Source organism: Nycticebus coucang, chromosome 18 (genome assembly GCF_027406575.1).
Source record: "Nycticebus coucang isolate mNycCou1 chromosome 18, mNycCou1.pri, whole genome shotgun sequence".
NCBI classification, from domain to species: domain Eukaryota; kingdom Metazoa; phylum Chordata; class Mammalia; order Primates; family Lorisidae; genus Nycticebus; species Nycticebus coucang.
In genome coordinates, this window is record NC_069797.1 from 55,834,340 (window position 1) to 55,972,622 (window position 138,283).

The window sequence follows — 138,283 nt, forward strand, 5'->3', positions numbered from 1 at the left end:
GAGCTAGGGTATGTGTCCTCCCTGGCCTTGCCTAGTGCCTGGCACACTATGGGTTCAGTAAAGTCCGGTTTGTTAGGAGAGGTACCCCACACACTGTTTACCAGCTGCAGATTTTCATCTCCCCATCCAGGCGTAACTTGTGCTTCGCAAGTACTGCCGTGTTTTACAAACTGAAGGTTTCTGGCAACCCTATGTCAAGCAAGTCTGTTGGCACTCTTTCTCCAACATCTTGTGCTCACTGTTACATTTTGGTAATTCTTGCAGTATTTCTTTGTTTTGGTTTTGGTTTTTCATTGTTGAGACAGGGTCCTCACTTTGTTGCCTAGGCACAATGCAATTGTGTCATCATAGCTCACTGCAGCCTCAAACTCCTGGGCCAGTATGATCCTCCTGCCTCAGACTCAGCCTCCTGAGTAGCTGGGAATATAGAGATGCACCACCACCTCTGACTAATTTCTTTTTTTTTTTTTTTTTTGTAGAGATGAGGTCTTGCTCTTGCTCAGGCTGGTCTAACATTCCTGGCCTTAAGCAATCTTGCCTCAGCCTCCCAGAATGCTAGAATTACATGTGTGAGCTACACGCCAGCCTGCCTCTCGGTATTTCATACTTTTTCATTATTATATATTCTGATGTTCTATAATCTGATCTTTGATGTTGCTGTTTTTTTGAGGGCCACAAACTGTGCCCATGGGAGTTAGCAACCTCAGTAAATTTGTGTATGTTCTGCTCCACAAACCTGTTCCCTGCCTCAAGTATCCCTATTGCCCTGAGACACAATATTGAAGTAGGGCAATTAATATCCCTACAGTGGCCTCTTAAGTGTTCTGGTAAAAGGAAGAGTCACGGGTGTTTTACTCTAAATCAAAAGCTAGAAATGATAAAGCTTAATGAGGAAGGCAGGTCAAAAGCCAAGACATTAATTTTTAAAACAGGAAAAGCAAAAAATAGATAAAGGCCAAAAGATAGGCTTCTTGCACCAAACATTTAGTCAGATTATGAATGCAAAAGAAAAGTTCTTGAAAGAAATTAAAAGTGCCGCTCCAGTGAACACATGAATGATAATAAAGTGAAACGACCTTATTGCTAATACAGAGAAACATCCAGAGGTCTGGATAGAAGGTCAAACCATCTACAACATCCCCTTAAGCCAAGCCTCCAGAGCAAAGCCCTCTCTTCAATTCAAGGCTGAGATAGGCGAGGAAGCTGCAGAAGAAAAGTTGGAAGCTAGCAGAAGTTGGTCCTTGAGGCTTAAGGAAAGAAACCATCTTATAACAAAAGTGCAAGGTGAAGCAGCAGGTGCTGATGACAAAACTGCAGCAAGTTATCCAGATCTAGCAAGGTGGCTACACTAAACTAGAGAGTCTCGATGTAGACAAAGCAGCCTTAGATTGGAAGAAGATGCCATCTGGGATTTTTATAGCCAGAGAAGTCAGCACCTGGCTTCAAAGCTTCAAATGACTCTCTTGTTAGAGGCTAATGCAGCTGGTCATCTTAAATTGAAACCAGTGCTCATTTACCATTCCAAAAATCCTAGGGCCCTTAAAAGTTACGCTAAATATACTCTGACTGCTCTATAAATGGAATAAAGCCTGGATGACAGCACATCTGTTTATAGCATGGTTTACTAAATATTTTAAGCCCACCATTGAGACCTACTGCACAGAAAAAAAAAAGATTTCTTTTCAAAATGTTATTACTCAGAAGGCCAGGGATGGGCGCTCACACCTGTGATCTTAGCACTCTGGAAGGCCAAGGCAGGAAAATCCCTTGAGCTCAGGAGTTCGGACCAGCCTGAGCAAGAGCCAGAACCCTTCTCTACTAAAAATAGAAAAATTAGCCCAGCCTTGTGGTTAGTACCTCAGCTACTTGAGAGACTGAGGCAAGAGGATGGCTTGAGCCCAGGAGATTGCCGTTGCTGTGAGCTAAATTGACACCACGGCACTCTAGCCTGGGCAACAGAGTAAGACTCTGTCTCAAAAAAAAAAAGGCTCAGCACCTGTGGCTCAAGCAGCTAAGGTGCCAGCCACATACACCTGAGCTGGTGGGTTCAAATTCAGCCTGGGTCCACCAAACAACGACGGCTGCAACCAAAAAAATAGCCAGGCGTTGTGGTGGACACCTGTAGTCCCAGCTACTTGGGAGGCGGAGGCAAGAGAATTGCTTGAGCCCAAGAGTTGGAGGTTTCTGTGAGCTGTGATGCCATGGTACTCTACCCAGGGTGACAGCTTGAGGCTCTGTCTCAAAAAAAAAATACTGCTCATCAACAGTGGACCTGGTCATCCAAGAGCTCTGATGGAGATATACAAGGAGATTAATGCTGTTTTCATACCTGCTAACACCATCCATTCTGCAGCCCATAGATTAAGAAGAAATTTTGGTTTGTTTTTTTTTTTGGAGACAGTCTCAGTTTGTCACCCTCAGTAGAGTTCTGTGATGTCATAACTTACAGCAACCTCCAACTCTTGAGCTCTAGCGATTCTTTTCCCACAGCCTCCCGAGTAGCTAGGACTATAAGCACTTGGCTATTTTTTTTTTTTAAGCAATGAGGTCTCGCTCTGGCTCAGGCTGGTCTCGAACCTGTGAAGCAATGGACCTGCCTCAGCCTCCTGGAGTGCTAGGATTACAGGCATGAGCCACTGCGCCCAGCCAAGAAGGAATTTTGACTTTCAAGTCCTTTTATTTAAGAAATACATTTTCGAATATTAAATAAATTTAGCTGATAAAGCAACAGCAGGGTTTGAGAGGATTGACTCCAATTTTGAAAGAAGTTCTACTGTGGGTAAAGTGCAGCCAAACAGGATCACATGCTGCAGAGAAATCCTTTAAAAAGAAAGAATCAATGTGTCAAACTCCATTGTTGTAGGAAATTGCTATAGCTACCCCAGCCTTCAACAACTACCACCCTGACCAGTTAAGCAGCCATCCAGGGCCATGCCCTCCAGCAAAAGTATTACCACTCACTGGAAGGCTCCATACCATTAGCAATAAAGTTTGTTTGTTTTTTTTTCAGTGTAACAAAGAGAAGTTTTATTTAAGAACAAAGAAGTTTAGAGCACTTCCAAAGACAGTTGGAAGTGGGTCCCTCATGAAGGAGAAGAGGTGAGAGAGACCAATAAAGTATTTTTTAATTAAGATAGGTACATTGTTTTTTAGACAGTTATTTTACACATTTAGTAGACTACAGTACAGTGTAAACATGCCTTTTATATGCACTGGGAAACCAAAGCTTCATGTGACTCGCTGCAGTGTTCCCTTCATTGTGGTGGTCTGGAAGCAAACCCGCAGGATCTCTGAGGTGTGCCTGTGTTCCTCATTTCTATTAAACACATGTTTTGGCCTGGCCTTACTTTGGCTCCAGGTCCCCACCCAGCCCTGGTCACAATATTTGGCATCACTCACTCCTCTTAAGCTTAGGCCTCCTCTTGTTAATAATGAAACTCCTAAAGTGGACTTTGCAAAACAGCACTTCCTCCTCTTTTCCCAAACTCATCCCTCAGTATTTGTGGAAGACTTTTCCTTTATTTTAAAGTTATTAATCCTTCTCCCATTTTATCCTTTAATTTCTCAGGCCAATTTAAAAAACATATCATGCCAAGTATAGCGACTCACGCCTATAATCCCAGAACTCTGGATTGCTTGAGTTCACAAGTTCAAGACCAGCCTGAGCAAAAGCAAGACCTCGTCTCTACTAAAAGAAAAAAAAAAAAAAAAAATAGAAAAACTAGGCAAGATGATCACTTGAGCCCAAGAGTTGGAGGTTGCTGTGAGCTATGATGATGCCACAGAATTCTACCCAGGGTGACAGCTTGAGACTCTGTCTCAAAAAAAAAAAAAGTATGTTGGCAGGGCATGGTGGCTCATATGTGTAATCGAGCATTCTGAGAGGTGGGAGAGTCATTTGAGCTCAGGGGTTCAAGACCAGCCTGAGCAAGAGCGAGACCCCCATCTCTATTAAAAATAAAAATATTAGCCAGGCTTATATTAGCCAGGTGACGAGCACCTATAGTCCCAGCTACTCAGCAGGCTGAGGCAGGAGGATCCATTGAGTCCAGTAGTTTGAGGCTATAGTGCCTGGGGCAACGGAGTGAGACTGTCACACACACCACACACTCTCTATATACATTTACATATACTTTTTTTTTTTTTTGAGACAGACTCTCACTTTGTAGCCCCCAGTAGAGTACTGTGGCATCATAGCTCACAGCAACCTCAAACTCTTGGGCTCAAGTGATCATCTTGCCTCAGTTTTTCTATTTCTCTTGCCTCAGCCTCCCGAGTAGCTGGGACTACAGGCAGCTGCCACAACACCTGGCTATTTTTTAGAGACAGGGATCTCACACTTGCTCAGGCTGGTCTTGAACCTGTGAGCTCTGGCAATCCACCCACCTTTACCTCCCAGAGTGCTGGGATCACAGGCTTGAGCATGCCCGGCTCTATATATATGTTCTTCAATTCCTTTTCAGGAAGGGTGAGGCGGAGGGACTAGTATTCTAGTGCTGAGCACCTCCTGCTTGTCCTTTTAGGATGTGAGCAGAGGCTCAGGTGGTTATCAAGTCACCATGGCGGAGCTGGGACATGAACAAAGGCCCACCTGCTACCAAGCTCCGCTCACATCCCCAGGCAGTGCTTTCTTCCAGCCCAGTCCAGGGTTCTGTTATCTGGTTGGTTTTGTTTGTTTTTGGAGTGTATGATCAGGAGACTTGTACACACTTGTTTTAACATTTCTGGTTAGAATTCCTCCTGGTGATGCCAGCCTCACGTGGGCTTATGACTCTTAAAGGCAAAGTGCCTCAGACCCTTTCTTGGTGGATAAGTGGTTGGAGAGAGTTTATCACTCTGTTACAGAGAATCGGGTCATTTACCATGATTTCCTGATTCTTGCCCACCTAGAGTTTATGGACCAGGTCTACTCAGTGGAAGCTTTCTTTTAATTTATCCCCATTGACTTGGCCTTTTATCTCCTGGTATCTCCTGGTAAAACTTAATATCTCTTTCATGCTTGAAGAGGTCACTCTATTTTTCTTTTTCAGAGACAGGGTCTCACTTTGAAGCCCAGGCTGGAGTGTAGTGGCATCATCATAGCTCACAGCAACTTCAAACACCTGGGCTCAAGTGATCCTCTTGCTTCGGCCTCTGAGTAGCTAGGACTGCAGGCATATGCCACCCTGCCAGGCTACTAATTGTTCTTTTTTCTTTTTTTGCAGTTTTTGGCTGGGGCCTGGTTTGAACCTGCCACCTCCGGTATATGGGGCTCACGCCCTACTCCTTTGAGCCACAGGCACCGCCCGCTACTAATTTTTCTTTCTTTCTTTCTGTTTTTTTTTTTTTTAGAAATGAGATCTCGCTATGTTTTTTCTTTTATATAAAAAAAAATTTTTTTTAAGAGATCTTTCTTTTTTTTTTTCCTGAGACAGAGCCTCAAGCTGTCACCCTGGGTAGAGTGCTGTGACGTCACAGCTCACAGCAACCTCAAACTCTGGGGCTTAAGCGATTCTCTTGCCTCAGCCTCCCAAGTAGCTGTGACGATAGGCACCCGCCACAATGCCCAGCTATTTTTGTTGTTGTTGTCGCAGTTGTCATTATGTTTTAGCTGGCCCGGGCAAGGTTCGAATCAAACCCAGCAGCCACAGTGTATGTGGCCGGCACCCTACCTACTGAGATAAGGGTGCTGCCCTTTTTTGACACAGAGTCTCACTTTGTCGCCCTCAGTAGAGTACTGTAGCCTCACAGCTCACAGCAACCTCAAACTCTTAGGCTTATGTGATTCTCTTGCCTCAGCCTCCCAAGTAGCTGGGACTACAGGCACCCACCACAATGCCCTGCTATCTTTTTGTTGTAGTTATCATTGTTGTTTGGCAGGCCTGAGTCAGGTTTGAACCTGCTAGCCTGGGTGTATGTGGCCGGTGCCCTGGCCGCTGAGCTACAAGGCACCAAGCCAAGGGGTCTCACTATGTTGCTCAGGTTGGTTTTGAGCTCCTGGCTCAAGTGATCCTCCGGCCGCAGCCTCCCAAAGGGCTGGGATTATAGGCGTGAGCCACTGTGCTGATCTATAAAAGCTTTCTGTGTGACCTTCCCTCCTCTGTAACAGACCAGTTGGTTGATAGGAAGAAACAGCAAAAGTGTAACAAAAGAACCAGGTGTAGTGGCTCACACATGAAATCTCAGCACTTGGGAGGCCAAGGAGGGTGGATTGCCTGAGTTCACAGGTTCAAGAACAGCTGGAGCCAGAGTGAGACCCTGTCTCTAAAAAATAGCCAGGCATTGTGACAGGTGCCTGTAGTCCCAGCAACTTGGGAGGCTGAGGCAAGAGGATCACTTGAGCCCAAGGGTTGGTGAGCTATGACGCCATGGCACTCTACTAAGGGTGACAAAGTGAGATTCTGTCTCAAAAAAAAAAAAAAAAAAAGTCTAACAAAAGGTACCTAACATTCTGTAAGAGGTGCCCAATAACTGTCAGTCAGTAGAAGAATGTGGAAGAATCTCCTGCCCTCCATGGGTCTGTGAGACTCTCCCTCAACTTCCATCAGTGCAAGGTGGTGACTTTGTCTAGCTGAGGTAGAGTAGGGACTGTCTGTTTGAACTACAGGACAGGGATAACCAGACGGCAGGATATGTACAGGGGAGCAGATGATTTCTTTGCCAGCTGTGGCCGCCAGGGGGAACTCCAGCCCTAGAGATGGCCCCGCCAAGTTATCTAGCACATCCTCTTCACATCCAGGTCTGTTTCTTGGCACTGAGTAGCAAATTAGGACAAAAGGTGACAGCTTTGGGTGTGGTCAGTCAGACTGCCCTGGGGCTGGCACCTTGGCCTGAGGACAACTCTTAGGACTAAGGCTTCGGTTGTACTCTGACTTTACCAACCATGACCTTGGGCAAGGCATTTCCTACTCTGGCCCAGTTCACAGGGTTGGAAGCTACTCCAAGGTCCTTTCTGGCACCAACACCATGTAGTTCTAGGATGTGAAGATGAGGGCAGCTCCCGGCTCTGCTTCAGGGCTACATACACTCTGGCTGGCAGCCTTTTCCCTGGGGCAGTGAATGGTCAGAGGAGCGACATACTCCAGCCCCCTAATTCCAAAGCCCTGGGGACCATGCTGTTGGGGTACTCCTCAAAGGGTAGTGCTCAAGGAGGTGAAAGGGCAAGGTCAGGTAAGCCGAGAGCCTCCAAGGTCTTGCTTCATTCAGGACAGACATCCGGCTTCCTCTGGCCTCTCCCTGACTCTGGGGGCTTAAAGGAATGAGTCATAGGGGGGATAGAGGGGAGTTTCCAGCTAATCAGCTTGGGAAAGACAGCCTGGAACTTGGAATGGTGTCTATCCAAGTGTGTGTGCGTGGTGGGGGGACAGGAGGCAAGACCCCTGTGTCCCTGTCTCAGGCTTGAGTACCCCAGGAGGTGACCCAAGAAGGCAGCCTACCCAGGATTTTAGGGTTAGGAATGGGGGTAACTAACTTTTTCCCTTCTCTGTTAGAATTTGGGGGCCTGGGGTGCAGGTAGTTTGAGACTCCCAATGGCGGGGGCAAAGGAAGCTGCCCCAGCATCTGCCTAAAAAGGGAGGGTCGTTTGGAGGCCACCTCTCCCATCAGCCTGACAGTCTTCCAGCCAGTCTTCTCTGAGAGACTCAGCCTTTAGAGGGGTACTAGTCAGACACCCTGGGGCAACTCAGGCCTGGGCGGGGCAGGAGGGGAGGAAGAGAGATTGAGGGGGACAAGACGTCAAAGAAGGATCAGAGATTCCACAATTTCACAAAACTTTCGCAAACAGCCTTTTGTTCCAACCCCATGGCATTGTCCTGGACACTAAATTTGCATAAATCCTGGGAAGTTATTACTAAGCAGCTTCAGGTAATTTCCTCCCAGACCTCTTAGGGGTTATGTATAAAGGCCCTCTGGATCTAGGCCCCAACAGAGCCCAGAGGCTGTGGCCCAGACCCATCCAGACCCATGGCTAAACCTGCTGTCCAAAGCCCCGTTAAGCTGATGGGTGAGTGTGTTGGCCCAAGACCAGAGCACTGCCTGCCCCAGGTGTGGGAGGGAGGCCAGAGTGGCAGAGGGGCTGGGGATATCCCTTCTGGGAATGGGGGCTAGGACACACAGTGTCCCCAGAGAGGGCCCCAGGTAGGAGTGGACAGCATGTCTCCTGAGCCCGGTCTGTCCCCAGCCCTACAGCTGCTGCTCTGGCACAGTGCATTCTGGATGGTACAGGAAGCCAGTCCCCTGGGCCCTGCCAGTTCCCTGCCCCAGGACTTTCTGCTCAAGTGCTTAGAGCAAGTGAGAAAGATCCAGAATGAAGGTGCGGCCCTGCAGGAGAAGCTGGTGAGTGAGGGAGGGTGGGCCATGGTGTAGGGGGAGGGAGACCCAGGAGATAGCTGAAGTGGGGAGGAAGGGGAAAAGGATAAGGGGGAGGGAACTCTGTAGATGTCCTTGGGAAGGGACACAGGAGAGGGAGACACACAGGAGACATGGAGAAAATTAGGAGAGGTGGTGGCCTAGCAGGCTAGGAAGGAACTTAGTGTTGCGGGTTGGGGTGGGGCTGCTCCCCATGGCAAGACCAGCATGGAGAGCCTGGGGAGGAGGAGCAGCAGTCTGGCAGGGCAGTTCTCACTCAGTACCCTTCTGTCCCCAGTGTGCCACCTACAAGCTGTGCCACCCTGAGGAGCTGGTGCTGCTGGGGCACTCTCTGGGCATCCCCCAGACTCGCCTGAATGGCTGCCCAAGCCAGGCCCTGCAGCTGGTGAGTGTCAGGAGGGGAGGAGGGTGACAGGACAGGGAGAAGTGTCCCAGGCAGCACCCCTCACTTTCCTGCTCTGTGCCGCCAGACCAGCTGCTTGAGCCAACTCCACAGGGGCCTCTTCCTCTACCAGGGCCTCCTGCAGGCCCTGGCAGGGATATCCCCTGACTTGGCCCCCACCTTGGACATGCTGCAACTGGATGTCGCTGACCTTGCCACCACCATCTGGCAGCAGGTGAGCCTTGTTGGGGGAGGCAAACAGTAGGGCCAGATGGAGCTGGTCCCAGAGATCACACTGGCATGCCCAGAAGTCTTTAGAGTTGGGGCAGAAGATTCTTGGGGGCCTGTACAGCGGGAGCCACCACCCCCTCCCTGAGCCCTCCCTCTGCTGGCCTTCCCCCATTCCCCTAGCTAGAGCATGGGACCTTGACAGACCTGGGTTCCAGTCCTGGCTTGCCGTTACCCAGTGACCCTCTACTGACAGGCAGCATGTCAACATTTCCTCCTTTGAAGCAACGCCACTCACTCAGCCAGCCTGATCACTGATCTCATCTTTGCCCTACAGATGGAAGACCTGGGGGTGGCCCCTGCCCTGCAGCCCACCCAGGGTGCCATACCCACTTTCACCTCTGCTTTCCAGCGCCGAGCGGGAGGTGTCCTGGTCACTTCCCATCTGCAGCGCTTCCTGGAACTGGCGTACCGTGTGCTCCGCTACCTCGCTCAGCCCTGAGCAAGCCCTTCACATCCTGTATATTTATCTCTATTTAATATTTATGCCTATTTAATCCTGTATTTAAAGGCAGGGAAGAGAACGGAGCCCCAGATTTCTGGGCCCTTCCCTCCATCTCCTGCTGTAGCAGTGAGAACAGCTCCTGTCCTCCTGTCCCCTGGACTAGGAGGTGAATAGGTAAATACCAAGTATTTAACTCCTGTCACTGCTCCCTGGCCCTGGTTGTGTGGAGCACTGGGGAGAGCTGCAGTGAGTCTTCCCCCTAGGGTACCCACCATGGGGCCCTTGGGAGGATCAGAAGGTCTCCCACATCGGAGACCAGACATCCCTGTTTAATATTTAAACAGCAGTGTTCCCCAACTGGGTCCTCCCACCCTCACTTTGGTCTCTGCTGTCTGTGCCAGACCCTGTGTCTCTTGGGTGTCAAGTCCCTGGACTAGTAAGGGCAGCAAGTGGGGGTGTTGGCCCTGGGGTCCCACGAATTTGCTGGGGAATTTAGTTTGTCTTAAGATTTGGGGGGCATATTTTGACTCCCAGCATAAGGAGTGCAAGCATCATGGACATTTCTCCCGTTTTTCCGGGTGGTCTTTCCAGGTGCCCTCAGGACGCCCACCCTGCCCCACCAGGATCAGACTCCTGACTCCCTTTAGGGCTGGGCTTCTGCCTCACTGAGCTGGGACTGGGGATGTGGGAGGGAATGTGTCAGGTGTGTGTAAGAGGAAACTCGACTATTCGCACTCCACCACTGATCCCACTTTCTCTTTGTAACCAAGCTTCAGAATAATAAAGTGTTTGTCCAGCAAATGTCCTTCCTCCTTCTTGAGTCCAGCTGGTGCTGGGGCTGGGGAGGTGGCTGAATGGTGGAAGAAGCCAGAGGGGAGAGGAGGAGGTGCGGGGAAGAGGAAGGGGGGTTCCTGACCTGGTGCAAACGTCATTCCTCTACCACGTGTTTTGTCTGCGCACCTACTCTGTGCAGATGCTGAGCAAAGTGCTAGGGACGCAGCAGTGAAGAAGGCAGACACAGAAGGCACATGTACCATGGGTGCTGGAGAGGAGTTGGCATGGGGCTGGGGGGTGCACATTGCAGGCCAGACACGGCCAGACAGGGCAGAAGCGAGGGAGGGAGTATAGAACATCTGCACAGGGCTTATCAGTTTGCCATCTTCCATGAACTTGTGGCCATCCATAAAGTCTCCCACAATCACAGAGGAAGCCAAGTTCAGGGTAACCACTAGGGTCAGAAGATCTCATCAGGCTTAGTCTCTGTTCTCACCCCAGCTGGTCACTTCCCGATTGTTGCAGCCTTGTGGTGGAAGAGGTCTGAAGGGGCCAGGAGGATGGGGAGCTGCAGTGAGCAGGGGGCTCCGAGGTGCCCCTGCAGCCTTGCAGCTGAGACTGCTATGTGGCACTGGGGTGCCCCCTGCCAAGCCCACCGGTCCACGTCCAAGCCTTCCCCATCCTGAGTTCCTCAGCTACCTCCCCTCCCCACATGGCTCCTTAGAAAGCAGGTCAGAGGTACTCACTGCAGGGCTCAAGAGTTCTGGGGCCCAGGTCCTCCAGCTTAGGGCTTGGAGGTTAGTGTAGCAGGCCAGGAAGGGTTATGTCCTGTTCCCGCCACACATCCCTCAGTTCCTTTTCTGGGGGACAGATCAAACTCTTGGCTAGTCAGACTGGGTAGGCTTAGGCCAGGTTGAGGAACAGGAGAGCAGGATACCTGTCCCAACACCCGCTGGCCAGCAGCCAAACCCCCTCCCTATTCAGGGTACCACTTTGGGGAAGGGGGCCCCAGTGCTGACTAAGGAAAGGAAGTGGCTCTCATCCCAAGTCCAGGCTGAGAGAACATGGGAGCCTGCACCCTGCCCCCTGCTGCTGCTCCTCTTCCCCCAACCCCACAGGACTGAGCCGCTCCCTGGCCACAGTATGAGGAAGTCCACGGAGAAGATGATGTTCCCCGCCCCAGTTGGCACAGACACCGACAGCTCGCACAGTCACAAAGGATCCACGGGATCTTTATTTACAAGTGAACAGGGGTAGATGTCCCCCTGGGTATTACAAAAATATATACATACACGTACCGTGCATCTATAAAGTTCCTCAGAGGTAAATCTATGCCTGGAACAGAGGAGGTGCCCTTAGGGAACCAGGCTGCTCCCACTCGGGTACCAGGGAAAGGGAGAGGGAATTTATGAAAGAAGAGACTGCAAACCGTCCTGGAGGTCAGAAGTCAGGAGCAGGGGAAGTCTGTAAACTGACGAAGGGCTCTTACATCATGTGGATGTGAGCAATGATGTCTCATCTTTCCTCACTGCTCCCTTCAGAGGTGCCTGCGGCCAGGCCCCGGCCCTCTCTGGCCACCCCTCAGAGTGCGGCAATGGCCTTAGCAGCCACCTGGCGGCCCAGGGGCAGGCTGAGGTCCGTGATGGCCAGGACTACCTTGGGGCTGGACATGGCAGACACCTTCACTAGTTCCGACACCTGCCACAGACAGACAGACAGCTGCTCACAGGGCACCTCCCAGGGGGTGTGCTAGCCAGGGAGGAGGGAGGCACCACTGCGGGCACTCACGGTGGTGAAGGGCATGAACTGCAGGATGCTGCCTCGGCTGCCCTGCTCCAGGCAGTCCACGCACTCCTCCATGAACCACTGCACAAACTGCGTGTGCGGGCCGGCCGTGCGGGAACCCAGGATGGAGGAGATGAGCAGGAACAGGTTGGCTGTGCAGAACAGGGGGAGAGCAAGAGGAGGGTCCCATGAAAAGGTGTGAGAAGAGGTCAGGCTCTGGGGGAAGATGGGACTGAAAAGGGTAAAGAGAAGAATGCTGGCGTGCCCGGGAAATGGGGTGTGGAAGGGAAGAGGTACAAGAGGAGAGCAGGGAAGGAGGGGGAAGGATACACAGGACCCCAGAGAGCTTGAGATGAGGGGGCCAGGGGTGGGGAGATGCAGCACAGGAGCTGAGGGGCACCAGGGGGAGCCTCTTTAGCCAATGAGGTCTCCAGGGCTCCCCTGTGGGAAGGGGACTCTCTCTAGTGCATCCCTAGTGAAGGAGCAGGGGTAGGGGACTCACCCAAGACTCGGTTCAGAGGGTCCCTCATGTTGACCGTGTGGAGCTGAGAGGCTGAGAAGGAGCTGCTCATGGAGCGGTCAGCTACAGGGTGGAGCACAGGGAGTGCTGAGGGACCTGCGTGCCACACCCTGTCCTTCACCCATCAGGGCTAACTAGTTCAGGGAGGCCCACGGAAGATCCTTAGGTCTAGAACACTAAGGGGGAGCTAGGCACCATGGCTCATGCCTGTAGTCCCAGCACTCTTGGAGGCCAAGGCCGGTGGATTGCTTGAGCTCAGGAATTCAAGACATTCCTGAGCAAGAGCAAGACCCCATCTCTACTAAAAATAGAAAAACTGGTCGGGCGTTGTGGCAGACACCTGTAGTCCCAGCTACTTGGGAGGCTGAGGCAAGAGAATCTCTTGAGCCCAAGAGTTTAAAGTTGCTATGAGCTATAATGAAACCATGGCACTCTACTGAGGGACCTGGAGTACAAAGTGATCCCACTGGCAATGAGAGGGAGGAGCTGACACTTGGCAAGCACGACATGGGCCAATCTTGCTGCTCCACATGGACTAAGATCTGTAACCCTCACGACAGTCCATTTTACAGATGAAGAAACTGACACTCAACTTGCTAAGTAACTAGCTAACAGTTACAGTGCTTATAGGTGGTAGATTCAGTATTTTTCCTTTGCTCAAGCATGTAGTTTTTTCTTTGGTCCCTACAAGGCTTTAGATAAATTTCTAGGCTCAGGAGAAATCTGTGGAAACAGAAAAAATTAAATGCCACAGAAGGAGCCCTCGGCAGGAAGTCTGGCAGGGAGGAGAGGAGTACACTTCAGGCAGGAAGAGCAGGGGTAACCCCAAGTCCCAGCTCAGGCTTCTCAGGACATGTCTACAGCAAGGAAGGAAGGTCACAGCTGGTGAGTCAATGGCACAGGCTGTGCCCAAGGCAGTAAACTTGTTGGGGTGGCTTGTCAACCTTTGACCCTGTGGGAAGGAAGGGGAGGGGGAGAGGCAACCAGGGCTGGGCTGGGACCTGGGCAGAGGAGAGGAGATAACAGGCACAGAACAGCACAAGCCCTGCCACATACCCTCTCTGACCAGCACAGATGCCCACTGTGCCCAGGCAGAGCAGACCTAGGGAGGGTGAGTTGCCAGGAGAGGAAGCAGCCCCCCAGCCCTGTCCACACTCACTGGGACTTGAAAGGACGTTGGTGTCATCCTCGTTGGAGCTTAGCAGTCGCATCAGCTTTGATGGCTGCATGTCATCCAAGGGGAAGAGGCTGATATAATCCTGGAGGGCAAGAGAGTCACTATTACACATCTCTGATTCCCAAAATTTCTTTTTTTTTATTTTTTATTTATTTATTTTTTTTGTAGAGACATAGAGTCTCACTTACCGCCCTCAGGTAGAGTGCCGTGGCGTCACACGGCTCACAGCACCTCCAACTCTGGGCTTACGCGATTCTCTTGCCTCAGCCTCCAGAGCAGCTGGGACTACAGGCGCCCGCCACAACGCCCGGCTATTTTTTTGTTGCAGTTTGGCCGGGGCTGGGTTTGAATCCGCCACCCTCGGCATATGGGGCCGGCGCCCTACTCACTGAGCCACAGGCGCTGCCCTATTTTTTTATTTTTTATTCTTTTGTAGAGACAGAGTCTCACTTTGCCGCCCGTAGAGTGCCATGATGTCACACGGCTCACAGCAACCTCCAGCTTTTGGGCTTACACGATTCTCTTGCCTCAGCCTCCCGAGCAGCTGGGACTACAGGCGCCCACCACAACGCCTGGCTATTTTTTTGTTGTAGTTTGGCCGAGGCCGGGTTTGAACCCTCTACCCTCAGTATATGAGGCCGGCGCCCTACTCACTGAGCCACAGGTGCCACCCATGATTCCCAAAATTTCTAATCACCAGGAGGGCAAAGAGGACTAGAGCTCAGATTTGAGGGAGGAAGAGTCACTCCCTCCACAGTCTTTTGCTGGGCAAGAGCACTGTACAGGACCCTCTCACCAAGTACAGTCTGGGGGCCACAGTCACCTCTCTAGACCCCTGGCACAAATGCCCCTAGGGCAGGGGCCACATCTGATCCCCTTTGCCTGGAGAGGTGCCTCTTACCAGTAAATGCTGAATAAACATGTGAAGGAGTGACCAGAGGGGCCCCTACCTCGATGTCTTCACGGTGTCTCTTCTTTTGGCGAGTAGATGCCTGTCCCTTGTGGGAAGAGTAGGAACTCAGGGCACACCACACGGCCAGCCTGGCAGGGGGTTCCAGGGAAAGGGGGTACAATTAGAAGGGCCCCAGAGGGGATTTCAGTGTCCATATTGAGCAGGCCCCCAAGCAGGTCCCCCTACAGGCTCTGAGGAAAACCCTACTTGGCAAGAGCGGTGCCAGGTGGGTCCATGAGACTGTGCCACTTGGAGGAATCGGTGAGCAGACCAGGCAGGATGTGGCCCAGCAGGACCAGCGTCACTTGCTGCATGTCCAGGCAGAAGATGGAATAGAGCAGCTCCACCGCCCGCAAGGTGTGCTCCTTCCGTGTCTCCTTCAACAACTCCTGGGGCAGGTGAGGGGGCAGTTTAGGAGCTGGGGGCCCTGACATGCCTGCCCCTCCAACCTGGCCCTCTGAGAAGAGCAGAGGGGTCTGGGTGCTACTCCACCCCTTAGGCCGAATCCCAGCCTCTGGCCAGAGCTGCCAAAGGAGGCAACTCTAGGTGAGGACCCTGCCTTGGTATTCTTTTTTTTTTTTTTTTGGTTTCACTTTGTTACCATTGGTGAGAGCCGTGTCATCACAGCTCACAGCAACCTCAAAATCTTGGGCTCGACAGATTCTCTTTTATCAGCCTCCCAAGTAGCTGAGACTACAAGCACCCGCTATAACACCAGGCTATTTTTAGAGATGAGGTCTCACTCTGGCTCAGGCTGGTATTGAACCTGTAAATCCACCCACCTTGGCTCTCAAGTGCTGGGATTACAGGCGCGAGCCATCGCACCCGGCCCTCCTGCCTTGGTATTATTCCCAGGAGGCTACCCAGCTCACTGCAGACTCTCTCAGCCTGGCTTGCCTGGCCAGTGATGGGAAGTCAGGGGACAGGACCAAGTTTGACTGATCAAGTATTTCCTCATGTCTCTGAGTCTGAGAATATCTGCTCTCCCTGCCCCTGAGCCTGAACTTGGCCCACACTGCCTCCCCATCTCCCAGTACCTTTTTTTGAGTCTCATTTTGTCACTCTTGTTAAAGTGCCGTGGCTTTGTAGCTCACAGCAACCTCAAACTCTTGGGCTCAAGCAATCCTCTTCCCTCAGCCTCCCCAGTAGTCGGGGCTATAGGTGCCCGCCACAACGCCCAGCTAGTTTTTCTACTTTTAGTAGAGATGGGATTTTGGCTCTTGCCCAGGCTGGTCTCAAACTCCTGAGCTCAAGCAATCCACCTGCCTCGGCCTCCCAGAGTGCTAAGATTATAGGTATAAGCCGCCGCATCCAGCCTCAGCCCCAGTACCTTAATCAGGTTGTTGCAGAACCAGTAGACACCTCCCATGTGCAGCAGGGTGTCAAAGATGTGGATGGAGCGGCTGTCCACCCAGCCCTTCTCTAGCACCTTAGCAAAGATGTCCGTCAGCACTTCCTTGATGGGTCGCTTGGGGGGCAGCAGGTTCCAATAGGGCATCGTGTCTACCCCAGTGGAAGGGAACTTGATCTGTGTGGCTGTCTGCTGCAGCACGTCAGCACACATGTGTTCCAGGATTGAGCTCATAATCACCACTCTGGGGGGAGAGAGGATCTGATGTTCAGGTGCCACAGTGGGGCAGGGAGGGGAGGAGAGAGAACACCAGGCCAGACTCTCCCCTGGATTTGGGTTACAGAAGGACTCCCCAGGCATTAACCCTGCTCTATGCTGGGGGAGGAGACAACCCCCAGCAGACCTGGCCCTATGTCCCTGCTCCTGGTAGAGCTTTCACTTGCTGGGTACAAAGCACATTAAAAGGGGGTCTTAAAAAAAAAAAAAAGAAAGAGGGGCGGCGCCTGTGGCTCAGTCAGTAAGGCGCCGGCCCCATATACCGAGGGTGGTGGGTTCAAACACGGCCCCGGCCAAACTGCAACAAAAAATAGCCGGGCGTTGTGGCGGGCGCCTGTAGTCCCAGCTACTCGGGAGGCTGAGGCAAGAGAATCGCTTAAGTCCAGGAGTTGGAGGTTGCTGTGAGCTGTGTGATGCCATGGCACTCTACCGAGGGCCATAAAGTGAGACTCTGTTTCTACAAAAAAAAAAAAAAAAAAAAAAAGAAGAAAGAAAGGGCGGTGGGTCTTTCAGGGCAGCGCCTATGGCTCAGTGAGTAGGGCGCGGCCCCATATGCTGAGGGTGGAGGGTTCAAACCCAGCCCCAGCCAAACTGCAACAAAAAAATAGCCGGGCATTGTGGCCGGGGCCTGTACTCCCAGCTACTCACAAGGCTGAGGCAAGAGAATCGCCTGAGCCCAGGAGTTGGAGGTTGCTGGCAGCTGTGATGCCACTGCACTCTACCAAGGGTGATAAAGTGAGACTCTGTCTCAAAAAAAAAAAAAGGGAGGGGGGAGTCTTTCTTCCCCCAGGCCACTCCAGATGATACTTGTATTTTCTTTCTGTCTCTCTCTCCTACTTTCCCCATCCCCCAGGCATCATTCCTGCCAACGCTGTAGCATAAATAAATACAATCACTTCCCCCTGGGTGGAGTGCTTGGGGGGGTCCCCCGCCTAGCCTGGCCTCTTCCCAAAGTAAACTGTTACTTCCAGGAGAGGGCCCCAGGGCTGCCCCACAATACTTTTCCCGGCCTTGGTAGCTAGGCAAATAAAAGGGTATATCCAGGAATTTTCTCAAGGAAAGATTCTTCAGCTAAGAACACACACAGGGGTCTGAGTGCTCATTATTCCTGGAATGCTGGGTGGCTGTGGGGAAGTCACTTTTTCCACCTGCACAGTGGACCTGAACTTTCCAATATCCCTCACCCAGGGATTCAGGGTCCTTAGATTGAATTATGTCAGAGCAAATGCTCCATCATTTGGCAGGGGGAGGGAAGGGATAAGGGAAGAAAGAATAAAAGGGTGACACCTGCGGCTCAGTGGGGAGGGCACCAGCCCCAAATACCGAGGGTGGCGGGTTCAAACTCAGCCCTGTTCAAACTGCAAGAAAAAAAAAATAGCCAGGCGTTGTGGTGGGCGCCTGTAGTCCCAGCTACTCGCGAGGCTGAGGCAAGAGAATTGCCTAAGCCCAGGAGTTGCTGTGAGCTGTGACACCATAGCACTCTACCGAGGATGATAAAGTGAGACTCTGTCTCTTAAAAAAGAAAAAAAAGAATAAAAGGAAGAAGTGAGGGGAAAATAGGAGATGTGATTTAAAACCTCACTTCAGCTAAATGTTTCTGCTGCTCCCTTATAAGACATCTTCCACAGCTACTTTGTGAGGCAGCACTCAGAACGTACTAGTTGGTGAACACCCACGTTCGCTGCAGCAATATTCACAATGGCCAGGAGGTGAAGCAACCCAAGTGTCCACTGACAGATGAAGGATAAACAAAACGGTCTATCTATACAACACATTATTGCTCGGCCTTCAAAAGGAAGGAAATCCTGTCACATGCCACAACGTGGATGAACTTTGAAGACGTAACACTGAGTGAAATCAGTTGCAAAAGGCAAATACTGTATGATTCTGGTTAAATGAGATATCTAAAGTTGCCAAATTCACAGAAACAGAAGGTAAAATGGCAGATGCTAGGGGGTTAGGGGAGAAAGAAAGGGGAAGTTGCTTAATGGGTACAAGAAGAAAAAGTTTTGGAGATGATTGCACAACAATGTGAGCATACTTAACACTAGTCACCAGTACATTTAAACAAGGTTAAGATGGTAAACTTTTGTTCTTTTTTTTTTTTAGTGATAGGATCTTCATATGTTGCTTAGGCTGGTCTCGAACTCCTGGCCTCAAGAGATCCTTCTGCCTCAGCCACCCAAATAGCTGAGACTATAGGCATAGCCACTGCGCCTGGCTCAAGACAGTCAATTTTATTTGTTCTTTTAACAATTAAAAACAACAACTTTGGCTAGGTGTTGTTGTGGGCACCTGTGGTCCCAGTTACTTGGGAGGCTGAGGAAAGAGGATAACTTGTGTCTAAGAGTTTGAGGTTGCTGTGAGCTATGACATTCTGGCACTCTACCGAGGTGAAAAAGTGAGACTCTGTCTCAAAATAAATAAATAAAAATAAAAACAATAACTTGTTGGTTAGATGAATGAACCAACACCACTGAACTCAAGATAGCTGAAGTTACCAGGGAGGTCCCCCAAGCCTCAGAGGAGCCAGAGCAGGAAATCATCACAAGAGATAGCTGGGGATAAATGTGACAGCCTCTACAATCTACAGATGGACTTAGGGTTCCTAGACAGTGACATGGCTTTGTTCTTTTGGTGAGCTGGTTCTCTAAGACTTGAGCTCTTTTTTCTTTTTTTTTTTTTTTTTGACACAGAGTCTCACTATGTTATCCTCGGTAGAGTGCCGTGGCCTTACACAGCTCACAGCAACCTCAAACTCTTGGGCTTAAGCGATTCTCTTGCCTCAGCCTCCCAAGTAGCTGGGACTACAGGCGCCTGCAGAACGCCCGGCTATTTTTTTTGTTGTACTTGTCATTGTTGTTTGGCAGGCCCAGGCTGGGTTCGAACGCACAGCTCTGGTGTATGTGGCTGGTGCCCTAGCCGCTGAGCTACACAGGCTCCAAGCCGAGGACTTGGGCTCTTTGAGGGTAGGAATCATAGTTATCTAGGGTCTGTATTTCTGGCACACAGTAGGTGCTGGATCATGAACACTCCTGGCACAGAGACACACGCTATATGTTTGCTGACTCAGCTGAGTGAATACATGAATAAGAATGTGAGTGAGAGTGGAAGTGAATGAGCAAGCAGCAGGTCTGGGAAGGTAAGAAAAGGGAGGGGGGCACTGGTTACTAGAGGTGCTGACTTCTTACAACACACCTGCAGATTTGAGAAGGGAAGGGATGGGTCACTGACCTCTCGTTGTAGAACTGTAGGGTGTTCTCACTGTACAGTGGCCCTGCCAACTGGCGGATCATCTGCAGTGACTTCTCACGCTCATCGAGCCCCAGCATCCGGACATGGGCCACAAGCCAAGCCACAGCACACACCGCCAGACTGCATACCTTTCCCTTGATATTATCGGTGATTTTCTGCGGAAGGGGAAAACGCTGAGGGGCTACTATCACCCCTTCCCTGGACATCACTTTCCCAGTCTCTGGGGCAGCTTGTTGCAGCAGGTGGAGTCCTTGGCCACACTCCACACCTCTCTCTGACACAATTTTGATTTTCCTAGAGCTATCTCAGTAGGAGGGAGTGGCTAAGACTATGATTATAGGGAAGATCGATACCAAAGCATGAGCTCCTGGATTAGTAGGTCTTCTTACTCTTACAAAAATAACAAGCTAGCAATGCCTGGCTCTGTGTCTCAGGGAAGAGAGAAGGTTGCTGGAAAAGTGAGACTACCTGGATGGACTCGAAGGCCAGGACCCCATTCTCCCAAGCATTGAGGATTTCCAAGATAGCAGCTGAAATGCTGAGGCAGGCTTCGTGCCACTTCATCTGTCTACAGGGGTATAGGTGGGAGCATGGAATGGGCTTAGTGAGAGCGTCTCAGGGTCTGGGCCACATGTGGCCTTCTGAATCCTCAAGTGAGGCCTTTGAATGTAATCCAAATTTTACACAACTAATCTCTTTTGTGGGTTTTTTTTTTTTTTTTTTTGAGACAAGAGCTTCAAGCTATCATCCTGGGTAGAGTGCCATGGCATCACAGCTCACAGCAACCTCCAACTCCAGGGCTCAAGCGATTCTCCTGCCTCCGCCTCCCAAGTAGCTGGGATTATAGGCACCTGCCACAATGCCCAGCTATTTTTTGGTTGCAGCCGTCATTGTTGTTTGGCGGGCCTGGGTTGCCAGCTCAGGTGTATGTGGCTGGCGCCTTAGCTGCTTGAGCTATAGGCGCCAAGCCCACAACAAATCTTTTTAATAAAGAAAGTTTGGATTTGGTCAAGAGGCCACACTTGGGGTTCTAGAGGGCCACATGTGGCCTTGAGGCCACAGGTTCCCCACCACTGGCTTGACCCTGCCCCCATCACCACCCTGGGTGGGGGGTGCCCAGGCCACTAACACCAGCTTCATCTCTGAGGAGTTGTTGAGCAGAGCCACCAGGGATTCCACTTTGGTGGAGTCTGGCCGGAAGCAGGGGTGGTCAGGGTTCAGGATCTTGCCCTCCTCAGGCATGCAAGTCTGCATCCAGGTCTCAAAGAAGGGCACCTCCGCTCCTGTGCGTGACTCGGACAAAATCACCTGGGAAAGGGGCAGAGAGGCATCAGCCAAGTGGGGCAGGTGCAGTGAGCTGCTAGAGGCACACCTGGGCCAGTTGACAGCTCAGTTTCCGGCGCTGCTGCTGCCCCCTCCAGGGTCAAACCAGTCTAAGGGAGGCAGATGGGGTGCTATGCTGCCACCTACTGGTCGGTGTGAGCATGGCACTGGAGGATTCTAGACGTGACTACTGACTTGGCCCAGGGTGGCCACATGATTTACTGGGCCCCCAGAACTAACTGAAGCATGAGACTGATGGGAGACCCGGGGGTAGAGGGTTGTGGTGATGGTGAATTACCAGTTGTTTCCTCCCCCTCCAACCTACCCACTTGGTACTCTAATCCTGCCTTCTCTCCCCTTACCTCTGAGCCATAGGTCTGGGCCACGTGGCACAGCATGAGGAAAGAGATGTCAAAGAGCAAGGCACGGACTGAAGCTGCTTTGGCTGTGGGAAGGATAGGAAGGCATCGGCCAGAGCAGAGGCCCAAAGCCATCATCTGGGTTGGGGGATCAGGACTTGCCTCCAGGAAGGTCAGGGACCAAGTGGCTCCTTCAAAGCTCTGAGGCTCAGAATCCTTTTCTCGAGTCTCAATTGAAACATCATCCCTTCCTTGGAATCAAAGACCTAGTGCCCTCCCCACCCCCAACACCCAACCAAATCACAGAGGGGGCTGGAGTGGGAGAGACATGGGTATAGTTTTGGAAGAATCCTTTTCCAGTATTAGCCTCTGGCAAGGCTTCAGTTAGTCACGGCCCAGGAGAGCAAAGGTGCCCTCCTCTCTCCCCTGCTCTCTCCCTCCACACCCCTCCTCAGGGCCTATTGGGTCCAGGGATGCACAGAGTTGACTTACGGTTATCTTCACTGCCATGGGTCGTGAATTCATTCAAACTGTGAAAGGAATAGAGATGCAGGCTGCCTATCAACCAGGGCAAGAGCTGAGGAGCAGCTGGGGGCACACAAGCTGAGAGGACCAGTCCCCAGGGTCTGAATTACCGGCTAAACTTGAAATGAATACCATTGCAACACACACAAAAAAACTAATTCTGTCTATTGTTAAAAGATTTCCAAGACCTACAGAATGGCTTGCTAAATGGAACAATGTTCTGTATGTCAAATTCTACGTCAACCAACAAAGGTACAGAACCTGAGAGCTCCCATTAATAAGTGGGCATATTGGAAATTCCCCCATACCCACCGTCCAATGTCATCACTTTGCTAAACATCTCTTCACCCTCAGCTAAAGAGAAAAGGGCACTTCAGGCAAAGACTGCTGGCCCTGCCTTTGAGATCTCCAGCTGGGATGCTTTGCCTGGGCTCCTGCATCTCTCGGCAAGACCCAGACCCACATGCCTCACTCCTCCCTTCAGATGGGGCCTCCCACTGTGGTCACGGGCTGGGACTTCCTTACTTGATAAATTTCCGGGCAAAGGATTTAAGCTTTCCTGTGGCAGCAGCAGCAGCCAGCAGCAAGTCTAGACTCTTCCCAGACAGCATGTGGCCCAGGACTCCCAGCAGTCCCTCAGGGGACTTAGAGTGGTCTGCATCCATCGTCTGGGGACAGGATAAAAAATCAAGTCCTGAGGACACTGAAGACCGCCCCAGATCTACCCTAGCCATTATTTTCCCTCTCTCATAGCCTGCAATTTAATCTTTAAGTCTACATCTTTCTGACTTCGATCTGGAGAATCATGCCTGAAATTTATCCTTGCCCTCTAATCCATCCCTTTCTTTTTTTTTTTTTTTTTTTTTTAATTTTTTTTTTTTTTTGTAGAGACAGAATCTCACTTTATGGCCCTCGGTAGAGTGCCGTGGCCTCACACAGCTCACAGCAACCTCCAACTCCTGGGCTTAAGCGATTCTCTTGCCTCAGCCTCCCGAGTAGCTGGGACTACAGGTGCCCGCCACAACGCCCGGCTATAATCCATCCCTTTCAACACTGGCACAATGGTGGGGCAGGCAAGGTCACGTCTGAAAGATTATTTTTTTACATGAGATGGCCTCGGTGAAAGGACCTTCCCAGTGCCTGGTGTGCCAGTGAAGCTCCCAAGTGTTAGGGTTCTGTGGTAGCCGCCTTTGCCTATCTCTTTCCACTTCCAAAGCAACTATGTATAAAAGCCAATGAGAGGGAGGTCTGTGGCCTGTTTATTTATCAGGATTAGAAAGGAAACTGTAAAGACGAAAGAGGGAAGGGCACACTCACCTTGAGGATATTTGTGACAGTGGGCTCTGCCCGGAGGATGAGCCCAGGATTGGGCTGGATGTTGGCATTTTCTCCCGATTTCAACTGGGGTGCCTGCTCCCGGTCTAATGTGCTGAAGCCATAACCAGGTAGCCCAAAAAAAGGAAGAGGAACAGATACAAGTTCTTTTTTTTTTTTTTTTTTTGCAGTTTTTTTGGCCAGGGCTGGGTTTGAACCCACCACCTCCACCACCTCCAGTATAAGGGGCCTATGCCCTACTCCTTTGAGCCACAGGTGTTGCCCTTTTTTTTTATTATTATTATTTCATGTAAATTTGAGGGTACAAAGAATTGGATTACAATGTTTGCATTTGTTAGGTATAGTAAACAAAAACAAACAAACGTGAAACATATTCAAAATGAAAAATCAATCACTCAGAAATTCCCTTGGTTGACTAAGGAGTTTCTTCAATTAAGAACCACTTGGGGGCGGCGCCTGTGGCTCAAGGAGTAGGGCGCCGGTCCCATATGCCAGAGGTGGCGGGTTCAAACCTAGCCCCGGCCAAAAACCACAAAAACAAAACAAAACAAAGAACCACTGGCTGGGGCAGCACCTGTGGCTCAGAGGAGTAGGGCGCCGGCCCCATATGCCAGAGGTGGTGGGTTCAAACCCAGCCACGGCCAAAAACTCCAAAAAAAAAAAACAAAGAACCACTTGCTGAAATCCTAACAGCTCACCCATGTGAAGGGTCTCAGTGCAAGGACTAAAAGGGATGACAGTTAAGAGAAGGGAGGTCTTATTGGCACAGAACCTTCATTAGGAAGAGGAATTGAGTGACTGCCATGCCATTCTAAAAACATGCCAATCCCCGAGGAAATAGCGTATTACATCTTACTCTCAAACTGCAGTTCACTTGAGTATTTCACTTCAACAGAGCAATTTCAGAGCTCTTAATATATTGAATTTTTTTTTATTAAATCATAGCTGTGTACATTAATGCAATCATGGGGTACAATGTACTGGTTTTATATACAATTTGAAATGTTTTCATCACCCTTTTTTTTTTAGAGACAGATCTCACTATGTCGCCCTCGGTAGAGTGCTATAGTGTCACAGCTCACAGCAACCTCCAACTCTTGGGCTTAAGCGATTCTCTTGCCTCAGCCTCCTAAGTAGCTGGGACTACAGGTGCCTGCCACAATGCCCATCTATTTTTTTGTTGCAGTTGTCATTGATGCTTAGCAGGCCTGGACCAGATTCGAACCTGCCAGCCTCAGTGCATGTGGCCAGTGCCCCAATCACTGAGCCAAGGGCACTGAGTCTTTTTTTTTTTTTTTTGAGACAGAGTCATGTCACCCTCGGTAGAGTGCTGTGGTGTCACAGCTCACAGCAACCTCCAACTCTTGGGTTTAAGTAATTCACTTGCCTCAGCCTCCTAAGTAGCTAGGACTACAGGCACCTGCCACAATGCCCAGCTATTTTTTTGTTGCAGTTGTCATTGTTGTTTTAGCAGGCCGGGTTTGAACTTGCCAGCCCCAGTGTATGTGGCTGGTGCTGTAACCACTGTGCTACAGTTGCTGAGCCTTTTTTTTTTTTTTTTTTGAGACAAAGTCTATCTTTGTTGCCCCCAGTAGAGTGCTGTGCTGTCATAGCTCACAGCACTCTCAGACTCCTGAGCTCAAGCAATTCTCTTGCTCCAGCATCCTAAGTAGCTGGGAGTACAGGCATCCACCTATTTTTAGAGGCAGGGTCTCACTCTAGCTCAGGCTAGTCTCGAACTGATGAGCTCAGGCGATCCACCCCCCCTCCCCACCCCCAGCCTCCCAAAGTGCTAGGATTACAGGCGTGAGCCACTGCACTCAGCCAGACAGAAGTTCTTGACACACTGCCAAGTCCAAGCCCAAAAGCAGGGGCACGGAGAAGGTGGGAAGCATATAATAACCTCTAGAAAGCAGGTACAATACTGCAATCCCTCCAGTTTGTCACCTGTCACTGTGTCTATTTTGAAAGTTCATTTAAGAAAGTTCATTTTATCCCAAAGTTGGGCATGGGTTAAAAAGGAGCAAGCAAGAGCATAACATTCTGCTTTGAAGATACTGGTGTCATCTTTCCCTCCTGTTCCCGGTACCCACAGGCATGGCCCCAGTCTCTTGCAACTCAAACTTCTGACAGGAGAGGAAAGGCAGCAGCAGCCCCATCTAGACATGGGAAAGGGAGTTTGTGGGATTCTTGGGACAGCCCAAATGCGCTCACACTTACCGCTTAGCCATGAGGTTGTTGACACTGGCTTCAGACAGAAGGCCCTGCTTACTGCATTCTTGAAGTAGGAAGTTTGCACAGTCACAGCTGTAAGGGGAAAAGATGCTGAGAGAACTGGGTACTTAGTTGGAATTCTGAGGGGTCCAAATAGTGGGTCCCTGCCCAGGGTCCTCTCTCCTTCAGGATGAAGAAAATCTGGAGCGCCTGAGAGAAGGCAAAGAGAGGATCTGGGTACTCAGCAACTATGGGCTGTTGCTTCCTGCCCTGGCCAAGAGGTGTGAACAAGGAGAGAGGGTCTTCTGGGGCTTCTACAGCACAGAAGAGTAGGGAAAGAGCCCACAACACCACCTTCCAGTAGAGCAGGGAGTGAGCAAGGAAGTTCATACTTGCAGCGCTGGTCAGCTTTGTCCAACAAGGGTGTGAGCTTCAGCAGGAACTCAAAAGCACAATTGACATCCTCAGTGAAGTCCTACAAAGAGTCAGAACTTCCTTAAGGTTTTTAGGCCCCCCACTTCTCCCACAGTCTATAGAGCAGGCTCACAAGGACACGCTGCTAGATACAAGAGCTTACAAGCAGGCTGTGCCCACCAGCAACTAGAAGGGGAGAAGCAGGAGGCACACCCACTCCCTTCATGGCCATCCTGGCCTCAATAATCTTTTTTTTGTTGTTGTTGAGACAGAGCCTCAAGCTGTTGCCCTGGGTAGAGTGCCGTGGCATCATAGCTCACAGCAACCTCAAACTCCTGGGCTCAAGCGAGTCTCCTGTCTCCGCCTCCCCAGTAGCTGGGACTACAGGTGCCCGCCACAATGCCCGGCTATTTTTTGGTTGCAGCTGTCATTGTTGTTTGGCGGGCCCGGGCTGGATTCGAACCTGCCAGCTCAGGTGTATGTGGCTGGCGCCTTAGCCACTTGAGCCACAGGTACCAAGCCATGGCCTCAATAAACTTGAGGACCTTGCCTGCTGGAGCAGTTAGCCTGAGCTGCCTGATGGTCTTCTGTCTGAAGCCTGGGTGTGTGTGTGTGTATGGATGCACACGGGCACTCAAGCACGTTCACACACTTCCAGCCCTCTCCCAAGCACAAGAATACTTTATTGCCCAGCTAGGGTCTCAGAGACCGTCCCTCCTTTCCCTTGCTTCTCTAGGACAGAAATATCCTCACCTGTTCCTACAGCCCCATCTCAATTCTTCAACTCACCTTGTCCCCATGAGAGTACTTCTTCAACTTCACCAAAACCTGTGGAATCTAGCAGGTGAGGTAGGGGAGAAACAGGAGGATCAATTTTTCTCTTTCACCTACCACTGAACGCATCCACCCTGTCCCCCTGCTCTGGGCAGAGAGACAGGAACACTCCTGGAAGTGAAAGCACTCCTAGAGCTAAACTAGAAAACCAGTAGGTGCCCAACCACATGATGCCCCTTGGCTTACAGGACATAGGGACCCTTTGTCTCTGCTGGCTCAACAAAGAAATGCCTTAAGCAGAAGCGGAACCTCAGTTTCTAGGAGGACTGAGGCGCCTTTTCCTGGCTCTCTTCATTGTCCTGCAGGCTGATGACTGAGCTAAAGTGCACCTCTGTGGTAAGAAAAAAGAGTCCTGCCACACAGGCTAAATAAATATAGCCCTGAGAGTTCAGAGAAAATAAATGATGGGAACTGTGCTGGGATACCTGGCAGGCTGGGCACAATGCCAAGGAGGGACACAGGGCAAAGGTCCCAGATGATGCCGCTTTTTCTGAGAGCCATCCCCAGCTAGGCTCTCTCTGGCTCCCACAACCCTAGGTACCTTGAGGAAGGTGAAAGCTGTCCACTTGAGCTCCTCTGTCCCCTCTGGAGACTCAATGATCCCCACGAAACAAGCTTTCCAGATCTCCAGGACAAAGAGTGGGGTGGGGATGTGCTGTGGGAAGACCCAAGAGTAAAGCATAAGAGGCAGCCCACAACCCTTCACCCCTTGCTGCAGAGCACAGTCGCTGCCCAGATCCAGGCCTGAGAACCAGAGATGTGTGGCCACATGACAGAAGTGTGCTCAACTGGACTCTGCTTTCCACCAAAAAGTAGAAGAAACCCAGAAGGATCTTCCCTCCTGCCCCCAAAGTCCAGCCTGTCTTGGGGAAAGGGGACCACCCCAGCCCCTCCCACCTGCATGCGCTTCACCATCATCAGCTGTTCCACCAGAGGCTGCATCTCGCCTGTCAGGTTCATGGTGCCCTCAAGCAGGACCACAGCGTGGACTGTGGGGAAGCCAGTTTTGTGCAGCTGCTCAGAGTGCACAGACAACATCGTGGGGATGCTGAAGGGAACATACATGGGGAACAGTGTTAGGGGGAAAATGGGAGGGGAGTCAGGGGTCCTAGTTACAAGAGGAGAGGTGCTACGCTTTCCCTTCCCACACCCCAGGGTATTCTCTCTCTCCTTCATCATCACCATAGCCCAGGAAGCCATACCTCCTAATGAGGGTGCCACACTGCTCAGCCTGGCTCCGAAGCTGGGGGTCGCTGAGATTGGCCAGGATCTCCCCAAGCTTCAAGAGAGAGTGCTCCATGGCAGTCCAGGAGGCTGGTGGAGAAAAAGAAACACAGAAACGTGATGGGAAACAGAGGAGGCAGAGCCTAGCCCCAAACTCCTCAACTCTGGCACCCCCTTCGGGCCACAAAACCACACATGGAGGCTTCCCCTGAGGATGACACAGAGGCAGGGGCCTGAGGGCAACATGCACTGCTTCCAGAAGGGGAATGAGCACCAAGGGCTGGAGCCCCTAGAAACCAGGCCCAAAGGCCTGACATCCGGCAGATGCACCCAGCTGACTTTACAAAACACAGGCAGTGGAAGAGAAAGGCAGAGGAAGTGAGAGTCCAGTGGCCAAAATAAGGAGGGTGACCACAAATCCCTTTGGGAGTGGGCCAATCTGAAAGGCCACCCTTGCAGAAGCTGTCACTCTCCTCTAGTCAACTGAGTCCCTACACGGCCTTTCCGTTCTTGCCTGCTCCATCAACTGGGCACTGTGTCCACAGCATCCTCTTCTGAATGCCTCTCCTACACCATCCCAAGCCCCCACCATGCTTCAAATCTCTGTCCAACCCCCAGTTCCTTTAACAACCTACCCAGTTACTCTGAACCACTCATCTTTCTCTCCTCAATGCCCACACTCATGGTCTAGACTGCATCAGTTAGCACTTAATTATAAGTCAGGTATCCTGGTTACAATGATAAATAATGGCACCAACTAGCCCATTAACCTCCATGGAGCACAGGGGGAAAAAAAAGACCTGAGATCCATTAAAAGTAAGTATTCATCCACCTTCCAGCCTATAAACATTTATCAAGTGCTCAAATAAGTAAGAAACTGTCAACATAGTCCATTTTTACATAATGATTATCTTCCTAGACTTTTCACAGGCAAGAAAACATATTTAGAGAAGTAATAAATATACTAATCCTGCAACAAGCTCTCCCACCAGGTCCTGAAGACTTGGATGTAGCCCATTCTAGTTCTTGTCATGGGAGAACAAGAGAGCCTTAGCTGGTCCCAAACCACCTTGGCTCCAAGCAAAATTGTGGCCTCAGGACCCCAATGCCTGAAATATCAGAGTCTTCTCTCCCACCAGGTGATCTGTCTGTTCTGAGGCTCTGGAAAGTTCCAATACTTTAATGTCTGACCTTGAGTGAAGAGGTAAATGGCACAACAGGCCTGGGAGCAGACAGGCACTGTGTTTAAAGGAACATTTTAGGCAACACTCAGACATGAGACTTGTTTGCTTCCAGACAATGAGTACCGTGAAGACAAACACAATAGATGGTGTGCTTGTCTTGTCCTCTAATATTTTCTGCGTATACAACATACTAGCCTTGCTCCCCACTAGAATGTATGCTTGTGGAAGGCAGGGACCCTGCCACATGCTCCTTTGGTAACCCCCCTCCCCCCACCCCCAGCACCTGGCACAGTGCTGGGCACACAATAATGCTCAGTAAATACCTGTTGGTTGATTGGCTCGGGTGCCACCCTGCCCAAGTCCCTGGGATGTGTGCAATGCTTATGGGGAGAAAAAAAAGGAAGTGGGATGGTTTCAGATCCTCCTGGAAAGAAGTGGAATGGCATCCTGCCTCTCCCCTCAATTAAAGGACCGGCCATGGGAGCAGCGGCAGGTGGGGCTCAGGGGAATTGGGGGACATACAGGCCTCCTCTAGTTTGGCGATGTGCAGCAGAGCCCTGTTCTTGGTGCTGCTGAGAGTCTTCTCCAGGCGCTGCAGGCACATGGCAAGCTGCTTCTCCCCAGCCGCTGGGGCGCCCACCTCCAGTCCCTCCCGAAGCCGCTCTGCAGAGGCTGCCGTGCATCGCAGCAGCCAGTGGAGGGCGCTGAGAAGGGCTCGGCACAGCCCGATGCACTCCTCTGCTTTGCCATGGCAGCTATAGGGAAAGAATGTAAACTCTGTCTCTGCTCCAAAGGCTGAAATCTGACCCACACCGATGTTCCCCAGAGTGCCTGGCACTCCCCTCCCAGAGAACAGAGCGGGGAAGCCAGCAGAGTCCTGGGAAGATACCTAGCCCCTTCAGCTTCCACTGGACAAGATTTCAAATGAGCTACTCCAAACAGAGAAGAGGCTTTCTGTCCTAAGGGAGTAAGTACAAAAGGGTGGGTATGGGCAGATGCGGGATGGGGGTGTGGACATGGAGAAAATAAGTGTAGGAACCCACAGGTGTCTTAGTCCGTGTGCCAGAAGCTTCTTCGCACTAAGCTAATTTGGAACACTATGAGCCCTTCGCCCTGGCCCTTACCTGAGACGGTCACAAAACATGTCCATGATATCCAGCAAAGCCTGAATACACAGGTCCCGGGAAAAGTCATCAAACTGTGGAAAGAACAGCGGAGATGCTATGTTCCAGTCAACCCCTGGGCACACACACAAGGCAGACTCCTGCCTTCTTTCCTCCAACCTCAGGTTTGAGACTCAAAATCCTTTCAACAGTGAAAACTGGTGCCTAAGTGCCAGCCCCTACTTCCCAGGACCTCCCCCTCCCACAAAGGCCAGCACTGCCAGCCTGAGGCATCACATGCTGCCTGTCCAGACACAGAGGTCGCACAATGAAGGGAGCCATGGAACTGGGGCCTTGTCTGGCACTCCCCATCTAGCTCTTGAGTGGCTCTGTCATACCTTACTGATAGCTGTGAGGACAGAAGAGTAGGACACCATCTGGAGGGAAGGAAGAAAGGTGATATTCAGCCAACTGGTCTCCCACAGTTGAGAACAAATGCTGAGGTTTAAAGTTGCTGCAGCTCTCCTGAAACTCCAACCTTTTCAAAAGGCCTTCCTCAACCTATTATAAGGATAGTGACCCTGTACATGCTAAAAAAATTTTATCTTAAATTTCTGTTAGTAGGCTCAGCACCTGTAACTCAAGCAGCTAAGGCACCAGCCACATACCCTGGAGCTGGCGGGTTCGAATCTGGCCTGGGCTTGCCAACAATGACAACTACAACCAAAAAATAGCTGGCATTGTGGCGAGTGCCTGTAGTCCCAGCTACTTGGGAGGCTGAGGCAAGAGAATCACTTAAGCCCAGGAGTTGGAGGTTGCTGTGAGCTGTGATGCCACAGCACTCTACCCAGGGCAATAGCTTGAGGCTCTGTTCAAAAAAAAAAAAAAAAAAAAGAAAGAAAGGAAAAAATAGTTATAAATGGCATTCTCAAAATCAGTGGCACAGTACATCAAAATAAGAAAGCAGAATACAGGCTCAGCACTTGTGGCTCAAGCAGCTAAGGTGCCAGCCACATACATCTGAGCAGGCGGGTTCAAATCCAGCCAGGGCCTGCCAAACAACAATGACGGCTGCAACCAAAAAATATCCGGGCGTTGTGGCAGGCGTCTGTAGTCCCAGCTACTTGGGAGGAGGAGGCAGGAGGATCGCTTGAACCCAGGAGTTGGAGGTTGCTGTGAGCTGTGATGCAATGGCACTTTACCCAGGGCGACAGCTTGAGGCTCTGTCTCAAAAAAAAAAAAAAAAAGAAAGAAAGCAGAATACAGGTCGGGCACAGTGGCTCATACCTATAATCCTAGCACTCTGGGAGGCCAAGGCAGGTGGATTCCTTGAGCTCAGGAGTTCAAACCAGCCTGAGCAAGAGTGAGACCCCATCTCTAAAAATACCCAGGTGTTGTGGTAGGCGACTATAGTCTCAGCTACTTGGGAGGCTGAGATGAGAGGATTGCTTAAGCCCAAGAGTTTGAGGTTGCTGTGAGCTGTGACACCACAGCACTCTACCCAGCGTGACAAAGTGAGACTCTGTCTCGACACAAAAAAAAAAAAAAGAAAGAAAGCAGAATACAATGACAGAAATGATCAGGCCAATCACACCCCTCATAGGCTGTCTCTGCTTGAATAGAAACCTTCCAAGGATTTTTTCTTTCCTTTTCCTCCCAAGGATTTAAGAAGAAAGTTAAGTCAGCCAATTAGGGTGGCTCATGCCTAGCACTTGAGAGGCTAAGGTGGGAGGATCAGTTGAGACCGGGAGTTTGAAATCAGCATGGGCAACACAGCCAGACTCGACTGCATCTCTATTAAAAAAATAAAAATTAGCTGGGTATGGTATCACATACCTATAGTCCCATCTACTCAGGAGGCCGAGGCAGGAGGATCAATTGAGCCTGGGAGTTCCAGGCTGCAATGAGATATGATCATGCCACGCACCACTATCCTCCGCCTGGGTAACAGAGCAAGACTCTCTCTCTAAAGCAGCGGTTGTCAACCTGTGGATTGCGACCCCTTTGTAACAATGAAAATACATCCTGCATATCAGATATTTATATTATGATTCATAACAGTAGCAAAATTACAGTTATGAAGTAGCATCGAAAATAATTTTTATGGTTGTGGGTCACCACAACATGAGGAACTGTATTAAAGGGTCACGCCATTAGGAGGCATTAGGAAGGTTGAGAACCACTGCTCTAAAGAAATAAGAAAGAAGAAGCTAAGTCAGCCTCAATCACCTGAGAATGGCAGTATTTCCTTCCATGTATAATTTCCTATCACCTGCACATACGGCTCTCTGTTCAGACATCTTTAACTAACAATCTTGGATGAACAATCAGTGGAATATAATCAGTGCTCAGAATCACCATACTGTGAAGCCAGAGCTAACGTCTGACAGCGATCAGAAGGTTGGAAGCCTGCCTGGGAAGGATGACCATAAAGTTCCAGGCGAGTGTTTCTTTATTCATATGATGTCCCCATAGCAAGCACTTGGCAAAGAACTGAACTGTGCTGGATACCGACCTGAAGGGGGAGCTGGATGTTCCGCTGACCCCAAACTACCAGGAGGGAAACCCCCCCAATTCTGTATATTCAGAAGGATGTAATCAGTCAAAATCAACTGATGGTCTTCAAATTCTGAATGCTATTCAGTAAATTTTTGCTAACTGTATGAATTAAGCACTGCCACTCCCAGACCTAAAAATATTTTCCAGGTGGTGAACTATTTTACATGGCAGAATCTGACCTATTCCAGTCTTAATAATTCTGTCACTGGAGAAGCTCTGAACCACCACAAGCTCAGAAGCTGGAGACCCTCTGAGTGACCTGCCACACTTGTGGCCAGCTCTGCATGAGCCTGCAATCACTCTCTAATCCTCTCTGCTCTTCTTCATATTCAACACCTCCAACCACACCTAAGTACCTTCTGGATGCACAGCAGGGGACCGAAAGAGCCTCTTGACTCAGAAGGAAGAATAAATTACTGATTTTGCATAGCACTTGACAAGTAGCAAAGGTCTTTTCTATCTATTTATTTCTCTCAATGTTACTTCAGCCTCTATCTCCTTCTTGCCTTTCCCATCAGTGTTTACACATCTCCAGATTCTTCTATTTTTAGGAGAGCTTCCTGCAGACCCCACACTTCCATTTAACCACCACCCTCTCTTCACACACATAAGCATTCTCTACGTGAATTGTCTCTACCGCTCCACCTTTCGTCCACTCTTCAACCCACTCCAATCACTTCTGTCCTGACCACCCCATGAATCTGCTCATTAAAGTCATCAAGAAACTCTTTTATTTATTTATTCGTTGTTAATATTTATTTATTTTTGAGACAGAGTCTCACTCCATTGCCCTGGGTAGAGTGCTGTGCAGTCATAGCTCACAGCAACCTCAAACTCTCGGGCTCAAGAGCTCCCGTCTCAGCCTCCCAAGTAGCTGGACTACAGTACCAGTCACAATGCCCAGCTAGTTTTTCTATTTTTGGTAGAGACAGGGTCTCACTCTTACTCAGGCAATCCACCTGCCTCGACCTCCCAAAGTGCTAGGATTACAGACATGAGCCACCTCACTTGGTTCTTTTTTTCTTTTTTTTTTTAGACAGAGTCTCATTCTGTCACCCTGCATAGAGTGCACTGGCATCATTGTAGCTCACAGCAACCTCAAACTCTTGGGCTCAAGTGATCCTCTTGCCGCAGCCTCCCCAGTAGCTGGGACTACGGCACTTGCCACAATGCCCACCTATTTTTAGAAACAGAGTCTCACTCTGGCTCAGTCTGGTCTAGAACTCCTGAGCTCAGGCAATCCATCCACCTCAGCCTCCCAGAGTGCTAGGATTACAGGCATGAGCCACCGTGCCTGGCCATATATAGTCTTTTATTTATTTATTTATTTATTTTTTGGCTGGGGCTGGGTTTGAACCCACCACCTCCAGCATATGGGGCTGGCGCCCTACTCCTTTAAAGCCACAGGTCCTACCCTATAGTCTTTTAAAGAAAAACATATGTCAGGGTGCCCACAGCTCTGGTTAGAGCACCAGCCCTGAGCACTGAGGGAGGCAGGTTTGAACCCAGCCAGGGCCTGCTAAAAACAAAAACAAACAGGGCGGCACCTGTGGCTCAGTCGGTAAGGCGCCGGCCCCATATACCGAGGGTGGCGGGTTCAAACCCAGCCCCGGCTGAACTGCAACCAAAAAATAGCCAGGCGTTGTGGCGGGCGTCTGTAGTCCCAGCTACTTGGGAGGCTGAGGCAAGAATTGCTTAAGCCCAGGAGTTGGAGGTTGCTGTGAGCTGTGTGAGGCCACGGCACTCTACCGAGGGCCATAAAGTGAGACTGTCTCTACAAAAAAAAAAAACAAAAACAAAAACAAAAAAGTATGTCAGACTAAATGGGCTCCCTGCTTTCTCCATGTCTTACTTTCCTCAACTGAGTCTTCAAACTACAATCGTTTGTAGTTTGTACAAAAACTATAACCACCCCAAATTAATCTACAAAGCTAAAGAAATCTCAGTTAAAACACGATAGGATTTTTACAGGAACTTAATAAGTTAATGCTAAAATGTGCCTGAAAAACAAAATGCCCGGCAGCGCCTGTGGCTCAGTGGGTAGGGTGCCACCCCCATATACCGAGGATGGTGGGTTTGAACCTGGCCCCAGCCAAACTGCAACAACAACAAAAAAAATAGCCGGGAGTTGTGGCAGGCACCTGTAGTCCCAGCTACTTGGGAGGCTGAGGCAAGATAATTGCCTAAGCCCAAGAGCTGGGGGTTGCTGTGAGCTGTGATGCCACAGTACTGTACAAAGGGCAACAAAGTGAGACTCTGTCTCTAAAAAAAAAAGCCCAAAAAAGCTAAGAAAAAAATTTTTTGAGACAGAGTCTCATTTTGTAGCCCTCAGTAGAGTGCCATGGTGCCCTAGTTCACAGCAACCTCAAACTCTTGGGCTCAAACAATTCTCTTGCCTCAGCCTCTTGAGTAATTGTGGCAGGTACCTACTTTTTTGGAGACAGGGTCTCACTCTTGCTCAGGCTGGTCGAAAACTCCTGAGCTCAGGCAATCCACCCACATCAGACCCCAGGTGCTAGGATTACAGGCATGAGCCACCGTGCCTGGCCCAAAACTAATAAATTTTTCAGAAATAAAACAACTAGCCAGGAGTGGTGGCTCACACCTGTAATCTAAGCACTCTGTGAGGCCAAGGCAGGTGGATTGCTTGAGCTCAGGAGTTCAGCTATGTGGGAGGCTGAGGCAAGAGAATTGCTTGAACACAAGAGTTTGAGGTTGCTGTGAGCTGTGATGCCACAGCACTCTACCCAGGGTGACAGCTTGAGGCTCTGTCTCAAAAAGAAAGAAAGAAAAACTGAGGCAAGAGAATCACTTGAGCCGAATTTGAGGTTGCTGTGAGCTATGACACCACAGAACTTTACCAGGGCAAAAGCTTGAGACTCTGTCTCGAAAGAAAAGAAATAAAACAACTAAGAGAAAATTGCCCAGCACAGTGGGCAAAACACACTATATAGCAAAGTATCTCAAGAATGGAAGAAAAAGTCTCCAATGTACTCAGCCCTACTATGAAACCAAGTTATAGCTTTCATATGAAATTATAGCCCAAGAATATGGGGAAAGGGGATAGGGAGGGGAGAAGGGAGGATGGGTGGAGGGAGGGTAATTGGTGGGACCATACCTATGGTGCATCTTACAAGAGTACATGTGAGGGCGGCGCCTGTGGCTCAGTCGGTAAGGCGCCAGCCCCATATACCGAGGGTGGCGGGTTCAAACCCGGCCCTGGCTGAACTGCAACCAAAAAATAGCTGGGCGTTGTGGCGGGCACCTGTAGTCCCAGCTACTTGGGAGGCTGAGGCAAGAGAATCGCTTAAGCCCAGGAGTTGGAGGTTGCTGTGAGCTGTGTGATGCCACGGCACTCTACCGAGGGCCATAAAGTGAGACTCTGTCTCTACAAAAAAAAAAAAAAGAGTACATGTGAGATTTACTAAATGTAGAATATAAATGTCTTAACACAATAACTAAAAACAATGCCATGAAGGCTATGTTAACCAGTTTGATGAAAATATTTCAAATTGTATATAAAACCAGCACATTATACCCGATGATTACAATAATGTACACAGCTATAATTTAATAAAAAACAAACAAACAAACAAAAAACACACACTATAAAGCTATAGTAATCAAAATAGTAAAAGTAATAGTGCAAAAAAAGGACAAATATGGGCGGCGCCTGTGGCTCAGTGAGTAGGGCACCGGCCCCATATGCTGAGGGTGGCGGGTTCAAACCCGGCCCCGGCCAAACTGCAACAAAAAAATAGCCGGGCGTTGTGGCGGGCGCCTGTAGTCCCAGCTGCTCGGGAGGCTGAGGCAAGAGAATCGCGTAAGCCCAAGAGCTGGAGGTTGCTGTGAGCCGTGCGAACCGAGGGCGGTAAAGTGAGACTCTGTCTCTACAAAAAAAAAAAAAAAGGGACAAATATATCAACCAAATACACTAGAATATCAAAAAATAGACCCTTGTCTATAAGAAAATTTAAGATATTCCAAAGAATTGGCTTAGCGCCTGTAGCTCAAGAGGCTAAGATGCCAGCCACATACACCAGAGCTGGCAGGTTCGAATCCAGCCTGGGCCTGCCAAACAACAATGACAACTACAACCAAAAAATAGCTGAGTGTTGTGGCAGGCACCTGTTGTCCTAGCTATTTGGGAGGCTGAGACAAGAGAATCACTTCACTCCAGGAGTTGAAGGTTGCTGTGAGCGGTGATGCCACAGCACTCTACCCAGGGCAACTGACTGAGGCTCTGTCTCAAAAAAAAAAAAAGAAAAAGAAAAGAAAAGAAAAAAGATATGACAAAGAATAGCTTATTTGATAAAGATAATTGGTCAACTATCAATCTATTTGGAAAAAAAAAATCTGGATCTGGGGCGGCGCCTGTGGCTCAGTCGGTAAGGCGCCGGCCCCATATACCGAGGGTGGCGGGTTCAAACCCTGCCCCGGCCAAACCGCAACCAAAAAATAGCCGGGCATTGTGGCGGGCACCTGTAGTCCCAGCTACTCGGGAGGCTGAGGCAAGAGAATCACTTAAGCCCAGGAGTTGGAGGTTGCTGTAAGCTGTGTGAGGCCACGGCACTCTACCGAGGGACCGAGGGCCATAAAGTGAGACTCTGTCTCTACAAAAAAAAAAAAAAAAAAAATCTGGATCTTTCCTCGCACTACAATAAATTCTAAATTGATTAAACAAAATAAAAGTCAAATACTAGCCCAAATTGGAGAATATATTTATGATCCTTAGAGCAAGGAAGTCCTTAAGTAAGACAAGGACCGGGCACAGTGACTCATGCCTCTAATTCTAGTGCTCTGGAAGGCTGAGGTGGGAGGATCACTTGAGGCCAACAGTTCCAGACCAGTGTGATGGCACACAACTATAGTCCCAGCTACTTGAGAGACTGAAGCAGGAGGAATTTTTTTTTTTTTTGTAGAGACAGAGTCTCACTTTATGGCCCTCGGTAGAGTGCCGTGGCCTCACACAGCTCACAGCAACCTCCAACTCCTGGGCTCAAGCGATTCTCTTGCCTCAGCCTCCCGAGTAGCCGGGACTACAGGCGCCCGCCACAACGCCCGGCTAACAGGAGGAATTCTTGAACCCAGGCGGTTGAGGTTGCAGCAAGCCATAATGAGCCCACAGCGCTCTAGCCTAGGCAACAGAGAAAGACTCTGTCTCAAAAAAACCTCCAAAAGACTATATTTAAAAAAAAAAAAGGACAAACATGACAACAAAAAAACATTAAAAATTACTGCATGCTAAGAAAAAAAATTACAAAGTTAAAAAAGTGAGAGAAAGGCTCAGTGACCATAATTCAGTGGTTAGGGCTCCAGCCACATACACTGGGGCTGGCAAGTTCAAACCTGGCCGGGGCCTGCTAAACAACAATGACAACTATAACAAAAAAATAGCCAGGCGTTGTGGCGGGCAGCACCTGTAGTCACAGGGAGGCTGAAGCAAGAGAATCGCTTAAACCCAAGAGTTTGAGGTTGCTGTGAACTGGATGCCACAGCACTCTACCCAAGCCAACATAGTGAGACTCTGTCTCAAAAAAAAAAAAAAAAAAAAAGTGACAGAAAATCTTAAATATACATAACAAATGAGGATTAAAAATAGAATATAGAGGGCGGCACCTGTGGCTCAGTCGGTAAGGCGCCGGCCCCATATACCGAGGGTGGCGGGTTCAAACCCGGCCCCGGCTAAACTGCAACCAAAAAATAGCCAGGTGTTGTGGCGGGCACCTGTAGTCCCAGCTACTTGGGAGGCTGAGGCAAGAGAATCGCTTAAGCCCAGGAGTTGGAGGTTGCTGTGAGCTGTGTGATGCCATGGCACTCTACCGAGGGCCATAAAGTGAGACTCTGTCTCTACAAAAAAAAAAAAAAATAGAATATATTAAAAAAATACTTTAAAATCAATAAAACAGGCCAGGCCAAGTGGCTCATGTCTGTAATCCCAGCACTCTATGAGGCTGAGGTGAGAGAATACTAGAGTTAGAACTCCTAGAGAATACTGGGAGCTCAAGACCAGCCTGGACAACACATTGAGAACAACCTCTAGGCTTTTACTTGGTCATGAAAAGGGGGGTCCATTTGCGGTCTATGGTGAATGTATATGGCTCTGTAAGCCTATCTTTCTCTTTCTCAATAACCTTTGTTTTATGCTTGCTCTACTTTGGGATGTCTGGTCATTTTTTAACCAAGAGCACTCCAAGAGCTGAGGACCCAGTTCTGAAACCTCAACATTTTAGGAGACAGGTAGCTGCCTTGAAACCCAACATTAAAAATAAAAAAGTGGGGCGGCGCCTGTGGCTCAGTCGGTAGGGCGCCGGCCCCATATACCGAGGGTGACGGGTTCAAACCCGGCCCCGGCCAAACTGCAACCAAAAAATAGCCGGGCGTTGTGGCGGGCACCTGTAGTCCCAGCTACTTGGGAGGCTGAGGCAAGAGAATCACTGAAGCCCAGGAGTTGGAGGTTGCTGTGAGCTGTGTGAGGCCACGGCACTCTACCGAGGGCCATAAAGTGAGACGCTGTCTCTACGGAAAAAAAAATAAAAAAGTAAAGAAGATGAAGAAAAAACGGAGAGAGTGAGTGGGGGAAACAAACAAACAAAAAACCTCTAGAAAAAATTTACATATTAGCCAGCTATGGTGGCACAAACCTATAGTCCTAGCTACTTGGGAGGCTGAGCCATGAGGGTAGCTTAAGCCCAGGCATTCCAGGCTGCAGTGAACTACCATCAGATCATTGCACTCTAGCCTAGAAGACAGGACAAGACCCCATCAAAAAAAAAAAAAAAAGGGTGGCACCTGTGGCTCAAGAAGTAGGGCGCCAGCCCCATATACCAGGGGTGGTGGGTTCAAGCCTGGCCCCAGCCAAAACTGCAAAAAAAAAAAAAAAAGAAAAGTAAGAATTTGACTATTTTTTTTTTTCACTCCCCTCTTGAGAGGGGTCTCACGGGCAGCTCCTGTGGCTCAGTAGGTAGGGTGCCGGCACCATATACCAAAGGTGGCGGGTTCAAACCCAGCCCCAGCCAAACTGCAACAAAAAAATAGCTGGGTGTCGTTGTGGCGGGCACCTGTAGTCCCAGCTACTTGGGAGGCTGAGGCAAGAGTAAGCCCAGGAGTTGAAGGTTGCTGTGAGCGTATGACACCACAGCACTCTATCGAGGGCGACAAAGTAAGACTCTGTCTCTAAAAAAAAAACAAAAAACAAAAGAGGGGTCTCCCTATACTGCCCAGCTGATATGTTGCCCAGGGTGGTCTTCAACTACTAGTCTCGAGTAATCCTCCTGAGTAGCTGGGATTATAGGCACAAGTGGTAGTAAGAATTCTTTTTAGCTTGATCAAAATGATCTAAACTGACCATGGTGATATTTGCATACAACTCTGTGAATATACTGAAAACCGGTGAAAGGTATATCTTTTTAGTTTTTTTTTTTTTGAGACAAAGTCTCACTTTGTGACCCTTGGTAGAGTGCAGTGGTGTCATACATAGCTCACAGCAACCTCAAACTCTTGGGCTCAAGCGATCTTCTTGCCTCAGTTTTTTGTTTTTAGTAGAGACAGGGTCTCACTCTTGCTCAGGCTGGTCTTGAACTCAATCCACAATCCACCCACCTCAGCTCTCCAGAGTGCTAGGATTACAAGCATGAACCACTACGCCTGGCCTTTAATTCTTTTTAATTTTTCTTTTTTTTTTTTTTTTTGTAGAGACAGAGTCTCACTTTATGGCCCTCGGTCCCTCGGTAGAGTGCCGTGGCCTCACACAGCTCACAGCAACCTCCAACTCCCGGGCTTAAGTGATTCTCCTGCCTCAGCCTCCCGAGTAGCTGGGACTACAGGCGCCCGCCACAACGCCCAGCTATTTTTTGGTTGCAGTTTAGCCGGGGCCGGGTTTGAACCCGCCACCCTCGGTATATGGGGCCGGCGCCTTACCGACTGAGCCACAGGTGCTGCCCTTTTAATTTTTCCTTTTTTTTTTTTTTTTTTTTGGTTTTTGGCCGGGGCTAGGTTTGAACCTGCCACCTCTGGCATATGGGACCAGCACTCTACCCCTTGAGCCACAGGCGCCACCCTTAATTTTTCTTTTTAAAGACAGGGTCTTGCTCTGTTGTCCAGGTTAGAGTACGATAACATGATCATAGCTCTATGGAGCCTGGAGCTCCTAGGCTCAAGCAATCCTCCCACCTCAGTTTCCTAAGTAGCTGGGACTATAGGCATATGCCACCATGCCTACCTAATTTTATTAATACATATTTTGTAGAGATGGAGGTCTAATTATGTTGATCAGGCTGATCTTGAGCTGTCAGCCTCAAGTGATCCTCCTCTGCCTTGGCCTCCCAAAGTGCTGGAATTATAGGTATGAGCCACCATGCCTACCCTGAAGTGTATAAATGGGTAAGTTGTATAGTATGTGAATTATTTCTCTATAAAGCTGTATAACAAACAACAAAAAAAGAAAATAAACAGAATAATAGGCAAATGATAAACCTAAACAGTTCGCAGAAACATGTCATAAACATGAAAAAAATGTTCAATATCACAATCATTAAAAGATAATATATTATAATGTGATATAATTTTTTCCCTCTGGAAACAATTTTGGAAGAGTCTGTCCAATGCTGACAAAGATGTGGAGAAATGCTTTTAAACACTATAGATCTGGGTGGCACCTGTGGCTCAGTAGGTAGGGCACTGGCCCCATATTCCAAGACTGGGAGGTTCGAACCTGGCCCCGGCCAGCTAAAACAGCAGTGACAACTGCAACCAAAAAAAAAAAGCCGGGCATTGTGGTGGGCACCTGTAGTCCCAGCTAGTTGGGAGGCTGAGGTAAGGGAACTGCTTGAGCCCAAGAGTTTGAGGATGCTGCGAGCTATGAAGCAACAGCACTCTACCAAGGGTGACAAAGTGAAAAACTCTGTCTCAAAAAAAAGAAATAACCTAAATTATAGTACATATGGAACATTAAGCAGTAGTTAAGAAGATTAAGGTAAATCAATATGTACTAACATAGAAAACAGACATAATGCTGAGAGAAAAAAGGAAGTATTATGTATCAACTGAGAAATACTAGTCAGCAATTTAAATAAAGAATGAACTGCTGACATACGTAACATAAATCCCATAAACACTTCTGTTAAACAAAAGAAATTGTATACAGAATACATACTATATGACTGCATGTCTATAAAATCTAAATACAGGCAATAATTGGTGATAGAAATCATTCAGTGGTTACAGAAGAGGCAGGTGGAACAGAAAGAGGAAAAAGGTAAGTTTGTGGGAGAATGGAGATGCTATCTTATCATAGACATTGGTGACATGAGAAGACACAATTGAACTGAATTGATCTTAAGATTTGTGTATTTTATTGGGCAGCGCCTGTGGCTCAAGGAGTAGGGCGCCGGTCCCATATGCCGGAGGTGGCGGGTTCAAACCCAGCCCCGGCCAAAAAAAAAAAAGATTTGTGTATTTTATTCATATATGTGTATGTGCATTTAAGCAAATCCTATTCCTCTTCTTAAAACCCTTCAGGGATGTCCAACCCTTTTGACTTCTCTGTGCTACAATGGAAGAAGATCTGTCTTAGGCCACACATTAAATACACAAACACTAATGAAAGCTGATGAGCAAAAAAAAAAAAAGTCCATGCATAATTTTTGTGATATCCACCACCACAGATAAGCAAGAAAGTCCTAAACAACCCCCATATGGGCCTCAGGCCATAGGCTGGACAACCCTGGGAGCTGAGTGATTACCTTTTATCCTAAGATAAAGTCCAAACGCGTTAGCATCATCCACAGGCCCCTTACAACCTTACCTCTATCCCTCTCACTAAACCAGTCTACTCCTTGAACTGCTACCTTAGCAGTTCTAAAGGTAAAGTCCAAGGACTCCTGTGGATCCCCAAGACCTTTTCAGGGAATCTAGGAGGTAAAAAAAAAAATTTTTTTTTTTTTCATTTTTTGTTTGCTGTTTTTGGCCCAGGAGGGGTTTGAACCCCCTCCGGCATATGGGGCCGGCACCCTACTCCTTTGAGCCACAGGAGCCACCCTCAAAAATATTTTTAAAATAATACTAAGATCTTATTTACCTTTTCATTCTAGAAAAATACCCACGGTTTTCTGAAAAGCTTTTTTTTTTTTTGAAACAGAGTCTCAAGCTGTTGTCCTGGGTAGAGTGCCATGTGGCCTCATAGGTCACAGCAACCTCAAACTCCTGGGCTTAAGCGATTCTCTTGCTTCAGCCTCCCAAGAAGCTGCGACTACAGGTGCCTCCCACAACGCCCAGCTATTTTTTGGTTGTAGTTTTCATTGTTGTATGGTGGCTCCAGGCTGGATTCGAACCCGCCAGCTCTGGTATATGTGGCTGGCGCCCTAGCCTCTGAGCTGTGAAAAGCTTATTAAAATACTCCTCCCTGGCCAGGCGTGGTGGCTCACACCTGTAATCTTAGCACTCTGGGAAGCTGAGGCAGGTGAATCGCTCTGAGCTCAGAGGTTAGAGACCAGCCTGAGGCAGAGTGAGACCTGTCTCTACCAAAAAAATAAATAAATAAATCCGGGTGTTGTGGTGGGTGCCTATAGTCCCAGCTACTTGAGAGGCTGAGGCAAGAGAATCGCTTAAGCCCAAGGGTTGGAGAGGTTGCTGTAAGCTGTGATACCACAGCACTCTACTGAGTGTAACATAATGAGACTCTTGTCTCAAAAAAATAAATAAATAAAATACTCCTCCCTTTTCAAACTAAACATCTGATGCATGAGCCCAGACTTTCCTCATATACTTTAAGCGAAACAGCCTATTGCAACAACTGAATGAGGAAGCAGATATAAGAATTCAGTTGTCTTCTGTTAAGACAGACATTAAAAGAGATTTGTAAAAATGTAAAACAATACCATTTTTCCTAATTTTTTTTTGTTCTGGAAAATGTGATTATATTTCATTGAAATAACCCATTAACATGTAATCGGTGATTTTTGTTACTTTTAAGTTTACTAATGAATATTTTTTTAAATTTCTCAGTTTTAATTGTTTATTTGTTTGTTTTGAGATAGAGTTGCAAGCTATCGCCCTGGGTAGAGTGCCGTGGCACCATAGCTCATAGAAAGAGGTAATCCTCTTGCCTAAGTTTTTTGTTGTTTGTTTTTTGTTTTTTTTTTTAGTAGAGACGGTGTCTCAATTTTGCTTAGGCTGGTCTTGAACTCGTAAGCTCAAACTAACCACCTGTCTCGGCCTCCCAGAGTGCTAGGATTAAAAGCATGAGCCATTGCGCCTGGCCCTCAGTTTTAATTTTTAAGATATAAATATGGATATAATGCACATAAACAGAAAATAATTCTGAAGAGTGTAAAGAGGTCCTGAGAGCAAAACTGCTGCTCTAGCCATACCAAATTATTTTCACTTCCTAAACATATCATGTGATTTTGCCTCATAGAGTTGCATATGCTTTTTCTCTGCTTTGCGTGTTCTCTTCAATCTGCCTGGCTCACTCCTTAACATTCAGGTCTAAATTTATTTTTCTTTTTTGCAGTTTTTGGCTGGGGCTGGGTTTGAACCCACCACCTCCAGCATATGGGGCTGGTGCCCTACTCCTTTGAGCCAGAGGAGCCACCCTCAGGTCTAGATTTAAACATCACTTCCTCCAGAAAACCTTCCCTGATTGTTCAGACTTGATTGGTGCCCTTTCCTGAACTCCCATGAGTCAACTTACAAATTTTTGAATTTATGATGGTGCAAAAGCAATGAACTTTTAGTCTTCTTTTTTTTTTTTTTAAGACAGAGCCTCAAGCTGTCACCCTGGATAGAGTGCCGTGGCATCACAGCTCACAGCAACCTCCAACTCCTGGGCTCAAGCAATTCTCCTACCTCCGCCTCCCAAAGAGCTGGGATTATAGGCACCTGGCACAATGCCCAGTTATTTTTTGGTTGCAGCCATCATTGTTGTTTGGTGGGCCGGGCTGGATTCGAACCCGCCAGCTCAGGTGTATGTGGCTGGCGCCTTAGCCACTTGAGCCATAGGCGCAGAGCCTGCTTTTAGTCTTCTATACAATTATTCTGTTTTTCGCATTCAGTAAAGCAGTCAATAAATTACATTAGATGTTCAACACTTATTTATAAAATAGACTTTATATTAGATGATTTTTCCTAGCTGTAGGCTACTGTGAGTGTTTTGAGCACGTTTAAGGCAGGCTAGGCTAAGCCATGATGTTTGGTAAGTGAGGTATATTAAAATACATCTTCAACTTATGATACTCTCAACTCATAATGGGTTTATCCGGATGTAACCCCATCACAAGTCAGGAAGCTTCTGTCCTCTGTCCTAGCCTTTATCATAAACCCTATTCTGTGACTGATCGCTAATTTTTTTTTTTTTTGTAGAGACAGAGTCTCACCTTATCGCCCTTGGTAGAGTGCCATGGCGTCACACAGCTCACAGCAACCTCTAAATCCTTGGGCTTAGGCAATTCTCTTGACTCAGCCTCCCAAGTAGCTGGAACTACAGGCGCCCCCCACAACGCCCGGCTATTTTTTTGTTGCAGTTTGGCTGGGGCTGGGTTTGAACCCGCCACCCTCGGCATATGGGGCCGGCGCCCTACCCGCTGAGCCACAGGCGCAGCCCAGACTGATCGCTAATTTTATAAGTCTATATTACCCACTAAGTTTTTTGTGTACTGCGATCAGGTCTTGTTCACAATTGTGTCCTCAGGGCCTAGCAATGTCTGGCACATACAAGCATATTTATTGATAAAATAAGTTGAATGTAATATTCATCTCAACAAACAAAGTATTATTTTTAAAGGAAGACTGGAACTCAGAGAAACAATCTGTTCAAACAAATTAATCTACGAAGCATAAGCTGACAATTGCACTCCAAGTCTTTTACCTCCAAAACCCTCACTCCTTGAGGGTGGGAGGAAGGGGCACTTTACCTGAGAACTAATGGCATACTTCAGGTAAGATAGGATGAGAGGATTGGGAGAAGGTCCAATCATGGCCTGCTCCAGTAGTGCATCTGCAAGGGGAACGACAAGTAAGAATGTGATTATGACCTTTCTGGGTTTATTCTTTATCCCTCCCATCTTTCCTTCCCACTTCACTTGAGACCTGCCAGATTGAGAATATCCCAGGTGGCTCCTTTGGGAAAAAATTTCTTCATGTTGATTGCCCATTGGTAGTCACTCCATCGCTCCTTCCAGGCTTGTAAAATGGCTTGCTTTAGGTTCACCACCTTCATGACTTCACTCTGAGGAGGCGGGGCAGGTGGCAAACAGCCTCCAGGTGGGGGAAATGAAGCTAGAGCAGAGATAGGGTTCTGAGGAAAATAGGGGACGGCAGAGTTAACAGAATGGAAAAGATGTCGGAAGGTTTAAGCAAGGCACAAGGCACAAGAACTATAAAGAAAAAGATGGACTGGGGTAAGATAGACAGCCCATCAGGCTCATCCGTCCTTGAACTGGGACACCAAAAAAGAAGGTATCTAATTCAAAGACCAAAGAGGGTCACAACGGGTTAATCCAGTATCGGTTGCCTAATTATGCCCTTAATTCTAGCCGAGTCCCTCAGCCACCACCACCACAGATACAGATTTTTTCCCTTTATTTTCTCCACCTTTCCCAGGCCTGTAACTATAATTCCCGATTTCCTTTTCATTCACCGCCTTCCCAAATTTAAGCCTACCGGACAACCTAGTTCTAGAGCCTAGGCATCGCCATTTTGACACTTATCAAGAAGTTCGTTTTCTATTGGCTGGGCGGAACATAGACGAACCAATAGGAATTCAGCAAAGAACCCGGTGTCTTCTGGCAATTGTAGTTCTTCGGCCTGGGACCGTATTTGCGCTGGAAAGGAAGCTAAAGAACTAATCTAGATATCCCCGCATAATTTCTCTCCTTTAAGGGAAGAATTCCAGGAGCTGAGGCAACACAGAGACTCTGAGGCTTGGGGAGCCCGACAGGTTGCTTGCAACCAGGCGTCGCCCAATGACGTCACCGTCGACCGGGATTCTCTGTCGTATGCTAACACCCTTTCGTTACCTTCTAGTTAGTAGGCGCGGCAAGGGTGTGGCGTTCAGCAATAGATTCTTCCTCTTTCCAGGCCATTTTTTGTTCTTCTAAGCCCCTGGGGTTACCAGAGTTCTCATTTCCACACCTGTAAAGCGACACTGAGGTGTGGTTAGCTGTACACACATCCATACTTCCAAATCTGACCGGCCTCCCAGAATCTCCTGGCCTTGCATACTGCTTGTATACAGGGGGAAGGAAGGAGGAAACTGAAGTTAAGGTTATCAAAAACAAGAGAACTCTGAGACACTGTCATAGCCAAAACGGCTAAGGAGACCTGATGACAAAAGGTAATGTGGGATTATGAATAGGATCCTGGAACGGAAAATAACATTAGGTAAAAACTAAGGAAATCTGAATAAAACATGGAGTTTAGTTAATAATGATGTATCAGGCAAGGCGCTATGGCTCATGCCTGTGATCCCAGCATTTTGGGAGGTCAAGGCTGGAGGATCGCTTGGGACCAGGAGTTGGAGACCAGCTTGGGCAACAAAACAAGACCCTGTCTTCAAAAATAATAATAATAGGGCGGGACAAGGTGGCTCGCGCCTGTAATCCTAGCCCTCTGGGAGGCCAAGGCAGGTGGATTGCTTGAGCTCAGGAGTTTGACAGCAGTCTTAGCAAGAGCAAGACCCTGTCTCTAAAAAAACTAGCTGGGCATTGAGTCGGGAGCCTGTAGTCCCATCTGGAGGCTGAGGCAAGAGGATCTCTTCAGCCCAGAAGTTTGAGGTTGCTGTGGGTTGTGTAGCCAAAGAACTCTACTGAAGGCAACAGAGTGAGACTCTACCCCCAAAGAAAATAATAACAATAATAGTGTATCAGGTTTCGCACCTGTAGCTCAGCGGCTAGGGTGCCAGCCAGTCACATACACTGGAGCTGGTGAGTTCAAATCCAGCCCTGGCCTGCCAAACAACAATGACAACTACAACCAAAAAATAGTCAGGCATTGTGGCGGGCGCCTATAGTCCCTGCTGCTTGGGAGGCTGAGGCAAGAGGATCGCTTAAGCCCAAAGAGTTTGAGGTTGCTGTGAGCTGTGATGCCATGGCACTCTACCAAGGGGGGACATAGTGAAACTCTGTCTCAAAAATCAAAAAAATAATAATGTATCAATATTGGTTCATTAATTGTTACAAATTTACCATACTAATGTTAAGATGTTAATAAAAGGGGAAATCGAGGGCAGGGTATGTGAGGACCTGCTACTACTACCCTCAAATTGTTTCCTGTAAATCCAAGCTTTTTTTTTTTTTAAAGTCTATGGCAATTTTCTTTCTTTCTTTTTTTAATAAACTTTATTTTATTTATTTATTTTTGCAGTTTTTTATTTCTTGGCCCAGGCTGGGTTTGAACCCATCGCCTCCGGCATATGGGACCGGTGCCCTACCCCTTTGAGCCACAGGCGCTGCCCCAAGCTTATTTTAAGTTTTTTTTTTTAATCTTGTTTATCCCAAAGAACCATATATAAATTATTATGCCCAAGACTTTGGGCATTAGCCTTTCTTTTCCCCTCAGTAAGAAGCCCAAAAGCAAATGTAATCCACCTCTGACTCCAGTGTTTTAGCTTCCCTATATACAGTCTTGACGCCCTGCCCTGTCCTAACATTTACAATCTGGGAAAGGAGTAAATTACTCTGGAGGATCAGGTGGGAGGATCACTTGAGCCCAGAAGTTCAAGCCCAGCCTGGGCTTAGCAATACTCTATATCTAAAAAATAAAACAAAATTTTCTTTTCTTTTTATTTTTTTTTTGAGACAGTCTCTTTGTCACCTTTCACAGAGTGCCCTGGCCTCATACATCACAGCAACCTCAAACTCTTGGGCTTAAGTGATCCTCTTCCCTCAGCCTCCTGAGTAGCTGGGACTACAGGCACCCTCCACAACACCCGGCTATATTTTTAGAGACAGAGTCTTGCTCTGGCTCAAGCTGGTCTTGAACTCCTGAGTTCAAGAATTCACCTGCCTCAGCCTCCTAGAGTGTTAGGATTAGAGGCATAAGCCACCGCACCTGGCCAAAATTTTTTTTAAACAGAGTAAACATGGGCCAGGCACAGCAGCTCACATCTGTACTCCTAGCACTTTAGGAGGCCAAGGCAGAATGATTGCTTAAGGCCAGGAATTTGAGACCAGCCTGAGCTAGGGAAAGAGTCCATCTCTACAAAAAATAGAAAAATTGGGCGGTGCCTGTGGCTCAAGGAGTAGGGTGTCGGTCCCATATGCCGGAGGTGGCGGGTTCAAACCTAGCCCCGGCCAAAAAACAAAATAAAAAAATAAATAAATAAATAATATAGGGCGGTGCCTGTGGTTCAGAGGGTAGGGCGCCAGCCCCATATGCCGGAGGTCACGGGTTCAAACCCAGCCCTGGCCCAAAAAAAAATAAATAAATAAATAAATAATAAAAAGTTTATTTAAAAAAAAATAGAAAAATTAGGCTCCGTGCCCATAGCACAGTGGTTATGGTGCCAGCCACATACACCAGGGTTGGCAGGTTCAGACCCAGCCCAGGCCAGCTAAAACAACAATGACAACTGCCATAAAAGATGGCCAGTGTTGTGGCAGGTGCTTGTAGTCCCAGCTACTTGGGAGGCTGAGGCAGGAGAATGACTTAAGCCCAAGAGTTTGAGGTTTCTGTGAGCTGTGACGCCACGACACTCTACCAAGGGTAACATGATGGGACTCTGTCTCAAAAAAAAAAGAAAGAGGGCGGTGCCCGTGGCTCAGTTGGTAGGGCGCTGGCCCCATATACCGAGGGTGGCGGGTTCAAGCCCGGCCCCGGCTGAACTGCAACCAAAAAATAGCTGGGCGTTGTGGCGGGTGCCTGTAGTCCCAGCTACTTGGGAGGCTGAGGCAAGAGAATCGCTTAAGCCCAGGAGTTGGAGGTTGCTGTGAGCTGTGTGATGCCATGGCATTCTACTTAGGGCCATAAAGTGAGACTCTGTCTCTACAAAAAAAAAAAAAAAAGAAAGAAAGAAAAATTATCCAGGTGTGGTAGTGGACATCTGTAGCCCCAACTACTCAGGAGGCTTAAGCAGGAGGATTGCTTGACCCCACAAGTTTGAGGCTGCCACGAGCTGTGATTACATCTCTGCATTCTAGTAAGGTTAACAAAGTGAGACTATTTAAAAAAAAAAAAAGTAAGTAAGGAGGCCCCCACAGCCAAGGTCCAGCCCCTAATTTCATACCATAAGGAGCCTGATATCCCAGTTCACAAATTCAAGCTCCATCCCTACTCCCCAACAACTATCTTACAGCTATCCTTTGAATGGCAAAATCAATCCTCAGGAGGATGAATCTGGGAGGGCAGCTCACCAAGGCTCTGGAAGCAAGCTTGTGGCCATTTTGGGCAGAGAACGCATTGTAAATCCTGGGTATCAGGAGTATGGTCTGAATAGGGAGTCAAGGACTCCTAAAGGAGAGAGTGTGGTTGGAAGAGGGCCAGGTCACATCCCTCTGAGGTTGGTACTGGCTATGGCCTTTCCCCCCTCCCCATACACCCACCCACCCAGGTCCCCCTCCATTCTGCTCCCTTTGTACCTGCCTAAGTGACACCACTGGAGAAGTGTTTACACAAACCAGCTGCCAAATATGAGCAGCCAAAACTTCCAAAGCAGGAGGAAGGGAGAACCCAGACTCCTCACGCTGAACTTCTAGACTCCCCTCAGCCACACCCAGTCACATTTGAAACTGCCACAAACCCTGCTTCTCTTCAGCCCCTCACATATTTGGCTCCCCTGCTTCTCCCAGGCCCTTCACCTTCTCTTTGTCTGCTCCCCACCTCTCATTCTGTTTCTGTTACAGCAGACTTAAGGCCCCCCACCTGGAGCCATTCCGGGACCCTGCAGCTCCTTTCCTGTCCCTCATGCCTACACTGGCTCTCTTAGAAAGAAGCTGTCAACTTTGAGTTGGTGGGTGTTGGGTCCAGTCCACATGGGAGTGGGGAATATTTGAGCCCTGAGGACGGTGATATTCTGAGCTCAAACCATCCCTTCTGGCAGAAAGCCTGGCAGATTTCTAGGGAGGTGCCTCCTCCCCAATTCACAATGACAGGGAGGCGGCTTTTGTAGTCAGGCCATCTGCCTTCCCATTCCCCCACCTCCCACCAGCAGCCCTTTCTCTAGGCTTGGCAGGGTTTCCCCAAGTTCTGGCCTCCTATGTGCAAGGACTCCCTTAGCTCTGGGCAAGGGCCATTTTTAATTTCTCTGCTTTGACTTTCAGTCCTGAGCCCTAGCCTCTCCATCTTGTTGCCCTCTGTGGCTGGGAAAGAGGGACAGGTGGAACCCAGCCAGGCAGAGTGACATGGCAACATCTGGAGTAGTGGCAGAAAAGCAGTCAGGCCAGAGTGGGGTAAGAGGCTGTGAGAAACAGGGTTTTTAGTACCCCAGGGGAAGGGAACATTCCTTATCTAGGCTAGAAAAGAGTGGCAAGAGTCCAGACCCAAAAACCCAGAAACACTGAAATCTCTGGTAAGCACACAAGGCACAGAAGGTTTCAGCTTCCTTTCTCTCCATAGCGAAACAGAGTCATTCCCCTCCCCTAAGAGGAACATTTTCCTCTAGAAGCTTGCCTAGGTCCTCCCCACTACAGGCAGCAGGTGGATGGGAAAAGAATGTCATTCCCATGTGCTCCTACACAGCTGGCTCCAAACCAGTCTCCTCCCTCACTGTTCCCAAATCAAAATCCCTGTTTTCCATCTATCTGGGGGAGGGGATGATGGGGAATAGACCAATGAGTAAGCTGCCCCTCAGAGACAGCACCCCACCACCACCCAGTTGCCTGTCTCTGTCTACCTACTGCCCCAGGAGAGTGAAAGACAGAATTTGAACCAACACCCAGAGCGTTTCCTCTTAACACCCTGGAGGTGGACACCTTCCTCACCACAGTCCCAGCACAGATGAGAAGACAGGTGCTGTGATCCTGAGGCCTGGCTGGCAGGGAAGGAAGGCCAGCTAGCCATTTCCTCAGTACAGCTTCACTTCCAGGCCCTGGGAGCCACTCCACTTTGTACTCCTGGCCTCCACACCAGTCTGTCTCATCCTCTCCTTTGACTGGAGGGGGAGGCCTGCAGGATAGTGAGCCCCAGACTCTGATGGTAAAAGAAGCTGTCCCCTCCTCCCTCCTCTCCTGCTGGCAAAGGCAGGATGAGGGGACTCTGCAGGAGTATGAAACCAGAAGCTGGGAACATTCACGGGATGCAATACCTGGCACATTTTAAATGCTCTTTTTAAAAAGTGTCAGATGAATAAAGGTAGGAGAAACTCTGACAGACAACCTGAAGGAGGTGTCTGCTTCTTCCACTTCTTGCCTCAGCTTCCAAAAGCAAGGCTGAGCCAGGCCTGGTCCCCTCCCTGGGTTCCCTCTTTTGTGACCAAGAACAAAGGCATCTGATGGGACAAAGGGGAGAATTAAGTGGCCACTTCACTCTTGTCAGGGTAATTGCCAATTTCTCAGTCTCTCATCTCCGCTAGCCATTTGATTTCCAATTTCTATAAACTGCCTTTCCCCTTCATTTGTCCATTTCTACCCTCTCTCTCTTTTTTTATTTTTTTTTATATATATTTTTTATCTTAGAGACAAGATCTCACCATGTTGCTAAGTCTGGAGTGCAGCGGCTATTCACAGGCATGCTTATGGCACGCTATAGCCCTGGGCTCAAGTGATCCTCCTACCTCAGCCTCCTGAGTAGCTGGTACTCCCATCTTTTCTTGATTGAGAGATCACTAAGAGGGAGAAACAACTGGGTTTTGGTTTCATTTAGCTAGTGGTAACTCAGTTTCCTCAGCTGTCTTTCCAGAGTGCCCTCAGTGTCTTCAGAGCCAAGGGGAATATGGTATATGCTGGATGGACACTTTATCACTAGCTGACCCAGAGTCCAGAAGGTGCTAACCCTTATCACCCAGAGACCAGAAGGTCAAGATGAGCTGGGGGAGGGGAATTACTGAGGCACAGGCCACAGAGCTCCTTCCAGGGTGGCTGGCAGGGGGAATGTCCCACTTCTCCAAACTGCTAGGGGCATACAAGGGATTTTGGCAGGGGTAGAAGATGCTATGTGGGGTCTTAGCTGCCAGACTTTTGGAAGAAGCTCTTCAGAAAACTATGGATCTCTAGGTTCTTAGGTGTGATACCCTTGAGAAATCTTGGGGTACTTCCTAGCCACGGTGTGAAAGGAGGGGAGGGAGAAAGGGAAGGGCCTGGGCGGCTTCTCCAAGGGGGACCAGAGAACAGGCTGTTCCTGCTGCTTCCTTGGCAACTGAAATCTAAGCTCGAGGGGGCGAAGGTGCCCTAAGATATATCCCTTTGGAAGACCTATCCATTCTCACTCATGCTGCCCCCGCCCTCTCCCTGTAGATTCAGTGACTGCTTTGAAACAGAGGTGGATGGGAGGGGACAAGACTGACAGGGGTTTCATGGCAAGAAGAGAATAGGAACTGGCGGCGCCTGTGGCTCAGTGAGTAGGGTGCTGGCCCTATATGCCGAGGGTGGTGGGTTCAAACCCAGCCCCGGCCAAACTGCAACAAAAAAATAGCCGGGTGTTGTGGCGGGCACCTATAGTCCCAGCTACTCGGGAGGCTGAGGCAAGAGAATCGCTTAAGCCCAGGAGCTGGAGGTTGCTGTGAGCTGTGTGAGGCCACAGCACTCTACCGAGGGCCATAAAGTGAGACTCTGTCTCTACAAAAAAAAAAAAAAAAAGAGAATAGGAACTGGTGACAAACTGAGTCTGAAAAGAGCTAGCAACTTCCAGAAATGAGTGAGTAGGGTGAGTGGGGTGGGCCAGTGGGATGGGAAGAGGGGTAATGCAACACAGGGATGGGGACTAGAAGCACAGACTTGGCTGGGTCTGGTGAGATCTGGTTTGGAAGCAATGTGCCTTTCACTCTGCCCTGCCTGGGTCTGTGTAACCAGCCTACAGTGGGAACTCAAGGAAGGAAGAGAGGGTAGGCAAAGAGGGTAATGATGAACTCTTGTCTTTTTGTTCAAGAATCCCTACTCTGTCCCTCTGAGAGAAAAGGCTGGATCAGGAGGCATTTCATTTTCCATGGGTCTGGGTGAGGATTCCAGAAAGTTTCCCTCACCCAGTATTTTAGGGCCTTGCTCAAAGAGAGATGTCGTAGAGAAAGCCAGAATGAAGAGGAAACAAAACTATATAGCACCTTCATCTTCCCCCTCTAGACTCCATAACTCCTGCCCTGACCACGTTAATGCTGGCCCTCTGCATTGCCTCCTAGTTCTGCTAGTTCTGCAGAGTATAAATATGTCCCATGCATTGGAATTCTCTCCCAACTCTGCAGGCAGCTCAATCTCAAGGGACTATTTCCATACTGGGTAGAACAATTCCCCGCAGCAGCACCACTACACAATGCAGGCTCCCTTCACCCACTGCATACCCAACATCACCACTGCACTCTGTACCACAGGGTTTTCATCCCAGCTGCTCTCTCATCCTCATGGGCCCAAGACAGGTAACCTCCCTTCCTCCAAGCCTTGCAAACCCCAACACACCCTGTAAGAGAAGTGGCTCCAACAGAACTGAAGATGCAGGTGGCTGCGACTAAGAGATGAGCAGGGGCACCCCAAATTGGATATGCTGTTGGTCAGAATCCCCATTCAGCCAGTGATTGTGCCCAGTATAAACTGGAGGATTAGCAGAGCAGCTTCCCCTAATATACCCACACCCCGCCCCCCTACCAGACCTTGGAGACAGGGCCCTGCCCCAGAAGCGTGGGAAGGCTGTGGCCCCCGCTGGTAAAACTGGACTAATGACAGCAGGGGAGCCGGCGGGGCGGGGGGGGGTGCTGGGGTAATTAGAGCTCTGCCTGGCGCTAGGAGATTCTGAGATGAAAGGGGCTTTGGCGTCCCTGGGATGGTTTCATGTCCATGACTGCAGGTGTGTATGTGTGTGTGTGTGAGTGCGCGCGCGCGCGCGCGCGCGTGTGTGCACACGTATGTGTGCGCGTGCGCGAAGGGTGGGGCTAGCATGCTGGAGACCTCTCCCTTGGGGAACGGAGTCCATTTGTATACAGTCCACCCTCCTCCTTAGATTGGCCCTGGTACCATTTGGTGGGGGCAAATATAGGAGGAAATATATACGTGAAGCTAGGAATTGAGGGGGTATGGCAAGTCGTGCCCAGAGCTCAGTAAAGGGAGCAGATTGTTAGGGGAAATGGCTGGTGACAAGGAATAGAAACAGCCTGTATGGAGAAGGGTGACGTTTGAAAGGGGAGGCAGTGGCTGGGGTGTTGATGTTAGAAATGAGAAGTAACGAGGAATGAGCCCCCCAAAAGATTAAAAACATTGGGTGACTGAATTTAAAAGGACATCGGGGGTCACCTGCCCAACCCTGGAATTTAAAGCTTGCGGAATCTTTACCTCCGACAACAGTGTAATTTGCTCAAGGTCACCCAGTGAGTTACTGGTAGGCAAGGGACCCGAACTCTGAAACAAGCTCTACACCTCCAAGCATTTGGTATTTAGACTTTCTTCCCCAGGTATAAGGTGCAGGCGTCTGATCCATACTTCCTCCCCACCCCATGGTGCAAACCTCCAAGCCCCCAATTCTCTCAGCAAGCAAGGGCTATTTATTAATGACATCTTTTCAAAAATCACCAACTACCACTCTTGCCCGAGCCGCCTGAAGTGGGGAGGGCGAGTCTGAGCCGGGCGGGGCAGAGGCTGCATAGGGGAGGCCGGCCCGCTGGCCGGGGTCCCGGGGCGCGGCGGGGGGCGGGGGGCGGAGGACCGGGACCGGCGGCGACTAGGCGGCCTGCAGGGAGCAGCCGCGAGCCGGCCGGGCGCGCGGAGCCGGAGCCCCAGCCGGAGCGGGGCGGGGGAGGGAGGAGCCAGAGCGGCCGCCGCCTCTGCCGGAGGAGCCGCGGGGCCGCCACACTCGCCCCCCGCCCCCCCCGCGTTCACTCGCACTCATACCCGGGCGCAAGAGGCGGGCGGCCCGGGCCCCACCGGCCCCCCATGGACGCCCCCGGCACGGGGCGCTGAGACCCCAGCGTTGCTGCCCAGCCGGGTCCTGCGCGCCACGCCGAGGTAAGGAGGAGGGAGCGAGGGGGCATTAATATGCAAATGCCTCGCGTTGATTATGCAAAGCCGCGGGGCTCAGTGGCCAGCTCCCAGGCGGGATCCGGGCGCCCAGGGGGTGCCCGCTACCAGCTTCTGCCTTTCCCCGCGCCCCGGTGACCCTGTCACAGGCTGTGAGATTGCAACTTACGCCCTGGAGAAGGGAGGTGTTGCTAGGAGGTCGGTGGGCCCCGGGGTTCGCTGGCAGAGATGGCGTCCGGGCCTCCCCCTCGAGGGCCCGCCCGGCCTCTGTCCGGCTAGTCCGCTGCGCATTCCCGGGCCGGGCCCCAGTGCCGGCCGCCGGAGCTCCCCCGCCCGCCGCGCCGCGGTTTGTTTACGGTGCGCGGGAGGCCTGCCCCCCCCAGCCCCCACCCTTACCCTTGGCGGCCGAGTGGCCTTTGCAAAGCTGCCTCCAGCTGCGGAGGGCAGTATTAGTGCAGTGGCGGGGGATGGGGGGGCTTGCATGTGCCCCGGGAAGGGAATTCCCCCCTCCCCGCCTCCCCAATTGAGCGTGGCTCCCTGGTTGCAACACTCCTAATTGCAAAAACGCGGCTGTTTGGGGGTGGGGGGTAATGTGTGTGGTGGTGTGCTTGATGGTCCCTAGATGATTAGGAGAGTTGCTGGCTGGAGAAGAGGAGGAATGGACCTGTGTTCTGTGTACCATCCTCCCTTGTTTCCCTCCCCTTGCAACATGTCTCTGATACCCCTTCTCCATCTGGGGCCCTCCCTTGTCGGGTGTGAAAGAAAGGCGGGAGGGGGGCTCGTTGGTGACGGGCAATGAAGAGAGCCACCGTGGTAGGTGTGGGGGTGGGGGGTGCAGAAAGAAAGCCAGTGAGATGGGAGCCTGCCCCTCAGGGCTGGCTCTGGCCCCAGGAGGGGGAGGGGATGAAGGGGGCTGTTGTCCAAGATGGGGGATGCAAAGGTGACACTGACACAAAGATATGCCCACACAGACAGCCACACACATACCCAGGGAAGGGACACCCAGGTGGACTCAAGGACAGGAGCTGCTGGACACACCCACATGGGGAAAAGGAAGGAGGCAGGCTGCTACTGCACAGTAGAGCTCAAAGGGGCGGGACACACCCACGGGAACCAAGACCATAGAGACCGACCCAAGCATATACCCACGCATAGGGACACAGAGATGCTGTCACACACCGGGGCAAGGAGGAGTCGCTGTCACCCACACAGAAAAAGTCACTATCACATGCATGCACATAGAGCAATTGCATACAGCCGCACAATTACAAAAGACCCTGTCACTCACAGGCACACACGTGCTTACATGAGGCCCAGTCACACAGACATCATCGCCTGCCGTGACAGTCGCTGTCACTCAGTCAAATGCAGACGCAGTTACACGTCAACACATGTATACACAACTTAGCAACAAGTATTTTCTTGGACTCTTAGTGTGGAGCTCTGAGCTTGTATAGACAACAGAATCCCTGCTCCCAAGAAAATGCATCTGTGTAAAAAGGCTTTCCTGCATAATGGTGCAAAGCATGCATCTCAATAACATTTTCTGAGTCTTCTTGCTTGTCATACCACCCTACTAGACAGTGAGCTCCTTGAGACCTAGGAGACTCACTTGAAGAGCTCTGGATCCCACCCAGAGTCTAGCACAGGGGGTGCTCTGTAAACACTTGTTAATTGACTGACTGTGGGAACTGCAGGCACAGGTGCACTCATCTGCACAAAGTCTCATGAATTCATGTGCGGAACTACTTCACAATGTCCAGAAGGTCCGAGTCCACACAGCTGCAGGTCTGCACTAACAGTAGTGTCCAAAACCCCAGTTGCACACAGTACATAGCCTGTGCAAGAAGGCACACACCTAGATGCACACAATCAGAGAATTCCCCCCCAGCTTCCGCCTGCTTTCATCCTCTAGGCTCAGCTGCTGTGTGCAAATGGGCTTTTTTTTTTTTTTTTTGGAGGGACAGAGAAACAAAAGCAAAGATAGTGGGTACAAGGGGGTTCCAGAGGGCCGAGTCATGGGCTGAAAGCAGTGTCCAGTGACTTCTAGCAGCTGGGTTTGTCTAGGCCTCTGGGGTAGGGGGAGTGTTAGGGAGAGCTGGCTCCTAGGGAGTGGCTTTCATCCTTACCCTAAAAGCTCAGGGGATCTAGCTGCCCCTGCCTTGCCTGAGGACACTCAGTCTCCCCCAGCTGAATTCCTGCTGCCCACCATGAGTCTGGCCCCTTTTCCCACCTCAGCCCTCCTGTCCAAACTTGGAAGTTTTCCTTAAGAGGCTGTAAGCTGGTGAGTGTCTGTGTGAGTGATGTGTATTTTTGACTTGGAATTTCTAACTCTGTCTCTCTCTCTGTTGCACTGTCTTGCTGGTGTCTAATTCTCCCTTTCTCCCATTCTGTAACTCTCTCCTTGTCACTACCCCTGTCCTGTCTCTGTTTCTGCCACAGCCTCTTTTCTCAGTTGGGGACTAGCAGTGAAGTTCTTCATACTTTTCCAGTTGTTAATACTCAAACTCCGCCTCTCTGCCCCGCCTGCCTCGTGTCTGGGGTCAGTGGGAGTTTGGGGTGGGGGGCTCAGCTAGCTGCTTCGGACTTCCTGAGCTTCCTTAATGCTGTGGCTGGGGCCAGCAAGATTTAGGGGTGGGGAATAGGAGAAGGGCAGGGCTCAGCTACTGCCCATGTTGACCCCTTGGGCTGGCATGCCCCTCCTGGGGACACCAGTGCTGTGGGAGACTTCAGTGTGCAGACTGCAGCTAGCTATAGCTCCTAAACAAGCCAGTGAAGAGGCTCCCAAGCTGGAAAAGAATAGCCCCCATGGCAGTGGTGAGAAATGGCTGGTTAGTTTGGTCCCTGATAGGACTCACAATGGCCTTTCTCCACAGCCCTGGCAGCTGAGACCCACCTCAGAGATGCCCAACAGCTGTCCTCTTTGCCCAGCCACAAGGCCTGGTTTAGAGAGTACAGCTGCCCAGTCCTCTCACCCATGATGCAGGTTCCAACCTGGAGGGGGCAGAAAGGGCAGCTCTTCAAGAGAACGAGTTTAAGCATGGAGCGCTGGGGCAGGAGAGTCAGCTCAGGGGGCACCAAGAAGCCATGCTTCTCTTTAGCCTTGGCCTACTTGGATGAGGAGTCATGGTGATGATTCAGTGGTAGAGAATCCACCAGTTGCTACGGAGGGAAAACTGAGGCTTGGTCACAGGGACACACAGCCAGGTGAAAGAACAAGGTAGCATTTCCCTAGCAGATGATATGCTATCATGATTAAGAGTGGGGATTTTTTTTGGACCTAACTGCCTGGGTTTGATCCCAACTTTGCCACTTACTGGTTTAACTTCTCTCCGGCCTTATTTGTAAATTGGGGACAATCACATCATTTAGCATTTTGATAATTAGCAGAGTTATATAAAATGTGTTAAAAAGCGCCTGGTTCGGGTGGTGCCTGTGGCTCAAGGAGTAGGGCACCGGTCCCATATGCCGGAGGTGGCGGGTTCAAACCCAGTCCTGGCCAAAAACCCCCCAAAAATAAAAGCGCCTGGTTCATAATAAGCTGCATGTGTGAGCTGTTACAATGGATGCAGAAGACTGGGGGTCTGGGATCCCTGGATTTCATGGAGAGGTTTGGTGGAGAATTGCATCTCCTAGACACCATGGGAATGGGACTGGACTGGGACAGTGGGTCTCCAATCTCCAGCTTCCGTACCCTTTATGTCACCTCTGTCTCCCCCACAAATTTTTGTAAACCGGGATCAACGTATGGGAAAGAGCTCAAGGCAAGCTCCTCTACCCCACCCTCTTTTGACCCTCACTGCCCCCCCCCCTTTAGCTTAAAAGGAGCCCTTGGCATCTCAGCCTGGGACACACCTCACCAGCTAGGGGGCACATGCATAAACATTTGGGCATCATTGCATCTCTATAGGACAAGTCTGAGCACCGGGACTGGAAGAGAGATAACAAAGCAGTCCTCTCTCCTTTCTTTTTTTTTTTTAGAGACAGAGTCTCACTTTGTCACCCTCATAGAGAGCTGTGGCATCACAGCTCACAGCAACCTCCAGCTTTGGGCTTAGGTGATTCTCTTGCTTCAGCCTCCTGAGTAGCTGGGACTACAGGCGCCCGCCACAATGCTCAGCTATTTTTTTGTTGTTGTTGTTATTGCAGTTTGGCTGGGGCTGTGTTTGAACCCACCACCCTGGGTATATGGGGCCGGCGCCCTATTCACTGAGCCACAGGCACTGCCCCTTCTCTCCTTCCTTATGTGTAGGTACTGCATGGGCTCAGGGAGGAGGCAGAGCTTTTCCTCTCTCCTGGGAGCCCAGCATCCCAGTTACCTGCCATCAGTCAACCAGAACCCAGATATGGCTGACAGATACCAGATTCTCCTCCCTGCATTGCACAGGCTCTAGTGTGAAAGGTGCTAGCAGAGAGAAACCGAGGCTCTAAGGACTAGTGGGGTTGGCATGGCACCTGTCCTGCGTTGCCTCTTTCCCTCTGTGAGTCTGGTGATAAGGATTCCCTTTTCCCCAAACCTATGTTATTCAGCCCCTGCCCTTCAAGGTGAAGCAAGGACAATGGGAAGATGCCTACTGTTGGGGCATCTGGGGAGCCTTGGGAATGGGACCCAGTCTCAACTCTAGTTCTCATGATTGCAAAGGTGCTTGGGGGACTTCGGTGCCTCTTGGGAGGGGAGGCAAATATGATCGTGGTGGGAAGAGCAATGGGTGGGAGTCGTGAGGCTGGGTTTCTGTCATTTACCAGTCGTAAAACTTTGGGCCTGGGTTTTTGTTATCTTGAGATGATGATTTCTATCTTATTTGGGGTGAGGGTAAATATATGTGGTGGGATGATACCTGACCTGTGTTCAATTCGTGTCACTTTCTGACATGATAAACAATGCTTGTGGATTCTCCCGTCCTCCTAAGGCCTGGCATACACCAGGGTGGAGGATGAACATGCTGCATGAAACCAGAGATAGTTCTCAGTCTCATGGAGGCAGCTGGGGCTGGTTCATATGGTTTCACCTTGATGTCACCTGGCAGGCCAAAGCTCAGGTACCATGCGGGACCTCTCTACTATAGTGGAGAGGTGGTCCAGAGGGAGGGGTCACACAAGATTGCTGGGTAGACAAGGGAGCAAGATGGATGTTATTGGTGCCCAGGAAATGTTATTCTTATTCCCTTGCTCTGGGAGTGGGCAGTCTGGGGACCAGGTACTAGAGGTTAAAAGTTAGCACCAAAGGCACAGCCAACCCCCTCCAGCCCCGTCGCAGCAGTGGCAAAGAGCAGAGTGATTGGACACAGCCCTTGGCCATCCTCCTCGTCCTCCTCTCTTCCTCTTCTGAGGAAGAAATGGGCTCGTGGCGGCTCCCAGAGCCCCAGCTGCCTATTTCATTTTCTCTTTCACCAGGCACGAGGGGGAGGGGGATAGAGACCTGAGGCTTTGGTGGCTTTCAGCATTTCTGTACACATCAGTGAGTGGGTGTGTTGTGCATGCATCCATGTGAGAGTGTTTTTGTGCATGTGTGGGCTGGGGAGGGCTCTGAATATCTCCTGGAACGGTACCCGGAGCCCTATGGCTTTGCGCATGCGGGGTGAATGTGTGTGTCTGCACGTGTCCGTGTGTGTGCCGGAGACTCAGCTGCATTCACGCTCTTTCTCCCTCTCTCCCCAATCTCTCTCCTCCTCCCCATTCCCCCCTGTTTTCCTATTCCCTCCCTCCCTCTCTCTCTCTCTGCCTCTGCCAGTTCTGCTTGGGTGGGGGCTAGTTCCTGCCTCCCTTGGGGTGCCTGGGAGAACATCTCGGTCTTTCTTTTCCTTTCCACCATAACCTCCCCTCCTGGGTGATGCTCCCCAGGGCTTGCAGGCAACTTCTTCTACTGCCTTAGACGAGTGAGGCGGGAGGACCCCAAGTCTGTGCCCATGGTGCCATCTGCAGCAAGCGCCTTGGCCCCGTGACATTCATGCCTTCAGCGTTCAGCTGCCCCAGCTCCCAGCTCCAATTACCCACTGGCTGCTGGGGGGAGGGTGGGGAGAATGTGCCATGCCCAGCTTGGAGGTGCTCCTAATTCTACCTTCTTGGCGATTTGGATTCCCTGCCTCATTCCTGAGGGGAATTCGGGCAGGGGGCATGAAGTTCTATGCACTGAGGTCCCAAGCATGGATGTGGGTGCAATCACCCATCAGTGGGTGTGGGGGGTGGGTGTGACCTGGGCACCCACCTTCGTGCCTGCCTGGAGCCAGCCTGGGGTGGAGGAAGAGGGTGAGGAGGGCAGAAAGAGCAGCAGGTGGGTGAGGTTATGGAGGAGGGTGGTGGGAAACAGTTTTTGATGTTAATACCGGGCAGCTGGCCCGAATCTAGGCTCTGTTTATGTCTTTCTGTCTCTGACCTGCAGGGGAGAGTTTCCTGTTATATTCTTTTGGGGGGAGTGGGGAGGAACCTTTGTTTAAGTAACTAGTCTCCCTCTCTTGTATATCCCCCCCACACCCCATCTCCCATTCTCTGGCTTCTAAGGTCACACAGTGGCTAGGTGATCAGACTCAGGGTCACTGCCCTTAACCTCCAGAATCCCATCTTCTGGGGGCTCAGTGAGAGCTCACCAAGAAGTACCGTCTCCCTCCCTCTCCTGTGCCTGTGCCTGCCAAGTTGGTGCCCCAAGTCTGTGTGTACCCCTCTGCCACGTCATACCTGCCAGATACTGCCCTCCTCCCTGCCTTCACTCCTCCTCTCTCCCTGCACCAGGATAACAGAGAGCTAGGTGGGGCAGGCTGCTCAATCCTTACCTGAGGATAGAGCAAGGGAGGGTCTGGGAAAGCAGAAAGAGGTGCCAGCCCTAGAGAGGCAGCTACCACTCAGTGTGGGGGCGTGTGTGGTTGCTGCAGCTCCATCGTCACCACAGACACCCAGGGGCTGTTGGTGTTTGTGGCTGCCCCTGGGATCCCATTTTGGCACACGGGGCTGCGTCTGCACAGAGAGCCCTGTTTGCCTATGCATGCCCATTTGTGTGTTTGGGCTACAGGGGCCCCCGGGCCCTTAAGCATCACCCTTCTTGGCTCCCATTGTATGGAGTCAGAGCATCAATGCTGGCTGATTGGGAATGGGTGGTGAAGGAGGTATCTCCCCCCACCCTAGCAGCAGGCAGAGGGGAAGGGGAGAGGGAGGTGTGAACCTACCCACAGCACTATTAATAGCCTACATGCCAGGCCACCAAGAACCAGCTGTCACCGTGGAAACCATTCCTGCTTCCCCCTCCACCAGCCTCCATGGGGTGGGACTTAGGCGATATGAAGCACCCCCCTACCCATCTTTCTTTGTTACCTTTCGCTCTTTGTTTCCCCTCCCCTTATCTGCCCTTCTTCCTTCCTTCCTCACCCCTTCTCCTCTTCCCTATTCTCTTGCTCCTCTTTCTTCCTCCCCCTCTACCTCCTTGTCATCCTGGGCTCTGCCCCCATCCCTGCCCTGTTGCTTTGTCCCCACCCCCATTTGTCTTCCCCTCTTTTCCCATCACCCCTTTTATTCTCTCCTCCTCTTTCTCCCTTTTCTCAACCCCCCCACCCCCAATGTGTGTCTCACTATGGCTGGCAAGGAGGAGGGCTGGGCTTTCTTCAGAGCATTAGGGCAAAGTTCAGAGGCCCCAGAAAGGGCTCCCGCCAAGAACAGAAGCTGAGGAGACGTAATGTGTGCAATATTTGGGGCTAGGTACTGGGGCAGAGAGCCACCTCTGACAGCCTCAGAGGGGTTCTTTGGGGGTGTCCCTCAGATCTACAGGACTGCTGAGTGGGACAGACCAGCAGTGGGAACCTGGCACAGTGCCTATGGATGCCACATTGGCCTCTTGTACCTCCCCCCATCGCAGAAGCACTTAAGCTTAATGAAATGCTTCCCCCTCTGTGGGCACCTTGCCTACACTTCCACCCGGCAGCTCTTATCTGACAAAAAGAAAGTGGGTGGCCAGACCAGCAGACAGGTGGGCCTTGCTGTTCTTCTGTCCAGCCCATACTCAGAATCCCGTAGCCCCACCCCCTCTGCCTCTGGGGGCTGAGCCTCCTGCCTTTCTGCAGGGGAGGTGCCAGGAGGGAGCTTGGGGAATTAAGCTGGACTCCTGGAGGAGGGAAGAAAGACTGCCCTTCAGGGTGGGTATCCCTGCGCCATGCCCCTTCCCTGCTGACCTTTTTCTGCCCTCAGCTAACACAGGCTCACATGGTTTGTGCCTCCCTGAATGCTGGCGCCTCTGCCTCTGCTCTGTGTCACCTCAGAGCCCCAAGTACCTCCCTGGAGAGAGTCTCCAAGGGTTCCAACCTCTCTGGATAGGTGCCAGGTGAAGGTGTGAGAGGTCAGCACCTTGTTCCTCTGACCGACGACTGCTGCAGGGGCTAACTATAGCCTGGGCTGCACCTATTGGCAGCAGGTCACCATTCAGCATAGCACAGAGGTAGGCAGAGAGCAAGCCTGCCCCTACCCCCAGCAGGCACGTGCAAGCCTTTGGCAGTGCCCAGACACATTTGGAGTTAAGGCTGGGCCGGGGAGGGGGCAGGGGAAATAAACATGGTGGCTTAGGTTGGCACTGCCCCACATTGCTCTGTAGCAACTGGTAGTGGTAGAGGTGTGGGGGGAGGGGGTCCTTTAGCACTATGGCCTGGGGCAGGAGTTGCCCATGCCATGTGGCTGCTGCTGGTGTTCCCTGCCCCGCCTGGCCCACAGCTGCTAATGCCCATTCCTGCACACATTGGCCCTCTGCACCCGCCCCAGGGCCTACTCCCCAGGGCTGCCCCTCTCTCAGCATGCCCACTCTTGTGCCTGCCTCCTCCCCTCCCCAGGGGCGCTTGGGCCTCCGGCTGGCGAGTGGATTTTTCCAGCTTCTGTAAACAAGTGGTGGCAGTGTGCCAAGCGGGCAGGAGACAGGCGGGGGCAGCACCGCAGCCAGGGTGTGCCAAGCACCGAGGCACAGCCTTGGGGTGGGGAGATGGAGACACCCAGACCCAGAGAGAGAGACAGAGACATTCAGACACAGACAGAGAGACAAATGAAGCCTTGCTGGGCACATATAGAAGTGGAAACAGAAAATAGCCCTTGAGTGTCTAGCCCAAACTCCATGAGGGCCCTTGCCCCCTACCCCGCACTGCTCTACGGCTCTGGCTGAGAGCAGCAGGCCCCAGTGCCCAGCTCCTGGGCATCCCCACCCACTCCTTCTCCTCCCCCATCTCCACCCCTTAGGGCTGGCTACGCCATTATAAATTTATAACAGGAATTTCTCCACAAGCCAAGAAAAACTTGACCTACTTTCTTGACGGCTCCTTGGGCTAAGGCTCCCCACTCACACCCTCCCCCCCCAATCTCCTATCCAGGCCCCAGCGCCCAGTTCTGGTCTGGGGGGGTGGTACCAGAGGCAGAATGGGCCACCTTTCTGTATACTGGTCATGCCCCTGTAGGCACTAGGCTCACCTGGGTGCAGAGGCCCTGCCTATCCCCTGACTTATCTCTCCCTTCTCCTCCTACCCTGGCTTGTTATCAGCTCCTGGGGGTGGGGTTGGGGGCCCAAGGGCGAGGTCTCTGGTGCAGCAGCCACGTGATGAAGGTTATATATGGGGAGCTGCACCCTTTGTACCCCCTCCTACATGCCCACACCTGCCTCTGTGCACGCAGACAGTAAGCCACAGGTCTGCAGCCCAGGGTCAGAGGTGCTATGTAGAGGAAATGATGGGCCCAGGATGGCACTGCCCTGGACTCTAGGTAGCAGAAGGAGGCTAGCATTACAGCCAGGCGGTGAGTTTCTAATCCCTGAGCCACCTGCTTACTAGCTGTGTGAACTTGAGTGAATGATCAAGCATTGTGAGGCTCAGTTCTCTCATCTGTAACATTCTGATGCCCCCTTCAGAGGGTACGTATTATCTGTCAAGGGTGCACATATTATCCACTCAGTTAACACATATTAGCTTTCTTCCCTGTTCCACTCACCATCCTGGTTGGTGGCAGCTCAGCCTAACCAACAAGGAAGTCTGGTTTTCAGACTGGGAAGTAGGATTTGAGACCTTATATGGGAAACTTTGGAGACCCTGGGGGGCCAGGGTCAAGTGTCATAACTTGGCCTGCAGCAGGGGAAATCAGCTCCCCACAGTTTTAACATCCCTCTCTGTGGGCACTGAGATGGGCATTCACCATCCCAGTGTGCTGCCCTATACCCAACCCTTTCTTCATGGGAACTCCTGTGGCTGTGCTGTTCATCTCTGGTCCCCTCTCACCCGTACAATACTAATGAATTTTAGGAAAATTTGACTAGAGAGGCAGTAACAATAGCTACCATTTAATAGATGCTCGTTAAGGAAGGACCAGGCATTTGTTTGAATGTGAGGATTCAGACATGTTACCTAGCACATGAATGATCTCATTCTTTTTCTCCATCCCTCCCCACGTACAGGCATAGGATGTGGTTCTCCAATGTTACCTGCTGTACCCGTGATCTAAGGGGTCATCCTGGTCATCTCCCTGTGCCTACCCTCCATGCCCACTGCTATCTTATTATATGCCCACAAAGCCCCAAATGTTGCCACCAAACGAATCCTACCTACCCTCCACGGTGGCATGTTCTTACCCCTGCCTCTCTCTTCTCTCTGCAGGGATCTCTGGAAAGAAGACTCAGAAGCTATTTCCCTAGTCCCCCGTCCAGGACACCCCCCCCCCAACAGACCCAGCTTGTCCCCACCCTTCCCACCTGCCACTCCCTGGCCCCTCCCACCGCCTGCCCCCCTTGGGGTGCAGGGCATGGTGTGAAAGGCCAAGTGCTGAGGCAGGTACCATGGGTGCTGTGCCCTAGGGCCTGGGTGGTGGGAGGTGGGTGGCCTGTGGGCGTGCCGGGGGGGCCAGTGTGCCCACCCCAGTCTCTTGGCGTGCTGGAAGGCATCCTGGATGGAATTGAAGTGAATGGAACAGAAGCCAAGCAAGGTGGAGTGTGGGTCAGACCCAGAGGAGAACAGGTAATGGGTGTGGCAACTAGGTGTGCTAACTCCTAAACAGCAGGCATGGTCACTTGGTGGGGAAAAAGAGAGCTGCACTGAACTCTCGTTTAGGCACCTCCTTTAAGTTTCTCTCAGGGGTGGATGTGAGGCCAGCAAGCCTCCTACCTACCTACCTTTGTCCAGGAGATTATGTCAAGTCCAGGAGATGTGGCAAGGAATTAGGTGCTTGATTGAGAGATGCCAAGATGCATATTTTGAAGTGGAGAGTGATATAGAGTGAGTAATTATAGGAGCAGGCACATAGCCCCCCACCTTATAGTGCTGGGCAGTCTCAAATGCCCCCCAGGTCTTCTCTACCATTGCTTCCCTCACCTGAGCATGTAGGAGCCAAACAGCCTTGCCATTTTTATTCTCTGCCTACCAACCCACTTACCATCTGACCACAAGTGTGTTATCCACAGTTGTGGTTCACATAGCATGACATTTCAGGGCATATGCACCAATAGCTATTGGTCACAACCCATGCTTATATTTGGAATCTATTGGGAGCCCCACAAGCTCTTCCTTGTTTATGGTCAAAGGCGGGCACTGCCATGGGACTCCTCCCAGGAAGTGGAAGTGCATGCCAACTATGAAGGTTGTGCTAACACGTGGGTGAGGCATCAGCCTGCACACACATCTAGGGATGGGTTACCTGTGCTCTGCATTGCCCTTGAGGAGCCCAGAGGGTCTCTGCTTTTCCCATCAGCTCCAAGTGGTACAAAGCTCTGTCCCAGTTGGCATGGTGCCCTAGGAGCTGGGTACAGCCTGTGCCTATGGCCAGGGAGAAGGTGGGGGTAGGGGTGCTGTGGGGAGCAGTGTGGCTGGTGTTGCCTAGGAGATCAGATCCTGAGCCAGGAAGCCAGAGGCCTGGCCAGGCAAAAACCTAGGGCCCAAGACTGGGTCTGTGGAGTTGGCAGTTGGATAGGGCACCTAGGAAACCCCCATACCCCAAAGCCTCTACCCAGGAAGGACTCTGAGGATGATCTGGACTGTCAACAGTGTGGCTGTCAGTTGCAGCCCATGTATGTCCCTACCCAGACTTCTGTGAGTCTGTGAAAGTCTGCCCTTTGGGCTTGGAGAAAGTCAGAGACCCTAGTTCCCAGTCCCCTAGAACTGCAGCCCAACCCCCAACATCCTCTCCTCTCCCATGTCCTTGCGCCACCTTGTGGCTGTCCCTGGGACTGCACCCAGAGGCTGTGAGTGTTAATTGCCGAAGATGCCCACTCAACTGGGGCCCATTTGGCCTGAGTTCCCTTGCACCCACCCCTCCAGACGGTGAGTGGGAGATCTGACCTTTCAGCCTTGTAGGAACCAAACAGGGGTAATCCCCAGGGGGCATGGAGCACAGAACTGTCTGTGGCTGTGACTCTGGCCAAGGTCACTGTGTCAGTGTGTTGGGAGCTGCATCCGGCTCTGGGAGGAGGGGCCCTGCAACATGCCACGCGAAGGGTGGGTGTGGATGGTTATACAATCCTTGCATGCATGTAGAGGGCTTATGTAACCTGTGTGTGCTGAGGTTATGTAATATGTATGTGGAAAGCCTAGCCAACATGTATGTGTAGTGACTGAGGGTTGCTATTAGTACCTTGCATGGAGGGGCTCAGGGTCCTTGTCTTTGACCCCAGTGCGTGGTGTCATCAGGTACAAGTAGGGCCTCAGTTTGCTGCTCTGTTAATGGAGGCCATGAACAGGGTGACTTCAGTGTTTTCAATCACTGTGGGTTATTTAACATGAGTGCATGGCTAGAAATCAAGCATGATATTCCCACTGGAGGGAGGGAGGTGTTAGTAGGTGCCTGTCCAAGAGTTGTGTAACACATGAGCATATCCTAGACAGCAGTAACACATTTGAGAATACCCTAAAAGTTGCATAGATATGTGGATCCCAGTGCTTATTTGTTATTCATACGCATTGGTGTTGTGTTGCATGTATATGTGTGTTCTAAAGGTTCTATAGCTTTAAGCACGTCCTGGAGGATTCTGTCAGCATATTTGTCATATACTGAAAGCTTAAATATGTGAGCATCCTGTGGATTCTTGGAGCTTAAGGTCTGCTGGGTGTGTATGTGTGTGTGTGTGTGTGTTGGGACTCTAGAACATGCTTGTGCTGCAGCCAAGACCCCTGTCTCTCTCCCCTGAAGCTTCTAGATAGCTGGACCCTTCTAAGCATTTTCACCTGACCTGGGGAGGTGGAAGGTAAAGTGAGGACACAGATAGAATTGGGCCTGGGGGATTGTATAAGCCTCCTGGATGAGAAGAGGGCTGCCCAAAGCTCTGTGATTCTTCCCACTTTGCCCCCATCCAGTGCCAGGTCACCAGATGGAAAGCGAAAAAGAAAGAACGGCCAATGTTCCCTGAAAACCAGCATGTCAGGTGAGCCTGGCTACATGTGCCCATTTTCCCCTCCCTAAGCCCACCAAGCCAGGCAAGGCCAGTCTGGGCCTGTGCAGGTTCTAGTAGCTTCTGTGCCCCATGGAGAGAACCTTCTAGAGGACTTGGGGCGGGAGGGGAGATGCCTCATCTTCAAAGATGGATTAGATCAGGAAGGGCCTCTTCTCCCATAATCCCTTCTCCCAAGGCCCGTCCGAATCAGGAGCTAAGCTACAGGACCAAGCGGCTGTATTCTCCTGAATACAGCTGGGAACATTTATTTTCCCCTCTCCTCTACTCTCTGCCCTTTAGAGAGAGAGGAAAAAAGCCCTGAGTGGACAGTGAGAAGAACTGAGATTCTCTATATTCTTAGGGAAAGAGGTTCTACCTGGAGACAAAGAACCCTTTAGGGAGGCTGGGCTAGGAAGTGGTGAGAAACAAAATGTTGGGGGATGGGGAGAGTATAGCAGCTTCTCTGCTGGGCCTCTAAGCCATGCCTGCCTACATCCTTTCCTTCCTCCCAGGGTATATCCCTAGTTACCTGGACAAAGACGAGCAGTGTGTCGTGTGTGGGGACAAGGCAACTGGTTATCATTACCGCTGTATCACTTGTGAGGGCTGCAAGGTATGGTAGCCATCTCTATTACCTCTTCCCCCTTCACCCCACCCCCCTCCTCATTCCCTTTAAGTCCCTAAGGACTGCCACGACAGACATGCTCTGTAAACATGTAGTTTAAAGCTCTCTTGTTACACCATCATTTATTTTATTAATTTATTTTCTCCTTCATGAATGTCAGCTGTCATCCATCCATTTAGCATGATAGGTATGGTTAGGTGTGGGATGTACAGGACAGGCTCTGTCTTCTAGTTGCTCACAGCCTGCCAGAGAGAGGAAGACTTGAAACAGGCATCATTGTTTTTCAAAATGTGTTTCTTGGGCCACCCATAGTACTCATTAAAATACAGATTCCCAGGCTTCATCCTGCCTCTACTTGCTCAGAACCTTTTTTGTGGTGGAGCCCAAGAATCTACCTTTTGATAGGCTCCCCAGGTGTTTCCAGTACACCTGAAAGGGTGAGAAGCAGTGCTGGGGGGCATGGTTGGGGGCATGAAGGAGAAGAGGATGATAGTTCTTCTTGAGCAGAAGGAACAAGGTCATAGACTTGAGGAGGTCTAATTAGATTTCCCTTTGGTCATTTCAGCCTGTATGGCTTTTCCAGGATCACTTCCTGAAAATGTAAGACCCAAGAAACAGAATCATTTTAAAAAATGTTGAGACTTGAAATTTCTTTGGTATTATCAACCAAACCAAGACCATGAAACATTTAAAGTTCAGTAGCTGTGTTCTTGGAAGCAATACAAGCAGTTTAGCAGAGAGCAACGATCTTTACCCTCAAGGACATCTAAGCCCCAAGGGAGTACCCTAAAAAGAGAAGACTTGGTCCCCACCCCTAGAAAGTTTGATTTTGTAGTTTTGGAGTAAGGCCAAGTAGTCTATATCTTTTCTAAGTGTTCTAGGTGACTGTAATACCCCCTCTCTAATCTGAGAGCTCAGACCTTGGTGTTCCATACCTGAGGCCCAGTTCTGGCTCTGCTGCCCATTTAGCCATATGACTTTGGGCAAATTGTCTCGTCTTTAGTTTCCTAGTCTGCAAAATGGAGACAGTAACAGTTCTTACTTTTTAGCATTGCCTTGTGGGTTCAATGTGATGACAGCATGAAAGAAAGGTTTATCTGGGGCGGTGTCTGTGGCTCAGTGAGTGGGGCGTTATACCGAGGGTGGTGAGTTCGAACCCGGCCCAGCCAAACTGCAACCAAAAATAGCCAGGCGCCTGTGGTCCCAGCTACTAAATCACCTAAGCCCAGGAGCTGAAGGTTACTGTGAGCTGTCACGCCATGGCACTCTACCAAGGGTGACAAAGTAAGACTCTGTCTTGAAAAGAAAAGGTTTATCTGTACTAAGTGGCACTAAGCCGTCATTAAATATTAACTCTTCATTATTGTCACCATCTTGATTTTTGAGGTTTTTCCTGTAAAGCAAAGGCTAATCCTAATATATGGAATTGAAATTTTTCTTTTCAAGCTATTAGAGTTCATAGCCAATGCCTTTTCTTGACATTTTTGGCCCATCTATTTAATGAATTCTACCTACATGAGCAACAGGCATCATATATGAGAGTGGTTTCTAGGTCAGTGTTGTTTTTAGAGTCATAGCATGATGGAAAGTGAGGTATTACTTGGAATTCCAAAGTTGCTATTCCTTCAGGCATAGCACCTTACTCTATCCCAGGCCCAAAGCTGCTCCTGTGGTCATCATTGCTGCCTCTGCCACCACCACTACCCTGGCACCTCCTACCCATGAGCAGCCTGGGGGCTGAGGGCACATTTTTCTCTGGTCCTTTGGCCTGGCAGAGCCTAGTGATCCAGGGCTTTCTGTGTCAGGAAGATGCCAAAATCCCTCACTGATCTTGCCTTCCACACAAACCCATCCCCCCAGTGAACCGCATGGCTGGTTCGGGCAGGGGAGGTCACGATCATAGCCTGCTCCATCTCCCCCCACCTCAGGGCTTCTTTCGCCGCACAATCCAGAAGAACCTCCATCCCACCTATTCCTGCAAATATGACAGCTGCTGTGTCATCGACAAGATCACTCGCAATCAGTGCCAGCTGTGCCGCTTTAAGAAGTGCATCGCCGTGGGCATGGCCATGGACTGTAAGGGGCCTGGGTGGGGGGAGTAGAACCACGTATCTGGGGGTGAGGGTGGGGATGGCAGTTTCCTTCCAGAATACCCACAGGTATTCAGGGCAGAGTGGCACTCCAAGCCAGGTCAGGCTCATGTCAGAATGTTCAGAGTCTTGGTTCCTAGGAAAAGAAAACTATTCCTCTTTGGGTCCTGCAAATAGGCCCCCATGGTTATCACCATATGAGGGCCTTATAGAGGGAGTTGTTGGGTGGAAAGAACTCCTTGGACACTCATCCTAGCACACTGTTCCTGACTTCTAGAAAGGTACCCCCTGTCTGGATAAGAGAGGGCATATTTCATTAGCTATGGACTGTGTGATTGGATCTTCTAGTCACTAGTATACCATAACCCATTATACCAGAGCATGATATTCATCTGAAACGGCCCAAATTGTTGTCAGTGGCAAAGATTGATCATGATCCGAGTTGTGCTACCCAACTGCTAAGTGATTTAGAAAGTCACTTAAACTTTCTGGTCCTCAGTTTCCCCAACTGGTATACTAGGAAGAGTAGTTTCTGAAAGGATTGTGGAGAAGGGGTGGAGGGTGCCATGCAAAGGGCCTTGCGCCCCTCTGTTAACAGTGGTTCTAGATGACTCTAAGCGGGTAGCCAAGCGCAAGCTGATTGAGCAGAACCGGGAGCGGCGGCGGAAGGAAGAGATGATTCGATCACTGCAGCAGCGACCAGAGCCCACTCCTGAAGAGTGGGATCTGATCCACGTTGCCACAGAGGCCCATCGCAGCACCAATGCCCAGGGCAGCCATTGGAAGCAGAGGCGGAAATTCCTGGTAAGGAGAGAGGGTATGGGGAGGGCGGCAGTGAAGTGGCAGGGAGACAAGAGAGAGCTAAGGTCTTGCCTCCTCCAGGAAACTTTCTTAGTTTAATCCAACCCAAACTGACCTCCTTCATACCTTGGCAGTCCTGACTTTGTATCCTGGTGTGTGTGCCTTTGCTCTCTGTGTCCTGCCTGTTTCATCCAATCAAGAGCTTCCTGAGGACAGGGCCTTGCCTTCCTCACCAAGTTTCCAGTGAGCAGGGGCAACCTCTCTTTTTCCTGCCTACTGTGACCAAAGTGGTGAAACCGGTTGCTATGTTATACCAAATCAGTTTGGGAGGAGATAGACAGTTGATCGTATGTGGTGGGGCTCCTGGTGTTTGGTGGAATGGGACAGTGCACTGCTAAAAGCATGGTCACCCAACACCAAGCAGATCTGTGTGTAACCGTCAGGAGTCGGACTGCCTGGATTCAAACCCTGGTTCTACTACTTACTTGTCATATGACTTCAACCCTATCTATTATTTAGTTGCACTATGAGTCCGTTTCCACATCTATGAAATGGTGGTAATTATAGCATCTTCCTTTTAAAGGGTTGTGGTGAAGCTGAAATGAGATACGTAAAACATATAGCCTAATGCCTGATCACATATTAAGTATGTGGTAATTATAGCTGCTATTGTTATTACCATTGTTGTTATTAGCAGACTGAGAGCTCTGACTCTGGTCTATCCTTTGCTCCAAGGTAAAGGGAAAGCCGTAGGGCTGGGGCTCTTCCTGGGGGCCTCCTTCCCCAGGCTGCCTTGGAGCTCCCCCTGGTGGGCAGGCAGCCCCAGTCAGAGGGAGAAAAGGGTCTGCAGCTCCAGCTAATCGCCCCCCTCCCTCTAGCCGGATGACATTGGCCAGTCACCCATCGTCTCCATGCCGGACGGAGACAAGGTGGACCTAGAGGCCTTCAGTGAATTTACCAAGATCATCACCCCGGCCATCACTCGTGTGGTGGACTTTGCCAAAAAACTGCCCATGTTCTCCGAGGTGAGCGGCAGATGGGAGGAAAGACATGGTGCCATGCTGGAGGGAAACTCGGGGTGGCTTCCATCTAAGGTCCTCTGGAGAAGGGAACAGTTCCTGTAGATTGACATACACGCAGCACACATGTGTACGCACACATGCACACACCACACAGGGCTAGCTGATATGAGGACCCGGCTGGCTCCAGGTGCCCACCTACCCAGTCCCTTGACCCTCAAGTCTACGTGGCCATCCCAACTCCAGGCAGCCTGGAAGTTCTCGGCACTAGCTCTGGAGACAGGCAACTTTATTAGCTGTGTGACCTTGGCCAAGTAATCTAAATCCCCTCAGTTCCTTATCTGGAATAGGGCTGGGGATAATGATTGGACCTAACTCACAGGCATACTTGTGAGTTTTGAATGACATAGGGCATGGATGTGGCCCAGCACACGGTCAACTTTTCAGAGTCCGTGTTTCTGACTGAGGCCAGTGGTGGCCTTGTGACTCCCAGAGGACACCCACAGGGAGACTCAGGGACGTAAGGAGGAGTATGCTGAGTGCTCCTGTGGCCCTGACACTCCGCAGCTGCCTTGTGAAGACCAGATCATCCTCCTGAAGGGGTGCTGCATGGAGATCATGTCCCTGCGGGCGGCTGTCCGCTATGACCCCGAGAGCGACACCCTGACGCTGAGTGGGGAGATGGCCGTCAAGCGGGAGCAGCTCAAGAATGGTGGCCTGGGCGTAGTCTCTGATGCCATCTTTGAACTGGGCAAGTCACTCTCTGCCTTTAACCTGGATGATACAGAAGTGGCTCTGCTGCAGGCTGTGCTGCTAATGTCAACAGGTATCTGCTGAGTGGCTGGGAGGGCTCAGAAGTTTCTGCGGGCTCCAGAACTTTGCTCTCCTTTAATCTTACAGGCTCTCCCTGTTCCCCAGCTTCCTACCCATCCGCCCTTCCCTGGGCTCCCTCTCTGTCACCCACCCATCTTCTGTCCCCATCCTCTGCTTGTCACCTAACCCCCACTCTGCTCCCAGGTCCATCTTAACCTCTAGTTCCCACTCTGTCCTCTTTCCTTCTCTGTCCCTGTCCTTTCTGTCCCTCCCATTACCTTTGTTCCCACACATCTTCTATCCTCATTCCTCCTGGGTCCCCTCCCTACCCTTATCCCTAATCCACTTCTCTGACCACCACCCCTTCTCTCTGCCCCAGTTCTCCCAAGCACCTCTCTGTCCCTCTCTTTATGTGTCCCTGCACGTACTCAACCCCCACAGCCCCTCTCTGCAGCCACACACCCCTCATGCCCTTCCTTCCCCACAGACCGCTCGGGCCTGCTGTGCGTGGACAAGATCGAGAAGAGTCAGGAGGCGTACCTGCTGGCGTTCGAGCATTACGTCAACCACCGCAAACACAACATTCCGCACTTCTGGCCCAAGCTGCTGATGAAGGTGACTGACCTCCGCATGATCGGGGCCTGCCACGCCAGCCGCTTCCTCCACATGAAAGTCGAGTGCCCCACCGAACTCTTCCCCCCACTCTTCCTCGAGGTCTTTGAGGATCAGGAAGTCTAAAGCCTCAGGCGGCCAGAGGGTGTGCGGAGCTGGTGGGGAGGAGCCTGGAGAGAAGGGGCCCAGCTGGGGGCTGAGGGAGACCCCCCTCCTCTTCTCTCCTTCCTCTCACCCTTCAATAGATTCAGCTCCCACACACACACCTGCACTGCCCAGGTCCCTCCTCAGAACCTCCAGCCCTGGGACAGGGCAAACAAATGAACTTGCTATGAAAAAGACAGTGTGGGAGGCTGGGGGAACCATGTCCTGCAGTTCTCAGGACCCTGTCCTCTCAGAAGGTAGGGGATGAGAGGGAGAACCGAGAGGGGACAAGCCATCTTGACCGTAGGGGAAGGAGGAATGTGGGATGGGGGAAGATGCCCTCAACTCAGCCCCTCCACACACGAGAGAGAGGCCTAGGTTTCCCCTCCAGGCTAGGTGCCTCTCTACTTCTCTAGATGCCTGGGTGCAAAGAACAGCTTGGCTTGGCTCCTCCCCTGGAGGTTAAAAATTACAGTCATTCTAACTGCACTTTGGAAACCAAGCAAGGGGAGAAGATAAATGAAGAAACACTAGACAGAAAAAGACAAGAGAGAGCGAGTGATAGAGAGAAAGATGAATTAAATTATTAACTGAGGCTGGCCAGAGGGGAGGGACCCCCCTTACCACCCCATGCACTTTGAGAGCTGTCCCTCCTCCTCCCACATCAGACAGAAATGCCCCACACACCAGATCCCCAAGGGTAGGGTTGCTGATCAGAGCTGTGAGAACATAACAGGGTCCTGGCCACCCCCTGCCTTGCCCCACCTTCTGTGCCCGTCGGCACCCCCACCCTAGTATGTCCTCTGCTCTCTGCCGCTCGTGCCCGCTGAGTTCCATCTACCTCTCATGCTGGATGCCAGCTGGCCCCTCACCAGCCTGCCCTGCTGCCCGCACAGCTACCCTTTCAAGTGCCCAGCCCCAGGGGCCTCTCCCTGTCCCCCTCCTCCTTCCACACCTTGGCAGCCACACAGGAAAAACTGTGGCTCCCGCTCCTACCCACCTCATATCCTGCAGTATTAGCTACAATCCAGATTCTGCCGCATTGGGGGGTTAGGGGGCTGTGCGTGAGTGTCCCTCAGAGCCTCGTCCCTTTAGGTCTCTGTTTCCCATTTCCCACCTGTCGTCTGGGCTTTCTCTAACCTTTGCCCTTCTTTCCAATGCCCACTCAATGCACTAACTCTGGGTGGGCAGGCACCTGATTGGGGGCGTTTAGATAAATGGCACTTAGTTGGGGCCCTGGGCAAGGGGGGGGTTGGTGCTCCTCCTTTTCTCTTTAAAGCTCTTTAGGCCTGCTGCCCCTCTGCCCCTGGGACCCCTTCCCTCTTTTCTCTAATTCAGGGACTTTGGCTTGAGCCCCCTCCTACCCTCCTGGTGGGAGTGCTCTATTGGTCTGCACTTGGGTGAGCTGCCCCCCTCCTGTTCCCTTTGGCTGCCCCCCACTTCTGGTGGGGGGGGAGGAAGGGACAAAGCAGACCAGAGGGCTCTGGGCTCAGGGCTGCATGTCGGCAGGGATGGATGGGTGGACATAGATGCCCCCGGAAGCCATGGGGAATGGGGCAGGGGGCGGGGGAGGGGTGCCAGGGCTTCCTGCGCTTTGCACTATTGGGGCAAAAATGTCTTAATCAGTGGGGAACCTGCCACCCCACCCTGACCCTCAGCCTGCCACAGCCCCCTACACACACACACATACGCGCACACACACATGCACACGGGAAGGCAATGCTATACTGCCCATCAGGGCAATGTCCTTCCCACCCTGTTTAGGTGTTCCAGTAGGGATGGAGGGCCTGGAGGAGCATCTGCTATCACCTGTGCATGTGCCTATCCCACCCTGCTCTGGGGCCCTGGGCTGCCCAAGCTGTCTTTGTCTCTATCCTCTCTCTCTCCTGGGGTACTGATTCCTGTGATACTCCAGTCCCATGGGTAGGCCCTCCTATACCTTCTCCCACACCTGGGGGCCCAGTGGAGTTCCTGACCTGTCTGCTGTCTCCCCCAGTCTTCCCTCCCTCCCCCTAATTCTCCATCCCCATTCTCAGCCATGGACACGGTGGAGAAAAAGGCCTTGAAGAGCCTTGGCCTCTTACAGGCACTTGATACTCCCCCCCACCTCCCTAAGCATATGAGCTGTGATCCCCTCCCCCCCTTCTTGGTGATGTGGGGTGTATGTGTGTGTTCCTCTGTGTGAATGTGTGAGTGAGTACATGTGGTAGGGGAGGAGCCAGGGAGACTCAGGAGTGCCACGGACCTGCTCTAGAGAGGCAGCTGTCCCGTCCCTGCTGTGGAAGTGGGGGACAGGGCCCTCTCCTGGGGGCCATTGGTGCTAATGAGGGGGATGGCCTCAATGTGGGTGCTTAGCATGCCTCCCCCAGTGTTGGCCCGGGGCACTAGGGCAGGCAGGGTGGGGCAGCAGGTGCAGTATTGGTGGGAGAAAGGGCTGCTGGGAATAGGATGAGGGGGCCAGGCCAGGACAAGGGGGTGCCAGAGCCATGACCACTACCCCACCCCCACCACCCGCCTCTCCATCTCAGTATTCCCCCTCCCATCACTCATAACACACATACCTCATCCAGCCTCCTCCCTGCTCAGACTTGGGGAGGGTGGGGGAGGAGCCCCTACCCCATCCCCTGGTGGCGGGTCTGCAGGGCTGGGAGAGGGCAGGGTGTGTGACAGAGACACCGTCCATAAAGGGGACAGTATCTCCTGCCCTAGAACTCCTGGGTTGGGGGAGGGGGACACTGCCCAGAGGAGCTACTGAATGTATGAGAAGCTGGTGCTGGGGTGGGGGGAGGGGGGTTGTGGCCAGAAACAGGGAAGGAGGTAGGCCCCTTCCCCAGGGAGGGGCGAGACCTGCAGGGGTGACTTGAGGGGCTCCTACTCCTGCCCCATGTTGACAATCAGTATGTCTATTATGTGCGATTTTTCACCCCGTTGTGTTTTGGGTCAGGATTTTAAAGAAAGATATTTTTATGGTAATTGTTGCTCGTCTATTTTACTATATATTTATGTAATAAATATATGATGAAAATAACCCCCTTTGGCACCCCCCTTAGACTTGTGTGCTGTTTCCCTATATCCTCCCATCTGCTGGCAGAGTACACACCCCACAAACTGACCAGATGGAGAGGTGCCCCCCCAGCCTTGGCAATATTTCCACCCCACCCCCCAAACGAGCACACACCACAGAAGCCAGCTCAGCTGTGAACTATTGGATTTGAGACAGGAACAGAACAAATCAGGGGGCTAGAGGAGAGTGGGAGAGAGAGAGTGGTTTAAATAGGGGAGGATGGGAAGTTCAGTGATGGGGGAGGGAGGCAGGTATTTACAAGAAGGCTCAGGGGGCCAGAGGCTCATCTTGGAATATTTTATAACAATATAAATAAGATTCTGGTTTGCTTTTCCTTTTCGTCTCGTAAAGGAGAGAGAAGTGCAGAGTTCGATTCTGTACAAGGGGGCAGCGGCAGAAGGCCGGCCGGGCGGGTCACTGGGCGTCCACCCGGAAGGACAGCAGCTTCTCGGAATGCATGTTGTTCAGGGTCCGCAGGTCCGGCAGCTTGAGCAGCAGCTTGGTGAAGCGGGAAGTCTCCGAGGGCCGGTTCTTCAGCACCAGAGCCCGAAGAGCCCGCAGCAGCGTCTCCTGGAGCTGCTCCACCGAAGCGGAATTCTCCATTCCCGAGCGGTCTGTGGGGAAGACGACAGCAGTGAGGCAGCCTCCCTGAGCTCCTCTGACGAGGAACCGGAGGTCTGCGAGGACCCACCAGGCAATGCAGCCTCTCCCTGAACCCCCTCAGAGGGCCGATGGGGTAGAAGGAATGCAATGCCTTCTCCCAGGCCTCTGCCCCAAGAGCAGGAGGTGCCTGAACGCTGGGAGCATGGGCTCAGCAGGCTGGCCACCTCCCACCCCAAGACCGCTCGCCTCCCCCTAAACAGGCCAGACATGGCCAGGCTCCCTTGCTTTTTGCCCTGTAGTTCCCTCTGCCTGGCAACATCTTATTTGTCCTTTGAGGCCCTGCTCAAGTGTCACCTCCTTCCCCAGCTCCCCCAGGCAGAAATAGTTGTCTGTGCTTCTTCGGTTCATGCTTCTACTGTGACACTTATCTCACTGTTTTATAATTAGTCGGGCATGAGTCTGTTTCCCAAGCTAGACTGTGTCTGAATCATGTCTGTATCCCCAGTGCCCGGTGCAGGGCCTGGCATAGAGTAGGTACTCCATAAAAGGTGTGTTGAATTGAACTGCGTCTGCCTCCTCCCCCCGCCCCAGGTCAGGTGAAAACTTGGCCTACCTGCAGAGACAAGCACCACCGCGGTGAAGAGGCCCAGCTCTTCCTCGGTAAGCGCCAGGGAGTTGAGCTTCTCGCTGAAGTCAAACATGGCATTGAGCAGGTCTCCCATGCCCATGGCACCGAGCTCCTGCAAACTGTAGGTGGTGCGGCTCAGGAACATCACTGTCTGGTCCTTCACGTTGAACAATGATGCAAAGCGCACCATCAGCACCTAAAGGTGGGGGGACAGTCATGCTGGGTGGAGTGGGAGGAGCATTTGACAAATTGCCCCTACAAGTTTGCCAAAAGTTTCATGGTGCTGCCTTAGCTTTCTCACTAGAAAGGGGGTTATTTCTGAATGGGCGATAAGGGGACCCAGGTGGAAGGATGGGCAGCATCTCACTACCCTGGAATTGTCAGGCCTGAATCTGTGTCTCAACTCTGCCACTACTTGTGACCCTGTGTAAAGCACTTCAGGAGTTAATCTGCTCAGGCCTAAAACAGGCAACAATGTATCCTAAGGCATTATTTTAATGCAACAGGTTGTGAATAGACTCCAGCTGAAATGATAGTCCAGCCATCCAGAGGCAGGAGTGGGAAGGGCTCTGCCGCTTCCATCAGTCAGAGGTTTATAAAAGAAAGATAGGAGGGGTGGAGGAGGGGGCGGTGGGGGGACACCTGTGGCTCAAAGGAGTAGGGCACCAGCCCCATACACCAGAGTTGGTGGGTTCAGACCCAGCCCTGGCCAAAAACTGTTATAGAAAGAAAGAAAGATAGCGGGGTACCAAAGCCTTTCAGAATTCCTGCCCACTCCAGACACCAAGTCTTGCTACTGGATCCTTCCCCAGGTCAAGACCATGGAGCATAAAAGTTCACTCACCTCAAAGGTGCCAGCCTTAAGCAAGGTGACTTGGTCATGCTGAGAAAGGTCGCGGAAGCCAGGGATGTGTTTGGCAAACTCTACTACCTCCCGCACAGCGGGCGTGAAGCTCATGGAGAAATCCTCCCAAATTTCTTGCACAGTTCGCCCACTGCGTCCATGGGGGTACATGTTCATGGGACATGCCTGGGAAGAAGGGGATATAGGGAGGAGAGTGTCAGCCAGGCTGGCCTAGATGGGTTCTGGCAGGGCTGGGCCCCAGATTGTGCCTGGATTAGGTAGGGGCTGTGGCCCTGGAGGATGGGTATTGCAGGTAAAGTAGCAATCAGGTGCCAGAGAGAGAGAAGGGATTCCCAGGCAGAACCCAGACTGCAGAACAAGACATCCTCTCCTGAGAAGAGGACATCCCCACACTTAGCCTCTAAGAACACCCAGCTGCCCTATGCTAAGTCCATTCTTCCAGGTCCCCAACCTCCTCTCTCATTCCCTTACCAGCAGAACATTCTTGGAGTTGCCCTGCCGTGGACTATTGGCAGGTGCCTCGCCTTCTGGGGCTGCATACACGTGGGTGGGGCACAGACGGTGCCCATTGCTGTTGGACTGGTGGCAGCTGTGGTGGCCAGGGCCAGGGGGCCAGGTGGGAGGATAGGATGAGGGGGCCTTGCGTAGACCATTTAGGGCCTCATTATGTCGCTGGGCAGCCAAAGAGTTGTTATCATTGGGGGCAGGTGGGCAACCCTGACTTTCCCAGCGATGTGGGGTGGTGGTTGGAGGGCTACCCGATGCATGGTTGGCATTGAAGTTGCCAGGTGAGGTGCCCAGCTTGTCATGGGCATAGGTGAAGATCTCTCGATGGGCCCGGGCCACCTGGGATATCACATCCTCCACTGTAGGCTCAGGGCTTGGAGATCTGGGAGGCGTCAGCTGTTGTGGGAATTGGGAGAACCCCACCATAGGTGAGGGCACCGTTGCTGGAGGTGGTGAGGGGCCCAAGGAGCCTGGAGTGGGATGCTGGGTGGGTGAGGTCTCCAGCGGGCATTGGCTGCTCAGCTGGTTGTTGGCCAGGTTCATGGCACTCTGCATCTCAGCAAGCATCCGCTGCTTCTCTCGTTTGGGGATGCGCCCAAAACGCACAGCTGTTGACAGGATAAGAGTGGTGTCAGGAAGTTCTCAAACACATGATTCTCTTCCTTCCTTCCTCCTCAAAGGGCCAGGCCCTGAAAGCTTGGGGTTCCACAACCAAACTAAAACCAGCAAGGCCACACCCTCCAAGGGGGTTTCCCCAAGCAGGAACTGCAGGTGGGAGGTGACCAGTGAGACCCATGGGGAAAAAGTGTATGTGGACCCAAGAGGACGTAGTGAGGACATCCCCCATGCAAAGGAGATTCACAGTGTGACATGTCTCAGTTTGGGACTATTTTTTAAGGGAGGGATTAATTCAGAAACTCTGAGTGGAAGGAAGGGGGAGGATGTGCAGATACTGGGACGCTGCCTCACCATCTCGTGACATGCCCACGGAGAGACACTTCTTGAAGCGACACTGCTGGCAGCGGTTGCGATTGATGCGGACGATGGAGCAGTTCTCATTTTTCAGACACCTTTTGTACTGGATGTTCTGCTGGATGCTCCGACGGAAAAAGCCCTGGAGGTCAGGGGCAGTGCTAGTGAGCACCTCCATCTAGGCCGGGCCTATGTGTCCTGGGAGAAGGGGTCACCTGCCCCTGCCCTTACCCCCAAGCTGCCTCACCTTGCAGCCCTCACAGGCGTGCACACCATAGTGGAAGCCTGAAGCAACGTCCCCACACACTTTACACAGTAGCACCATGCCATTCAGCTCTGTGGAAAGAGATGGGCAGCAGGTGAACAGGACAGACCAGGCTGAGTCGCAGAGGTATAGAGGCGTTCTGCACTAGAGATTCTGGGAGGAAAGAGCTAAGGAGTAGTTCCAATATCTAAGGGCACTGCAGCAACCAGACTGGGCTGGACAGGGGCTGGTACAACTCTAGAAGTCCCTGAAGTCAGAGCAGGCCCTGGCAATAACTCTGTCTGGCCTGCTTCCCTTCCCCCAAATCAGCTGAAAATTGACTCACTGGTGATATTGCTGGTGCTCTTGCTGGGAGACACTCGGCTGCTGTCCTCCACAGCTACTTGTAAACTCCCTGGGGGGCTCCCATTATAGAAGGAGGAAGAGGATGATGATGAAGATGAAGAAGAAGAAGGGGAGCCATCATCATTCAGGCTGGGTGGAATGCTCCCAAAGGTGCGAGCTGGGTCTTGGGTAAGGGAGCCAGTGGGTGATGGTGGGAAGTAGGTGGGGCAGCCTTGGGTCAGGGACTGGAAGCTGCCATTGGAGCTGTCGCTGTAGAGGGACTCAGGGCTGGTACGGCTTGGGGAGGAGCCACTGGAGCCAATATAGGTAATGACACCACCTGACAGGAGAATAAAGGAAAGGGGGTGTCAGCCACCAAGTGTCTGGACCTAGGAGATCACTATATTCCTTCCCCACTTGTCTCCACAAAACACTGCTGGCCACTCAGAAGCTTACCATGTGGCGCCCCTAATCTTGGAGTTACATACATACCAGACATGACACAGCCAACCAACACCCATAACTCTTTTTTTTTTTTTTGCAGTTTTTGGCTGGGGCTGGGTTTGAACCCGCCACCTCTGGCATATGAGGCCGGCGCCCTACTCCTTTGAGCCACAGGAACCACCCAACACCCACAACTCTTTGCAAGATATATTCAAAGTCTGCTTTAAATGTGAGGCATGACCCCTGTGGGCATCTCACACATATGTCTCTCCTCCCTATACACCTTCCTCCGGAATATGGACTGCAACTAATGACCTAGCTTGTCAGTGGCAGAATGAGATGAGCAGCTAAACACTTCACAGTGCCCAGTCCTCCAAAAGAAAAGGGTGAAAAAAAACAAAACTAGCTGCTGATTTTAGCACCAAGACCATTCTATGAACCATGGAGGGATGGCTAGCCATGAAAAGAGTGGAGATCTTACAAATTAAACCATTCACATTGCCCCTAAACTAGAAGACATATTCTCTAGTCTAAAGGAATTGAAGGGGAAGAAATGCCCAACCTGATTCTCCTGACCCCCAAGGCAGTGAGTCACAGTGGACTCCCATCTCTGAATTTGGGAAGGACTTAGGAGTACAAGGTGCAGGAGATGGAAGTGAAGTACAAATTGTCCAGCCCAGGGCTTTGGAATTTCGCCTTCAGGTCTCTGCCTGCTAACAACAAACTTGGCTTTCTGGCCACTTAGGGACTTTGGCCCTTTGGTTATATTGCCAACCAGTGACTATGCTGCCGGGTATTAGCAAGATTAAAAGGTGACCTGCCTGCCGCACCTCTGCCAAGCACCTAGTTTGGCATGCCATGGGCAGGGTGGGAGAAGGGAGGATCCCAGGACACGTGTGAGCTGACATATGCCACGCTACTACAGAGGCACATGTCTTGCTCACCCACTGACACACACTAAACTGGGCAGGGCAACCCTAAAATAGCTCATTGTTGGTCAGGGTGAACCCAGCTTCTCGTAAAATAGTTGCACAACGGATCACCTTCTACAGTTTCAGGGCTGAAGTGGGGGATGGACTACTTAGCTGGTGGTAAATGAACTTGACCTAGTTCACTCATCCCCAAAAAGGGAGCCAGACCTTCATCCAAAGAGATTCTCAACCTGAGAGTGAGCAGCATGCTCAAAAAAGAGTCTAGTTCTAGATACATCACCACCAACTCGCTTCGTGACCTAGAGGATATCAACTCCCTTCTTTGGGTCTCAGTTTTCCTTTCAGAGAGAAAAGGGAGTGAGGGGCAGAGAAGGATAGTGAAAGACAATTATTGCTTCAGCTACGGTTCTGGGATGTAGTGGTTTGGGGAAGTCGTTAGGAGGCAAACTGCCTCTTGTTTGGTGGAGGTGGGAGGAAAGACAGGGCTTGCAGGACTAAGGAAAAGAGATGCTTGCGGAACAGAGTTTGGATTGTGTAGAAACTAAGTCTAAACGCAGTATGGTGAAGTAGGTGCAAAGAAAATAAAGAGAAAAGGAGTAAGCAGAAGGGAGGTGAGGTGTGAGGTTCTTTAGGGAGTGTAAACACAAGGCCATGAGAGGTCAAGGACCACTCCACTTTACTCTGCTCTGGTGATGGGGAGAGGGGACCCGGCAGGCGGACGGGAAAAGGAGGCAGGCGGGGGCGGTGAGTCAGCCTAGCTTCACCCAGATCTCGCCGGGGCGGGGCGGGGCGGGAGCCGGGCCCTCAGCCGGCCTCACGTCCCAGCTCCACGTGTGACTCTCGCACGTGGCTCCCCAACGAGGAGCCCCGGAACTTGAGGCCCCGCCCTCTCCGCTTCCCGTCAATCAGGAGCAGCCCCGCCCTCGCCCCGCCCCCATCCGGCGCCCCAAAGGTGGGCTGGGCCCAGAACGCTGGCTAGGCCCAGACAACTTAGGGGAGGAGAGAAGGGAACACGCGTTGCCGGGGCGACCGGGGGGCGGAGCTCATTATGTAACGGGGCCGGAAGGCACCGACCAATAGAGTGGTGGCCAGGGCTTCAGCTGAATGAAAACAAACGCAGCACGTGGGCCAGGCTCTGCAGCCATGTGAGCACTCCCGGCGGCCCGGGCGCTGTAGGTGCCCTCCCTAGGGCCCGGCACCACGCTCCCGAATGCCCAAGTGCCGCTCCTTCCTGTCAATGAGGATTTCCCAGTGAGATCCGACCCAATCCCGGCCAGCCCCTCCTGCCTGGAACCCCGATCGCACCACCGCTTCTCAGATTCCCTGGAGTCTGCTGGAACTAGAGGAAGGGGAAGACGGGAGGGAAGGGGTCCGTTTTCCACGGCCAACCATACCACAACTGCAGGAGGTGGACAGATGGAGACGTTTCGGGGCACTATTCCAAAGCTCCCAGTCCTCTTAAACTCTTCATCCATTCGTATCCACCCTCCCATTTCCTCCCGCCCGAGATCCGAGTCCCTCAGGCTCATGAGAGCTTTGGGACTCTTTAGCGTGTGTGATGGGGGGCATTTGTGGGCGCATGCATATTCAGCTCGAACAACCGGCTCTGGAAATCCCACCTCAAGACCCCTCAGCATGCTAGCAAATCTTCTGCCCGAGGGAATCCCCACTCCCTTACAAAGTTCCTCTTGTTAAAAGGCCTATATGGAGGTGGGGAGACAGTGACAGTGAAAGATGATAGTAAAAGAATCTGTACCTGTGTTGTTGTTGGAATCCAGGGTCGTCATGTCTTCACCAGCTGACAGCTGTCATTCAAACTGGACCTTGACACAAACTAGAGGTTGCAATTGCCGTTGTCTCCCCCCGGGCACTGGCTGAGGGCGGGGGGGTGGACCGGCAAGATCTTGGGGTGGCCGGACTGCAGCCCTCCAGAAGAGTAGGGCGTTGAGGCAGCGGAGTTCTGCTTTGCATGAGAAGAGCAGAGACAGTGTGTGTGGGAAAATCAGCCTGCAGTAGTTCTGGCTAGAAGGTAGCAAGAAGAGTCGGGTCTCTGCAGTGCACTGGTTGCCACTGCCCGACGGCTCCGCAGCGCTGCAGGGTAGCGAATCTGGAGCTCCCAATGCAAAAGTCCCAGAGGGAGAGAGGTTACAACCAGGAAGTAAGCAGCTGATGGGGGAGAAACGGGGCACCGAGGCGCAAAGAGGCGAGACGTGTGCCCTGCTACGTTCCCTCGGCAGTAATATTTCACTCTGCCAATCTCAGCCGCCTTTTGCCCGAGCCTTTCCCTGGGACAGAGGGCTCTGCGCAGGCGCCAGCAGCCCAGGGTTCCCGGGCCGCACGCGGCACTGGAGCAGGTACCATGTGATCCCAGGGAGCGCCTCGTGCCCCAGTGACACACTTTTCCAGCAGCCGGCACGTTGAGCTGCGTGCGCCTGCGCAACAAGAAGACCGTCGGGATTTGTAGTCCTCTGACAAAGTGGGTGGACTGTGTGTATTTCCTTTTTCTTCCTTGCAGGAGCCGGGAGAAGCAGAGAGTGAGGTGGGGTGGGGTGCGCTGAAGAGTCATGGGTTGCGTGTTCGGGAAGCCTGTATGGCAGGGGCATGTGAATTCCTGGGGAGGGACTGCAGAGCTTGGCTGCTCGCTGGGAGATCAAAGCTAATAGGCCCTTTCTGCAATCCTTGCAAACGTGAGAGCTTCACGTGATTGCAGCACCGACCTCACCCTGAGGTTATTGGTGACCAAAGAGAGACAAACAGAGGAGGGAGATTTCCCAGGACTCAGGAGCTTAAGCTGCCTTCTGCTTTAGGACCAAGTCCTGAGACTGAATAGATCTGAAGAATTATGACCCCTTTTCCCTTCTACTCCCTTTAGGGAGAACCCCTCTAGGGACAGGAGCTGCTGTGGAGGTGGGAATATCCCTAGGGACTCGCTGTTTGCTTGTATGACACTATTCCACCCACTCAAGGTGACTTTGGGAGTGAGTCATTTCCCTTTGTCTGGGCAATAAAAAGGACAACAGAGGGAAACCAAATGTGAAAGTGCTTTGAGGTCCTAGTATAGTGGGGCAGAGGTGAGACAGGGGCCTGAAGGAGACTGCCACGTCCCTCCCACCACCCCCATGGGGGCTTGAGGGTAGTATGTGAATTTCACCAAAGGTAACTACTCAGAGGGGAACATAAAGATCATCATAATCTTCCCTCCCTCCTTTTAGAAATGAGGAAAATAAGGCTTAGAAAAAGTAATTGTCCAAGGTCAGATACCCATTGCTAGTTTCATCTGCCCACCTTGAACATCAGGGAGATGAGTAGATGAGCAAGTGAAACACTGAAAAGGGTTAGAAATGGCCAGCAACTCCCTTCAGAGCAGCAATTGTCTCATGTGTAATAACAAGTCTCAAGTAGATGACTTGTGTTGTAGGGAGAGATGGAAGTTTCTTCAAATAGCCAAGTGAGCCTCAATAACCTACTGTCCCTACTCATTCCTTCCTCACCACCAGTGCTTCCAGGAAAAGGTTTTCTTCACACTGGAAGTCCTTCTCCACTTGTTCACAGGCAGACCCTGGGGCAGTATTATGGATACCTGGGAAACATGACAGCCACCAAAGAGACAAAAGGAATATGGGACCAAGAAAGGAATAAACTGGCTCATGAGGTTGGCTGAAGCAATGAAGTGGCTGGGTAACTGGCTTGACCACAGGCCCTCTTGACTACCTGCAGAAGACGGGCTGGCTAGAGTGAGCTAGGCTTCAGCTTTGTTCACTTGCCTCTGAGAATGGTGGGAGAAGATAGTGGGCTCTTCCCTGGCCTGCCCTGGCCTTGTGGCCCAGAGCTGGGAAGCTTTGGCAGAGCGTGGGAGGACCTGGGAGGGACTAGGACAAACAAAGAAAGAGGCTTTTTAGGAAAACTTGGGTCTGAGGTCACCTCCACTGCCCCCATCCCCCCCACGCTGGCTTCAGAGGGAAGTCTGGGAGGTGAGTTGCCATGTCTTTCTCAGGCCTGCTCTCTGTGATCTTCTTTTTTTTTTTTTTTTTCTTTCTGTGATCTTCTTGAATCTCCATCAGAGCCACGGCCAGAACCCAAGTATCTGTTGGGGTGGATTCAAAATCAGAGCCCCAGAACAACATCTAGCTCCCCACCAGCCCAGCACCGCCACGGGCATACTCCCTTTACTTGCCCTGGGTCCTCCCCATGGCCCACAGCCCAGTTAGTTGCTGTGGTGGTCCTGCCCACCCCCTGTCTACTTGCTCAGTGTTTTTCCCTATAAGAGGAAGGCCAAGGGTCAGGACACCCTCTCTAAGTTTGCAGCCAGTGAGAAGGAGGGGGGAACAGAGCCAGTGAGAGCTATTATTCAGTCAGCCTAACTGCTCTTGGCAAGAAGCTGGGTTGTTTTGCAGCCTGTGTGTGGTATGAAGGCAGAGGCTGGGAGGGAGGAGGCAAAGGAGGGGGCTTACCTCCACTTCCTCCTTCCTCTGCTGTCTTATAGGACCCTCTTCCCCCACCCCCCCACCCCCGACAAAGAAGTAATATTGGAATCTTTCTTTGAAACTGGTGAGAATACAAAATGAAAAGGCAGTGCTCTTCCTTGACTTCAGAAGCTTCTAGACTGTGCACCCTGTTCCCTTCTCTACCAGCAGCTTCTGGGAGAAGCAGAGAGTGAGACCCAGAGCCACCAAAAATGAGGGGGAGGCTGTGTTGTCTGGCTTTAGGGAACCTGGAGTAGAATCTTGGTCTCTCTTTGACCTCAACCTTGACTGTAAGACAACAGGTGCATCTCAACACAACCTCCCTCCCCCACCTACTAGCTGGCACACTTCACACACACACACAGAGCCACATGCACACATACACAAACACAGCATTCCTCCTATAGCCAAATTCAGCCCAAGGAACGTGTGGGCTCTTAATAAGCAGTGCTCAGGCTCAGACTAGATAAGTGTGGAACAGATGCATATCCAAGACCGGACATAGCCATGCACCTGGCTCCATGTTGTATACCTTTCCACTTGATTCTTCAGAGTCTGGAATTGTGGGGACTGACCTCATGATTAGGGACAGCTTTGGATCCTGTGTGTGTATTTCCAAATATGTCTTTAATTCTCTTTGATTTCTTTGAACTGGGAAGAACAGCAAAGATAGGAAAGGGATTGAGGGTGGTGCCTGTGGCTCACTGGGTAGGGCGCTGGCCCCATATACCAAGGGTGGCAGATTCAAACCCGGCCCCTGGCCAAGCTACAACAAAAAAATAGCTGGGCGTTGTGGCAGGTGCCTGTAGTTCCAGCTACTTGGGAGGCTGAAGCAAGAGAATCACCTAAGCCTAGGAGTTGGAGGTTGCTGTGAGCTGTGTGACACCACGGCATTCTACTGAGGGCAATAAAGTGAGACTCTGTCTTTTAAAAAAAAAAGGAAAGGGATTGAGAGCTCTAAGTGCTGGTCAGAGTAAGTGTGTGTGATTGCGTGTTGAGTGTGAGACTGAGCGTGTGAATGCTGTGAGTATATATGTGTGTGCATTGGATCTAAGATCTGTTCTCCTTGCCAATAGGTTGTACTGAGTAACAAGTCTACGCCCTGTGCAAATTCTGGGTGGCCTAAATCTTGGGCTGACTGCTTGACTGAGTGAGTGACTGACTGAAGGTTGGTCCTTGCTAAAAACAGGTTAGGCTTCAGTATGTGCCTTCCCATCCTCCTCCTTTCTCACCAAGGAACCACTGCCCAGGGTAAAAACCTGTCTGCCCAGGTGATGCAAACCTAGAACAGAAACCCTGGGGATGCCCCAGAATCAGGGAGCCAACCATGTTCTTGGGAAAGACTCATTCCCTGACTTCCTAGATCTTTTTTCTTGTCTCTAAAAGGCCAACTAGCTTTTTCTACCCCACCCAAAGCCTTCAGGTCTTGGCTCTTGAGGAGAACTTCAAGAACATGCCACAAGAGGGACAAAGTCTGAGCTAACTTACTTTGAAGGAAAGATGGGGAAAGAGTGGGTGAGGCATGAATCAGGGCTGGGTTACATAGTGTGTTTTGCCTTAAATTCAATCTTTACCTCACTACTGCTTTTTGCAAAGAAAATAAATCGTAAGTATGTATTAAGTACCAATTATATGCTAGCCACTGTGCTAAGTGCTTTACACACATTATCTCATTTAATATTCACAACAACCCTATGTTATAGGTCTCATTTTAGAGATAGGTAAACTGAGACTTAGAGACAATTATTATTTTTTTTTTTTGTAGAGACAGAGTCTCACTGTACCGCCCTTGGGTAGAGTGCCATGGCGTCACACGGCTCACAGCAACCTCTAACTCTTGGGCTTACGCGATTCTCTTGCCTCAGCCTCCCGAGCAGCTGGGACTACAGGCGCCCGCCACAACGCCCGGCTATTTTTTGGTTGCAGTTTGGCCAGGGCTGGGTTTGAACCCGCCACCCTCGGCATATGGGACTGGCACCCTACTCACTGAGCCACAGGCGCCGCCCTAGAGACAATTATTAATTTGCTTAAGGTGCCAGAGGGACTAGGTAATTTGTCTTGAATCTATATTTGCATGGCACTTAAGACTGAGAAGATGTTACATCAGAGAATAACAGAGATTACAGGTGGGCTAAAGCTCCCCTAGAGCTACCATCATCAGGATCACAATAAAAATGGCAGTGCTGGGGCTTCAACCCCAGGCCTGAAGATGAAACTTTTTCTACTAGCAAGACTGCCTTTCCTGGAGGAAATGATTTCTCTGGAGGGAATGTCTGAGCAACAAACGGATCCTGGTATTTCAAGTAATGATGGTACTTGGAAGTGAGGTGAGGACAAAAATCAGAAGCTGAAGCATCACTTGTCCTCCCCCCACCCCAAGTACCTCAGCTTCCTAGAACCTGTCTTTTAACCCCACTCATATTTCCTCTTCCCTCGCTCCATCCTACATTCCCCTATATCTGGGTTCTAAAGAAGGCAGCTGTAGTTGGGTGCAAACACCAAACCAACAAACCACCGAAAATAATTCCACATAGACTGCTATAGAAATTACTAGCTGGGCGGCCCCTGTGGTTCAGTGAGCAGGGTGCCGGCCCCATATACCGAGGGTGGTGGGTTCAAACCCAGCCCCGGCCAAACGGCAACAAAAAAATAGCCGGGCGTTGTGGCAGGCGCCTGTAGTCCCAGCTACTCGGGAGGCTGAGGCAAGAGAATCGCCTAAGCCCAGGAGTTGGAGGTTGCTGTGAGCTGTGTGACGCCACGGCACTCTACCGAGGGCAATAAAGTGAGACTCTGTCTCTACAAAAAAAAAAAAAGAAATTACTAGCTGAAGTGGGCATCTGAACTCTTTTCTCTACCTGACCTACTTACTGGCTTTGGATTCTGCAGCTGGTGATGAGGGGAGCAGGGCTTCAGGACCCTTTAAAGTCCCATGATATTTCCTTCCAGGGAATATATTAAGAATGGATTGTTTGGCTCGGCGACTGTGTCTCAAGTGGCTAAGGTGCCAGCCACGTACACCTGAGCTGGCAGTTTTGAATCCAGCCCGGCCCACCAAACAATGATGGCTGCAACCAAAAAACAGCCAGGCATTGTGGCGGGCGCCTGTGGTCCCAGCTACTTAGGAGGCGAGGCAGGAGACTCGCTTGAGCCCAGGAGTTGGAGGTTGCTGTGAGCTGTTATGCCACAGCACTGTAACCCAGGGGGACAGCTTGAGGCTCTGTCTCAAAAAAAAAGAATGGATTGTTTGGGCAGCACCTGTGGCTTAGTGGGTAGGGCAGCGGCAATATATATACATATATATATATTTTTTTTTTGAGACAGAATCTTACTTTATTGTCCTTGGTAGAGTGCAGTGGTATCGCAGCTTACAGCAACCTCTAACTCATAGGTTTAGGCGATTCTCTTGCCTCAGCCTCCTGAGTAGCTGGGACTACAGGTGCTTGCCACAAGGCTCGGCTATTTTTTTTGCAGTTTGGCCAGGGCTGGGTTTGAACCTGCCACCCTCGGTATATGGGGCTGGCCCTACCCACTGAGCCACAGACGCCATCCCATCCGGCCCCATATACTGAGGTTGGCGAGTTCAAACCCAGCCCTGGCCAAACTGCAACAAAAAAATAGCCGGGCGTTGTGGCAGGCGCCTGTAGTCCCAGCTATTCGGGAGGCTGAGGCAAGAGAATCACCTAAGCCCAGGAGTTGGAGGTTGCTGTGAGCTGTGATGCCACAGCACTCTACTCAGGGTGACAAAGTGAGACTCTGTCTCAAAAAAAAAAAATGGATTGTTTGAAAGAGTGTGGGCTGGTCCCAGTGCAATGGTGTTTATAACTAATTGATCACAATCAATTACAGATTTCTTTGTTCCCTCTCTATTCCCACTGTTTCACTTGATTATTCTAAAAAAATAAAGAAAGAAGAAAAGTAGTACAGACGACCACAAAAGATAGACAGATGTTGTGTAAAAAGCCCTAAGGAGGCCAGGCATGGTGGCTCACACCTGTAATCCTGGCACTCTGGGAGGCTGAAGCAAGTGGATTGCTTGAGCTCCTCCATTTGAGGAGCTCAGGCTACAGGGAAACAAGAGACCAGCCTGAGCCAGAGCAAGGAGAGACCCCATCTCTAAAAATAGCCAAGTGTTGTGGCCGGCGCTTATAGTCTCAGCTACTTGGGAGGCTGAGGCCAGAGAATCACTTGAGCCCAAGAGTTTGAGGTTGCTGTGAGGTAAGATGCCAAAGCACTCTAGCCAGTGTGACAAAAATAAGACTCTGTCTCAAAAAACAAACAAACAAAAAAACTCTAAGGAAACAACATTCTGCTTCCCAATTACCTGCCTGAGCAATGTGCATGTCTAAAACCATCCCTTCCGAAAGCCACCACCTAGGCCAATGCTTCTTCAGCAGACACTTTGGAGAACCTGAAGAATGATCCCCCTCTCAGAGCCCAGGGTCCTGTTCACATCACAGGATCCTTCCTAGAGGTGGCATGGACTGTCCTTGGCAGTGGTAGACTAAAACCTAAGTGCCTTTTTTTCTGGCATGGGAGTTCCTCTTTCTGGGTTGCAGGGCAGTAGCATCCAGTACATGCTATGCCACCAGCCTTCTGTCCAATCTTTGCCATGCTGCTGCTGGAGTTCACAGTGGTATTATCTTCCAGCTCCTGCACCTGCCCATTGGTTGTCCTTGAGCCTCAGAACTGAGAGGCAAAGGGATACATGTGCCTGCCTCGGCCTCCACTCCATACCCTGAGCTCCATCGCAAACTCTCTCCTTTATCCAACATCTCCTTGGGCCTCTGCAGATCTCCATGCAGCTGCTTTGGGAGAGGCTCATGACAGTCCTCGTGAGCATGATGGACCTTGGAGGAGCCGTGGCCTGGGCAGGCATTAGGGGCTGTGTGTAGCTTCTGGGAGGCTTACATAAACACTGGCTGGGATGAGGAGGGAAGGGGGGTTGCAATGGGCTGCTGAGGAAAAAAAAAAAAGAGGCAACTCCTGCCCGCCAGCTCAGCCTGAGTGGAAAGAAGGAACAAGGCTCTCTTTCCCTCCTCCCACTCCTCTCCCCTGGTCTGCAGCTGTTAGTTGGGCTGGAAAGACTGCGGTATCTTGGGGGAGGGGTGACAGGCGAAGGGGAGAGAGAGGATGCGACTTCACAAATTTGGGATCCCTCCCCCTCTTCTAAACTGGGGTGGGGGGCAGATGGAGAAGAAGCAATTTGCCAAAGAGATTTTCAATGCTGCAGGAAGGAGCTTTAGCTCATTAGAATGCACAGTTTGCACCCTGGTAAAAAAAATCTGTGCTGGTTGCAAAAATGCAGACGTGTGTAGGGGCCCAGCTGAGATTTAAAAAAAAAAAAAAAGCGCTAGCTCTGCAATGCAGGATCTGCGAAGTTTTGGTTCGATGAAGAAATGTGGGTCGTGCTCATTTCATTTGCTTGTTCCTGCTAACCTACTGTCCCCCTGACTCCAGTACACTCTCACATCCCAGCAAGAGGTACTGCTGCTCAGAAATAGGGTCACGGGTAGGGGGCGGGAGCAGGGCTGGAAATGGGGTCTAAAGTTAGAATGCAAAGAAAGACCCAGGGGGCTGGGAGAGGCAGGTGGATGCGATGGGACGCTTCCATGAATGGAGGCTGAATTTGTCTTGCGCACCCACATTTGTTCTCCTGCACAGGGGTTAGTGTGAAAGCCCTTCCAGGTCCCCCTCAACTCCTCTCTATCTCTGATTGGCAGAGGGACTTTCCTCTTCCTATCCGTTAACCTCACAGATCACTGCTGCAGAACTTTTGCTCCATGTCCTTAAACCCACAAATTCCTGAATCCTCCACCTTCTAATCCAGGAGTGCCGCATTTGCTCTGTGTGTGTGTGTGTGTGTGTGTGTGTAGGGCGGTCTCCTTCCTAGAAAGAAGGGACAGGGTAGCCTGATTTGAGGAGCTCAGGCTGCAGGGAAACAAGTGTTAGCTCTGGGCTGACATCAGCACATCAACGTGAGGGCTGGGTGGGCCATTCTGTGCACTTCCCTTGAGGACTTCCTTTGTTCTCTGGGGGCTTGGGGCTCGAGGCTGTGTAAATGCCAAGGGGCTGCCTGGGAGGAGAATGTGCCTGGGGAAATCATGTTTCTCTCCTGGGTGTTTGCTCCCCTCGTGGCTCAAGAGAGACAAAAGGAGACTTAGGGAGAATAAAGAGCAAGGAGATAAGAAAAGGAGCCCAGTGCCCTTTCACTCCTTCTCCACCTTGCCTCCTGTTTCTCTGGCCAGTGGAGAAAGGGGACCAGGGTGTTTGTACCGGCTTGAGGCTCACGCGCGGGCTGCTAGGGTCACATGGCCCGGGCATGTGCAGCCTGCTCCATTTCTACCACAACAACTCGCTCATAAACAGCCCGGCTGCTGCGGCGGTGGCGGCGGAGACATGTGCAAGCGAGGGGGTGGGGCACGTAGCCCTGCCCGAGCCAAGGGAAGGCGCTCACTCAGCACTGCCTCCACCCCTCCCTGGCACTGGTGCTGCCTCGCCACAGGAAATTCCTAGTGCTCCTGTTGCTGCTGCAAAACATGTTTTTGGGAAGTGACATTCAATAGGATAGAGTCAATGGACTATTTAAAAAGAGAACGGATAATCAGTCTGAGACCGACTTACATGTGTCTTTCCCTACTTTTCTAACATCTCCGTATCACATGCTTACCGTTCTTCCTCACTTAAAACCAGGTCCTCCTGGTGAATACTGGGGTAAGGGGCTAGGGTTCAGTAAATAAGACAATTCTAGGCCAGGTGAGGTGGCTCACCCCTGTAATCCTAGCATTCAGGAGGATCAATTGAGTTCAGGAGTTTGAGACTAGCCTGAGCAAGAGGAAGACAACATCTCTATGAAAAATAGAAAAAAAAAAAAAAGGGCAGTGCCTGTGGCTCCGTGGGTAGGGCCTCGGCCCCATATATTAAGGGTGGCAGGTTCAAATCCGTCCCGGCCAAACTGTAAAAAATAAAATAGCCGGGTGTTTTGGTGGGCGCCTGTAGTCCCAGCTACTCAGGAGGCTGAGGCAAAAGAATCACCTAAGCCCAAGAGCTGGAGGTTTCTGTGAGCTGTGACGCCACAGCACTCTACCAAGGGGGACAAAGTGAGAATCGGTCTCAAAAGAAAAAAAAGAGAGAGAGAAAGAAAGGAAGAAAAAAGAAAAATAGAAAAAAAATTAGCCAGGTGTCATGGTGCCACTGTATTCCCAGCTACTCCAGAGGCTGAGATAGAAGGATCACTTGAACGCAGGAGTTTGAGGTTGCTGTAAACTAGGCTGATGTCATGGCACTCTAGCCCAGACAACAGAGTGAGACTCTGTCTCAAAAAAAAAGAAAGAAAGAAAGACAAAAAGAAGACAGTTCTCAGCAGAGAGGTCAGCACCACCATTAGCTGGGTGTGGTGGTGTGCTTATGTAGCCCTATAGCCCCAAGTATTTGGGAGGCTGAGGCAGGAGGATCGTTTGAGCACAGGAGTATAAGGTTGAGGTTGTGGTGAGCTGTATTGACACCACTGCACTCTATCCTGGATGACAGAGTGACACCCTGTCTCAAAAAAAAAAAAGAAAAAGAAATGTAAATCTGGCTGGGCACAGGGGCACCTTTAATCCCAGTACTTTGGGAGGCCAAGATAGAATTATAACTTGAGGCCAGAAGTTTGAGACCAGACTGGGGAATACAGCAAGACCCACCCCCCTTAAAAAAAAAAAAGGAAATGCAGGGCGGCCCTGTGGCTCAAAGGAGTAAGGTGCCAGCCCCATATGCTGGAGGTGGTGGGCTCAAACCCAGCCCCGGCTAAAAACTGCAAAAAAAAGAGAAAGAAATGCAAGGCTGAGTGAGCGGCTCACACCAGTAATCTTAGCATTCTGGGAGGCTGAGGTGGGTAGACTGCCTGCGCTCACAGGTTCAAGATCAACCTGAGCCAGAGACCTCCTCTCTAAAAATAGCTGGGCATCATGTTGGGTGCCTGTAGTCGCAGCTACTCGGGAGGCTGAGGCAAGAGAATGTCTTGAACCCAAGAGTTCGAGTTGCTGTGAGCTATGATGCCATAGTATTCTACCAAGGGTGACAAAGTGAGACTTTGTCTCAAAGAAAAGAAAAACGAAAAGAAAATAAATGCAAATTCTCAGGCCCTGTCCCAGGCTGATTGGATCAGAAACTGTAGGGCCGATCCCAGCAGTCTCAGTCTTGGCATCATCATAGCTCACAGCAACCTCCAACTCCTAAGCTCAAGTGATCCTCTTGACTCAGTTTTTCTATTTTAGTAGAGATGGGGTTTTGCTCTTGCTTAGGCTGGTCTCAAACATGTAAGCTCAAACAATCCACCCACCTTGGCCTCCCAGAAGGCTAGGATTACAGGTGTGAGCCACCTTGCCTAGCCGCAATCTCAGCGATTCTGATGCACAGTGAAGTCTGAGAACTACTGCTCCAGGCCTTTGTTCTCTTGAAAGCAGTCCTCTAAGAGAATCTACTCCAGGATGTGGGGATGTGTCTATCTTCCCCCTTTGTGCTGCATTTCAAAGTTCAGCTGGGGAGCACAAACATTTAGTCTGACTCAGTGTAGAAAGCATTTATTGAGTGCCTCCTGTTTGTGAGAATTGTGGAAATGAGGGCAAATGGCACAACACTAGTGGGATAGTGACTGGCTGAGATCTCAAAAGAAAATGGAAGGTACTGGGGGAAGAATAAAGGCAAAAGAAGGGTAGAATTTTAATTGTTTATCCTTCCTCCATCCTACCTACTTTTTCTTACTGTCCTGAGGCTCTATTAAAACAAGTGATTGTGGGCGGCGCCTGTGGCTCAAGGAGTGGGGCGCCGGTCCCATATGCCGGAGGTGGCAAGTTCAAGCCCAGCCCTGGCCAAAAACCAAAAAAAAAAACAAAAAACAAGTGATTGTGTCCAGCCTGAGCCAGAGAGAGACCTCATCTCTAAAAATAGCTGAACGTTGTGGCGGACATCTACAGTCTCAGATACTTGGGAGGCTGAGGCAAGAGAATTGCTTGAGCCCAAGAGTTTGAGGTTGCTGTGAGCTATGACTTTACGGTACTCTACTGAGGGTGACAAAGTGACGCTCTGTCTAAAAAACAAAACAAACAAACAAAAAACAGAAAAACCCAATTGCCCAATTGATTGTGGTTTAAATTGTTTTGAGGCTACAGGTAGAAAATTGTCCCTCATCCATTTTTGCTGGCTATGGGGACCCCATGCTATTTATAGTCAGTCATAGGCCTTTGAGTCCCCATGTCTAACTTAAAGAATGTGAGGACCATGTGCATACACACAACATGCAAAAATACACACCATTGGCTCTCAGGGGCAAGGGTAGGGAGAGCCAAGAAAAGGAGGTCCTAGAGGGTTAGAAGTTCCTTGGGCAAAATGAGTTTAGCAGATAACAAGCAGGAAAGTCTTTCAATAGGGAGGGCGGGGACACCCTGGCCTACTCCAGCTTCCTGAGACCCAGAAACTGTGGCTAGAGGAAGCAGAGGGTCTCTAAGGCAAATAACAAAGGTTCCTGAAGATGAAACCTGAGGCTAGAAAGTGAATGAAGAATAAGGAATAGTCACCAGATCCAAAGGGTTCCCTTACACAGGCAAATGTGGGGAGGGGGGAGGGGATGGGAACTATGCTCAGCTCCTTTCCTCTGGCCTTCTCTCCATCACAGGCAGCTCTCACCAGAGATCCTATTGCTGTCTCAAGTCTGAACATTTGACTCCTGACCTCCCCCTGCTTCAAGGTTTTTTTTTGCAGTTTTTTGGGCCAGGGCCAGGTTTGAACCCGCCACCTCCAGTATATGGGGCCTGTGCCTTACTGTTTGAGCCACCGGCACGGCCCCTGCTTCAGGTTTTGAGGAATAAGCTTTTTACTGATTCTCATCGAACTCTTTCTTTTGCTTCTGTGCAAGCCTTCCTCTCTATGCCTGAAAGGCTCTGGGCTCAAGGAGCAGATAGCCCTGCAGCTCAGTTGCACTGACCTACATCAGCTCTCCCCAGGCCCTGGGTGTGGGGGTCTGAGGTTTCAAGATAGGAACTTAGGAATCTGGCACAGGTCTATAGATGATGACATCAGGCAGGGAGGATGTAAAAGTGGCCTTGAGGGACCATGAGGCGGGGGGCAGGCACCATAGGACTGAATTCTCACTTTGTTATTTGAGGGCTTTTTTTGTTTTTTTTTTTGTGTGGACAATATCAGAAGACACTCTTCTACATACAAAAATACTTCTGAGGGCGGCACCTGTGGCTCAGTGAGTAGGGCGCCAGCCCCATATGCCGAGGGTGGTGGGTTCAAACCCAGCCCCGGCCAAACTGCAACAAAAATATAGCCAGGTGTTGTGGTGGGCGCCTGTAGTCCCAGCTGCTCGGGAGGCTGAGGCAAGAGAATCACGTAAGCCCAAGAGCTGGAGGTTGCTGTGAGCTGTGTGATGCCACGGCACTCTACTGAGGGCAGTAAAGTGAGACTCTGTCTCTAGAAAAAAAAAAAAATACTTCTGAGTGGTGACCTTTTGGATAAGGGGTCTCTTGACCATCTTGGTCTCTATTCATGAGATTTGGGAGGAGTTTCTGCCTATTCCCAGTTATTGCTGGACCTATCCCAGTCTGCTGCAGTGGGCTGGAGAGATGATGTGGAAGAGGGAGCTCAGATTTCAGCTGATTTATTTCAGAAAAATAAAGGCTGAGTTAGAGGTCAGATATGCAGAAATCCACTTACTCCCAGGCTTAACTGCATAGAGACCCTTTACTTCTTAGACCCAAGGGTTCTGAGAAAGATCCAAAAGGAGCCACAGAGATGAATTACCATTTACAAACCCTTTACCTCGGGACCCTGCCAACTTAACTCTCTCCTTCCAGCTATAGGCCTTCTTCTGGAACAGGGAAGGCATTTTCTGAAATAGGTGCTTTCCCTTCTCTCCCTCTATAAGCCACATGTTTAGGATGACCACCGCCTGCAGATTGTGCATGTTTTGCCCTGGCAAGGAAATCCTATTGTAAGGGGAGGAAATTAAGTGGTGGTGACAGAGAATGACAGATGAGCCTTTTGCTTACCAGAGAGAGAGAGAAAATGGGTAAGCTGTGCAGAACTGGGTGGCTCTCCTGTCACACGGGCTTCCCCTTCGCCAAGCTCCACCCTAAAGCCCAGGAAGTCCACAGCTTGGCAGGCAGCCAGAGTGCTGCGAGCATTCCTCAGGACTCTGATAGGCTGGGGGATGGTTCCCACCAAGAGGATGGGGGAGGGGATAAGAAGACGAGGGCGGGGTGAGGGTGAACAAAGAGAAGGGGTGAGGGTAAGAGGAGGGGAGTTAGTTCTCAGCGCCATAAGTCCCTTTTAGAGAGAAAGGCTGAGGCTGGATGCATTCCCGTTGGCCATGCGAAGAGTCTGCAGTTTCAGAGCAGATGACCCCTGGGTCACCTCGGCGCTCAGGGTCATCCCTGACGTCCCAAGCAGTCCTCTGGAGGCTCGTTAGCGCTTTCTTCCTTACTCTGGGGCTGTAGTTGAGCTTGGGAGCCCCTGAGTGGCTAAAAGCTGGTACTGCAGTTGCGCTGGGGGAGGAGCCCATCGGGTCCCCCTCCGCCTGTCTACCTCGGCCCCTCCCTTTTTTCCCTTTAAGCCTAGGACTCTGGAAATAGCACCTGGTAATGGGAGCCCTGACAGATACTGAGTTATAGGACAGCGAGTGTCCTGGCCAGAGTCCTCAAAATTTTAACTTGATCGCTTTTGGACTGTTTCCCTTGAAAGTAGGTGCCCCAGAACTCCTCCCATTCTCTTCCACACTTTGCTCCTTAACGTGTCCCTGGGGTAGTGTGCTTCTTGGCTACCATGGTCCCCTTCCTTGGGCTCCAAGAATTGTAACTCTTGGGCCATCTACTATTCATGACCCCTATGACCTTGGAGGGACAAACGACCCCAGGATAATTCTGATTTTAAATTTAGCCTTCTCTACTTAGTCCTACCCTTCCTTCTCTGAGCATTGCCCACAACTCCGTTCCCTTTTCCAACCTCATTCACCCATCACTCCAAACGCCTACCAATTTCTTTTTTTTTTTTTTTTTTGTGGTTTTTGGCCGGGGCTGGGTTTGAACCCACCACATCCAGCATATGGGACCAGTGCCCTACGCCTTGAGCCACAGGCGCCACCCTCGCCTACCAATTTCTTAACCGGACATCTCAAGTGGGAGAAAGGAGTAAGGTGAAAATTGGACAAAGCTCAGGTTAGAATTTTTCCCAGGGAAACTGGTTCCCTCTGGCTTCACTTGACCTATTTTCTAGCTTTTCCTGGTTAACCCCCTTGTTCTGTGCACTAAGCCTTCCCAGTGGACTAATTTTTTTTTTTTTTTTTTGCCGCCCTGCCCACTCTTTCCTCCAACAGATTTCCTGAGGCTCTTCCCTCCAGGGCAAATTTTCACAATGCTGAGAGAGATTCCTTAGAAACAATTGCTGTCAACTTGAGGAGGCAGATCCTATAAAGAGACAACTGCTTACAGTGTTGTTGGGGAAGGGGGAGGGGTGGAGGCTGGGAGCAGCTCGCACACCCCAGGAGAGGACCTTTTCCATCGCCCAGCCTATAATTAGGGAATCTTGGCTGTTGCCTGTGTTGGAGGATCTGAGAGTTCTGCCAACGTCATGAAGAACTCTGAGAGAAGTGGAGCTGGAGTAGAAGTAATTTAACTTTGCAGCTGGGGCTTAAAACTTTACCCAACTCCACCTCAAAATAGTTTTCTTTGATGATATCCCTTCTCTTGAATTTGTCTCATCTTTTGATTGGGTAATCCTTAAAGTTACTAACCAGGCAGCTATGTGGAAATGAAATGATTTTAAGCAGAGGAGGCCTCATTCCCCTATTGTACTCCAGCCCTCAGCTTTCCTGCCCTCCCGGGCTGCTGCCCCACATTCACCCTGCAGGGGGCATTTTTGTTCAGTCCTTAGCTGCAGCCAGCTTCTTGGGAGCCCCAGAAAGGAAACATAACAATTGGTCACGTGTTGAGGGTGGGATTTCTTGCAGGGGTTGATGGGATAGGGAAGGGAGGTCCACGTGGAGTGGGCGGAACGGCTGAAAGTTTTGGCGGGGTTGGCACGGGGAGAAAAATTCCCAAATTTGTGTTGTGATTTTTGTGGGGAGGAGAAGGCATTAACGAGGGTGTGTCCTACCCTGTGAGAGGGCCCCTCCGAGGGGAGTAGGGGAACCGCACACTAGCATCCTGCCTGGAACGCAGCGCAGGGTTTCTACCAGAAGGAGCTCAGAGATCAGACCGGGTTTTGGAGCCAGAAGTGTCTGTGGCTCCATGCTGATTTCTCATCCCCCATCCTCTCAGAGACAGGTGTCCTCTCCTGCCGTTGTCTCCTTTTGGTGCCATGCGGGGCTGGGCTAATGACAGCCTCTAGAAGCCGCCCCCTTGAATCCTCTCTCCTTGGGGAGAAACCAAAACAAGTCTTCTCGTTTTACTATAGGGTTCTGCCTCACTGTTAGAAGGACGCAGTTTTTTGTTGTTGTTGTTTGTTTGTTTTGCAGTTTCTGCCCGGGGTTGGGTTTGAACCTGCCACCTCCGGCATATGGGGCCGGCGCCCAGAAAACGCAGTTTTATACAAACCTGGAAGGAACCTTAAAGATGACTTATTTTAATTTTTTTTTGGTCTGGTCTGGGAAAAACCAAGACCCAGTCAAATAAAAGAGCTTGCTGCATGCTCTTATAGAGGCATTTCCTTCAAAGACCTTAGGTCATAGAAGTAGAATTCTACCTTTCTGTAAGTCGAAGAGGGATGGTGAAAGTGGTTGGCTTTAACGTTATCCATACTCAGCCAAAGGGGAAAAGAAGTAGTTGTTATCTCCTTAGGGATAAAATAGGAAATGGTTTAAGTAGTTGGTTTATGGGTCCTAAGCAGTTTTCTTAGGCTCCCTCTTTGCTAGCAACTCCACTTTTTTCCTCTTAACTTTTGAGATCTCACTTCCTCATAAAACTTAATGGTTTGGGCTCTGCGTCTGTAACTCAGCGGCTAGGGTAGGAGCTGGTGGGTTCAAGGGGCTAAACAATAATGACAACACAACAAAAATAGCCAGACGTTGTGGCAGAGGCCAGTAGTCCCAGCTACTTGGGAGGCTAAGGCAAGAGAATCGCTTAAGCTCAAGAGTTTGAGGTTGCTGTGAGCTATGACGCCACAGCACTGTACCCAGGGTGACATAGTGAGACTATATCTCAAACACAAAGAAACAAACAAAAAACAACTTTATAGTTTGGAATCAAGAATTCCCTTCCCTTCTTAGAAGACCTTCTCTTCCCAAGTTTCAGTTTTCTGGTAGTTTAGCCAAGTCATACCATGAATTGAGATCAAGAAGATCAGACCTCCAATCCAAAAATTTAAGCCTTGGCTTTGCTAGAGAAAATCATGTTTACTTAGTCTGGAGCAGTGAAATCCTAGACTTTGGATTTCAGAGCTGTGAAGTTTCCAGGAAAAAAAAGTGCTGGGTACTGATGTTCACAAAAGAAAGTACATTTTAACACACACACAAAGTAGGAAGCTTGTAAGCTCAGAATTGACAACTTTCTCAACTACCCTGCATGGGTACTCTACAGTCCCCCCCAACCTCCCCTTTAAAAATTTCCCATTTTGGGGCGGCACCTGTGGCTCAACGGGTAGGGCGCCGGTCCCATATGCCGGAGGTGGCGGGTTCAAGCCCAGCCCTGGCCAAAAATAAAAAAAAGAAAAAAAGAAAAAATTTCCCATTTTGGGCAGCGCCTGGGGCTCAGTCAGTAGGGCACCGGCCCCATATACCGAGGGTGGCGGGTTCAAACCCGGCCCTGGCCAAACTGCAACCAAAAAATAGCTGGGCGTTGTGGCGGGCGCCTGTAGTCCCAGCTGCTCGGGAGGCTGAGGCAAGAGAATCGCTTAAGCCCAGGAGTTGGAGGTTGCTGTGAGCTATGTGAGGCCACGGCACTCTACCGAGGGCCATAAAGTGAGACTCTGTCTCTACAAAAAAAAAAAAATAAAATAAAAATTTCCCATTTTGCCCTAGACTAGAGGTAGGCAAACTCCTAGGCTTGGCTGACCAACCTATTCTTTTTCTTTTTTTTTGGCAGTTTTTGGCCGGGACCGGGTTTGAACCACCACCTCAGGTATATGGGGCCGGCACCCTACTCTTTTGAGCCACAGGCGCTGCCCCTATTCTTAAAGAGCTGGAAAATTACCATTATAGGCTTTGATGGCCCTTAGGGTCTTCTTTGCACTCCTCAACTCTGCCATTGTAGCCGAAAAGCAGCCCCAATAAATGAAATGAGTGTGGCTTTTGCACTAACATATATATATATATATATTTCCCTTTTTTTGATACAGAGCCTCAAGCTGTCACCCTGGTAGAGTGCCATGGCATCACAGCTCACAGCAACCTCCAAACCTCCAACTCCTGGGCTCAAGCAATTCTCCTGCCTCCGCCTCCCAAGTAGCTGGGACTACAGGCGTACCCCATAACGCCCAGCTATTTTTTGGTTGCAGCCGTCATTGTTGTTTGGCGGGCCTGGGCTGGATTCAAACCCACCAGCTTAGGTGTATGTGGCTGGTGCCTTAGCCACTTGAGCCACAGGCGCTGAACCTGCACTAACATGTTATTACTTATTATATGAAATTTGAATTTCACAACATGAGCATTATTTTAAAATTTTCAATTATTTAAATATTCTTTGTTTTTAGAGACAGAGTTTCACTTTATCCCCCTCGGTAGAGTGCTGTGCTGTCACAGCTCACAGCAACCTCCAACTCCTGGGCTTAGGCGATTCTCTTGCCTCAGCCTCCCAAGTAGCTGATACTACAGGCGCCCACCATATAAAGCCCAGCTATTTTTTTTTTGTTGCAGTTTGGCTGGGGCTTGGTTTGAACCCACCAGCCTCAGTATATGGGGCCGGTGCCTTACCCACTGAGCCACAGGTGCCGCCCAGTCATTTAAAAATTCTTACCTTGGCCAGGCACAGTGGCTCACGCCTGTAATCCTAGCTCTCTGGGAGGTCAAGGCAGGTGGATTGCTTCAGTTCAGGAGTTTATTTTATTTTATTTTATTTTTTTGCAGTTTTTGGCTGGGGCTGGGTTTGAACCCGCCACCTCCGGCATATGAGGCCAGCACCCTACTCCTTTGAGCCACAGGCACTGCCCTCAGTTCAGGAGTTTAGACCAAACTGAGCAAGTGAGACCTTGTCTCTACTAAAATAGAAAACTAGCAGGGTGTTGTGGTGGGTGCCTATAGTCCCAGCTACTTGAAAGGCTGAGGCAGACGAATCACTTGAGCCCAGGAGTTTGATGTTACTGTGAGCTAGAACACCATAGCACTCAACCCAGGGCAACAGAGTGAGACTCTGTACAAAAAACAAACAAACAAACAAACAAACAAAAAAAAAACAGAATAGATGGCCCTGGTGTACTGTCCAAAGCAGTGGCTCTTAAACATGAGATGCATAAGAGTCACCTGGAAGGCTTGTTAAAATGACTTGCTAAGTCTTATCCCAGTGCTTATTAGTTTCAGGATGGGGCCCAAGAACTTGCAAATCTAACAAACTTCTGGTGAAGCTGTAGATCAGTGGTTCTCAACCTTCCTAATGCCTCGAGGTATTTTCATTGTTACAAACGGGTCAAGACCCACAGGTTGAGAACCACTGCTGTAGATGCTGGTCTGGGGCCACACTTGCTCTAGTGAGGAAGAAAACATATAGGATTTGTTCATGGAATTACTATCTGTCCTGCCTCAGAAATCTTAACTGTAAAGTCCTCCTTCTCCCTCACTCCCTTTCTTTTAATCAACAAAGTCTGCTAATTAAAGCAGGTGCCACAAGTTATGATAAAAACCTCATGGATTATCTCATTTAATTCACACAATAACTCTGTGAGGTTAAGTACTCTAATGGTCATTTCCGAGATAAGCAACCTGAGGTGCAGAAGTAAATAACACACAGCCAACCACTAGATAGGGAAACTGTGATTGCTGCTTGCAGTTTCACACTACAGCCTTTGCTCTTAAGGGCTGAGTCTCCCACCTGTCATTCTTTCTGTTATCATCTCACATCTGGAATAACAGCCTTCGGAATTGGCTTCCTGCTTTTGGCACAGATGTTAGCTTTCAGAAACACAAATCTAATCATTCCAGACTTTGCTGGAAATTCTTTTGACTGTTCCCCATGGTTGATAAATTATACATTCCTTCAAACCTTATAATCTGACCCCAACCTACCTTACCCACCTTATCTGTAAGCCAACTTCTCCCATTTTATACAACATAGCCCTCCCCCTTTTTGAGACAGTCTCACTCTGTCTCACAGCAATCAAACTCTTGGGCTCAAGTGATCTTACCTCAGCCTCTTGAGTAGCTGGACTATAGGTGCCCACCACAACACACAGCTAGTATTTTCTATTGTAGTAGAGATGGGGTCTCACTATTGTTCAGGCTGGTCTCAAACTCCTGAGCTCAAACAATGCTCCTGCCTTGCCCTCCCAGAGTAGTAGGATCACAGTCAGGAGCCACCACATCCAGCCTTATTTTCTATATGACTGCTAACCTCAACCAAGCTAAAAGTCAAAGATAGATGCCTTCTCTTAATATATCTAAAACAGCTCATTCACTCATTCAATGAATATTAAATGCCTACTTTGTGCAGGTATGGTCCTATGTGCTGGGCATATGATAATCAATAAAACAAATGAAGCTTACATTCTAGTGGGGGAGGACAATGGACAAGGTAAATGACATGTTAGATGGTATTAAGTTCTATGGAGAAAAAGCAGAAAAGGAGTGAGAAAAGGTTGTGAGTTTAGATATGATGGCCAGACTTCTCATCGAAAAGATGACATTTATGGAAGAAGCCCAAGTGCCCATCAATCCACGAATGGATTAATAAATTGTGGTATTATGTAGACCATGGAATATTATGCAGCCTTAAAGAAAGATTGGAGACTTTACCTCTTTCATGTTTACATGGATGGAACTGGAACATATTCTTGTTAGTAAAGTATTTCAAGAATGGAAGAAAAAGTATCCAATGTACTCAGTCCTACTATGAAACTAATTTATGGCTTTCTTTTTTTTTTATATAAAAGAATATTTTAGTTCTTCTCTTTAGAAACTGTAAAGACTATACATGATTTAGAAATATATAATTTGGAAATAAGACTATACCAAAGTTGAATCATCCATTCTACTCCTTCTCTTTTGCCTGGTCACTCAGAAATATGTTATCAGCTATGATCGTTGTTGCTTGTCGTCTCACATTATTTTTATCCGTGTATTCTCCATAGTCTACTTTCCCTTCAACATAAATTCGAGACCCCTTTTTCACATACTGATACGCCACATCTCTGAGGCCTGGCCATGTTGCCAAACTGCGTACTGATATACTGTGCCATGTTGTCTTTTGACTGACATCACCCATTTGGTATACTTCACTGTCCCCTGATCGCCACATCTCATTTGTTGCTAGAGAAAATATTGTGACTGGATTTTTCCCTTCCACCTGTCTCATGACAGGGTCCTGACCCACTCACCCAAGTAACTGCACACGATTCAAGGATCCTTCAAGAATTAAACTGCTAGCTATGGGGCGGCACCTGTGGCTCAAACGGGGTGGCACTTGTGGCTCAAGGAGTAGGGTGCCAGTCCCATATGCCAGAGGTGGCAGGTTCAAACCCAGCCCCGGCCAAAAACCACACACACACACAAAAATAAACTGCTAGCTATTTCAGACTCATGTCTTACAAACTGATGAAGTACCTGAAATACAGGTCTTCGAAACATGGCTTCTACTTTCTTTTTTTTTTTGTAGACACAGAGTCTCACCTTATGGCCCTCGGTAGAGTGCCATGGCCTCACACAGCTCACAGCAACCTCCAACTCCTGGGCTCAAGTGATTCTCTTGCCTCAGCCTCCCGAGTAGCTGGGACCACAGGCGCCCGCCACAACACCCGGCTATTTTTTGGTTGCAGTTTGGCCGGGGCCGGGCTTGAACCCGCCACCCTCGGTATATGGGGCCGGCACCCTACCGACTGAGCCACAGGCGCCGCCCGGCTTCTACTTTCTTTTCTTACAATCTAATCTTTAGACTCTTCCTCCAGGAAAGGCCTAATTTATGGCTTTCATATGAAAGCTATAACCCAATAGCCGGGCGTTGTGGTGGGCGCCTGTAGTCCCAGCTGCTCTGGAGGCTGAGGCAGGAGAATCGCTGAAGCCTAAGAGCTGGAGGTTGCTGTGAGCTGTGTGACGCCATGGCACTCTACCCGAGGGCGGTACAGTGAGACTCTGTCTCTACAAAAAAAAAAAAAAAAGAAAGCTATAACCCAGTTAGAACCTAAGAATATGGGGAAGGGGGAGAAGGAAGGGAGGGAGGGGGGAGGATGAGTGGAGGGAGGATGATTGGTGGGATTACACCTACAGTGCATCTTACAAGGGTACATGTGAAACTTAGTAAGTGTAGAACATAAATGTCTTAAGACAATAACTAAGAAAATGCCAGGAAGGCTGTGTTAACCAGTGTGATGAAAATATTTCAAATGGTCTATAAAACCAGTGTATGGTGCCCCATGATCACATTAATGTACACAGCTATTATTTAATAATTAAAAAAACCCAAAACAAAACAAAAAAAAGATGACATTTAGTAAAAACTGAAGAAAGTGAGAGAGGGAGTCATGTGAAGGATGTGATATCTGAAGGAAGAGCGATCCAGGGAGAAGGAATAGTAAGTGTAAAGACCTGAGCAGACATGTGCCAGTGACCTTGTGTCCAATGGTCAGCAAAGAGGTATGGTAGGATAGGCGTGAATAAGGGGGACAGCAGTACCAGGGGGGCCAAGGCCTGCCTACAGGCAATTGTGAAGGATATTTTTTTTTGAGAATCTCATTTTGTGCCCCCACCCCCACCCTGTAGAGTGCTGTAGTGTCACAGTTCACAGCAACCTCAAACTCTTGGGCTCAAGCAATTCTCGTCTCAGCCTCCCAAGTAGCTGGGACTACAGGTGCCTGCCACAACACCCAGCTATTTTTAGAGACAAGGGTCTCATTCTGGCTCAGGCTGGCCTTGAACCTGGGAGTTCAGGCAATCCACCCACCTGGCCTCCCAGAGTGTGAGGATTATAAACATATTGTGAGGGATTTTGCTTTTACTCCAAGAGAGATGGGAAGCAATGAGAGATATGGGAGGGTTTTTAAGGGGGATTGAGATAGTTGCTCTGTCACTCTAGCTAGAGTACCGCGGTGTCATCATTGCTCACTGCAACCTCCAACTCTTGGACTCAAATGAACCTCCTGTCTCAGCCTCTCAGGTAGCTGGGAATACAGGCATGTGCCATCACACCCAGCTAACTTTTGTATTTTTTGTAAAGACAGAGAGTGGATGAGGTGGGCTGAGTCTTGTTAGGTTGGTCTGAACTCATGGCCTCAAGTGATCCTCCCTCCTCAGCCTCCTAAAGTGCTAAGATTACAGGCCTGAGCCATCATGCCTGACCCTTGAGTTTTTTTTTTTTTTTTTTAAGACAGAGTCTCACTATGTCGCCCTTGGTAGAGTTCTGTGGTGTCACAGCTTGCAGCAACCTCAAACTCTTGGGCTTAAACGATTCTCTTGCCTCAGCCTCCCAAGTAGCTGGCACTACAGACGCCTGCCACAACACCCGGCTAGTTTTTTGTTGCAGTTGTCATTGTGGTTTAACTGGCCCAGGCTAGGTTTGAACCCACCAGCCTCAGTGCATGTGGTTGGCACCGTAACCACTGTGCTATGGGTGCCTAGCCCCTTGAGAGTTTTTTTTTTTTTTTTTGTAGAGACAGAGTCTCACTGTACTGCCCTTGGTAGAGTGCCTTGACGTCACACGGCTCACAGCAACCTCTAACTCTTGGGCTTAAGCGATTCTCCTGCCTCAGCCTCCAGAGCAGCTGGGACTACAGGCGCCCGCCACAACGCCCGGCTATTTTTGTTGCAGTTTGGCCGGGGCTGGGCTTGAACCCACCACCCTCGGTATATGGGGCCAGCGCAGCGCCTTACCGACTGAGCCACAGGCACCGCCCGCCCCTTGAGAGTTTTAAGCATATCTTACCAGGATCACCATGGCTGCTGAGAGCAGACTTAAGCGGGGCAAGGCAAAAGTTGAAGGTAAGAGGCCAAGTAAAGAATTGTCACAGTTAGAAAAAAAAAATGTAACTGTGGCTTAGTCCAAGGTGGAAGTTGTGTTGGTGTTGAGAAGGTGTAGGATTATGGATATATGTTTTGAAGGACAATAGCATTGGTTGACTGATCAGATGTGGGGTGACAGAAAAAGAGAAGGTAGGAGATGCAAGATTTGGGTGAGGGGAATTGAGGAGCTTGATTTCAGATGTAAGTTTGAAATGCCTATTAACCATCCAACTGGATATGTAAACAAGGCAACAGGATACAGGATTTTGGAGTTAGGGGATCAGTTTGGGAGTTGTCAGTATAAAGATGGTAATAGAAAGTGCTGACTCCAAAAGAGATGGCCACATTCTGTATTCTCTCCCATGTCCACTCCCTCCATTCCTTGGTATCCCTAAGGCCAACATTTCCCTTGCAGATCTGAGGGCCATACAATCTGGCAGAAGAGGGCTGGGGCTCTCTTGGAGTCTTAACATATTCATACCCATTTGTTTAAAATCCAGTCCTTCATGCTTTGGGATCACAAAACAGAGTCACAGTTTTAATTAGAGGTATTCACATTAGGCCAGAGAATGTTAGACTTCTCCATCTCCATGAGGACTTTAAAAAGCACATCTCAGACAAGAAAATCAATTAAGACGAATTGAAAGTTTTTCCATGAGGATTTCTGTGAGGACGTGTTGGCTACAGTCGCTTGGAAATTAAGACACACACGCAAAATGAACTTGGAGAGATACCAAAGAGAATTCAACATAGAGTAGCCTAAATTATTGGCGGTCAAGGGACAAATCCCTTCAGGGATATCCTTTGCTTCGACGCTTCCAGAGCCTCCAAATGATGCGAGGAGTGGTAAGGAGGCTGGGGAAACGGCCGTTGGGGAAGAACTGTTGGTAGTTGGCGATACTTCATGGCAAGGAGGTTGTGGCGACAACTCCCCGGGCAGCAGACATCATGGATTCTCCTCCCTCCGGGAACCAGCGGTCCCTCGGCTTCTGGTCTGGAGCACTTAGAGACAAAGAACCTGATTCTCTCCAGTACCAGTGTGGGGCCGCTGGGGAGGGCAGGGGGTGGAGGGTTAGAGCTCTACCCCCGTGCACCCCCCACCGGCTGCAGGGGCCTGGATCCCGACTGGCCGGGCGGCGTGCGGGGAGGCAGAGGCTGCGGGCCCCTCCGGCCTGGGCCGGGCACGTTGCCAAGGTGCCGGGTAGGGGCCGCCCCGCGCAGACCGTGGACGTGGAGCGGCGGGCGCGCTCGCCGAGGGCGCGTCTGCCTCCCGAAGCCCCCTGCCCTCCTCTCCACGCTGTTCTCCTTCCCCCACCCCGGGGAGCCTCCGCACTCCCCAGCCACCGGCGCCCGCCCTCTCCGGCAGCCCACCTTCACCCCGCTCCTCCGCGCGCTCCTCGGTCCTCGCCCCTCTTCCCCGGCCTCCCCTCGCGGCCCCCTCCCCGCCCCTCGAGGCGGCGGCGGCCCCTCTCACAATAGCGCCGCCCGCCTCCCTCCTCTCCGCTCCCGGTTCGCTCCCGCCCGCTTCCCTCCCCGCGCATGCGCGCTCCGGTCGGCGGCGGCTACCGCGGTGGCGGCTACGAGCGGCTCCGTTTTTTTAAAGGGAAACGCTGAGGCGCCGGGGGTGACTGTGGGGGAGGGGAACCCCGAGCCGCGGAGACCCCCGGGGGAGGCGACAGACCCCCCCTCAGAGTAGGAGGGCTTAGGGCGGACTCATCCCTCCTACCCCCTCCTGAGGAGGAGGGGGTGGAAATGGAGGCTCGGGGCGGCTGAGGCGAGCTCCGGGGCGGGGGGCCGGGGCGAGGAAGGGGGGTTGTGGGGTGGGGAGACGAGGCGGGCCCGGCCGGGCCGGGGGGGCCGAAGCGAGCTCCGGGGATGAGCTCGGGGGCGCCTGGGTGCGAGCTCCTGCCTCTGAGGCGAAGGCGGCGGCGGCGGCAGCAGAGGCGGCGGCGAGGCCCCTATGGGCCGGCGGCGGGCCTCAGCCGCGGCCTCCACTTCTCCGCACGCCGGCGGGATGGCGCCCGGGCCCCGGAGGAGCCGCGCTAGCGGAGGCCTGCTGCAGCGCTGCTGAGGCGAGCCCGCCAAACTCCCCTCCCCCTCCTCCGTCCTCGACCCCCCGCACCTCGCCCCTTCCCCACCCCCTCCTCCGTCTCGGTCCCCGGCGCCGCTCTGGACCACTATGACCATGAGATCCGCGGTGTTCAAGGCGGCCGCGGCCCCTGCCGGCGGCAACCCTGAGCAGCGACTGGACTACGAGCGGGCTGCGGCGCTGGGCGGGCCCGAGGACGAGCCCGGGGCGGCCGAAGCCCACTTCCTTCCCCGGCACCGTAAGCTCAAGGAGCCGGGGCCCCCGCTGGCCTCCTCTCAGGGCGGGAGCCCCGCGCCTTCCCCGGCCGGCTGCGGCGGCAAGGGCCGGGGCTTGTTACTCCCGGCCGGGGCGGCCCCAGGGCAGCAGGAAGAGAGCTGGGGCGGTTCGGTGCCCTTGCCCTGTCCGCCCCCGGCCACCAAACAAGCCGGCATTGGGGGGGAGCCGGCCGCAGCCGGAGCCGGCTGCAGCCCCCGGCCCAAGTATCAGGCGGTGCTGCCCATTCAGACGGGCTCTCTCGTGGCGGCGGCCAAAGAGCCTACGCCCTGGGCTGGGGACAAGGGTGGGGCGGCTTCCCCAGCTGCCACCGCCTCGGACCCGGCGGGACCCCCACCACTACCTCTGCCCGGGCCGCCACCCCTCGCGCCCACCGCCACCGCCGGGACCCTGGCGGCCAGTGAGGGCAGATGGAAGAGTATGAGGAAGAGCCCTCTCGGGGGTGGCGGCAGCTCGGGAGCTTCCAGTCAGGCCGCCTGCCTCAAACAGATCCTTCTGCTGCAATTGGACCTCATCGAACAGCAGCAGCAGCAGCTGCAGGCCAAGGAAAAGGAGATCGAGGAGCTGAAGTCGGAGAGAGATACGGTACGCGAGGGGTTAATCTGCCTTCGGGACGAGGCGCAACTCGTGCGCATGCTCGGGGGAGGGGGTGCAGGGGGAGGTGAAGGGACCCCTGGGTTAGGAAAGGAGGCTGGCCACCAGCAAAGGAGTGTCTTAGGTGCTGGGTCTCTGCGAGCCGAGCTCATACACACTTTGGGTTGGAGGGAAGGGTTAAAGGGCACGTTCCCAGTGGGAGCGGGAAGGGAGTAGCAGGCGCCAAAGGGTTAATTTAAAATGACAGTCCCAGACTTGTGGGAAGGACGTTGAGAGTGGAAAAAGACTTGATTTGTGAAGGGTTAAAAATGAAAGGGTGGGGTGCATATGTGGTGGCTTTATGGAAGGGGTTAAATTAAAGAGCTGTCGCGTTAGAAATGCATTGTGGAGCAGAGGGACAAGAGCAGCTGTTGCTCGAACCTGCTGCAGCATCTTCAGATAGGAGTAGGCCTTCCAGTGGGCAGAGGGGTAGAGGTGATTTACGTGAAATCCTGTTTTAGTTTTCTTAAATGATACTAAGAGAATTGCTGCCTTTGATTTCAGACAGTTTTTAATAGGAATCTGAGTTATAAAACATGACCCACTGACCAGGTCCCTTGTATAAGCATGGTGTTTGAAACTGGAAGATTTTGAGGCATCAGGGTAAAGCAAGCATATTAAATATATTAAGTAGTCTCCCCCCCAAAAAAAAAATCTCTATTTTTTAATCTCAAGGTAGTACGAAAATCGTTATTTCTTTGTACTTCTGAGGAGCATGACTACCTAGGCTTGTTTTTACTGCAGCAATAGTTAAGGGCACCTCCATGTTAAAACATATTCCTTCAGATACCAGGGAAGCTGGGTGGTGGAGCATTACTGTGCTAGCATACCTTACAGCTGCCTAAAAATAAACATGGTTTCTACAATTGTTGTGTTCAGGCTGCAGCAGTCAGTCTCTCTCTCTCTCTCTCTCTCTCTCTCTGTGCGCCAAGGGCTGAGCAAGGGAGCAGAGGGCTATTCATTTTGTTTGCTTTCCAAATGAATCTCATCAGGCAGCTGTTTTGTTGGAGAATGAATTCTGCAAGGTGGAATAGGAGCTGGGGCAGGTCTTATTAAAATATCTGGTGTTGATTTGTGGAAGTTACTCAACATGGAGGTGGCATTGCTCAGCTACTGTACTGCAGTCTAGGGGTGTGATGGTACTGTAATTACAACACATCATGCATGCCCTTACATGGGGTGGGGGGTAGGTGGGAAGAGGATGACCAGTGAAGAAGAAGAAATGAAGGAAATGTCACCCACAAATCGTAGTTAAGTAATCCTAATGCTGTGAATCAAAACAGATATGAGGAGATGAAATGAGAGTATGGTTGGGGTGGGAGAGCTCTCTGCTGATTGTGGAGGTTTCTGATTAGTTCTGAGGTAATGGCCTTTTTGCAGGCTTTCCTAGGCAGAGAAAAGTGGGGTGAGTTAAGGATAGAGTGTCAGTCTGAACTTGGTATTCACTGCTTCTGTTGTGTATTGCAGTCTTAACATTGCTTAAGCTTGTTTGTTTCTTTTATTCCAGTTGTTGTTTGGCCTTGACTGAAATCTATGCAATAATTGTAATGAAGGCAGCATTAATATCACTGTTTAATCTAGATAAATTCTTGTAATAGAGTATAAGAAACACAGTTACCACTTTTTCTTAAGTCAGACTAATGAAGTTTTCAATGATAATGGACTTCAGTTTCTTTTTATGTAGTTCTCCCTTTTAACTAGAATTAAAGGTCTTTGATTTTAATAAATTTTACATAAATAGGTATAATTTTTCCTGTTATCTCAAATGCAAAGCAAAATGTATATGTCATGATTGTTGGGATTTATAGGAACTGATTTGTATTATAATTCTTCCAAATGGAGTGTTCATTGTCTTAGAAGTCTCCCTTCCACCCTCCATACCACTTTCAAATAACATTGCCATCCCTAGTGGTACTGTATGAGCTCTTAAATTCCTTCTCAATGTGCTGTTGGACTTTGACATTGAATATAGAGTTTTGGAGTAGAAGTTGAGAGGATAGAATTTGAGCAACCTTAAGGCCTCTTAAAAGAATATACATATATAAGGTTAATTCTGAAAGCTCCCAAACTGACTTGGAGCCACATGGTTAGCAGTAGCAGAGACTAGGCCATTAAAAGTTATGCTGTGGCCCCTCCCAGTTTAGAGGGTCTTCTTTTGGAAGAATGAACTACAAATTCCTCTATATGCCTCTTCCCATCTAGGTTAACCCTTACAATTCAACAGTGTATCTTTTATTGTATTTAAAGAAAATTATTTAGAAAATGTCTATTAAAAATAAACCGAATTGATGTGGTTCACAGAAAGAGGCAGAGGACCGTATTTATTCCTAAATGGGGCTAAGTATCTGTATTTAATTTTTTTGGTATAAGTCTGTATTTTACCACTCTCTCTTTTAGCTCCTTGCTCGGATTGAACGTATGGAAAGGCGGATGCAGCTGGTAAAGAAGGATAATGAAAAAGAAAGACACAAGCTGTTTCAGGGCTATGAAACTGAAGAGAGAGAGGAAACAGAGCTATCTGAGAAAATTAAACTGGAGTGCCAGCCGGAGCTTTCTGAGACATCCCAGACTTTGCCTCCCAAGCCATTCTCATGTGGGCGGAGTGGAAAGGGACACAAAAGGTGTGCTAATAACTTTGTTACACTGTTTGGACATAATGAGGACACTTTTTGCTAATGACCGAGAGAGGGGTTTGGGATTTGTGAGTGGTTTTATAGCAATATTATAATAATTCAACGATAGCCTGAATTATCAAGACTTCTATGCTGAGAAGGTATCTTGAAATATTCTCATGCAGTCCTATTAAAGTCTGTTAGAACATTTTGGTCACAGTAATAATTACAGAATGCAGAGTACATCATAAAGAGAATGGGCATCAAATAAGACAACCGAGTTTCATAAAACTATAGCAGTTCACTTCAGATTAGGAAGTGTTACAGTTAATTGTATTGGGCACTATAGACTTAAAAAAGTAAAACAGAACTGTTCTTAAACTTAAGGTAATTTGTCAAACTATAAGGATGGACATAAATTTTAAAAACTCAGAATTCAAATGAAATAAAATGTATAGGTATATAACACTCATATAAACTAAGCTTTGTAAGAATCAGGGATGTTAAAGATTGTTCTGAGTTAGAACTGTGAAATTTTAAGGAGGAGATGAATCTTGAAAAAATATAGTGTTTTGGGGAAATGTAAAATGTAGGTTAGTAAGAGGAAAGGAAATGAGACGGGAAAAATGGGGTGGGGAAGAAGTAGGAGAAAGAGAACCAGCAGATAGTAAGAAAAAAGAAATAGAGATTGTAATTAATATGGTATAGGGTTGGGGGGAACAGTAGAGACTGATGTCTGGTTGATAGGAATGAAATAGGTGGCAAAGAGTAGTGGCACCTAATTTTGGCTAAAGCACCTTGAATAGGAACCTTTTTAAATCTGGTAGGCAATAAAATACTATTAGACATTCTTAAGCATGGAAACTCACTTGCTCCCCAAACATTTAGTCAGGACCTGTTACATAACGGTATTGTTAAGCAGGGGCTGTTTCTGCTCCTAGCTGCCAAATGAGCAGAAAACAGATATTTAGGTACCTGAATACTGGTCATTTTGGAGCAAGAGAACAAGTTAGTTTTCTTGCCTCAAAATGTGAACAGATAGATTTTATTCAATAGTCAGTAAATTTGTATAATTTTTTTCCCTATCTAATAGGAAATCCCCATTTGGAAGTACAGAAAGAAAGACTCCTGTTAAAAAGCTGGCTCCTGAATTTTCAAAAGTCAAAACAAAAACTCCTAAGCACTCTCCTATTAAAGAGGACCCCTGTGGTTCCTTATCTGAAACTGTTTGTAAACGTGAATTGAGGAGCCAAGAAACCCCAGAAAAGCCCCGGTCTTCAGTGGACACCCCACCAAGACTCTCCACTCCCCAAAAGGGACCCAGCACCCATCCCAAGGAGAAAGCCTTCTCAAGTGAGATAGAAGATTTGCCGTACCTTTCCACCACAGAAATGTATTTGTGTCGTTGGCACCAGCCTCCCCCATCACCATTACCATTACGGGAATCCTCTCCAAAGAAGGAGGAGACTGTAGCAAGTAAGGCATAGAGAACACTTGCTCTTATACCCTAGTGGTGGCGGTCAAGCTAACAAGTGTGAAAATGCCTTTGGCATTTTTTAAAAAGTGCAATCAATAAAGCAGAGTTCTGTCAAGAATGAGTAAATTAACAGCCAGAGACAGACACTGTGCAGGCATTGCAAATAGATGGAATTACAGCAAAATGTGCTCAATGTATTTGCCTGCTTACAACACTGGGAGATGTGTTTGCCAGTAAGTTGCTCATCACAAGAGCACCAGACTTGGGGGTGTAATCTCCAGCAACTTGCATGCCCTCTGAAAGGAGGGTTTTCTGTGCTGTGAAATGCATAGAACTTATACTTTGCCATGCACGACTGTTCCTGCAATTGATATTGTGTGAAACCTGGGAGGGTGGTCTTTGGGTGTTCTCAGGGGCCAATGGTAATTTTTGGGTTGGGGAGCCAGGTTGGGTGGGGAATTTCACCTGGGCCTCCGCTCTTTAACTATATAAACATTTATCTGTATCTCTGTGTCCCGGTCTGGGGGGCAGGAGGAATCTGCCAAAGACCAACAGTCTTACTTATCTTACTATAACTTCACAAAGGTTCTAAAATGTGAAGAGTTTACTTGGATTGCAGTAGCCCATTGGTTGTTCATATATTTAAATAAAATGGTCTACAAACTATTTTTCAAACAATAAGGACTATCTTGGGATATCTGAGATGCTTGGGAAGGGTGTGGGGTATGGGACCTTGGTCTTCATTCCCTTTTTTTTCTTTATGGCTTCCACACAGAGATGCTCCCCCTATCTTCTACATCAACCAGTAACTGGAATGTGCCTTCAATCGTGTAATATTAGTCTATGACAGTCACTATAGGTACTTTGGGTAATGGTGGGGGATACCTTCTTGGATAGAGCCGCAGTCCTGAGTTTCTACCACTGTGTCTTGCCCTAGCAGGATGGGGATGGAAATCTATTTCAATGAGACAATAGCATTCTTCAGGCTTTGTTTGGCTGTTCTGGTGACAAAATTAAGTGGGAAAGATAGATTACTTTTCTTAATTATCTAACACTTATTAGGTCTCACACTTGAGTACATGTGATAGACCAGGATCCTGATCTAGGTTTAGATTTTTTGTCGGTTCAGTCAGTTGAACAGGTTCATGCTTAATGGTTAACCTTTTTGCTGCTATGGCAATGCTGTGTAACAACTTAAGAGAAACTGTGAAGCAACTTCCCATCTGGGATTGAGAAATGGCTTGGTCCAGAGATGTTCTGTGTGATGGGCTGTTTTTGAAAACTCTATCTTTCCTAGTACAGAAAATTCCAAACACATCTGAGATTATGGGCATAGGAGTACAAAGGAGTCTGATTGGGGAGATCCCAGCCCTTTGAGTTGTGAATAAACGTGTGAATCCTTATTCTTGATGCCCCTATTTCAAGAGGCTTGTTCTAAGGAAGCCAAAGTCTTTGTGCATGTTGTTCAGGCTGGACCAGCAAGGTAGTTTGTTTGGTTGGAGGGAGGAGGGAGCTGTTTAAGAAGACTACGTATGTAAGTTTTGAGAACATTGATCTTTTATTTGAAAAATAGGGTCAACTTTTACTCACCTGCCATGTTCTGAGTTTAAGGTTTGATATCCTTGGCCATCAACTGTTGCAGGGAAACCACCCTAAATAATGAAGAAAAGAAGTCGTCTCAGTGTAAAAAAAAAAAGTGGTGGGCTTATTTTCTTTTCTTTTGTCTGTTGTTCCCTATTCCCCTCCCCCAGAGAGAAATTCTCAAAAGAACGACTCAAAAAACAAAATGGCTTCCTAGTGAGAACTTCAGTGATGATCCTTTCCTCCATTTTGGGTATGGGCTTTTTTTCTTTTTACACTGAGATGATTCTTCTTTCCTGCATTATTTAGGGTGTCTGATGCCATCAAGTGTTGCAGGAGAAACTTCAGTCTTGGCTGGTGAGTAGAATAGGAATTGTGCCGGCTGGGCCTGGGGTGGGGGTTGGTGGGTTGGTGGATGGTTGGGAGCTGCATTCCCCATCCATTGGATGTGGGAGAGTGAGATTTCTTGGTGTATGATTGATTACACTACCATAGACTTCAAAATGACAACAAATTTCAGTTGTTTTTCAGGAACTGCAATAGCATCCATTATATGAATTGTCAGGTATTGGCTTAGGGTTTTTTGTGATCCTGAGTTTGGCATACTGCAATGGCATTTAGGTTCTTTTGTACCATAGCAAGGACACTGAATATGGCTTCAGGCAAGGCCATAGAATGGATTCCTATCACTTGGTAACTTCGTCTTATCTGGGGAGAGACCTCTTCTCCTAGTGAATAGTTGTGTGACTTTGGATTTAAGGGTGGTTCCACCCCTCCTCCCTTTCTTTTTCTTTCTTTTTTTCCAGTTCCTTCTTGGAGGGACCACTCAGTAGAGCCTCTAAGGGACCCAAATCCTTCAGATCTTTTAGAGGTAGGTACCTAGGAGCTGTCAATGGAAGGGATTAAGAGACTGAATAGAAGAACATGGGGGTGTAACTTAAATATGTCATAGTACTATGGATGAGTCAAATAGAACTTTAAGGCCAGAAGGGAACTTCAGAGATTATCTAATCAAGTTTCTTCATATTCTATATAAGAAAACTGAGGTCTGAGCTAGGTGTGGTGGCTCACAGCTACTAGGGAGGCTCTCGCTAGGTGATTGAACCCAGGAGTTAAAGGTTATAGTGAGCTATGATGATGCATTCCAGTTTAGGCAACAGAAATGAAAGAAGAATAAAAAAAAAAGAAAACTGAGCTCCAGAGTGGCCAAGTGACTTATTAAAAAATAAATAACTGGAAGGCTGGGTGAAGTGGGTCACACCTATAATCCTAGCACTCTAGGAGACCGAGGCCGGTGGATTTCCTGAGCTCACAGGTTCGAGAGCAGCCTGAGCCAGAGCGAGACATTGTCTCTAAAGATAGCTGGGCATTGTGGCGGGTGCCTATAGTCTTAACCTCCTAGGGAGGCTGAGGCAAGAGAATCACTTGAGCCCAAGAGTTTGAGGTTGCTGTGAGCTATGACCCCATAGCACTCTACTGAAGGCCACAAAGTAAAACTCTTATCTCAAAAAAAAAGTAGGCTTAGTGCCCATAGCTCAGTGAGTAGGGCGCCAGCCACATACACTGAGGCTGGCAGGGTGGAGCCTGGCCTGAGCCTGCTAAACAATAATGACAACTGCAACCAAAAAAAAAAAAAGCCAGGCGTGGTGGCGGGCACCTGTAGTCCCAGCTACTAGGGAGGCAAGAGAATTACTTAAGCCCATGAGTTTGAGGTTGCTGTGAGCTGTGACACGACAGCACTCTACTAAGGACAACATAGTGAGACTGTCTCAAAAAAAAAAAAAGACCAGGCCTGGTGGCTCGTGTCTGTAATCCTAGCACTCTGGGAGGCTGAGACAAGTGGATTGTTTGAGCTCAGAAGTTCCAGACCAGCTTGAGTAAGAGTGAGACCCCATTTCTACTAAAAATAGAAAACTAGCCAGGTATTGTGGCAGGTACCTGTAGTTGTAGCTACTTGTGAGGCTGAGGCAAGAAGATTGCTTAAGCCCAAGAGTTTGAGGTTGCTGTGAGCTATAATGATGCCAGGGCACTCTACCCAGGGTGACAAACTGAGACTGTCTCAAAAAAATAAAAATAAAAAATAAATGGCTATGTAGTATTCAAAACAACGGTAGATTTCATAAGTAGAAAAGTTGCATATACCACTCAGCAACAAAATTATATATTCCAAGCTCATTTGACTCTTAAAAATTTGATATTTACTTTCAATTCAGACTCTACCACAAAGTATGGAGGTCAGGAGGGTTTATGGCAGTCTCAGGAAGTCAGTTTGACATGATGTTTCCTGGGAAAATTATGGAAGAAATGATTTTGAAATTGAGAGATTCTAAGAAGGGTGAAGGTGGGGAAAGAAGTATGTGTTTTCTTGATTTCATCACTAAGCAGTTCATATCATATCCATAGAACCCACAGACTCAGGTATGACCTGAAGGTGAAAGAGTTGATATTCTTGGAAGCTGGAAATTTTGTATATGGGTATAACATGGTGATAGATAGTTTATCAGCTGCTATTCTTTACACAGAATCTGGATGACAGTGTGTTTTCGAAGCGGCATGCAAAACTGGAGCTGGATGAGAAGAGAAGGAAAAGGTGAGGTCAGAGATTCCATTCTAGTAACAACCGAACCCTAGGACCCTGAGCTCCCTCTTCCATGCTATAGAGCAGAGATGTCCAACCTTTTATTATTCTGTTACACACCAGAAGAAGAGTTGTTTGGGCCACATGTTAAATACATACACTAACAAAAGCTGATGAGCAAAAAAAAAAGTCCGTGCATAATTTTCACAACATCTGACACTGTAGATAAGTAAAACAGGTCCTACATCATCCACACACTATACACGAGTTGCAGGTTGGACACCCCTGCAGGAATCCTGGAATTCCTAGCACTCTTACTAGCTTCCCAATTGATTAAGTATCTTAGTTTGAAAAGGTAGTTGTTGGCTCCGCGCCTGGGGCTCAAGTGGCTAAGGCGCCAGCCACATACACCTGAGCTGGTGAGTTCAAATCCAGCCTGGGCCCGCCAAACAACAATGACGGCTACAACCAAAAAATAGCCGGGCGTTGTGGCAGGTGCCTGTAGTCCCAGCTATTTGGGAGGCGGAGGCAGGAAAATCGCTTGAGGCCAGGAGTTGGAGGTTGCTGTGAGCTGTGATGCTACAGCACTCTACCCAGGGTGACAGCTTGAGGCTCTGTCTCAAAAAAAAAAAAAAGAAAAGGTAGTTGTTGTGGGTAAACAGGTTGGCCTCTTTTTATTTGGGTATGACCTTCCTCATTTCTATTTTCTGTGAAATACCAACATATGATCTGAACTGGTAGGCCTGAACAGCTCTTTCCTAACCAGGCAGTCATTTCTTTTTACCCTATCTAGAGAGAGTTAGCAAGGATCTTCTTAGCATCTGGGTTGTATGAGTTGCTTTTATAGAACAGATTTTGGGTAAGCGGTAATGTTGGGTTTGTTTGTTTTGTTTGTCTTGTTTGTTTTTCCCAGATGGGATATTCAGAGGATCAGGGAACAAAGAATTTTACAGCGACTGCAGCTCAGAATGTATAAAAAGAAAGGAATTCAGGAATCTGAGCCTGAGGTTACCTCATTTTTCCCTGAGCCAGATGATGGTAAGTTTTGTTTATCTAAAAGAGTAGGTTTTTCAATGAATAAAAAGGGTTCACGGCTCCAGGATACAACTTGCTCTGAATGAATGAACTGTATTTTAGATCAGGTATAGTTAAACATTTCCCATCTATGTCACTAACAAGGTCTCATTTGACTTTCTTCCATAGTTGAAAGTTTGATGATTACCCCCTTCTTGCCTGTTGTAGCATTTGGACGACCATTACCAAAATTAACTCCACAGTAAGTATAAATTTTTTTTCTCTTCTCTCAGGTGGCCTTCACCTCTTTTATAGACTAAGGAAGTCTAGACATAAGATGGAACCAGGTGGCTTAGGGATGGCCATGGGGCTACCTAGGCCTCATACAGTGGCATACACCTATGATCCCAGTGACTTGAGGGGCTGAGGTGGTAGGATTGCTAGAGCCCAGGAGTTCGAGGCTGTAGTGCAAAAAGATTGCACTATAGCACCCCAGCCTGGGTGACAGAGTGAGACCATGTCTGTTTAAAAAAAAAGGGGCGGCGGGGACGGGCTTGGCACCTGTAGCTCAGTGGTTAGGGTGCCAGCCACATGCATGGGGGCTGGTGGGTTCAAACCCGGCCCGAGCCTGCTAAGCAACAATGACAACTACAATAAAAAAATAGCCGGGCATTGTGGTGGGTGCCTATAGTTCCAGCTACTTGGGAGGCTGAGGCAAGAGAATCCCTTAAGTCCAAGAGTTTGAGATTGCTGTGAGCTATGATGCCATGGCACTCTACTGAGGGTGACACAGTGAGACTCTGTCTCAAAAAAAGAAAGAAGGGAGGAGATGAGGCTTCCTGGGCAGCTGGCTTTTGCTATGATAAGACTTCCAACCCAGGCGGCGCCTGTGGCTCAGTGAGCAGGGCGCCAGCCCCATATACCGAGGGTGGCGGGTTCAAACCCAGCCCCGGCCAAACTGCAACCAAAAAATAGCCGGGCATTGTGGCGGGTGCCTGTAGTCCCAGCTGCTCGGGAGGCTGAGGCAAGAGAATCGCGTAAGCCCAAGAGTTGGAGGTTGCTGTGAGCCGTGTGACGCCACGGCACTCTACCGAGAGCGGTACAGTGAGACTCTGTCTCTACATAAAAAAAAAAAAAAAAGACTTCCAACCCAGGAATTAGGATTATTTTTTGAAATAGAAATAGATTATTCCACTACTTTAATGGTGTACTGTTACTCTGGCTTTGAGGCAGGAAAGACACTCCTAACTTGGAACTCAAGAATCAGGGCTAGGAGTAGTGAGGGACATGGTGACTTTTGGGGGGTTGCTATCATTTTCACACTGAATCCCTTTTAGTTTTGCAAGTTGATTTCCTCATCCTTTTTTTGCCAGGAATTTTGAGCTGCCCTGGTTGGATGAGCGTAGCCGATGCAGGTTGGAGATCCAGAAAAAGCAAACACCTCACCGGACGTGTAGGAAATAGCTGTGCTGGCAAGAATCCTCTGTCTTCAGATAGTTGTAGCATGCCATTCCCAGAGAGTGGCAGAGACCTGTATATGTGACCTATGTCCTCATGTATGTTATCACTCACTGATAATGCCTTTCCATACTTCCTTGATTTGGGTTTTGTTTTCATCACTCTGGTTTCACAAAAACTGTTTGATTGGGCTAATTGTGAATTATGGAGGGTGATTGGGATTTCTTTTCCCTTTTTAGGGAAATGAACTCTCAACCTAAATCTATAGGATGGCGGATTTGAAAGTTTCAGGGGTCTGCTTCTATACATTTGCCTATGTTAAAGGGGTAAAAGGGCTTTCTTCATTAGATACATGGAGATGAAGCAACCCCTGCCTTTAGATCTGTGCCTGCATGGCACTCCTCTTACCCTGGTATACCCTCCTTATAGTTTGGTAATGTGTTTTTTACCCTAAAATAAAATTAAAAAACAAACAAACAAAAAAACAAAAAAAAACCTCACCATGAGCTTTAGGACCAGATGAGGAATAATAAGTGAAGTGATGAAGCACGTCATGTTCACAGAGTAGAGATTGAAGAGTTGGTAGATAAACGTATCAAAGGATATTCTCTTAAAACTATTCTGTGATATAGCCATGTGGAATGGGATGTTAGACTGCAATTATTTTCTTAGTTAATGGGTAACTGAATTTCTTCCTCCACCCTTCAAAAATAAAATCTTTAGAAAAGAGAATGGGAATGGTTAGTTTTGGATAAGTTACAGCTATAAACAAAAGCAGTTGGCATTTGAGAGGGCGTGCCAGAACCTATATAGATGTCCTTGTGTCACATCACTTCTCAAGTATTCCTTAGTTGGGCTTTATCTTTATCCTTTTAGCTGAGCTCTTGGTGATAGGGTAGAGATTTAGGGAGGGGGGGAGTTGGAAATATGTGCTTCCTTTGGCTGGCAAATGTCTACACCTTGAAACAAATAGATGTACCTAATGAGCTTCTCCATTTACTTTTTAAAAATAGCTTTGTATGTGTACCATCATGGTCCTACCTCCCTCTTTCCCCCCAGTTTTGTTAAAATACCAGGACAGCACTCCCAGTCCACTTTGATCTCAGCATAAGATCCCTGTTAACTATATGAAAGGAAAATAGAGCCAAGACCTCTGGTCTCAAATATATAGGAATTGCCTTTCTTTAGTCTTAAGGACTATTGTGTGAAAACAAGTAGGGGTCTAATCTCCTAGAAGGTAGGGGCTTTTATCCTTGAAGAGAAGATGTCCCCATATTATTAGCACTTTTAGAGGAGAAGCCAAGGTATGTAGGATGTGTGGCCGGCCCATCAGTGGAGCATAAGACAGAATGGGAAGATACCATTGTGGGAAGAGAAGAAAAGTTCCTCAGGGGCCTCCCACTGCTAAAGCTTTTTGTGAAATGTTGATCTGTGCTCCCTGGATTTGACTTTTAAAAGAAATTACTCCGGCAGCACATGTAGTATTCTTGGATGATCTTGCTGCTCTTATTATTTCTCCTTTTGTGTGTGTGTGGCTATGGGTTTTCATTTATAACTCCATCTGCTTAGGAGAGTGGGCTCTCTATAAGGGAACCTGCTGAAATGTCATTGAAGCAAGGAAGTAGAGAGAAATAGGACTTATTCCACTAGGGGCTCTCATCTCACACCTTGAGAAGGAGATTTCTAGAAAAACTAGGCCAGATTTTCTTTGTTCATCATTTTAATGTGGCAAACTGTTTTCTTTCCTACTCTGACCTATGTTATGTTCTTTCACAATGAGCCCCAAAAGATAAAAGACCCCAATCAATGTCTCTTGACTTTGTTCCTTGATCTTTCAGTCTCTTCTTGATTTCAGTATTTGTTGGATTCCTAATTTTGGATATGGGTTAGCAAATTAACTTTATGTTTGTTCCCTACCCAGGGGACTCCTCAGATTCTGACTTGAACTAGACTGAGAGGAATCCATGAGGTGCTATCTGGCCAGACTTAAGTGGATTCTATTTTCTTGGTTCTCCCTCTCCCTGAGGACCTATTGTTTTAAATTCTCCCCTTTTCTAGATCAGTTCTCCTTTGATTTGGATGTGTTGAGGTTTGTTGAGAAGGAGCTTGGAGAGTAGACTAGCAAAGTTCCAAGAGTGAAATTACAGTGTGTTCAAGCGTGGGGGGAAAATTAGTCTTATTTTTCCCTACATGGGATACAACACTGTGAAATTCAATCTTCAACTGAAAGCCCTGCAATTCTCCTAAAACATAGTTCTTTGTTTTTCTTTAACAAAGTTTAAGCTAGTGTTAATAAATTAAAGAGAAATTGCTTGTCTGTCCACTTCAGCTTTGTTTTATCATTTCATATTGTTGTCTGTGTTGTAATTCATACTTTTGATACCATTTCTGATGTGTAAAATTGGTTGTCTTGTAAATATCTTATAAAGAGTTCAACTGTAAATAAACTATTGTGGCTGTTAATTTTTGAACTTCTGCTTCAGTTTATTAGATTTATTGATAAGCATTAAACAATTCTGGTATTTGAGACTAGAAAAATAAATCCTTTTTTTTTTGTAGAGACAGAGGTTCACTTTATCACTCATGGTAGAGTGCAGTGGCGTCACCCAGCTCACAGCAACCTCCAACTCCTGGGCTTAGGCGATTCCCTTGCCTCAGCCTCCCGAGTAGCTATGACTACAGGCGCCCGCCACAATGCCCAGCTATTTTTTTGTTGCGGTTTGGCCGGGGCCGGGTTTGAACCCGCCACCCTCGGTATATGGGGCCGGCGCCCTGCCCACTGAGCCACAGGCGCTGCCCAAGAAATCCATTTTGACAATTAAACAGAATAACATGTTATTTTCCTCTTTATATAGGGTACTCTTCCATTTGTAGATAGGTACAATGTTAAATATTTAAGTTCTTTGTCCAGTGTACTTCCTTATGTATATTGACAACTTTAAAAACGAGACTTTATAACTGGTTCTCAACATTCCTAATTGGGTATGTTCCTAATGCCCTTTAATAGAGTTCTTCATGTTGTGGTGACCCCCCAACCATAAAATTATTTTTGTTGCTACTTCATAACTATAATTTTGCTACTGTTATGAATCGTAAGGTAAATATTTGATATGCATATGGTCTTAGGCAACCCCTGTGAAAGGGTCATTTGACCCCCAAAGGGGTCGTGACTCACAGGTTGAGAACCGCTAGATTATAAGATACTGAGTAGCTGGTGTCTAAATTAATAAAATCTTACAGTTGGAAAGGTCTTAGGAGTCTAGTCTAATCCCTGATGACATGATTTCTCCTTCATATCATCCTAGACAAATCAATTCCAGCTTCTGCTTCAACACTTCATTTTTCCCTATGCACTTTTTTTTCTCCTAAATGTTGCAAATTTTTTCTTGTTGACAAAATCTAACTTCTTTATAACTTTTGGCTCATTGGTTTGTTGTTTTTTTTTTTGCCTTCCAGGATGATGAAAAAAGATCAATCTCTTCCTTTTCCTCACAGTACTGTGATAGTTAAAGATTGCTGTGGCTATCCCATATCTGTTTTCTTTTTTTTTTTGAGACAGTCTGTGTTGCCCTCAGTAGAGTGCTATGGCTTAACAGCTCACAGCAACCTCAAACTCTTGGGCTTAATCAATTCTCTTGCCTCAGCCTCCCAAATAGCTGGGCCTACAGGTGCCCACCACAGCGCCCATCTGTTTTTTTTTGTTGCAGTTGTCATTGTTTAGCTGGCTCTGGCCCAGTTTGAACCCACCAGTCTGTGTATGTGGCCAGTGCCCTAACCACTGTGCTATGGGCACGGAGCCCCAAATCTTCTCTTCATGCTAAATATTCATAGATCTTTTTCCTTTTTTAGACAGTCTTGCTTTGTTGCTCTAAGTAGAGTAGCATCATAGCTCACAGCAACCTCAAATTTTTGGGCTCAAGCAATCCTTTTGCCTCCCAAGTAGCTGGGATTACAGGCATCAGCCACAACACTGAGCTATTTTTTTAGAGATGGGGGTCACATTCATAGATCTTACAACTGTTTCTCAAAAGAAGATTTTGATTTTTCAGTTCCCTCTGGATAAGTGAGCAATTCGCCCACGTCCATTTCAAAATTGGACCCAGAGCAAACAACTGAAGGAGAAAGTGGTAGACTATCACATTCCTTATTTAGACACTAAACTTGGTAGACTTATTTGCACCAATTTAGCAAATAAGGATTGATAAGCTCCAAGTCTTTTTCTTTTAACTTCTTAAATCCTACATCCTCCATTTTGAACTCAGGCAGTTGGTTTTTGAAGCTGGGCTTACAAGTTGTCACACTTGGCCAGTTGTCTAACCAGTTGTGATTGGGTCCTGATGCAATCTCTGAAGGCAATCAGAATTCCTCTTAGTTTCACACTGTCTATATCTTTGATAATCATCGGGATCCTTAACTACATCACTTATAAAAATATTATTCAATAGTCAGGCGTTGTGGCGGGCGCCTGTAGTCCCAGCTACTCAGGAGGCTGAGGCAAGAGAATCGCCTAAGCTCAGTAAGTTGGAGGTTGCTTTGAGCTGTGTGACGACCTGGCACTCTACCGAGAGCAAAAAAGTGAGACTGTCTCTACAAAAAAAAAAAAAAAATATTACTCAGAACAGAATCCTAACTATATACCAGAGTGACCTTTAGCTGTTTGATAAAGGCGCACTCTCGTAGATGCACTAATAACTTACCTAAACCACCTTGTAAGAAAATGACTTTCTCTTGCTGACAAATGCCTTGCCAAAATCAAAGCATTTTCCTCTGATAACTCTTAGCAAAAAGGAAATCAAGTCAGCAGTTTGAACCAACAATAGTTTCTACTGACCCTCTTTTTTATTTAAATCAGTTTAAAATCTTAACAAGACTGGCATTCCAGTCTGCACTTAGGGGAAGAGGTGATGGCTGGGGTGGGATGGAACATGAATACGGAAGAGAAAATGAGGACCCAGGTAAAATGCTGTAACAATAAGTACTCCGACTTCATCGGCTTCATCGCAGACAACTGGTTTCTGCTTCACCCTTCGGCTTAGACTGGGCTGGTGTGGCAAATATGACGCAGCACCACGGCTTTAGAGATTTACCTTGATTCGTCATTTTTAACTAACGAATGTAGTAGAATGACCTGCCTCCAATTAGATAATAACGAGAAATGGAAACAGAAAACCATGAAACGGCCCCAATGCTGTAATGAAGCCGTGACAGGTCGACGCCTCCCACTCGGAAAGCCCAAGATGGCCGAGCGGGGACCCAGGAGGCCGCGGGCGTCCGACTCCCCTCGCCCAGGGCCTGCCCAGGGTAAGTCAGGAGCCACGCCACGCCCTTACGTCACCGACAACTGTCGTGCCGCTGGCCCGCAAACGTGCCGCAGGGCAGAGGCCCCGCCCCCGCCCCGCCTTCCGAGAAGAGGGGAGGCCAAGCGCTGCGTGTGAAGCATGCCGGGACTAGGTCTCGAGCCTCCCAGCAGCCTGTGCGACGGGAGCGGTGCGCAAGTAGCTGGCCAGCTTTGGCCGTTCTCCGTAAGATGGCGGACCGGCGGCGGCAGCGCGCTTCGCAGGACACAGAGGACGAAGAATCGGGTGCTTCGGGCTCAGACAGCGGCGGCTCCCCGGCGCGGGGCGGCGGGAGCTACAGCGGTAGTATCGGAGGCGGCGGCAGCGGTTCTCTGCCTTCACAGCGCGGAGGCCGAGCCGGGGCCCTTCATCTGCGGCGGGTGGAGAGCGGGGGCGCCAAGAGCGCTGAGGAGTCGGAGTGTGTGAGTGCGCGCGCGCGCGGAGGGGGCCGACGGCTAGCTGGCCGGGGGGAGGGGTGTAGGTGATGAACCGAGCCTGGGAGCTGATGGTAGATTGTGGAGCCTATTTGGTTAGAGAAGAGGAGTTATCCCCTGGTTTGCATACAGAGCCCCGAGGGAGAAGGAAGGGTTGGGGGGTTCTGGGTGTAGGGCAGGTGGAAAGCAGATGTTTGTTCAGAAATTGGATCTGGAGGTGAACAGACCTGCCCTTTTTTGGATACTTCATGTTAAAGATCTACAGTTCCCCACCTCTCTTTTGAACCATTTTGTGTTGTCTTCTGCTTTCCATCTACATGTCTTTACTGGGCTTCCCACCTCTGGAAATCATAGAACTAACCTGCGTCGTCTTTCTTTCAGGAGAGTGAAGATGGCATTGAAGGTGATGGTGAGTAGCATCTTTTACTCTATCATGCCAAGAGTTTTTTGCACATAAACTCAGGTCACCTATTTTCAACAGTGTCATTCTCGTAGACTGTTATGGATTTAAGGTTACAAAGCTTTTTGTAGCATAGTGATTACGAGCATAGGTTTTAGCACTACGATCTTAGGTAAGTTACTCTTTTAGTCCATTAAGTTATGGGGCCTATAATTTGATCTACCTCATAGATTGATGTCAGAATTAAATTAATGTCTTAATGTGACCCGCAATCAGGAAATTAGAATTAGAATTTTTTTTCACATGTTTCTGTTTCCTTTCAGCTGTTCTCTCGGATTATGAAAGTGCAGAAGACTCAGAAGTGAGTGCTATATATAGGTTGTTTTTCCTATGGTGTATGTCAGAAAATGGATTTTTAAAAAACATGTTGCAAAATTACTATGACCTATTTATTTCTCTTCTGTATTCAGTTACAGTGAGGGAAAACTTGGGGCAAGCCTCTGTAAGCCACAGATGTTACACTTTTAGTAGTTGGCTTTTCTCCCTATTTGAAGAAAATCAGGTTCTCAATAAGGGAAAAAAGAACATACTGAAATCCTCCACAAGATGTTTGATAGAATATATAAGCAGACTGAACACTACCTGGGAAGAAGGTCTAGAGGGATGGATTGCATGGTCAGTGGGAGAATATGAAATGCTAAATATGATTAGTACATAGGAAGGCAAGGAAGAGAGGTTGTAAGAGGTGGGTCCGAGTCCAAATCTTTTTTTTTTTGTAGAGATAGTCTCCTTTTATCGCCCTCAGGAGAGTGCCGTGGCGTCACACAGTTCACAGGAACCTCCAACTCCTGGGCTTAGGCAATTCTCTTGCCTCAGCCTCCTGAGTAGCTGGGAGTACAGGTGCCTGCCACAACGCCCGGCTATTTTTTTGTTGCCGTTTGGCCAGGGCCGGGTTTGAACCTGCCACCCTGGATATATGGGGCCAGCACCCTACCCACTGGGCCACCGGCAGCACCGCCCCTGAGTCCAAATCTTAAAGTACCTTGTAAGCCAGGTTATAAAGTATTTCATTTTTTTTGTTTTTTGTTTTGAGATAGATTTTCCCTCTGTTGCCCAGGCTGGAGTACTATGGTGTCAGCCTAGCTCACAGCAACCTCAAACTTCTGGGCTCAAGCGACCCTTCTGCTTCAGCCTCCCAAGTAGCTGAGATTACAGGTGCCTTTTTTTTTTTTTTGAGACAGAGTCTCACTATGTCATCCTCGGTAGAGTGCTATGGTATCACAGTTCATAGCAACCTCAAACTCTTGGGCTTAAATGACTCTCTTGCCTCAACTTCCCAAGTAACTGAGACTACAGGTGCCCGCCACCACGCCTGGCTATTTTTTGGTTGCAGTCGTCATTGTTCTTTAGCAGGCCCAGGCCAGGCTCAAACCTGCCAGCCTTGGTGTATGTGGCTGGCACCCTGCTCACTGAGCTACGGCGCTGAGCCTACAGATGCCTTTTATGACACCCTACTAATTTTTTCTATTTTTAGTAGAGACAAGGGTCTCACTCTTGGCTCAGGCTGGTCTCTAAATCCTGAGCTCAAGAAATCCTCCTGCCTTGGCCTCCCAGAGTACCAAGATTATAGGAGTGAGCCGCTGGGCCTGGCTGGGTTTTTTTTCTTTAGTCCCCCCACACACACACAAACAAAGGAGGAGGAAGGTATTTCAGTTTTATTTTAAGGAATTGAAAAACTATAAAAGTGTTTTGGACAGGCACGGTGGCTCACAACTCTAACTCTAGCACTCTGGAAGGCCAAGGCAGGTGGATTGCTTGAGCTCAGGAGTCTGAGACCAGCTTGAGCAAAAGCAAGACCTGGTCTCCACTGAAAATAAAAAGACTAGCTGGGTGTTGTGGCTGTTGCTAGTCCCAGCTCCTCACGAGACTGAGGCAAGAGGATCACTTGAGCCTAAGGGTTTGTAAGGTTGCTGTGATCTGTGACACCTGAGGGCAACAGAGTGTGACTCTGTCTCAAAAAAAAAAAAAGTATTTTAAACAAAAATGGGATGTGATTAAGCTTAAATTTTTTTTGGCCGGGGTTGGGTTTGAACCCACCACCTCCAGCATATGGGACCGGCGCCCTACTCCTTGAGCCACAGGCACCGCCCTAAGCTTAAATTTTTTTTTGATACAGAGTTTCACTTGTTGCCCTTTGTAGAGTACCACAATGACCTCAAACTCTCGGGCTCAGGCAATTCTCTTGCCTCAGCCTCCCAAGTAGCTGGGACCATAGGCACCCACCACAACGCCTGGCTTTTTTTGCAGTTTTGGCCAGGGCTGGGTTTGAACCTGCCACCTCCGGCATATGGGGCCAGTGCCCTACTCCTTTGAGCCACAGGAGCTGCCCTGCCTGGCTGTTTTTTTGTTGTAGTTGTCATTGTTTAGCTGGCCCGGCCTCGGTTCAAACCCGCCAGCCTCGGTGCATATGGCTGGCACTGTAACCACTGTGCTTTAGGTACTGAGCTTTTCTTGTTTATTTTTATGTAAAATCAGTTTTCCTGATCTCGTAGAAGGAAGGAACTATGAATCAGAGTACCTTTTTCTAAGTTTACATAGCTCCCTCTTTTGTCGTTTTTCTGTGATGTTAAAAAATATAGTGGCTTGCTTTCTGAGAATTGTTGCTTTTTTTGTTTGTTTTGAGATAGAGTCTCATTGTTGCCCTGGGTAGAGTGCCATGGTATCATAACTCATAGCAACCTCAAATTCCTGGGCTCCAGTGATGCTCTTGCCTCAGTGTCCCAAGTAGCTGGAACTACAGATGCCTACCCCAATGCCTGGCTGGTTTTTCTATTTTTAGTAGAAACAGGGTTTCACTCTTCTTTTTTTTTTATAGAGACAGAGTCTCACTTTATGGCCCTCGGTAGAGTGCCGTGGCATCACACAGCTCACAGCAACCTCCAACTCCTGGGCTTAAGCGATTCTCTTGCCTCAGCCTCCTGAGTAGCTGGGACTACAGGCGCCCGCCACAACGCCCAGCTATTTTTTGGTTGCAGTTCAGCCGAGGCTGGGTTTGAACCCGCCACCCTCGGTATATGGGGCCGGTGCCTTAACGACTGAGCCACAGGTGCCGCCCGGGTCTCACTTTTCTTAGGCTGGTCTCAAACTCCTGAGCTCAAGGGATCCACCTGCTCTGACCTTCCAGAGTGCTGGGATTATAGGCATGAGCCTCTTCGTCGGGCCAGAATTGTTGCTTTTGTTCCCTTCTCCAACCTTCTCGGGACTATCCCTGTCCTGCCCAATTTGATTGTCCTAATGGTTTCTCTTTAGTATAAGACCCTGTCCTAGAACGGTGTCTTGGCAGCCAGGTCAGTTTAACCCCTTCAGGCTTATGTACCAGAGGTAAAGCTTTACATTCATTTGGTAAAACTCCTCCTAGTTTCAACTGCTGTTCTCAGTTTTATCTGTTGTGCTTTTGTTGACTAGTCTTGATAATTTCAGGGTTCTCCTCAGATTCCCTTTGCTTCTCTCTACTTTTCTTCTGCACGGACACCAATACTATGTAGGTCTTGTGGCTGTTGGTGCTTTGTTCTTAATTGCTTATATATTTCGGGGCTTGCAATACCTGATAACCCAGTTTTGTTGTAAATGTTGTCTGAATGGTTTTGGTTTTGCTGTCCAGAAGCTCTGTCACTCTATGTAGAGATTAGAAGAGATATCAAAAATTAGGCTGCTGCCATTTTTAAAGAATCCTCCAGGAAAAAAAAAAATTTTTTTTTTTTTTTTTTTTTTTTGTAGAGACAGAGTCTCACTGTACCGCCCTCAGGTAGAGTGCCGTGGCGTCACACGGCTCACAGCAACCTCTTAACTCTTGGGCTTACGCGATTCTCTTGCCTCAGCCTCCCGAGCAGCTGGGACTACAGGCGCCCGCCACAACGCCCGGCTATTTTTTGGTTGCAGTTTGGCCGGGGCTGGGTTTGAACCCGCTACCCTCGGCATATGGGGCTGGCGCCCTACTCACTGAGCCACAGGCGCCGCCCAGAATTTTTTTTTTTTAAATAAGGACTCATTCTGTTGCTCCAGGCTAGGGTGCCCTAATGTCAGCCTACCTCACAGTAACCTCAAACTCTTGGGTTCAGATGATCCTCCTGACTCAGCCTCATGAGTAGCTGGGACTACAGGTACCTGCCACAAGGCCTGCTGACTTCTGTTTTTAGTAGAGACAGGGTCTCACTCTTGTTCAGGCTGGTTTCAAACTCCTGAGCTCAAGGGATCCTCTTGCCTTGGCTGCCAAGAGTGCTAAGAGAGCCACTGTTGACTATGGAGACATGGTAGCTAGGTGGAAAACTTTGAGATCAAGAGGTGATTTGATGTTCATTTATTTATTTATTTTTTGAAACAGAGTCTCATTATGTCGCCCTCGGTAGAGTGCTGTGGCATCATAGCTCACAGCAACCTCAAAGTCTTGGGCATAAGTGAGTCTATTGTCTTAGCCTCCCAAGTAGCTGGGACTACAGGTGCCTGCCACAGCACCCAGCTATTTGGTTGTAGTTGTCATCATTTGTCAGGCTCGTGCTGGATTTGAATCCGCCAGCTCTGGTGTATGTGGCTGGTGCCCTAGCCACTGAGCTACAGGCACTGAGACTTGGTGTTTATTTTTAAAGTTGAGAGAATCTCAAGTATGGTTAAAGATTGAAGGAATGAATAGAAAGGGAAAGAAAAGAAAAAGAATTGATAGTGCACTGGTGTTCTTGACTGAGGATGTAAGAAGAAATAGGAACCAGACAAGATAACCATCTTCCATCGTTATTACAGAGAGGGACAAAGGAAGAGTGTGTGCAGAAGAAGCTAGTGTTAACTTCTTTGGTTTCTTTGTAAAACTGAAGAAAAGACATCTGCTTTGAGAAGTGGAGTTAGTGGAGGGGCAGGGTAGGATTTGTAAGACCGTAGGAAGTTTGAGTAGTTGTGATTGGAAATGGCATTGATTTGTGAAGTTGTGTGTGTATGCTTAACCTCTTTAGCAAAGGGATCATCTCTTTTAGGCCAGCCTAGAGAAAGTTGATCCAGTCCCAGGCACATGTGAGTGACAGGGGGAGGTGAGGATGTTACTAGTAGTGATTGAAATGAATGGACATTGGAGTCTAGAGAGAGAAGAAGGTGAATGTGAGAAAGGGCTGATTGACAGGCAGAAGGTAGAAGGGTCAAGGGGGATGGATGTCTTAACCATGCCTATAGTCCTAGCTGCTCAGGAAGCTGAGACAGTAGAATCACTTTAGAAGGTTGGATCCAGCCTGGGCAATATAGTGAGACCCTGTTTCTTAAAGATAAAATTCGTGTGAAAGCAGTTGTTTTTTAAGAATATAAAAGTATAAGTTTATTTTATATTAGAGAGAGGGAAGAGATGAGAAAGAGAAGAGAGCAGAGATCAGGGAGTGAGAGAAGGGAAGATAGGGGTGAAGAGAGAGAAAAGGAGGGAGAGAATGGCATGGATCCTAAAGGAAGAAAGGAAAAATGTTAGCCAAACCAATTTTTTTTAATGCAGCACAATTCACAGTTACTAAGATGTGGAATCAACCCAAGTACCCCTTAGTACATGAATAGATTAATAAAATGTGGTATGTGTACCATAGAGTACTGCTTACCCATGGAAAAACAAAATGGCTAACTGGCCTGTTTGCCCTTTTCTTTGTTGTGAGAGTGGGGGCCTGTTTGCTATCTATGACCAATGTATCTTGCTCTGTAAGCCTGTATTTTACTTTTACTCTGTGAACCTATCTTTGTCTTTCTCAATAAACTTGGTTTCATGCTTCCCTTTTTTTTTTTTGTTTGAGGCAGAGTCTCGCTCAGTTGCCCTGGGGTTCAGTGCCATGGCATCATAGCTCACAGCAACCTCTAACTCTTGGGGTCAAGTGATCCTTTCAGCCTCCCAAGTAGCTGGGACTATAGGCACCCACCACAACACCCAGTTTGTTTGTTTGTTTCTTTTGAGACAAGAGTGTCACTATGTTGCCCTCGGTTGAGTGCTGTGACATCACAGCTCACAGCAACCTCCAACTTCTGGGCTCAAGCGATTCTCTTCTCTCAGCCTCCCAAGTAGCTGGGACTACAGGTGCCCACCACAATGCTCGGATGTTTTTTGGTTGCAGCCATCATTGTTTGGCAGGCCTGGGCTGGATTCAAACCCGCCAGCTCAGGTGTATGTGGCCGGCACCTTAGGCTCCGAGCCACACCCAGTTATTTTTTAGAGATGGAGTCTCACTTTTGCTCAGGCTGGTCTCGAACTCCTGAGCTCAGGCAGTCCACCTGCTTCAGCCTTCTAGAGTGCTAGGATTGCAGGCATTAGCTACCATTCCTGTCCTTCATGTTTGCCTGTAAAAAAATGGTGAGCTAATACCTTGTGTAATAACCTGATGGAACTGGAGACCATTCTCCTAAGTGAAGTGTCACAAGAATGGAAAAACAAACACTACATGTTCTGAATATTAAATTGGAACTATCAACATTCATGTGCATGTATGGAAGTAAAACTCAATGGAAATCAAGTAGGGGGCAGGAGAGGATAGGTAAAATCACACCTAACAGGTACAGTACTTTCTGGGGACTGGTCACACTTACAGCCTTAACTCAAACTGAAGGAAAGCAATTCAAATAGCCAAAACATTTGCACCTCTGTAATATTCTAAACTAAAAAATAATAGCCAAATAAATATTTAAAAAGACTTAAGAAATGAGCGAGGAACAACTAAGATCAGGAATAATGTAGTTTTCTCTTTTTTTTTTTTTTAACTACTTTATTGAAATACAGTTCACCTTGTATTCATTCACTTAAAGTGTATAACTTAGCCTAGTGTAGTGGTATAGTCTCAGTTGCTTAAGAGGCTGAGGTGAGAGGATCGCATAGGTCCAGGAGTTTGAACCAGCCTGGGCAACATAGACCCTATTTATAAAAATAAAGTATATAATTTAATGAATTTTATTATATTCACAGATAGATGCAACCATTACCACAGTTAGTTTCAGAACATCTTCATCACCTCAAAAAGAAATCCTCTACCCTTTAGCTGTCAACCCCAAGCTCCTCCATCTTCTCCTAACCCTAAGCAACCAGAAATTACTGGTCTCTAGCTTTTCATGTGAATGGAATCATATAATGTTTTTGTGACTGGCTTCTTTCACTTAGCATGATGTTTCCAAAGTTTTCTTCCAAGTTGTAGCATGTATCAGTACTTCATTCCTTTTTGATTTTTCCTCACATAATTACTCCATGGTGTGGATGTACCACATTTGGTTTTATCCTTTTATCCACTGATGGACATTGGGTTTCTCCACCTCTTTTTTTGAGGTATATTGATGAATAAAAAATATATATATTTAAGGTATACAACATGATGTTTTGATATATGTATACATTGTGAAGTGAGTACAACAAGCTAATGAACATTCCATCACCACACATAGACTATTTATTTTTGGTGGTGAGAACATTGAAGATCTACTCTTACCAAATTTAAAGTATATAATACGTTACTATTAACTATGGTTAACATGCTATATATTAGGTCTCCAGAATTTATTCATCTTAGAACTGAAATTTTATACCCTTGACCAGACTCTTTCCATTTACCCTACCCTTAAACCTCTGATAACCACCTTTTGCTCTGTTTCTATGAGTTCTATAAGTTTCACAGATAAATGAAATCATGTACTATGTCTTTCTGTGTCTGCCTTATTTCGCTTAGAATAACAACGTCCTTTAGCTTCATTCATGTTACTGCAAATGGCAAGATTTCCTTTTTAGGGCCAAATAACATTCCATTGTGTGTATAGAAGTGTATACCGCATTTTTTTTATCCACCATCCATTGACAGACACTGGGGATTATTTCCATATACAAATATTATTGTATAAGTTTGTAGACATGTTTTCACTTCTCATAATTATGTGCTTAGGAATGGATTTGCTGAGTCATGAGGTTCTCTGTATTAATTATTTGAGGAACTGCCAGACTGTCTTCCCAAGTGCTGCACTGCTTTACATTCTTAGCATCAGTATATGAGGTATTTTACATTCTTAGCCTCAGTGTATGAGGGTTCCAATTTTTTGAGCCATGGCCTTGTTATTGCCTGGGGCTAGAATGCATTGGGGTGATAACAACTCAGTGTAACTTCAGACTCCTGGTCTCAAGCAATATTCCTGCCTCAGCTTCCTAAGTAGCTTGAACTATGAACACAAATTAGCACATTTGGCTAATTTTTTTTTTTGGTAGAGACAGAGTCTCACTTTATCTCCCTTGGTAGAGTGCCATGGCATCACACGGCTCACAGCAACCTCCAACTCCTGGGCCTAAGGCGATTCTCTTGCCTCAGCCTCCCGAGTAGCTGGGACTACAGGCGCCCTCCACAAACCCGGCTATTTTTTTGTTGCAGTTCAGCCGGGGCTGAGTTTGAACCCACCACCCTCGGTATATGGGGCCGGTGCCCTACTCACTGAGCCACAGGTGCCGCCCACATTTGGCTAATTTTTAATTTTTTTTGTGAGTCAGGTTCTCACCATGTTGTCTAAGCTGGTCTCAAACCAAATCCAAAGTGCTGGGATTACAGGAATGGCCCTCCGCACCTTGACCTGTCTAATTTTTTGATTCTAGCCAGGCTACTTAGTGTGAAACAATATCTTCATTTTGATTTGCATTTCCCTCATGACTAATGATGTTGAGCATTTTTTCTTGTGCTTATTGGCCATTTATCTTCCTTGAAGAAATGATTTTTCTAGTACTTTGCCCATAATTTAATTGGATTATTTGTCTTTTATTATTGAGTTGTAAGAGTCCCTATATATTTTTGGTTATGAATATAAGTCCTTTATCAGATAATATTATTTGTGGATGACTATGGTGGCTGATTCCTTTAATTCCAGCACTTCGGGAGGCCAACCTGGGAGAATTGCTCGAGGCCAGGAGTTCAAGACCACCCTGGGCAACATGGCAAGACTGTGTCTCTACAAAAAAATAAAAAATTGTTGGGTGTGGTTGTGTGCACCTGTAGTCTATTTGGGAGGCTGAGGCAGAATCATT

The 138,283-nt window shown here is 49.3% G+C and overlaps 6 protein-coding genes, 1 long non-coding RNA gene, 1 other non-coding gene and 1 pseudogene across 20 annotated transcripts in view; 4 read left to right on the plus strand and 5 right to left on the minus strand.

The window, feature by feature from the left end:
* Nucleotides 1-7,740: 7,740 nt before the first annotated feature.
* On the plus strand, nt 7,741-10,246 carry CSF3 (colony stimulating factor 3). Of its 2 annotated transcripts, none has more exons than XM_053568142.1 (5): nt 7,741-7,981; nt 8,159-8,313; nt 8,624-8,731; nt 8,817-8,963; nt 9,294-10,246. In XM_053568142.1, exons 1-5 carry the CDS (start codon nt 7,942-7,944, stop codon nt 9,456-9,458), a joined length of 615 nt encoding a protein of 204 aa, XP_053424117.1. In that variant the 5' UTR covers nt 7,741-7,941; the 3' UTR covers nt 9,459-10,246. The 2 variants fall into 2 exon arrangements, with proteins under 2 accessions (XP_053424117.1, XP_053424118.1); XM_053568143.1 differs by having other exon boundaries at nt 9,369-10,246.
* Nucleotides 10,247-11,447: 1,201 nt separating this feature from the next.
* On the minus strand, nt 11,448-56,238 carry MED24 (mediator complex subunit 24). Of its 8 annotated transcripts, XM_053568145.1 has the most exons (28): nt 55,879-56,238; nt 46,641-46,755; nt 45,712-45,919; nt 45,537-45,619; nt 30,465-30,503; nt 30,088-30,161; nt 29,486-29,718; nt 29,287-29,343; nt 27,758-27,869; nt 27,453-27,603; nt 27,097-27,210; nt 26,511-26,558; nt 25,700-25,782; nt 25,314-25,400; nt 23,076-23,187; nt 22,284-22,426; nt 21,726-21,763; nt 21,237-21,319; nt 20,681-20,859; nt 20,020-20,119; nt 19,531-19,706; nt 16,000-16,264; nt 14,877-15,058; nt 14,668-14,758; nt 13,700-13,799; nt 12,523-12,603; nt 12,024-12,172; nt 11,448-11,933 (listed from the first exon to the last, which is right to left on the minus strand). In XM_053568145.1, the coding sequence occupies exons 3-28, from the start codon at nt 45,839-45,841 to the stop codon at nt 11,817-11,819; spliced, it is 3,027 nt and encodes a 1,008-aa protein (XP_053424120.1). In that variant the 5' UTR covers nt 45,842-45,919; nt 46,641-46,755; nt 55,879-56,238; the 3' UTR covers nt 11,448-11,816. The 8 variants fall into 8 exon arrangements, with proteins under 8 accessions (XP_053424120.1, XP_053424121.1, XP_053424122.1 ...); XM_053568146.1 differs by lacking the exon at nt 46,641-46,755; XM_053568147.1 differs by lacking the exons at nt 46,641-46,755; nt 55,879-56,238 and adding an exon at nt 46,375-46,610.
* Nucleotides 21,391-21,494, minus strand: LOC128571501 (small nucleolar RNA SNORD124). The gene has a single exon (XR_008375902.1). It is a non-coding gene; the product is annotated as a small nucleolar RNA SNORD124 (small nucleolar RNA).
* Nucleotides 55,451-79,403, plus strand: THRA (thyroid hormone receptor alpha). Its single transcript, XM_053568155.1, has 9 exons — nt 55,451-55,697; nt 66,308-66,664; nt 68,993-69,060; nt 69,582-69,682; nt 71,623-71,770; nt 72,383-72,588; nt 73,464-73,610; nt 74,172-74,430; nt 74,905-79,403. The coding sequence occupies exons 2-9, from the start codon at nt 66,612-66,614 to the stop codon at nt 75,153-75,155; spliced, it is 1,233 nt and encodes a 410-aa protein (XP_053424130.1). The 5' UTR covers nt 55,451-55,697; nt 66,308-66,611; the 3' UTR covers nt 75,156-79,403.
* On the minus strand, nt 78,365-86,163 carry NR1D1 (nuclear receptor subfamily 1 group D member 1). Of its 2 annotated transcripts, XM_053568153.1 has the most exons (8): nt 85,534-86,163; nt 82,403-82,741; nt 82,060-82,148; nt 81,810-81,954; nt 80,805-81,448; nt 80,313-80,498; nt 79,454-79,664; nt 78,365-78,851 (listed from the first exon to the last, which is right to left on the minus strand). In XM_053568153.1, exons 1-8 carry the CDS (start codon nt 85,562-85,564, stop codon nt 78,652-78,654), a joined length of 1,845 nt encoding a protein of 614 aa, XP_053424128.1. In that variant the 5' UTR covers nt 85,565-86,163; the 3' UTR covers nt 78,365-78,651. The 2 variants fall into 2 exon arrangements, with proteins under 2 accessions (XP_053424128.1, XP_053424129.1); XM_053568154.1 differs by lacking the exon at nt 82,403-82,741.
* Nucleotides 86,164-106,309: 20,146 nt separating this feature from the next.
* Nucleotides 106,310-106,996, minus strand: LOC128569745 (single-stranded DNA-binding protein, mitochondrial-like; annotated as a pseudogene).
* Nucleotides 106,997-109,683: 2,687 nt separating this feature from the next.
* On the minus strand, nt 109,684-110,853 carry LOC128569748 (uncharacterized). Its single transcript, XR_008375446.1, has 2 exons — nt 110,721-110,853; nt 109,684-110,397 (listed from the first exon to the last, which is right to left on the minus strand). It is a non-coding gene; the product is annotated as an uncharacterized LOC128569748 (long non-coding RNA).
* Nucleotides 110,854-110,870: 17 nt separating this feature from the next.
* On the plus strand, nt 110,871-125,527 carry MSL1 (MSL complex subunit 1). 2 transcript variants are annotated; one of them, XM_053568156.1, is made up of 9 exons: nt 110,871-112,296; nt 114,742-114,965; nt 116,050-116,432; nt 118,324-118,371; nt 118,821-118,885; nt 120,537-120,604; nt 121,506-121,630; nt 121,796-121,868; nt 122,980-125,527. In XM_053568156.1, exons 1-9 carry the CDS (start codon nt 111,529-111,531, stop codon nt 123,068-123,070), a joined length of 1,845 nt encoding a protein of 614 aa, XP_053424131.1. In that variant the 5' UTR covers nt 110,871-111,528; the 3' UTR covers nt 123,071-125,527. The 2 variants fall into 2 exon arrangements, with proteins under 2 accessions (XP_053424131.1, XP_053424132.1); XM_053568157.1 differs by lacking the exon at nt 118,324-118,371.
* A 2,347-nt stretch (nt 125,528-127,874) lies between these two features.
* The window catches only part of CASC3 (CASC3 exon junction complex subunit), a 23,044-nt gene continuing 12,635 nt past the window's right edge, over nt 127,875-138,283 (plus strand). For 2 of the 3 annotated variants that reach the window (XR_008375447.1, XM_053568160.1), the window contains exons 1-3: nt 127,875-128,822; nt 129,216-129,243; nt 129,558-129,595. Coding sequence is in view for 2 of the 3 variants with exons in the window: in XM_053568160.1 (XP_053424135.1) it covers nt 128,592-128,822; nt 129,216-129,243; nt 129,558-129,595 (297 nt within the window). In the remaining variant the exon portion in view is untranslated. The remainder of the gene's footprint in view (nt 128,823-129,215; nt 129,244-129,557; nt 129,596-138,283) is intronic. The other variant, XM_053568159.1, reaches the window with a different exon arrangement.

What these genes read in the sequence shown, in the direction of transcription:
- CSF3 (XM_053568142.1), top strand. Translation starts at nt 7,942, where the DNA reads ATGGCTAAACCTGCTGTCCAAAGCCCCGTTAAGCTGATGG. An exon ending in CAAGCCAGGCCCTGCAGCTG is followed by an intron (nt 8,732 to 8,816) that starts GTGAGTGTCAGG and finishes CTGTGCCGCCAG; the next exon opens with ACCAGCTGCTTGAGCCAACT. An exon ending in CCACCACCATCTGGCAGCAG is followed by an intron (nt 8,964 to 9,293) that starts GTGAGCCTTGTT and finishes TTTGCCCTACAG; the next exon opens with ATGGAAGACCTGGGGGTGGC.
- MED24 (XM_053568146.1), bottom strand. Translation starts at nt 45,841, where the DNA reads ATGAAGGTGGTGAACCTAAAGCAAGCCATTTTACAAGCCTGGAAGGAG. An exon ending in CAGCTTTCACCTTCCTCAAG is followed by an intron (nt 26,559 to 27,096) that starts GTACCTAGGGTT and finishes CTCACCTGCTAG; the next exon opens with ATTCCACAGGTTTTGGTGAA. An exon ending in CCCAGACCTATGGCTCAGAG is followed by an intron (nt 20,860 to 21,236) that starts GTAAGGGGAGAG and finishes CCCCTTTCCCAG; the next exon opens with GTGATTTTGTCCGAGTCACG.
- THRA (XM_053568155.1), top strand. Translation starts at nt 66,612, where the DNA reads ATGGAACAGAAGCCAAGCAAGGTGGAGTGTGGGTCAGACCCAGAGGAG. An exon ending in CCTGAAAACCAGCATGTCAG is followed by an intron (nt 69,061 to 69,581) that starts GTGAGCCTGGCT and finishes CCTTCCTCCCAG; the next exon opens with GGTATATCCCTAGTTACCTG. An exon ending in TCACTTGTGAGGGCTGCAAG is followed by an intron (nt 69,683 to 71,622) that starts GTATGGTAGCCA and finishes CCCCCACCTCAG; the next exon opens with GGCTTCTTTCGCCGCACAAT.
- NR1D1 (XM_053568153.1), bottom strand. Translation starts at nt 85,564, where the DNA reads ATGACGACCCTGGATTCCAACAACAACACAG. An exon ending in GAGCACCAGCAATATCACCA is followed by an intron (nt 82,149 to 82,402) that starts GTGAGTCAATTT and finishes CTCTTTCCACAG; the next exon opens with AGCTGAATGGCATGGTGCTA. An exon ending in ACGCCTGTGAGGGCTGCAAG is followed by an intron (nt 81,955 to 82,059) that starts GTGAGGCAGCTT and finishes CCTGACCTCCAG; the next exon opens with GGCTTTTTCCGTCGGAGCAT.
- MSL1 (XM_053568156.1), top strand. Translation starts at nt 111,529, where the DNA reads ATGACCATGAGATCCGCGGTGTTCAAGGCGGCCGCGGCCCCTGCCGGC. An exon ending in GAAGGAGGAGACTGTAGCAA is followed by an intron (nt 116,433 to 118,323) that starts GTAAGGCATAGA and finishes TGCATTATTTAG; the next exon opens with GGTGTCTGATGCCATCAAGT. An exon ending in ATCCTTCAGATCTTTTAGAG is followed by an intron (nt 118,886 to 120,536) that starts GTAGGTACCTAG and finishes TTCTTTACACAG; the next exon opens with AATCTGGATGACAGTGTGTT.